Source organism: Triturus cristatus, chromosome 2_2 (assembly GCF_964204655.1).
Source record: "Triturus cristatus chromosome 2_2, aTriCri1.1, whole genome shotgun sequence".
Lineage (NCBI taxonomy): Eukaryota > Metazoa > Chordata > Amphibia > Caudata > Salamandridae > Triturus > Triturus cristatus.
The window spans coordinates 1,201,159,360-1,201,303,538 of record NC_140582.1 but is presented as its reverse complement, the minus strand read 5'-3'; positions in this window follow the sequence as shown (position 1 = coordinate 1,201,303,538).

The window sequence follows — 144,179 nt, the reverse complement described above, 5'->3', positions numbered from 1 at the left end:
CCGCGGCGTGTCCGCTGCGCGGCTGGGCACCCATATTGCTTATGTAATGCCCCCAGTAGTGGAAATGAGGGGTGGAGGGCGGAGCCACATCCCTTCACGCAAACAACTGACGCTGCAGTGGACCGGGGATGGAGGGAGAATCGTGCAAAATGCACAAGTAAGCTTCGTTGTTAAAATTCTAAAGTAAACAGAGATTACAGTTTGTTAAAACCCAATTTAAAACACACAAAGCACAAATTAGGCTAAAAACCATGGTGACCTTGCCTAGTGGCGCGCTGTCACCTCACTCATAGTTGTTGAAATGGCACTCATAATTACATTGAAATTATGAAAATGTCACACATTGCATTCTGAAACCCTGGCAGCTATGAATCTAGTAAGGACCTGTGATACTGCACTTTGTGCTGCTGACTCCACCGGGACATTTAGTAGCGACCTGCGGTACTGCACTTTGTGCTTCTGACTCCTCAGGGACATCTAGTTACGATCTGCAGTACTGCAACCCAGTGCTGCTGACTCCACAGGGACATCTAGTAGCGACCTGCGATACTGCTTCTTGTCCTGCTGACTCCACAGGGACATCTAGTAACGACCTGCGCTACTGCACGCCATTGCTGCTGACTCTACAGGGACATAAAGTGATGACCTGTGGTACTTCACTCTTGGCTATTCTAGTAATGAGTGGGGAAGGGCGAAGATGGCAGTATGAATAGGAAGTGAACGCGACATCTGTCTTTCCCGCAATCCTCTGAGCAATAGCTCCACATATTTCTCACAGTACTTGGGGGCATATTATCAAGCACGGAGTTAAAATTATCACCACTTTAGCGGCAGAAAACTGCAGCTGAAGCGGCGATAATGGGCTTGATAATATGCCCTTGAGAATTCTAATAGCAGCCCATGTTGACACCAAAACATGGGCTTCTATTGAAACTCTCAAGGGCATATTATCAAGCCCATTATCGCCGCTTCAGCGGCAGTTTTCTGCTGCTAAAGCAGCGATAATTTTAACTCCGTTTCTTGATAATATGCCCCTTGTTTTTCATACTTATAGGAATATAGAATTATTTTGATTTTCATTCACTGTAAAATAAGTGAAATATATTTGTCTGGTCTGGGGCAAATTTGCTAACATTTTGCTCCAGGTTTGTGTCACAAAAATGACGCTAACCAGCACAAAGTGTGTTTTTCCTAATTTATCTTCCAGTGCAAAACTTGTTTTGTGCTGGAAAGAAACCCTGGGGCAGATTTACAAGCCCCTTGCGCCACCTGATGCAACAGCAGCGCATTTTGCTGCCCCATATTTACAAGGGCAGGACTTTTTCTGTACTTGTTAATATGGCCCCTTTACATGCAGCACTTTGCGTGAAAGGGGCGTTTCTTGGGTGTTGTTGTGGGTGTTACCACGCAACAACCATGGAACCAGACACATTTCCAGGTTTACAAGAATCGTAAATGTGTAAATGTACCTGAATGCTACGCCTCTCCAGGGGAGCCGTAGGGAGGCGCAACGAGGATCTTCTCGTTTCTTTCCTCTTTCTATGCGCGCTTCATTCTGCAGCACACATAGAAAGAGGAAATCACCTCTGGTGATTGTTTATGTACAGGAAGGTGTCCCTTCCTGCACATAGACATTCATTTCAACAATGACATTTTGCAAGTTCTATGAGTGCTAATGCAGCACACATAGAAGTTGTAAAACACCATTTCTGATTGTTTATGTGCAGGAAGGAAACCCTTCCTGCACATAAACATCATCCCCGTGGCGCCGGTATACTTGCACCATGGCGTCGGCGCATGCAGCAGTTTGTGCGCCAGCTCAGGGGGAAGCACAGAGATGCAACAGATTGTTGTAAATATGTTGCTTCCCTGTGCTTCCAAACTAACGCAGCGCGGTGCAGCAAAATGACTTGCTGCACCGCGTTGTATTGTAAATCTGCCCCCCTGAAAGTAACACAAATCAGCGCAAAGCATTGCTTTCCGTTATTTAGCACCATGGGGCATTACATGGGAATTCACATGCAACCACCCATGCCTTTAGACTTAAAACACTATCTACAAACAGTAGCAGACAGGGTATAGCGCCAAAAGTTAAACCATTTAAAAGAAGGAGTGAAGAGGAGACATGTTTTTATTTCTCCTTTCTTTTCTGACTTTTCTTGCGTACTGCACTGTGCAGCACACATACAAATTAGGGAAATTGTTAAAGCATGTCTACATTTAGAATTTTGTACTGGAAGGAAATTCTTCCAGTACAAAACCTATGGCAGACTAAGGCACGCACCCTGGCACTGTGGTGCTGAGTTGTGTGCCTGGCGCACAATAGCTGAAATCAGCGATGGCGCTAGGGAAAGGGGAGAAGGGAGACATATCTTTGTAGATATGTATTGTATTGTATTGTATAGAGTATTTGTAAAGCGCAACAATCACCCTACGGGTATCTTGGCGCTACAGTACATGATACAGAGATATGTGGCTAGGGAGGGGCGAAAAGGAGCAGATGGTACCAGGAAGATTATTGAGCTCTAGGGAACAGCCATGTCTTAAGTTTCTTCCTGAACTGCAGAAGGTCATGTGACTGTCTGAGTTCCAGGGGGAGGCCATTCCAGAGCTTAGCTGCAGCAAAGCTAAAGGCTCTGCCTCCTGACTTAGCCTTCCGAACCTTAGGAACTTTTACCAGGTAGGCACTGGCAGAACGAAGACACCTAGTGGGTACATACCACATAAAAATGTCTTGAAGGGGTATAGGTCCTTGTCCATGCAGAGCCTTGAAGACCAGGCAAAGGGATTTAAATTGGATCCTCTGCGTTAGTGGTAGCCAGTGAAGCTCAGCAAGGGCCAGCGAACCTGATGACCGGCGTGGTTTTGTTAGTGCCAATTTGGCCGCCATAGTCTGAACTCTCTGGAGACGTTCAGTCAAAAATTTGGGGGCGTCCAGCATTAGAGCATTACAATAATCTAGTCTACTGAGGATAACCCCGCCAGTGACCAGTGCTCTCGCCGCCTCCGGTAGTAGTGGAAAGATTTTCCTCAAAGCTCTAATCAGAGAAAAACAAGTCCCTACCACCTTATTGACGTGCATCTCCAGAGTTAAAGTGGCGTCAAACAAAACTCCCAGGTTACGTACAGCTTTAGCCGGCGCCAGAATGGGCATAGATAGAGATGGCCAGAGGTTTCCAGGAAAAGGGGGAGGAATCCTCCCGGTAGTACAGTGAAGAACCTCGGTTTTCCCTGAATTAAACTGAAGAGAATTTGCTCTTAGCCATTCGGCAGTATCTCGCATACAATCATGAAAGGCTGCCAATGGGACAGAGTAATTCCCCTCAAGGGAAAAAAAAATGTGGGTATCGTCGGCATAATTTACAAGTCTCACACCATGTGTTTTTATGAGTCGAACCAGGGGTTGCATATAAATATTAAAAAGAATGGGGCTTATTGCTGACCCCTGAGGAACACCATGGTGGATTCCAGAAAATTTAGACCGATATGGTGGAAGGGAAATCGCTTGACACCTATCCGATAAATAAGATTGAAACCAGTTGAGGGCAATCCCAGACACCCCAATTTCTTTCAGTCTGGACAGCAAGATTTCATGGTTGACCGTATCGAAAGCGGCAGACAGATCGAGCAAAATTAAAATACCTGATTGCCCCCTGTCTGCCCGCATCCGAAGATCATTCAACACGGTCACCAGTGCAGTCTCGGTTCCGTGACCAGGTCGAAAACCAAATTGGACATCGTCCAACTTAGAATTGGATTCAAGGAACTCAGATAGACTTTTGCTGACCAGACGTTCAACTATCTTTATCGGAAAAGGAAGGAGAGAAATGGGCCTGTAATTCGCAGCACTAGTCGGGTCTAAAGTCGCTTTTTTCAGAAGTGGAGTGACCAATGCTTTTTTCCAACAGGCTGGCACTGACCCAGAGGACAGAGAGCTATTACAAATCTGGCGGAGAGGTGGAAAGAGCTCATGGCCCAACTCCTTCCAGATTTTGTATGGAAGGGGATCTAAAGGAGACCCTGACGATATACTCTCTGCAGTTCTGTAAAACGTGTCTACTGAAAAAAGCTCGAAGTGGTCTAAGGTAGGTGATAAGCTCACCTTTGGTCCTTTGGCCCTGCCCGATTCCAATACCTCAATGTGATTATCCACAGAATCTTTATAACTGGGTAGGTCAGTATGCCTCAACCCGTCAATTATTTTGCTTATTTTTTCCAAGAAGTAGATGGCTAAGCTATCACATAAGGCTTGGGTCGGCACAACTTTAGATTGTAGACATTCAGGGGTGGTCATATCCTTCACTATTTTAAAAATTGTCCGGGAGTTGTTTTTAGAGTTTAGGATGATATTGGCGAAGTATTCCGACTTAACCACATTAATTTCCTTCCTATATTTCCCCAATAGTACCTTCCAGTCAGTCCTATCCTTATCTGAATAGGTTCTCCTCCATTTCCTCTCAGCTTGCCGACAGGCCAATTTCATAGACTTAAGATGGTCGTTATACCAGCTGGCCGAAGGTCTACCTGCTTTCCTACATAATTTTTCCGGTGCGATTTGGTCGAGCTGACTTTGAATTTGATCACATAAAGTCATATAATTGTCTTCCACGGTACTGCACTCATTAAAAGTGTCAATACAGGAGAACACAGGAAGGGGGCCGATCTTTCTCTTGAGTAATTCCTTCCAGTTTCTACATTTGAGCAGCCTAACCTCACTAACCGCAAACTGTGCTCTTTGAAGGTCACATAACCGAAATTTGATCAGGAAATGATCGGACCAGTCAACTGGAAGAATTTCTATCACTTCCAAGGCCTGTTCCTTGGAGAATATTAAATCAAGAGTATTTCCTCCCACATGAGTCGCCTTGTTGATTCCCTGGTATAAATCCAGGTTCTCGCAAGCTTGCAGAAGATTGTAAAGGCCGGAGTCCAACACTCCATTACACCATAAATTAAAGTCACCCAATATAACCAGATTGGAATGGGTGACGGCCATGTTACAAATCACATCAATTAGACTCTGCAAATGCAAGGACCTTACCGCTCCTGGTGGTCTATAGCAAACAATACCAGCCAGTGCGCAACCCTTAGGGTCTTTGAGGGAGAAGCCAAAGAGTTCAAAGCCCTCCACTTCATCAATCTCTAGCTGAATAAAATCCAATGCTTCTCTAAAAATAATCCCCACTCCACCACCTCTTCCATTGTTGCGAGGCTTATGTAATATGTTGTAGCCCGGAGGGCATGCCAGTCCTAGTTCTACCTCTAGGTCTGGATGGGTCCAGGTTTCCGTCATAAACAGGGCGTCTAAATAGTGAAATTCCAGCAGCAGTTGGATCTCCACCTGATGTTTCGGCAGAGATCTAACATTAAGTAGTCCTCCCAGTAAAGCCTCTTTCCTAGCAATCTCAGCCATAATACCGGCTATGTCCTCCCCATGGTGTAGGTTAAACCTACCAATTGCTGACTTGCCTATCCGCTTTAGAGCCTCACTGGAATAGGTGAGCCTCTCCTTACTGACAGTATTTATATAATTTTTGGCAGCATAACTGGCGCTGTGCGCGACCGGAGCGCGGACGGGCGCAGACGGGCTTGTCTTAGGCGCGCCTTCGGTGCGCCAGCGGCGCGCCCGCTGCGCGCGTCCGCTGCGCGGCCACGCCAGCGTGCTGCCTAAATGGGGTCGGGCGGAAAACAACTAGACCGCCGACCTCGAGACTAATGGAGCCGCTCTTAGGGCGTGCTTCCGTGAGGTCCGCTAAGCGGGAAGTGTTGTGTCAGCAACCCAAGAGGTACCGAACACTGATCAGCTAAGATACCAGTTTATACATTTCACTTGACAGTTATTGAAATAAAATCCAGGTCGCGTTTTTACTTTTTTTAAAAATTCTAAGAAGTCAGTGCAGTCAGTGCAAATAGCAAGAAGTGCAAAATACGCAATTTCGTTAAAAAACACAGCGCAAAAGCAGCAGAAAGTACAATGTTCGTTCGTTCCCCCCACCACACACAGTAATCACATAGCGTTTACCTCGCGGCCACGCCAGCGTGCTGCCTAAATGGGGTCGGGCGGAAAACAACTAGACCGCCGACCTCGAGACTAATGGAGCCGCTCTTAGGGCGTGCTTCCGTGAGGTCCGCTAAGCGGGAAGTGTTGTGTCAGCAACCCAAGAGGTACCGAACACTGATCAGCTAAGATACCAGTTTATACATACAATATGATATGGTGCTCTCCTTCTACGTCCTTTGCACGCAACGCAGCACAGCATGTTTGGCCACTGAGTTCTATGAATTTTTGTAAGTCTGGACCATTGTGTTGTAAATTCTAATAATTTATGGCCCATCCTTATATTATATGGTCACTATAATGTTTGGTGGGCTCAACCTCCACCATTTTCTTTTTTTGTGTTAAGTTTCGACCTATGTATGTTTTCTTATTTGCACTTTGAGTGTCAATGATTGACCGTCATGGAGGAATATTTGAAAAAAGTTTTAAGAAAAAAGCATCTTTTGAACTTGTAAGTAAAACTGTTTTTACTTTGATTTGGTGATGGATTGTTATTCTGAGAACATGGGGGCATATCAACAAGGGCTTTATCTCTGCTTTTTTGGCTTTAAAAGCCAAAAAAGCAGAGATAAATCTAGCACCCTATCAACAACAGGGTGCTAACATGCAAATTTGCATGTTAGCACCCTTTTACTCTACGCTTCCCCTTGCATCTCTAATGAGATGCAAAGGGGGCGTTCCAGAGTAAAATAATAGGAGAAATGTCGCTAAGCGACGTTTCTCCTATTATCAAGAATATCGCTAACCCTGTTAGAGACAAAAAAAGCAGCGCTAACCGCTGTTAACGCTGCTTTTTTACGTCTGGTACTTTTCTGACTTAGCCATGATATCCTATGGAAGGAGGATATCATGGCTAAGGGGCATATCAACAACAACCGGCGATAATTATCGCTCAGCGCTCTTAGCGTGAGGATAATTATCGCCGGCTAGCGTGAATTTTTATCGCTGAGATAGCGTGCTATTAGCAACGCTTATCTCAATAGCGATAAAAATCTACACGCTAACAGGCTAACGTGAGATTATCGCTGGAAACCCAGCGATAATCACACGTTACCTTGTTGATAGGGACTCACAAACTTAGCCATGATATCCTCCTTCCATAGGATATCATGGCTAAGTCTGAAAATTAGCAGACGTAAAAAAGCAGCGTTAACCGCGGTTAGCGCTGCTTTTTTTGTCTCTAACAGGGTTAGCGATATTCTTGATAATAGGAGAAATGTCGCTTAGCGACATTTCTCCTATTATTTTACTCTGGAACGCCCCCTTTGCATCTCATTAGAGATGCAAGGGGAAGCGTAGAGTAAAAGGGTGCTAACATGCAAATTTGCGTGTTAGCACCCTGTTGTTGATAGGGTGCTAGTTTTATCTCTGCTTTTTTGGCTTTTAAAGCCAAAAAAGCAGAGATAAAGCCCTTGTTGATATGCCCCTATGTTTGTCTGTCCCTATCAACAAGCTAACGTGAGATTATCGCTGGGTTTCCAGCGATAATCTCACGTTAGCCACTTAGCGTGAGGATTTTTATCGCTATTGAGATAATCGTTGCTAATAGCACGCTAGCTCAGCGATAAAAATCAACGCTAGCCGGCGATAATTATCCTAGCGCTAAGTGCGCTTAGCGATAATTATCGCCGGTTGTTGTTGATATGCCCCATGATAGTTTGTGACGTACACCTGAAAGCACAACATTGTTGTATTTCAGTTAAGATGTCTGTATTATTTGGTGTTATTTTGCAGTTTATAAAAGTGCTTCTGGGTCAAGCTGCAGGCTCAAAGCTGGCACATCAACAACCTGCTTTAAAAAAGCGTGAGTAGATGAATGCCTTTTAGTTCTAGCCTGCGGGCAGCGCACATGCGCTGTCACTTGCAATCTATTGCGGTTTTTTTCAAACCTCTAAATGGTTTTTTTTAGCCCCTCCCATTACACAAGTTCACATTCATTTTTTGTTACTTTAAACAAGATCACATTCATGTTGTTAAGTGACTTGCCCAGAATCACTGGGGGGCTTATTTACAAGCCACTTGCGCCGCTGGTGAGTCACTTTTTCCATATTAAAAGTGACGCACTGGTGGCGCACGGGGCTTGTAAATGAGCCCCTGGATGTTTAGCCGATGCCGCCCCTGCTTGTTTTTCTTTTTTATGTCGGACACATGCTGGGGCATATTTACAAGTGCCTAACGCTGCTGGAGCGCTTCAATTTCCGAAGCTCTGGTGGAGTTGATATCTACCACATGTTTACAAGGTGGTGTTAAACCACCTAACGTGGCTTATTGTTATGTTATGTTATATAGCTTATAGAGCACACGGCTGCCCCAGCAAAGGGGCGTCCTGGCGCTAATAACAGTCGAATGGAGAAGACCACCAGGAAAAGCACAGGGACCTACAGTGAGGGGAAAAGAGGAGTCTTAGTTGCCTTATGGAATGCCAAGTAATTATTTAGGCTGTGGATGGACAGTGGGAGAGAGTTCCAAAACTTGGCTGCCAGTGTGTTTCACCCCAGTGCCGCCACTTCCGCATTTAGTCTGTCTCCAGGAGCGCCAACTTTTAGAAGCCGGGACCCAGGGAGCCGCAGTAGGTTTAAAGTGGGAACCGCCAACAGACCCAAGTAAGTTCCCGCTCACGCCCGCTTCAGACTTACACCCCGCGCTTGATTTTTAATCTTCAGTGCCATAACTGCCATTGTCTTGCCTGCGCATAGCGACTTCTCGCACCTAGCGCCCATACTACATGACGCGACGGTACCCTGCGCAATTACACCAGCCAGGCGTACCTAAATAAGTACAGCTCTGGGCTACAGGTTAACCTGACCTCTCATTCTTTCATCTTTTCACTCCTCCCCACAGAGTGGGACCAGAGGCAGTTCCTCTCCCGTGCCTCCGATCGGCTGCCTAACACTACAATTTAGTGTAACTATGTTCTTTGATTTTCATCCCGTATGATTGATGCCTTCATTTTTAACTAACTACTTGTTTATTTAGTGGCATACCTATAGGCACTTGGTAATGAGCACACCATGCAACACCACCTACTGGAAGTATGCCCTCGTGGCTCAAACTGTCGACTTGAGCCTTATTACGTATTTTATACCACGGCCCAGCATGCAACCCGTACCGCCTGCACTATAAACATGCACTATTACGCTACAAAACGGCTAATTGCCATATTCTTTTGTACCTTTATAGCACCTGATCACCCGGCATTATCCTCTTGGACTCACGTATGTGCCCACCATGAATTGACAGGCACATGTTGCCCAGACTAAAGATTGCTCTTTTAATGTTGCTTCTAAAATTGTTATATGTGTCTTGTCTTGTCTGTCATTTATTTTACAGGTACCTCAAATTTGGTTGTTTGGCGCCGTCCAAACACTCCTATTTTTCCCAACACACCTTAGCGAGTGTGGCCATTCTACACACATGGCATAATTTTGCCATCCACTTTTTCACACTTTTCACCTGGTCCTGACGAAAGCCCCTCATACCTTTAATCGTGGGCTGAAACATGTTGACCCAAGTCGACAACTAAGAGACTAATCACTCCACTAGTTGTCTTTCTTCATTTTTAATATACCATGGGCCACCACGAATAAAATTCCCATGGTCAGGATTCCCAGAGGTATTTTTAACTCACACTTCACTTCATCACACCACTGCACCACACCTGCTCCGCTGTAATCAGGCGTCGTAGCACAACTGGGCAGCATTCGGCCACCCGGTTAGGACCCCGAAGATGAAGCATAACACCAACTAAGTTGGTGTGTGAGGGCTCTTTTTAAAAGAATCGAAGGATTCCTTGGCACTGTAAATCAACTACAGTGAGTCCAATCCCTAAACAGGTCTGGGGACGTCCACATTGTTTTCTTGATTTATATAGGCGATAGGGACGGTTCCCCCTCTATTCCTCGCTCTCCTATTGCTTGATATTGTAAATAAGGCCCCCTTTCACGCTATGCTTTTTTCAAATTTATTTTTTATTAGTAACATTTTTCTTTTTATTGATTTTCATAACAGAGAGGACATTTGTTACAGTTCCACATTGCCATGTTACACATGTCCGATTACATAGCATATGGTGCCGCTGTGCACAGCAGTGACAAATATTCTGCATAAACATAAAAAATAACAGTTAGAACAATCTCCATCTTATGCGATTCCTTGATCTGTACATAGCCCATTCCTCTATCATGGGAGGCCATCGCCGCTTTGTACCTAACAATGAACAAAGGTAAAAGCACGTGGTATCGATCACAGCATATTATACTATCCCCACATTTGTATATATTAGTCTGTTAGGTCTGAGTTTGCATTCGTCATATAAACAACATATGGGGCCCAGATATCTCGCCATCGTGAGGCTTCATGTAGCTCTTCTGCATAGGTTTCCAGCTGTGTTTTACAGTAGGCCATATCACGTAGAGAGCCTTTTCTTTATGCGGCACATTTTTCCCGCCCCCAACAGATTGATATTCGGCGTATAACCAGTAATAGGGCCACCTCTGCTAACTTACGCCCCGGATATCGTTTTCAGCAGGCCTAATAGACATAGCTCCAGTGTACATGCAATCTTCACCACTATCATCTCGGTCACTATGGCCATTATCTGTGACCAGTACGTCGCTATAGGTTTGCAGAGCCAGGCAAGGTGGATAAAATCTGCGTCATCCGCTTTGCAGCATTTGCATTTTCCCCTTTCAAGCTATACTTAGCGTGAAAGGGGAGGACAATGGGTGTTGCGGTGGGCGTTCCACTCCAACACCCATTGATTCTGAGGCTGCCTCCCATTTACAAGGGAGGCGTAAATAGGAGGCAGCGCCAGAATTAAGAGCCTGGAAAACCTGGTCTTAACCTGGCGAAGCAAGGAGAAATGTTTTATTTCTCCTTGTTTTTGCTGTTTTCATGTGTGCTACTTTGTGCAGCACACATGAAAACAGAAAAAGGCCAATGATTGTTTATGTACAGGAAGCTGTTTTGCAACTTCTGTGTGTTATGCATTAAGCAGCACTCATAAAAGTTACAAAACAGCATTTCATGATTGTTTATGTGCAAGAAGGGGACCTTCCTGTGCATAAACAATCTTCCCCTGCGCGCAGACACCCTTGCGCTCAGGGTTTCACCATATTCTTGTAAATATGGTGCAGCCCTGTGTATCAGAAGTGGCAGAGCGTGTCATTAAGCCAGGAAGGGTAACAACACGCTCCTTATAACCAACAAGAGTCATCGTTCCTATCATTGGAAAAAAGTGTAAAGAGCTCTTGTCATTCTACTACTGTGTTTGGGGGGGACAGTGTGTCCTGTTCATGATGCCGTCACACACCCAGAAGGTTTTCATGCTTCATCATTGGGCTATTTTTCTTCGTCGGGCCGGCACTGCAATGCCCTACGGGTCCCCCGAAGAGTCACTTTTTCGGAGATATTTTCGATAAAGCCGTATGGGTGTGTGGGGTAAGTGGCAGTGGTGTCCTAGCGAGAAGTTAAAAAATGAATGGAGAGGTGCTTGAAGAATTTATTGAAAAAAAGGGGTCCCTCTGTCATTAGTAAAAAAAACCAAAAAGGTGGTGCTGCTAAGGGGGGCGCTAGGTGGCGCACAGCGGAATGGCTGCCTCTGGGTGACGCTCCCGCAGCCCAGCGACGAAATCCTGCAGAAATCCTCCCTGAACGTCGCAAATCCTGAGACAACAGGTCTCCGTGGGTAGTCTGCCACCTCCGCCGCCGCTTGGGATCTTTATCACCCTGGGCGACCCGGTGGCCTCGGAGTGGGAGGCTGCTGCTGCCGGCGCCGGCTGGCGCGCGGACCTTGCTGGAGCCGGGACCGGGCTGAGACCGCTACGCGAGGCCGGTGCTGTACACGTGGGTGGGAGGCCCCAGCTCCGACCTTTGAGACGCGGGGGGTCTGCTCCGCATCGGGGGCACAGTGGATTTAGGGTGCCCCGCCTGAAGCCTACACCCGGTGATCGGACAACAGTCGTGCTGCTGGACATCCCGAGAGAACACTACGGGTGTCGGAGGTGAGGGTGCGAACTTCCTGCTCTGGGACTGTGTGTGGCGTGACGCGGCCCCGTCTGCCCCGCTCCGCGGTGACCGGCTGGCCCCTGCTGGGCCTGAAGGCTTGCCTGCACGAATCGTGGTCGAGAGATAGTGCCTAGCAGGAGCAGCCGACGCTGGACTGCCCCTGCCTGAATGACGCTGGTGGTTGACCCGAGGGGCCCGCGCCGGTGATCGTGCTGGGGGTTTGGATGGTCTGCGGCAGACGCCACTTGCCTGAGGTCGCTAGACGGCGGACTGTGCCCCTCCCCTGACTGGATCCTGATAGAAGAACCGCTGTTGTTGGGGGTCTGCTGTGTGATCCGGGGGGGCCTGGCGCTTGCCGCCCCAACCCCCCCTCCCCCTAGTTGGCTACTGGCGACTGGAGGCCCGGGGACGGGTCGCTCCTGCTATCCTGGTAGCGGACTGACCGCTGAAGAGGTGTGTAGTCTCCCCGGGTGACTGCGGCTGATTCCCGGTGGAGGGGCCTGTTACGGGCGTCGCCCTTCGTTGCCTGCGGAGACGATCCGATTGCGTTGCTGTGGAGATCACTGTGGAACTGAAGGCTTGCCCCATATCTTTTTGCCCACGACGTAGTTGAAGCTCCGGGCTGTACTTTTCCGCCCTCACACCTGTGGTGGTCTTCCTGTAGGTACTGTCATGGGGAAGCCGGACAGCCGTCAGCCTCGCCTCACTTTTGAGGCCAAAAAGACCACCAGATCCCAGCCGGAGGACGGGGCGAGAGGGTCGACCCAACCAGACGCCCAGCCGGTAGATGATGTCAAATCTATACTGCTTGATATGCGGCAGAGTCTGGCGACCATCGTGGATAAAATGGACTCTATGCAGTCACGTATGGACTCCATAGTACACAAGGTAGATAGCCATGGCGAACGCCTCACAGAGACGGAGCGGCATATTTCAGATTCAGAAGACCAAACAACACAGTTGTCAGCCACCGTGACGCGCATGGATAAAGTCCTCCGGGTAATAGCGGCCAAGAATGAGGAGTTGGAGGCGCGTAGCCGGAGAAATAATATTCGCATAATTGGCATACCAGAATCGACCCACACAGGTAAGATGGAGGACTATGTGGAGGGTCTACTTAGAGCGGTGGTGGGCACGTACTCCCTATCTCCTCAGTTCATTATCGAGAGGGCGCACAGATCACTGGCTCCGAAACCGCCGCCAGGGGCTCCCCCCCGCCCCATCATCGCTCGCTTGCTGAACTTTCGGGACCGCGATGCAGCGCTTCGGACGGCGAGGGAAAAAAAGAACCTATCCTACGATGGCAACACCTTCACTATATTCCCAGACTTCACCCCCGTGGTCCAAGAAGAGCATAAGAAGTTCATTCTCGTCAAGCAAAAACTGCGGGCTGCACAAATCGACTATGCGCTCCTCTACCCCGCCCGTTTGCGCATCACGCATCAGGGGAAACAGATCTTCTGCACGAATCCCCAACAGGCAGAGGAATTCCTGAAGCGTGTCAAGAAGCGTGAAATAGAGCGCCCCTCCACGCCAGCCTCGGAGTGACGGCGCCGAGTCATCATCGTGCAGCGTCGGGACCAGATGCCCAGCGGTTGGTAAGATGGTGTGCGTGACTGCGGATGCGAGACTTGGTTTGATGGCTCACGGGCCTGACTGAACTGTGATAGGAGACTGTAACCTGAGTCCTGCTCCTCTTGACCGCGCGCCAGACTCTCAGGACATTTCACTTCGCTGGGCACCCTTTGTCCATGGAGAAGACTCGGTTATTGACTGGGTATGCTCTTAAGGCTCAAGGGGATATAGTGTCTCCACCTGGACTGCACCCCCGAGGGTATTACCCCACTGTTTTCAAGGTTGAATGTTGCTCCCTTATGGCACTGGTTATGGGGGGGTTTTGTTGAGGGGGGGAAGGGGGTTGATCCAGATGGCATGATTGGGATGCTGCTGTGGGTGGGGGGAGGAGGGGGGAGTTGGGGATTTATGGTGACTGATGGCTTTGACTGGCATGGGGTGGCATTTGCATCGTTATCCTTGCATCAACCAGGGGGTAGTGGGCACATTGTATTGCATTATTTGAATATTATTGTTAACTATGAGTGATCCGCAAACGGGTAGGGACTGCGCTAGCCAGCTTAACTTCCTAACTTGGAATGTGAGGGGTTTCGGAGACCCTAGAAAGCGTAGACAAATTCTGGCGTACCTAGATAGACATCACATTGGGGTGGCGTTCCTTCAGGAGACACACCTCGACCCATCCAGGCCTTCGCTGTTTGCATCGCGTTGGGCTATTCACCGTACCTTTTCCTCCTATTCCACCTATTCGCGAGGAGTTGCAATCCTTATTCGGAAACACACCCCCTTTGCGTACATGGGAGAACGAACCGACAGGGAGGGCAGGTACTGTGTCATTTGGGGGCGCCTGGGTATGGACACACTTACTCTTGCATGTTATTATGGTCCCAACTCGGATGATCCGAATTGCCTCCAGACGATCTGGAATGAGATTCTAAGTATTGGCTCCACTTATCTAGTGTGGGGGGGAGACCTTAATATAGTTGTTGATCCCCTAAGAGACAGAGCAAACCCTGGCCCTCAACATTACTCCCGCTCGCAGGCATATGTCCACGGTCTCCTCACCGATCGTCACCTGTTAGACGCATGGCGCTATAGACACCCTGCGACCCTCGAGGGCACGCATTGGTCAGCTGCACACTCCACGTGGGCACGATTGGATTACATATTGGTCTCTCCGGGACTCGCTCCTATGATATGTTGGGTAAAACACCTGGCTCGCACGTACTCTGATCACGCCCCTGTCTCGATGGGCATGGACTTAATAGACCTAGTTGGATCTCCAATGTCGTGGATATTGCAGCCTAACATCCTACTGGATGAGGTCTTCCGGTCCGAAATAGCACAGGAGATTGAGAGCTTCTTTCAACGAAATGGTGGGACGGTGGATAGTGTAGCAGTGGTTTGGGAGGCCTTTAAAGTTACAATCAGGGGGCTGTGCATTTCAAAGGGGGTGGGAGTACTCAAGGACCTGCGTAACACCCTTTGTAAATTAGAGTCTGACCTTAAGGATCTGGAATCCACCCCCACGTTTACCAGTGATGCTGGAGCGCAGGCCAAGTTTCGAGATCTGCTATCTGACTACAAGGCAACTGCAGATAGGGAGGTCCGCTTTAGGGGGAAATACTTTCAGGCCCGAAGGTACGGGGAGGGTGAAAGGCCGGGTAAATTCTTAGCCTGGGCGACACGGCCGCCTCGCTTTAATAATCATATCCTCGAAATACAGGGAGGCTCGGGGGAACTCCACAGAGATACCCGATCCATAATGCATGTGTTTGTTACTCACTACACTGAACTATACTCTTCCGCTCATACCCATCCGCCGGAACTTAGCCGCTATCTGGGAGAGATCACACTTGGGTGGCTCTCTGATGCGCACAGAAAGTTCCTGATGGCTCCTTTGGGAATTGACGAAATTCGGGAGGCCATAATGCAAATGGCCTCGGGTAAAGCCCCTGGCCTCGATGGCTTCCCGATAGAATTCTATAAAACTTATGTCGATATCCTTGCGCCGATCTTAAAAGTGGTATTCGAAGAGGCCCATACGCTGGGGGTGCTTCCTCCTTCTATGAGAGAGGCACTAATCACTTCCCTTTTAAAGCCAGGTAAACCGGCAACCTCCCCGGATTCATACCGCCCATTGTCCCTCCTTAATTGCGATGCGAAGATCCTTTCTAAAACTCTGGCTAATCGCTTGACGCTCCTCATGGAGGGACTGGTGCTCCCGGATCAATCCGGATTTATACCCGGTAGGGCGACGTCGCACAATTTGCGCACGTTATTCGCAATATTACAGAATGTGGACCCCGATTTACAAATGGTGGCAGTCTTTCTGGACGCCACGAAAGCGTTCGACTCCCTAGAATGGGACTATTTGGTGGCAGTGTTGACCCAAATGGGCTTTCCTCTGGTATTCCTGGGATGGATAGCTCTCCTTTATGGTAGTCCGCGCGCCAAGGTCTTAATCAATGGCAGAACATCGGAGTCCTTCGGCATTGCTCGAGGGACCAGGCAGGGATGCCCTCTCTCCCCACTATTATTTGCACTGGCGATTGAGCCACTTGCCTCGAAGTTGCGACAACACCATCAGAACAGGGCGCTGTTCTGCGAGCAGAGACAAATTTTGCTGTCACTGTATGCAGATGACATTACCTTGTATGTTCGGGACCCTCACAATAATCTGAATCCCCTACTCCGGGAATTTCTGATCTACGGGGAGATGTCGGGCGTACGGATCAACTGGTCTAAGTCCCAGATTTTCCATCTGACAGATGGTTCCCGGAAATTCTCATTTGACTATCCCATAGAATGGAGTGAGTCCGAAGTCAAGTATCTCGGCATTAACGTTTCTCGAGATAGGGAGGAGTTAATGCGCTTAAACTACGGTACGACATTGATGCATGTCTCCTCTTGCGTTGACCGCTGGCTTACGCTCCCACTATCGATGGCAGGGCGTACCGCCCTGATCAAGATGGTAGTGCTTCCCAAGCTCCTGTATTTGTTCACAAACATTCCCTTTCCTCCGGGAAGACACTTCTTCTCCCAGTTACGTTCAGAATTGATACGACTGGTGTGGGGAGGGAAGAGACCTAGATTGAAGTGGGCTGTGATGACCTCCCCTTACTCACGCGGGGGCTTTGATATTCCGGATCTGGAACTATACTATTACTGCGCCCAAGCGCATTATGCGTATTACTGGTTCCACCCAATCGCATTCATGCCCCAGCTCGCTGCTGAGGACTGGCTGGCGGCACCCTTGCCCCTGCCTGGCCTACTGCATAGTGTGCTCCCACATACCAACGCAAATTACAATGCCCTGCAGGGTACGGTGAGAGCGTGGATGGAGATATCAAAGCGAGTGGGGGGTTCGTTTCTGTACTCGCCTCTCCTCCCCATTGCCTACCACCCTCAGCTTCCCCTTTTACAGGAGAGGCTGTTTCAAGACTTGATTCGCAAATTGGGAATCCGGACATGGGGTGATCTGTTCACTGGTGGGCAGTTTCGTGACAGGGACCAATTCTTTGTTGGTTGTACGCCCACCCCTCTGGAGCTTTTCACTTACGTTAGACTGAGACATGGAATGAAGGCCATACTGCGGACGTTCCCGGCTGAACCTGAGATTCTCGCTCCCTTACATAGGCTCCTACGGGCACCCTCACACTCCCATTTAGTCTCGATACTGTACCACGCAGTTCGCTCTGACACTGCAATCGAGAGTTCGAGGGCTCGTGGGGAATGGGAGCGGGAGCTGGGGGTGGAGCTCGGAGATGACAGGTGGGCCTATTGTTGTACGCAGACGGAGCAGATCTCGGCGAGTAGCAGGCACCGGATCATTCACTTTAAATTTCTGAACCGCCTCTATTGCACTCCGGTGACCAAGCACAAATTTCAACTGCAGGATTCTGATGATTGCGAGAGATGTCACGCCCCTCAGGCGGACTTCCTTCACTTATCCTGGGCATGCCCCACTATTCAGGGCTACTGGGCTCTAGTGTATTCTGCCATTGCGCAAATGATAGAGCTTCCTCTTGCGCCTGAGCCGGTACAGGCGTTACTAGGCTATACTAAACAAATTCCACGTCCAAGTCGTAAATTTGTCACGATGGCGCTTTTATTAGCGAAACGGCGTATTGCTTGCCGGTGGGGACGGGGACGTGCCCCGAAATTCAAGGAGTGGCTCAAGGATCTTATCTATTGCCAAGAGCAAATACTGACATACTCCGAGCTACTTCCCACCCGGTCCCGCCCTGCCAATATATGGGGCCCATTACAAAGTTACCTGTTACGGTGCCCGGAGGTTCTGGCAGAAGACGCTCCCCCTTTGGTCACTGAAGACCCGAATCCCAGCATCCATGGTTTACATCCTGCACAAGATGGGAGGTGAACTGTTACAGCACTATAGGCGCGTCTGCGGTGCTTATCCTTTTCCCCTATGTGTTGCCTTGTGTGCGACGGAATTCTGATATTTTGTACCACGTGGTTTTTTTTTTATGTGATGTAAGTTCCCGATTTGTAGGAGGTGGCCGTGCCTTGGATGGGGTGTGAAGCATTGGGGAGTTCTGCCCGGGGGTTCCCATGTCACCGCCGGATGACTATAATGTACACTGTTCCTCTACCTGATGTCTTTATTACCTGTACCAGCCACTGGACATACCCACTACTGTGTAAAATTGCTCGCTTGCCCCCTGGAGAAATGGTGGACGAGATGCCCATATGACTGCTGACTTGCATTGTCACTTGAATTTGAATATGTTTTGTCTGTATGAATGTGAAATTGAACCATAAAATCTCAATAAACAAAGTTTAAAAAAAAAAAAAGGTGGTGCTGCTGTGAGGGATATAACAGCTCTTAGCTAAATAAATAACATACCCCTAGATCAACATGTTTTGCGTTATATCACGGTCTCAGGAGGAGATCCCATGCACTTCTTCAGGACCAGAAAGCTATTTTGTGATAAGCAAAGAAGGTGTGTGGCCTATAATTATTAATCTAGTGTCACTTAGGAGAGCGTGGAAGTAGTATTCCAAGAAAAGCAGGAAGAAATCCCTATGCGAATCGGCTGTGGGTCCCTCGAGACAGTTCCTCGTAGGTAAAGGCGCCTGTACACCTTTCCGACCTCACACCGTCTCTGCCACTTCTCTTGTACATATGGCCCTTGGGGGCATTTTACAAGCCCCATCGCCACAAGAATGTTACTTTTAATGATGTTCTAGTGGTGTTAGGGGCCTCACCTTTTAAATATGCCCCAAAAGATTTCTGAGGGTGGCTGATTTCGGCTCCTCACCAGGTGATCATGTGAAGGGGGCCAATATTGTGTCACACACAGTGGGAGTGAGTTGGCAGGTACAGCCCTGCCAAGTATCATGCATCAGGGTTAGACTAACGCATTTTAATGCAGATGACCGCATCATCACATTAAAATGCATTTGTCATGCTTAATTAGAACTCCTCCGACTTTATTATATCATGAGGCACTGCATTTATTTGAACAAAACAAAGTCAGAACGCTCGGCCGGCCATCGAAAGGGTTGCTCTTTTAATATTGGCACACACACAGGATTTATTTATTTATTTAATGCTATTTTATATAGCGCGAACATTACCCGAAGGTGTCAGAGCGCTTTACAAAAGAACCAGTTGCGTTACACAAGGACATGATTTACATAAGAAATACAAACAGAAAAAATTGCAAATGTACAAGTTGTAAAGTCACTCATGGGGGAGATACCAGGATGTACTTGCAACAAGTGTTTAATGTTCATGCGTTAGCATGGTGTCCTGATTTCAGTTTTGCCTTATGTTGGTTTGTTTTTATCTGTTGGAATCTTGATGATGTTCACTTTCATCTTTAGAGAAACACATTTAGGTTCAGGCATGCTCCCAGAGCCAGTGTATGCGAGCCCCAGGACCTGGAAAAGAGCAGGGACGTCAGTAGATATATTAGTAAGACACATTACTGATTAAAATATTGCACATTATTTTATTAGCACAGGGCTAAACCAGTGCATTTCTTTTAATTAGTTTACAAACAGTGCACAGTCCTTTTATTAAACGGTGGAATCCTTCCCAGGGCATTTCAGGGGCAAAACAAAATCAACCAGCAAAAGCCTTGCGTTCTATTGAGATGCAAACGCCTTGTGCCGTACCACCTCCGCAGCAGACGCCGGTACACTGAACAAGGAGCGCTTTGCTTGCGTGCGTCTGTCGGGTGTGCACGGGGACTCCCCGGGGCTACAGAAAAGCCCTTTCTAAAGCTTCTCAGGCTTCACTCTTAATTTATTTTGGTGGCAGTAGCAGCACACAGGGGGGCATTCCTGAAATAAATAGAAAGGATCTAGGCTGAGCAGCTTTATGGGTAATAACTAAGGTACCCTGTTTTCCATTTTTACGGATTTTTATAGAAAAATACAGACAGAAAACAATGTGTTCTCTGTCTGCATTTATTTTTAAGAATTGATAAACACAGAAAATGTGCTTCTTTTATGTGACTCTTTGTGCTGCCTTTCATGAATTATAGCCCAACAGCTGGGCAGATGGACAGCATGACAAATTAAAAAACATGATGAAATGTCTTTAAATAACTGCATTTGCCAACATACATTTGTGGTATAATGCTAATATTTGCCAGTGGATGTACTGTTCGGAACAATTTGGCAACCTGGGGGCATATTATCCAGGACGGCGAGCGAGACACTCTTGTTCTTTACCCGCCTACACCAGGCTCCATTGGTACACGGTCGTATCCGCCCGTGAGATCTGTTTACTCCAGTTTCTGTGATTCGAACACCCGTTTTCTACCTCGGATCCTTTTGAAGTTTCACCGACATCTCGATTTCCATCCCTAACTCACTTACATCAGCCCTGAAGGGTCACAGGTTTCTACCTGTTGACGAAACACGTGTCGGCTGGCGCTCTTTGTATTGATGAACTCATCTTGAATTAAAACAACATTCACAGAACGACAAGTGTTGAACTACTTTGACTATTCTGTGAATGTCTTATTTATCGTAAACGTGTGCACAGGGCTTGTTGATAATTGTTTTGGCATGGGTTTTTGCCCACACCTTACACAGGGGTTTTGGGTCTTCCCCTGACCTGTTTGCACCGTGAAGTCATTGTTCTTCTTTTCTCTCGCTGTACCTTACCGTTTACCTGCCTGAGCGCCATTTATCCTGTTTTCCAAAACCCCTCGCAGTGAATATGCGGCGTTAACATTATTGCCGGTTTAGCGGCAGAAAATTGCCGCTGATGCGGCGATAATGGCCTTGATAATATGACCTGGAGAATTCCCATAGAAGCACATGTGCACACCAGAACATGGGCTGCGATGGGAATTCCATAGAGCATATTATCAAGCCCATTTTCGCCGTTAAACCGGAGATAATTTTTAACGCCGTCCTTGATAATATGCCCCTTCAATAGCTAAAACACGACAGAGTCAAAGTATGAGTGCATGTCTATCATTTTAAATAAATATGGAAATGTTCAGTTTTACAACTACATTTATATGCAAAAAACAAAATAGATATGGATAAATACAGATAAAAAGGCCTGAAAATAAAAATGGATAAATACAGACTGAAATGTTAAAAAAAAAAAAAATACTATAAAACCCGGAGCCATAGTTATAACGTTATGTTTTCCCACCCAGTCTTTCATTATCCTAGTTTGGCTAAAAAAGTTAATTTGGGTAGAAATGCAATCTTAATAGTAAAGCCAAGCCCAACCACTGTGGTACGTTCCTTCTCCAGATCAAACACTCTTAAAATATACTGCCTACTAGTATGGATGATATGTGATACTCATTCCTACATCTTGTAATCTTCACTGCTTTATATAATATTTCCTAGAATGAATTACCCTCGAATGATTGTCTCTGTATAATGTGTGTGTGATGTAAAGTGCTCTGACTCTCTGCACTAGTTTGAGCAGCTACACCCACCCACTCCGCCGTCCACACGCTTGACCCCATCTTCTCCGCAAGCTCCCACGTCTCCTTCAACCACACCACCGAGCTCCACTGGACCGATCACCGCTGCATCCACTTCACCTTCCGGAAACCCACCACGCACCACCGCACCCAACAGATGCCACGCCGCTGCTGGAGCAAAGTCACCCAAGACCAGCTTTCCACCACCCTCGCCCGGAGCCCACCCGCGGATCCAAATGACCCCGACACCGCCGCTCGCAATCTCAGACAGTGGATCAGCGACTGCGCCAACTCCCTCTCCCCACTCAAGAAGCCCTCCAACACCCACACCAGCAAGAAAGCCAGCTGGTTCCCCGAAGACCTCCAGGCCTCCAAGCGATCCTTTCGAAAACTCGAAAAAAACTGGATCCCTGAATGAACACCGGAAAGCTAAACAGCACACAAGAACGCCACCCGCAGACACTATCACCTCATCAGTTCCGCCAAAAGGACCTCCTTCAAAGACCACCTAGACAACAACGCACACAACAGCAAAGAGTTTTTCAACATCGTGAAGGAACTTTCCAACCCCAGCTCCAACACCAACGACATCCCACCTTCACAAGACCTGTGCGACTCACTGGCCACCTTCTTCCATCGCAAGATCGCAGACATCCACAACAGCTTCAACGCCGTCACCACCCCGTCAACCACTGAGATCCCCGCTCCCACGACCACCACCCGCACCAACCGCCTGCTCGCCTGGACCAACATCAACGATGGCGACACCATCAAGATCATGAACACCGTCCACTCCGGATCCCCGGAAGACCCCTGCCCACATCATATCTTCAACAAAGCCAGCAGCACCATCTCACCCTATCTCCGGAAAACCATCAACATCTCCTTCGAGACAGCGACCTTCCCGGAGAACTGGAAGCACACAGAGATCAACGCCTTACTCAAGAAACCCAAGGCGGACCCCAAGGACCTCAAGTACTTCCGACTCATCTCCCTGCTCCCGTTCCCAGCGAAGACCATCGAAAAGGCCATCAACAAACAACTGACCAGCTTCCACGAGGAGAACAGCATCCTGGACCCGTCCCAGTCTGGGTTCTGCAGCAACCACAGCACCGAAACTGCCCTCATCGCTGGCCACCGATGACATCAGGACCCTGCTAGACAACGGAGAAACCGTGGCCCTCATCCTCCTGGACCTGTCAGCCGCCTTCGACACGGTCTGCCAACGCACACTACGAACACACCTCTACGACGCCGGAATCCAAGAGAAGGCCCTGGACTGGACCTCCTCCTTCCTCTCCGGCAGAACACAGAGCGTCCGCCTCCCCCCTTCCACTCTGAAGCCATCGGGATCATCTGCGGCGTACCCCAAGGCTCATCCCTCAGCCCAACGTTGTTCAACGTCTACACAGCACTGCTTGCCCACGTCGCATGACGGCAGGACCACAACATCATCTCCTACGCCGACGAAACCCAGCTGATGCTCTCCCGCAGCAAGGACCCCCACACCGTCAAAACCAACCTCCATGAAGGAATGAAGGCCGTCGCCATCTGGATGAGGAACAGCTGACTGAAGCTGAACTCGGACAAGACGGAGGTGCTCATCCTCGGATCCACCCCATCGGCCTGGGAAGACCTCTGGTGGCCGACTGCACTAGGAACACCCCAACACTCACCAACCACGCACGCAACCTAGGGGTCATCCTCGACTCTACCCTCTCCATGACAAAGCAGGTCAACGCTGTGTCCTCCTCCTGCTTCAACACCCTCCACATGCTTCGCGGGATCTTCAAGTGGATCCCCACTGAAACGAGAAGGACGGTCACCCAGGCCCTCATCAGCAGTAGACTGGACAACGGAAATGCACTCTACGCAGGAGCCCCGCCAAAACAACTGAAACGGCTTCAACGCATCCAGAACGCCTCCGCACGCCTGATCCTCGACATCCCTCGCCGCAGCCACATCACACCCCACCTGAGAGACCTGCACTGGCTCCCTGTCAACAAGAGGATAACCTTCAAACTCCTCACCCACACACACAAGGCACTCCACAACACCGGACCAACGTACCTCAACAGCCGACTCAGCCTCTACACCCCCACCCGCCAACTTCGCTCTGCAGAGCGCGCCCTCGACACCATCCCCCGCATCCGAAGAGTGACCGCTGGCGCCAGATCCTTCTCCCACATTGCCGCCAAGACATGAAACACCCTCCCCATCCGCCTACGGTAGACCAAAGACCTTCTGACCTTCAGAAGACTTCTCAAGACCTGGCTCTTCGAACTGTAGCAGCTTTCATCCCCCCACCCCCCAGCGCCTTGAGACACTGACGGGTATGTAGTGCGCTTTACAAATGCTATGATTGATTGATTGATTTTAAAACAAATCAAATGCATGTGCGAGAGGTGCTTTGTAGGGATGGCAGGCACTGATGGAGGGTGGTAGTAAGGGAATCAGTGAAAAAAGAGGTCCGGTGGGGAGCCAAAAAAGATTGTTGCACCGGGCACCACCTGTGCTAATGCCGGCTCTGAAACAATGAGTCTCTGATGTCTGTCCACTCTGCTGTTTGACGTTGATAGTTTTGTCCATTTGGGAATGTGTGATACTTGGGGGCTTATTTATGAGCCCTTGCGTCACTTTTGCCCCGCCGTTGCGTCACTTTTAGTGACGCAGCGGCGGCGTAAATAATACGCCATGTTGCGCTATATTTACGAAGTGATGCATCTAGGCAGAAATGTCACTTCGTAAACCCCTGCGCTAGAGGATACCTGTGCCAGGTATAATGTATGCAGGGCGGGCGTTCCCCGCAAGAAAGGGTCGTAAGAGTGGCGCAGTGAAATCTATGAGATTTCAGTGCGCCACTTCTAGGACACCAATGCATCAAAACCTTACGCTTGACTCATGGCAGGCGTAAGGGTGACGCAGGCCCTTTCACAACGGGCTTGCCCCATGTGACAGGAACATTGCTGGAGTTGCGTCACACTTCCGACACAACTCCAGCAATATGCCAAAAGATACGTCAGTAATACTGACGTATCTGTAACTCCTTGCGACACGATGCGTCATACAGTAAAAATGACGCATCCTAGGTGTCGCAAGGAGGGTGCACTGAGACATGTCGCTGCTTTCACTCATTTATGCGACACTTCTCATAAATAAGGCCCATTGGCTTTAATAGCACATTGCTTACTTATAATGTAAGGGCCTCATTTATGAGAAGTGACGCAGGGGCTCATATATAATCCCCCTAAGTGTCAGTCTGTTGCATCCGGTAAGTATTTTTTTTGTGCTTAACTGCATGTGTGTTTGCATATCTACACAGAACGTTAATGAAAGATATCTTTGTTTAATATCATGGTGGCATATTATCAAGCACGGCGTTAAAAGTATTGCCGCTTTAGTGGCAGAAAACTGCCGCTAAAGCGGCGATAATGGGCTTGATAATATGCCGCAGAGAATTCCAATAGAGGCCCAGGTTTACACCAGAACATGGGCTTCAATGGAAATTCTCGAGGGCATATTATCAAGCCGATTATTGCCGTGCTAAAGCGGCGATAATTTTAACGCCGTTTCTTGATAATATGCCCCATGGTTACAAAATTGTTTACAGTACAATGAGCTTACTAGTGCCCTTCCATTTCAGCTTCTTTGCAGCAGTTTCAACATTTTAGGGGCATATCAACAACAACCGGCGATAATTATCGCTAAGCGCACTTAGCGCTAGGATAATTATCGCCGGCTAGCGTGGATTTTTATCGCTGAGATAGCGTACTATTAGCACCGCTTATCTCAAAAGCGATACAAATCCTAGCGCTAACTGCCTAACGTGAGATTATCGCTGGAAACCCAGCGATAATCTCATGAAATGTGGTGTTAGCTTGTTGATAGGGACTCACAAACTTAGCCATGATATCCAGCTTCCATAGGATATCATGTCTAAGTCAGTCCTGAAGCAGGCGTAAGGAAAGTAGCGATAACAGGGGTTATCGCTTCTTTTCCTGATGCTATGCTTCATAGCGTGGGGCTTGATGATAGGAGAAATGTCGCTTAGCGACATTTCTCCTGTCATGTCAGGTCAGGAACGCCCACTTTGCATCTCATTAGAGATGCAAAGCTTCTCCTGTTATGTCAGGTTAGGAACGCCCACTTTGCATCTCATTAGAGATGCAAAGCTGGGCGTTAGGAATCCCCACGCTAAAGCAAGGTTTCACGCGTTAGCGTGGCCTTGCTAATTAGGCGATAAAATTATCGCCGCTTTTCGGCCGAAAAAGAGGCGATAATTTATTATCGCCAGCTTGTAAATATCACGGAGGTGTGGAAGCAGCTCTGGCTGACCCTAAAGTCCTGTTGAAACCTCGAGCCAATACTAGGCCAGGCAGAGGCGATCTGTGGCTTCTGCCGCCCTCCCACTTACCTACCTAAATCGTCATTTTCTACAGTCCCTTACGCTCACCCAGGGTGTGGCTTGGCCAGTAGGGTGTAAGTTTCAGACTGTCCACCAATTACATTGAGTAAAACGAATCACGTCCTCATCTGTCTTCCTGGATGCAGTCCTTAAGCATAAGATGCGTCTTTCTGGCAGAAAGAAAAACAAGCATTGGCATAGCCAATAGGTCGCCTTTGGGACCTTATAAGTGTTTAGCCATGCAACAGTTGATGTGGTTGCACCAAGGATATTGTGCTGCATAACTAAATACTTATAAGGTCCCAAAAGCGAGACCTATTGGCTATGCCAATGCTTGTTTTACTCTCGTCATAGGCTATTAATATGTGCACGCAGGCTCAGACAGTCCCAGCCCCTTTGACTCTACTCCCCTCATATCTTCTAGATCACAAACACGCTCCTGCTTCGGGGAGAAAGAAGAAGATTCAAGAAGAGAAGCCGCGCATTTCCCCAGAGATCGGAAGGGTGAAATGGGGAGAAGGATGAAATGAGGAGACGTTGGGTTCATTTCTTCAGGAGGGTCGAAGGAGGGGGGAGGGGGGAGGGGGAGGAGGGCTTTGCTCTGTAAAGGAGATGAGATAAGTGGAGGATGCTTTGTTCCTTCTAGAGTCCTCGCCCCTCTCGTGAAGAAAGTAATCCGTCTCCTCATTTCATCCTTCTGCTCTACAAAGCCCAGTGCACCTTCTCCTCATTTCATCCTTCTGCTCTACAAAGCCTGCTCTATCGATCAACGCGGCTCCTCCCTTTCTCCAGTCGTCTTCATTCTCCTCAAAACAGGAAAGTGCGTTCGATTCAAGAGGCGACAGATGTGCAGGACCAAAGAAGCTGATTGTGTGTCCTGGTCACAGCTGATTTTCAGGTAAATAAACAACAACATAATAAATCATCATTGACTTTGTAATCCGTATCCCCGAACTATTACAGGTAGGAAACATCTCTCGTTACGTTACTATGTCCGTCAAAAATTCAAGATATGAGTTTCACTGCCACACAAAGTGCAAGTGCAAGTGAAACGTCACACCTGGATACACGGTTTACATTGCAAGAAGCTGTGCTAAGATTAGTTGCGTGGAATCAAAACTACGATCGCCCAGTAATATTAGTGTGAGTCTGCAACTTGTGACTATTAACAATAGAGAGTATGATACAAAAACGTACAAGACAATCTGCGAACGCAGGATTTATTAAAATAGTTTATTCATAGTTTTAGGGGTGAAGCACAAATGCAAGGAGGGTTTCTATGCAGATATTTCGCAAAGGATTGTGGGAAGGCGGTGACGCTCAGTCTGGGGGCGCTGCAGTTGTTTGATCCCCAGCGGTGGAAGCGCTTTAAAGAAACCGACAGTGGACCCGTTACCTGCACACTCACGCCCACCGTGTGACACGAGATCGACTCCCTTCACACGGTCACCGGGCGAGGAGTCCAATCATACACTCACAGCAAGCTTTATCCCCCGCCTGCTGAGGGCGCTATGAAATGAGGACAGGTTGCGCGGCGCTTTCTAGCACAGCAGGATAACACGATGAGAGACCGCACGGCGCTTTCTAGCACAGAAGGATAAAATGAGGAGAGGCTTCAAGGCGCTTTCTAGCACAGAAGGATAAAATGAGGAGAGGCTGCGAGGTGCTTTCTAGCACAGAAGGATAAAATGAGGAGAGGCTGCAGGTGCTTTCTAGCACAGAAGGATAAAATGAGGAGAGGCTGCGCGGCGCTTTCTAGCACAGAAGGATAAAATGAGGAGAGGTTGCGCGGCGCTTTCTAGCACAGAAGGATAAAATGAGGAGAGGCTGCGCGGCGCTTTCTAGCACAGAAGGATAAAATGAGGAGAGGCTGCGAGGTGCTTTCTAGCACAGAAGGATAAAATGAGGAGAGGCTGCGAGGCGCTTTCTAGCACAGAAGGATAAAATGAGGAGAGGCTGCGAGGTGCTTTCTAGCACAGAAGGATAACATGAGGAGAGGCTGCGAGGTGCTTTCTAGCACAGAAGGATAAAATGAGGAGAGGCTGTGAGGCGCTTTCTAGCACAGAAGGATAAAATGAGGAGAGGCTGCGAGGTGCTTTCTAGCACAGAAGGATAAAATGAGGAGAGGCTGCGAGGTGCTTTCTAGCACAGAAGGATAAAATGAGGAGAGGCTGCGAGGTGCTTTCTAGCACAGAAGGATAAAATGAGGAGAGGCTGCACGGCGCTTTCTAGTACAGAAGGATAAAATGAGGAGAGGCTGCGAGGTGCTTTCTAGCACAGAAGGATAAAATGAGGAGAGGCTTCGAGGTGCTTTCTAGCACAGAAGGATAAAATGAGGAGAGGCTGCGAGGTGCTTTCTAGCACAGAAGGATAAAATGAGGAGAGGCTGCGAGGTGCTTTCTAGCACAGAAGGATAAAATGAGGAGAGGCTGCGAGGTGCTTTCTAGCACAGAAGGATAAAATGAGGAGAGGCTGCGAGGCGCTTTCTAGCACAGAAGGATAAAATGAGGAGAGGCTGCGCGGCGCTTTCTAGCACAGAAGGATAAAATGAGGAGAGGCTGCGAGGTGCTTTCTAGCACAGAAGGATAAAATGAGGAGAGGCTGCACGGCGCTTTCTAGCACAGAAGGATAAAATGAGGAGAGGCTGCGAGGTGCTTTCTAGCACAGAAGGATAAAATGAGGAGAGGCTGCACGGCGCTTTCTAGTACAGAAGGATAAAATGAGGAGAGGCTGCGAGGTGCTTTCTAGCACAGAAGGATAAAATGAGGAGAGGCTTCAAGGTGCTTTCTAGCACAGAAGGATAAAATGAGGAGAGGCTGCGTGGCGCTTTCTAGCACAGAAGGATAAAATGAGGAGAGGCTGCGAGGTGCTTTCTAGCACAGAAGGATAAAATGAGGAGAGGCTGCAAGGCGCTTTCTAGCACAGAAGGATAAAATGAGGAGAGGCTGCGAGGTGCTTTCTAGCACAGAAGGATAAAATGAGGAGAGGCTGCGAGGCGCTTTCTAGTACAGAAGGATAACATGAGGAGAGTCTGCACTGTGCTTTTTAGCACAGAAGGATAAAATGAGGAGAGGCTGCGAGGCGCTTTCTAGCACAGAAGGATAAAATGAGGAGAGGCTTCTGTAGAAGTAAGGAAATCCAAGAAACCTTGGGCCTCATTTATGAAAAGTGACACATCACTGCGTGACAGCAGCAATGCGTCACTTTTCATTGTACCCTCCTTGCGACATGATGGATGCGTCATATTTACAATATGAGGCATCATGTCGCAAGGAGTGACAGATGCTTCAGTATTTCTGACGTATCTGTTGGCGCAAAAGTGACACATTGCTGGGGTGTGTCATAAAAGTGACGCAACTCCAGCAATGTGCCCTTTCACAGAGGGCAAGCCCCATGTGAGAGGGCCTGCGTCAGTCTTATGCCTGCTGTGAGGCAGGCGTAAGATATTGACGCATTTGCGTCCTAGAAGTGGCGCAGTGAAATCTCGTAGATTTCACTGCGTCACCTCTATGAAGCTTACTTATGTTGGAACGCCCACCCTGCATACATTATACCTGGCGCAGGTATAATGTGGCGCATGGGTCTACAAAGTGACGCATCTGCCTAGATGCGTCACTTTGTAAATCTGACGCAACATGGTGCATCTTTTACGTTGCTTGTGCGTCACAAAAAGTGACACACCGGCAGCGCAAAAGTGACGCAAGGGCTCATAAATAAGCCCCCTTGCACTTATCAAGGGGCATATTATCAAGGAACGGCGATAACATTATCGCCTCTTTAGCGGCAGGAATCTACCGCTAAACCGGCGATAATGGGCTTAATGATATGCCCTTGTGAATTCCCATAGAAGCCCATGTTCTGGTGTGAACCTGGGCCTCTATGGGAATTCACAAGGGCATATTATCAAGTCCATTATCGCCGCTTTAGCGGCAGTTTCCTGCCGATAAAGCGGCGATAATTTTATCGCCGTTCCTTGATAATATGGCCCAAAGTGTTTCTGGCACAGAAGGATAAAATGAGGAGACGCCGGTTTCGTTTCTACACCAGAGGAGAGAATTAAGGGGCATATTAGCAAGACTGGCGATAAAATTATCGCCGTTTTAGCGGCAGGAAACTGCAGCTAAAACGGGGATAATGGGCTTGATAATATGCGTTATAGAATTCCAATAGAAGCCCAGGTTAGATGTGCAGGACATCTAACCTGGGCTTCTATTGGAATTCTATAACGCATATTAGCAAGCCCATTGGGAGACATTGCAGTGTATCTGGCCTTCACATAACATTGTTATTGGCATTCACTGAGTCACCGACTGCATTACTGAAGTTATACAATTTCAGTTCATTTTTCATGCTGCAGAGTGCCGTGCTCATTGGGCCATTGATCATGTCATACAGGGAGTTTTCAGGAATATTATGGCATAATATGAGGCATATGCAGGCATGTTATGAGGTATTGCCGCTAACAAACCGCTAACGCGCTGCTCCCATGCTATCGGAAGTTTGCCTATCGCGTGTTAGCGGCAGTTATCGCTTCCTTTCCCAGACACCATCGCATCTTATCGACGTGTTCATAATACCTCGATAAGAATGCGAAAAGTGTCCAGGAATTGAAGCGATAACAAAAATCACGCTCCCTTTCGCTGGCGATCATTATCGCCTTTTGTAGCTAATATGCCCCAAAGTGAGCTATCCTGGTCTTTCCTTTTGAGGTCTGAAAATTGTTTCCCTGATGGAAATTTGCAAAAACAATGCAAAATGATGCTTATTACAGCAGGAAAGAAACTTGGTCAAAAACTGCATTGACCTATATTGACGTTTGTCTTTTATTCTTTCGGTCTTTTCATTTTCTTTCTTTCCTTATGTCCTTCTCTCTATCCACGTTTGTTCTCTACTTTCTTCTTTACATCCGCCATTTATTTTTCTTTCCGTCTTTCTGTCTGTGTATCCATTTTGTTTCTCATTCTCTCTTTAAATTCATATTTCATTTTCTTTTCATATTTCCATATTCCACATTAACATTTATGTTGTGTTCCTTTTTTTTCATTTGATTATCCTCTTGTCCTTCCTTCCATTGTTAAATCTAAATCTTTCTCTATCTTTCCAGCTTTCTTTCAATATTTGCAGTCTATTCTTCCTTTGCTTACTCACCACATTTGCCTTGTGCTTCTTTTTGATTTACCATTATCATAATTTCTTTCTGTTGCCACTGTCCCTATGCACCCCCCAACCACCAACACCACCACCACCCACACCCACACCCACACACACACACACACACACCCACACACACACACACTATTCTGCTCTGTGCTGATCTGCGAGTCACAGGTCAAAGTTAGGCTGGGCCGGGGGGGCGTGGCTTGCGCGCCGCTGCGAGATGGCGGATCGCGCTTGCGCTCCGTAAAGAGCAGGGGCCGACGGAGACATTTCTGCCGCTGAGGAATGCCCTGTTCAGCGCAGAGGATGACATCCTGCCTGGGAAACTGCCGTGTACGCCACGAGGGTCTTTTCTGGTGATGAAGAGTGGCCAGACTCCATATTTCGGCATTTTGAGGTGGCGCTTCATGTCTGCACGAGCGGCCGCCATTTTGTTTCTTCTGTGAGGGAGTTTGTACTATCACCTCTTCACGACGACGCTACTGGTCTGTCCTGTCAGGAATGGAGGCATACAGGAGCTGGTGACGTTTTTTCACTTTTCTTGAGTTTATTTTGTTTTTTTCTGCCGCCTATTGTAGTGCTGCCCACTGCGTGTTTTTTTTGTGGGTTCTGCTACTTTATTTTTCATCAGACGCACTGCCACTTCCCTATGTGAGACTTCCTTGCTCTTGGCCTGATTTTGGTTGTTTTCAGGTGTCGGTGTGTGCCTACTGGCGCCTGCAGCACGTGAGTTTTTTTTGTGTGGTGTTTTTTTCTGACGGGGATCGCCTGCCATAATCTCTGCTCGGCTCTTTTGATGCAAGTACATTATTCCTTCCTGTTCATTTTTCCTCTCGCACATTGAGTGTTTTACAGCCCCTGACATTTCTTGCTCTCGCTCTATCTGAGGAGGTGTATTTTGTTCCTGTGGAGGTGGTTTGCCCTATGGCTGAGAATATGGCCCCTTCACCGAATGCTAAAGACGTTAAGGACTCTAAAGCACCTCTTAAGAGGTCCAAACAGGTATCCCCAACTCCTGAGTCTGCTCCTAAAGACACTAATTCGACTCTTGAGTCCATCCTGACGCGCCTTAATGAGGTCTATGAAATTGCGCAGTCTACTAAGACAAATACAGATTTACTGCAGGTGGAGGTATTAGCCATCAGGAATGATTTCAAGGCCCTTTCTCTTCGTGTCTCAGGTACAGAAGCACGGATTAGTGGCGCAGAGGATACCATGCAAAAGCACTCTAGATCTCTCACGCAGATAGAGCGTTCCATGGCAGCATTGAGGAAAGACCTCACTGATCAAGAGGATCGTAATCGTAGATCCAACCTGCGTATTTTTGGTCTTCCAGAGGAGGTTGAGAAAGATTCATCTTCCATGATTGAGTTTCTTTATCAATGGATTCCATCTACACTACAAATTTCTTTCCATAAAGGTTTTGAACTGGAACGGGCACACCGTGTCCCCTCCTTTCGCCCCAAGTCTGCTACGCAACCAAGGGCGATAATTTTTAAACCGCTGCTTCATCAACATACAGAGCAGATTTTGGCTCATATGCGGAAGGTTAGAGCTGTCTCTTGGAATGGCCATCGTATCTCAATTTCTCAAGACTTTGCCAGGGACACGGTGATAAGGAGAAAGGGTTTTCTTAATCTCCGGAAGCGTTTGTCTGAGATGAATATCCCCTTCTCTTTTGCTGGTCCCTCAAAATTCCGCATTACTTTCAAAGGTCGTGTCAGGATTTTTGACGAACCTGCGGATTTGGCCTCGTTTTTGGATAATCAGATGGAGTTGCAGATGGATCTTCAAACAGGGGCTTCACATGTTCCTGGTTCTTCTGGCACCTGATGTGGCTATATATATTGCGTTGTTTTTTGTCTTTGTCAGATCTATTAAGTCTAGCTGCTTTTAGATCTGCGCGGTGGTCTTTATGCTCATTGGGTTTGACGTATTTTTGTCGTCTCTTGGTGTTTCCCTATTATCGGTATGATGTGTTGGTCTTTAGTGTTGTTAGTTTTACTATATAAACCTTTTAATTTTTTGTGGTAGCTTTTCTTGTTGGCTTGACTTCACTCCTGTTCGCGTGTCGTCTTGTTAATCCTTGCCTCCCCGGTTTGTCTCTCGACGTATTAGGTCATGGTCCTTTTCCTCTCCCGTTGCATGTCTTCGTTAGGTGCGTCGATTTTTGTGGTAAAGTTGGTTTATTTTATCTCTTTGTGGTCTGTCTTTTTGCTTCATGTTTGTTTCCTGTTGTTCCGTATTTTACGGAGTAGGTCATTGTGTTTTCCGTTGCGTTATCAACGTGTTGTTGTATGGTGTGTCTAGGTGTTTTAAGCATATATGTTTACTAGGTGTTTATTTATGGCTATATTTAGAGTTAATATGTGATGTTCATATAGTTGCTAGTTATACCTACTCTATTGATTTTTTCATTGAGTGTTTTGATTACATTGTGTTATTAATTGTCTTTTTCGAGTAGACTAGTTTTTTATAGATGCCTTGTACTTGATAGATTTATGCCTCTCTTATCTACATGTTCTCTTACTTAGGCAAGCATATTTATTCTGCTAATTTGTGTGTATATGGCTTTATTTACTCATGATCAGTTACTTATAAGATTGCATATAGATTTTACACATTTATATATAGTATTAGGTCTCTTATTTAACTGCCATAGGGATTCATTGACTGTAATATTGATAGAAGGTTATATACCGTTTTTTACTATGTTTCACTTATTTTTCTCATATTGTATCATATAGTATGCTTTAGATTGTATTTCTTCTTTTTTCTTCATTATGTTCCTTTTTCTCTTGATAGAGTCTGCTTTGGTATGGTTCTACCTATAATAATGTTATTTTTTAGTTCACTTTCCATCAGCTCTTATTGCCTGAAAGTGCTTTCTTTCTCTATCTTTCCTGCTCTTACCGTTCTTTATGATTCATTTTAGTTGTTATTTATACATTATTTGGTCAAACGTGTTGCCTTTATAGTCTCTCATTTCGCTTTGTTTTCTAAATAGCTATCATTAATTCCAGTTCTTAGCTTTTAGATAGTCTTCCCTTTTAATGTATAATCAGTTATGCACTGTTCTGGGGCTTTTTATGCCATTGTGGTTACTCCTCCTGTTGGCCCTCGCTCTTTTTCCCATGTCCCCCCTTGTATGAATTTGGTCTCTTCCAGACCTGCCGGATGGGCCCTTCTCTCTCTCTTTCTGTGTATTCTCTTGCTGTCCTTTTCCTCTTCTTTCCTTTTTTCTCTTCGGATTTCCTCTTTGGTCTCACCCTGGTGTGTGTTGGCTGTTGATGTCTGCTGGTTAGCTCTCCTGGTTGTTGCGCTTCATATGTCACATATGGAATATCTTTTTTTCCTAATATTGGTTCTATGTCTGGACTAAATATACTTTCCCTTAATGTTAAAGGGTTAAATCATCCAGTAAAAAGGTCAAAGATTTTGGACTACTGTAAGTCTCTTTCTTCGGATCTCGTCCTTTTTCAGGAGACAAAGCTCTCTGCCAAGGAGGCGTTGTTTCTGAAGAAAGAGTGGGTCTCTGATGTTGCTTGTTCGGATGCTTGTGGTAAAAGGAATGGGGTAATTACCTTAGTTTCTAAACACTCTGGGTTATCTATCGTTTCCTCTGAACAGGATACAGAGGGATGTTGGTTACTATCTAAGGTGTCCAATGGTAATGCTGACTTATTTGTCATGAATATTTATGCCCCCAACAAGGATGACCCGTCCTTTTGGAATGCTATCACCAAAAAGCTCGAGGATACCCCTCACTCTGGCAATCTTATTGTAGGTGATGACTTTAACTTGCCAATGGACCCTATCTTGGATAGGAATTCTGCCTTTAACTTTCGTCCCCCTAAAGCACACAAACAAATGACTAATATGTGTTCTCTTACCCATCTTCAGGATGTTTGGCGTCTTCATAATCCCACTGGTAGTGACTTCTCCTTTTTTTCTTCCCCTCATTCGTCCTTTTCACGCATTGACTATCTTTTGGTTCACTCTTCTTTGGTTCAATCTTCTTCTTCTCCGCTTATCCACCCTATTTTAGTTTCTGATCACGCCGCAGTGACACTTACTCTTACGTCCTTTGTCCCTAGGGCACGTGCTCGTTCGTGGAGACTCAACACAGAAATCTTACATGATGAGTCCTTGGTGCGAGAGTTTTCTAATGACATTGAGACTTTTTTTATTGAGAATGTTGGGTCGGTCAGTTCCCCTGTTGTTCTTTGGGACTCTTTCAAATGTACTTTCCGTGGTCAGGTCATTAAATGTATGTCAAGGAGAAACGCAGCCATTAAAAAGGAACTCACGGACTTAGCAGATGAGATCAAACGTCAGGAATCCCTTTTTCGACATTCTCAGGACAAGACCTGCCTCCAATCTATTAAGAATTTAAAGTATTCGTACAATACTATAGTCACTAAGAGAGCTCATATTGGCCTGCAGGCTCAGAAAAAATCGTGCGGGCAAGATTCTTGCAGCCACTTTAAAGTTTCAGGAATCTTCTTGTAATACTTTCCAAATTCCTTCTATTACTGACCAGCTTGGTAAGAAAAAATTTCAAACTGCAGAAATCCTTGCTGTTTTCCGCGATTTTTATAATAACTTATATACCCCGTCGGCTCAAGCTTCTTTTGAACAATGTCAGGAGTTCTTGAAGTCGGTTCCTTTGAAAGTTGTTTCGGAGGAAGATAATCAATCATTAAATTGCCCGATTACTTCTGATGAAATCATTTCCGCGATCAAAGCTACTCGGTCTGGTAAAGCTCCTGGTCCTGATGGTTATCCTATTGCGTTTTATAAAACCTTTATTCCCGTGCTTGTCCCGAAACTCCAATCCGTTTTTGATGCTTTTATTAAGGATGGTTCTGTGTCTGGTTCCGCGGCTGATGCTACTATTGTAGTTATCCCCAAAGAAGGGAAGGATCACGCAGATCCCAAAAATTTTCATCCCATTTCCCTTCTTAACATGGAAGCCAAGATTTTTGCTAAAATTCTAGCTAAACGTTTAGAGTCCTTTATTCCCCAATTGGTTCATCCTTCACAAACAGGTTTCGTAAAGGGGCGTCTTGCACGGGATAATATTCGTACTTTTTGTCATATTCTTGGTGCCGCTAAGCGATCTAATCTTCCGGCGGCAGCCTTGGCCCTTGACGCTGAAAAGGCCTTTGATAAGGTCTCCTGGCCTTTTTTAAGAGCTGTTCTATGTGCACATAATCTTGGTGAGTCCTTTATTCGTATGGTTATGTCTCTTTACTCCCGACCTACGGCTAATATACGGGTGAATGGTGCTACGTCTTCCTTTTTTAACCTGTGTCAGGGCACTAGACAAGGGTGTCCTTTGTCCCCTCTCTTATTTTTGTTATCCATTGATCCTCTCCTCAGAATGATTGACTCGCATCCAGATATTAAGGGGTTCTCTTTTGGGTCTCATCAAATAAAAACAGCTGCATACGCAGATGATGTTCTCATTTTTTCTGATGATATTGCACTGGCCATTCCTGCTATTTCGGATACGATTGCTCTTTTTTCAAAAGTCTCAGGATACACTCTGAACAAAGATAAGACAGAGATGTTTCCTTTAAATGCTTATTGCTTCTCCTCTCATATGGGTTCGGCGGGCTATAAATGGCAATCTAAACAGCTAAAATATCTGGGTATCCATTTCTGTTCCACCCTATATGCTACGGCTATTTACAATGAATCCCAAACTATTCTTAAGGTGAGACGTCTCTTAGAAAATTGGTCTCCGAAGCATATTTCTTGGTGGGGCCGTATGCAGACCCTTAAAATGATGATCACTCCTATTATTAATTTTGTTTCCTCTATGCTTCCAGTAAGGCTTTCTGATTCCTTCTTTCATGAACTTGATTTGCTTACTTCTAAATTTTTATGGAATGATAGAAGGGCTAGGATTGCTTATAAATTTTTACGGAAATCTTATGATATGGGCGGCTGTAATTTTCCTGATTGGGGGAAGTATCAAACTGCTTTTCTGGCGTCCCAGGGTGCCCTTTGGTTTTCTTCTACATCTATTCATGCTCCAGCATGGTTGACAATAGAACAGGAATTGGCCTCCCCACTGCCGACTGCATCCTTTTTAACCACAAACACCCTTTCTATTCCATTCTCTCGCTCTATTATTTTAGACACTATTGCTGCGGTTCGTAAGGTTGATAAGAGAGTAGCAATTCCATTACATAAAACTAGATGGTCGTCTATTTGGCGCAATTCTAAAATCAAAATTAATATTGACCCTGAGTTGATGTCTTACTGGGCTGGGAAGGGTGTTTCACTTGTTAAACATCTCTATGATTCTAATAACGATCCTTCCCCTTTCTCATCCCTTGCTCAACAATTCTCTTTATCTAATTTAGATTTTTATACTTTTCTTAAGATTAAGGTTGCACTTGCTAAATTACACCTTCATCCTTCTTCCCCTACGATTACGCTTTTTCAGCTTTGGATTAGGACTGGTCACGTTGCGTCTCGGGTTTACAAATTTTTATCGTCCTCTACACTCCCCTCCCAAACTGTCACACAGCAAAAATGGGTACATCATTTTGATCAGAGTGTTACTGCTCATATCTCTCCTGATACCTGGCAAAATATTGGTAAATTTTCTCTTCGTAACAAAATTGCCCCTTCCCTAACGCAGTCTAAGTTTTTCTCTATTAATCTTCTTCACTGGACTCCCATTCGTCTGCATTCACTTAATCTTAAAGAAGACAATTTGTGCTGGAGCTGCGGGCTTTTACCAGGTGATTTTCAACATATGTTCCTTGATTGTTCCCTTCTCCATTCCTTTTGGGATTTAGTTCACAAACACCTCATGCTCATCTTTAACATCAAATTCCAGCTGTCTTTTCTATTAATTCTTTTGGGTCCGTTGGCGTCCCCAGTCCCTCTGCCTTTAGATCCCATGGAGTTACAGTTGTTGGACCTCTTGTTAACTATTGCAGTCAAAGTAATTCTCATGGAGTGGAAATCCTTTTCGTCCGTCTCTTATCATACTTGGTGGGCTTGGGTTTCCTTTCTACGTAGTGCTCATACGTCAGTGGACCATGCTCATCTTTCTCCTTCAATTTCCTCTGGTGTTTGGAAAGCCTTAGATTCATACATGGAGTTGGCCTCTGAAGGGTTGGTGGCGCAATTTCCCTTTGATTTGTCTGGTTAGTGTTGTCTTGTGTTGGGTGATTCCTTTGGAAATCCTCTCCTCTTCCGTTTCTCCTCTCTGTCTCTCTTTCTCTTTCTTCTTCTCTTTCCTACTCTTTCCGCCTTTTCTTTCTTCCTTTCTTCTCTTCCCTCTTTTCCCCAATTTGCCATCTGTGGGTGATACTTTTGATATATTTCTTTGCCAGATATCATTTTGGGTCTTCCCTCCTTAAGTATCTTATTTATCTGATATCTGCAGATTAATGAATGACATTGATTTGTTTCCCTATTAATTAGTTTTATCATAATGTATTTATTACCTTATTGTCCGATATCAATTGTATCACTTTGGCCTGTATCTTATGTTTCATATTGCGCTTTTAAAATAATAAAATTCTTTTGAAATGAAAAAAAAAGTTAGGCAGGGCCATGAAACACTTGTCTGACCCTGGTGCCTCCCTCCCCTCCGCCCCATTGCCATTCTTTAGGTGATAGTCAGCCATGTCAGAATGACAGTGGCCCCTAGAAGGACTGAGCGAGGGCGGGAGGGGCTGCTGCAGCCTCAGAGGTGCGAGCCGGCTCCGATGGGCACCTTTGGGACAGCACAGCTTGCTGCCGTCCCCAAATTACGGACAAAAGGCGTCCGTGAAAGAAATGCTCTCGGACAAGGGGCCCAAACACCGGGCAGTCCGTGAAATTTACGGGCGGCTGGTCACCCTACCGCCTTCCCATAATCCTATGCGTAATATCTGCATACAAACCCTCATTGCGTGTCTCACTCATTATAATGAATCCTGTATACTCAGATTATATGCCGCACTCACCATTGTTGATCGTGACAAATTGCAGCCTCGTACAAATATTATTAGGTGAATTATATTTTTGGGATTCGCTCTTCAGTACTATGGTGCTGTTGATGTATGAGTAATGTGATGAACCAGGGATGTATGATCATTCGCACCATGTGTGGCGGTGAGTCTAATTTCTTGAATTTGTAGAGCTTCTATTTAGGAGGATTTAACAGCCTTTTGGCTCCGATCAAGTGTAGTTCACTTGGTGGTCCCTAGAGGGAGCACGGTCAGCTGGGATGTAATCATTGCACTTTGCGTGGCAATGAAATTCTATGTCAGGACAGGAGGCTCCGATTATGCTTTCTCATTTCTTTATTAGAAATGCCCAGCAGCCAATTAGAAGAACCGTTGTAGAACGAAAAAACTACAGTACCCATGAGCACCAGGGTACCACGTGAACAACCATAGAGTCTCACATATAAAAGATAATGCCAGTGAAAGTACGTCCTCCTTCTTTGCTGCTCCGCAGCCAGTTAAGTGTTTCTTATTTGTCTATTGCTAATACGGCTTAATACGCATGCTTCTGTGCTCACTTTGCATTGCTACTTTGTTGCCGCTTCTAGCGCATTTCGTTTCTAGTTCGCGCGGTGTCTTCACACACGCGTGGTGCTGTGCTGGGAGCGTGTGTCACCTCCCGAGGTCCGGACGCTCGTCGGAGCGTCCGTGCTCGTTTTTTTCAAGTGGAGTGGGAGTCCTGGGGCAGTGAGACTCGCGCTTTCACGCGCGAGCTCATTTATTCATTTCTAACTCGAGGCGGCCGTTACCGCGCATGCGCGGCGGCCATTTTCAGTGTTTACATTGTGTTCCTCACGAAGCTTCTCAGAATCGGCTGTTTTACACACCGCTGCCCACAGCCTCAAAAGTTAGTCAGCCCCATCGACGCCCATTGCTTTTTCAAGGCTTTGGGCTGTATAATAGCGCATAGGCTCTGCCTAGAGTGATTGTGCAGCAAGCCCTCCCTCCACAATTTATTTAATTTATTTATTTATATAGTTTGGGTCTGGTTTCTCTACCTTTCCTACTGGCTTGCTGTGGGGTTATTCACTCCCCCTGATTTGTGCCTTTGGCATATATATAACACTCGGAGTATCATTTTGTGGGCTTTATTGTCACATTTCCATTCAGAAATGGAGGAATATTTTGATGACGATGATTACTCCTTTGAAGAGGATGACTCTAGTTTTCTAGAGCAGGATCTAGTGGAAGCTTTGGACCAAGGGGTTACTCACTCCGTTAATAAGGCCCTGGTCCACGCCATTAATCCCCTGAAACGTCATTTGACGAACTACGCCAAACAACAGGGTTGGTTGCCTCCTTCCAGTTCCTCCAAATCTCCGGCTAATCCGCATAGATCGGATTTTAAAAGACTGGCTAAATCTTTAGCCTCAGAAAAAGCTTCCTCCTTGCCTTCAGCGGGCGCCTCTGCCTCTTCTGGACTTCTAACTGATTCCGATGGTCCTCCTTCCTCTCCTTCGGACCAGGATGTTCCGCCTCCACGCAAGAAGTCTCGTAAGGAGCATTATGTCGATGCTCCCACTCACCCTCAGGTCCTTACATTTGAACCTTCTGAACTTTATCATCCGCATTCCTCTTCCTGGCTCCCTTCCCCTGCTGTTGCGGCCTATGTTCAGGCGCACATTCGGCAGCCCTTCGAAAAGGATGTTAGGGCTCGCCTTCGCTCTGAGTGCCCTCGCCCGGATCTCGCAGATCACCTGGCAGACACTCCAGAGATTGATCCAACTATGCTGTCATACCTCAAAAAATTTGCAAAGGATCCGAAGAAGGGTCTTGACAGGTCCTGGCGTTCCTGTCAGGATAAAATGCTGGATTTACTGGGACCACTCACTAAAATTCTGGATCTGGGATTTCAAGCCAAAGAATCTTCTTCCCTTGTGGATCCTGACGACCTGATCGAATGGGCTCAAAGGGCTATTTGCCAGTTAGGCAATGCTAATTGTGCAATTTCGAGCGAGCGTCGTCGCTCTATTTTGCTAAAAATCGATCCAAAATTAGCGGAACTGTCTACTTCCGAATCTGGTCCGGTGGCTCAGGGTCTTCTTTTTGGCCAACCTTTTCTAAAGGAATTGACGAAATTTGTTGCAACCTTCAGCGGTCTGGATAAAGCTCAGGCTTCCATCAAACGAGCTCTTCGTCCGGTTTTTGCCAGGGCCGGACGACATAGGGGACGCGCGTTCGGCCGTGGATCTCATCATCCCTCCCAGAGGGGATTTCAGTCCCAGAAAGGCGGAGGTCAAGACTCTGGATACAACTCCTGCTCCAATTTCTACCCTTCCCGCAAAGGGAGAGGTCAATTTCGAAAGGGCCGTGCAGGTGGAAACCAGGGAGCCTACCACGACTCTAACACCTCAGGTGAGTCTGATTCCTTTTTCCGACGTGATTCTGGGGGGCAGAATACGATATTTTCTCCACAACTGGCGTCTAATCTCAGACGATGCTTGGGTTCTGCAAACTGTTCAAGGTTTCAAAATAGAGTTTTATCAGTCCCAGCATCAATACCTTCCTCCACATCCCCTAACTTTTTCTCTTCAGGACCAAAGTTTTATCTCGGCGGAGATCGAATCCCTCCTCAAAAAAGGGGCAATCATTCCGTCCATTCCCCACCCTCAAGGGTTCCTCAGCACTATTTTCCTGGTTCAGAAAAAAGGGGGCGGCAATCGCCTGGTCCTCAATTTGAAGGAGTTCAACGGAAATGTCGTTTACAGACACTTCAAAATGGAGGGGATTCATCTATTGCGCGATCTTCTTCGCGAGGGGGATTGGATGGTTCGGCTCGACCTCAAGGATGCGTATCTTTCGATTCCTATTTTCAAGCCTCATCGCCGATTTCTTCAATTCAGTTGGCAGGGGACGCGGTACGAATACACGGTTCTTCCATTCGGCCTCTCGTCAGCACCTTGGTGCTTCACGAAACTTCTGAGGCCCGTCGCGGAATGTCTTCGTGCTCGGGGTGTCCGCTTAATAATTTATCTCGACGACATTCTTATCATGGCGGACAGTCCCCTCACAGTCTTATCGCACCTGGAGTGGTCTATCGACCTTTTACAATCTCTGGGGTTTCTTGTCAATCCTCAGAAGTCAATCTTGAATCCTACTCAGGTGATAGAGTTTCTGGGCTTCCAGGTGAATTCTCTTTCCTGTCAACTTCTTCTGCCAAACCAAAAGATTCGGTACATCAAGAGGGAATTGAGGTCGGTTCTTTCCAAACAGACTGTGTCGTTGAGATCGTTAGCACGTGTAGTAGGTCTTTTAGCTTCTTCCATTCAGGCGATCTTTCCGGGCCCTCTTCACTACCGGGCACTTCAAAGGTTGAAGATTCGTCATCTCCAAAAAGGTCTTCGATATTCCGATCTGATTCCCTTTTCACAGGATGCGAGGGACGAGATGCAGTGGTGGCTAGACCACATGGAGGCCTGGAATGGGCGAGCCCTGTTCGGCTCCTCTCCGGATCTGGTGATAGAATCCGATGCCAGTCTATGGGGTTGGGGAGCCCGCTGCGGTCCCGTCTCGACAGGGGGTCGGTGGTCCTCCCAGGAACTGTCTCTTCACATAAATTGCCTGGAACTCCTGGCGGGTTCCTTTGCGATCCGGTGTTTTTCTCCTCTCCAGTCCAATTGCTGCATTCTGCTCCGCATGGACAATGTTTCGGCAGTCCGGTATGTCAACAAGCTAGGAGGAACGAGATCCAAGATTTTGGCGGAGATCGCCAAGGATTTTTGGCACTTCTGTCTTCAACAAAAGATCACAGTTATTGCCGAATATCTTCCCGGCTGTCACAATCAGATTGCGGACTGGAACTCTCGTCATCTTCGCGACTTCAGCGATTGGCGCCTTCATCCGCGCATCTTTCGCAACCTCCTTCGGACTTGGGGTCAATGTCACCTAGATCTGTTCGCTTCTCGCCTGAACACTCAGCTCCCTCTGTTTTTCAGCTGGAGACCGGATCCGAAAGCCCAAGTCACGGATGCGTTCCTGCAAACTTGGCCGTCGACTCTCTGTTATGCCTTTCCCCCGTTCATGATGATCCCCAGGGTTCTGGCTTACTCTAAACGCTTTCAAACAGAGCTAATCCTAATTGCACCGCTGTGGCGAGCTCAAGCGTGGTTCCCGGTTCTTTTGGAAATGTGCTGTGCGGTCCCGTTCCTTCTTCCCCAGAAGTGGAATCTGTTGTTGGATCCCCTCGGCAATCCGCATCCCCTTGTTCTGTCAGGCACTCTCCTTCTGTTGGCGTGGCGAATTTCGGGGATCGCTGGTCGCTCCCAGGCCTTTCATGCGACGCTTCCAAATTCATCGGTGATGCCTGGTCTCCCAGTACTCACAAACGATATAAGGCTTCATGGAAACGATGGTGTGATTGGTGTGTTCAGCGGGAAGCTGATCCCACTTCAGTGGATGTGGCTATGATTATTAATTTTCTAGCCTCTCTCGCTTCCTCTGGTTTGGCTTATCGTACGGTCAACAACTTCCGTTCCGCCATTTCAGCGGCTCATGTTCCTATTGATGGTAAGCCTGCAGGTGAGCATCCCTTGATTTCCAAATTGCTTAAGGGCATTTGTTTGTCGAATCCTCCGTGCCTTAAATATGTCTCGCTTTGGGATGTCTCCATTGTTTTGAGGTTTCTGGAGGCTTGGCCTCCTAATTCCTTGCTTTCCCGCAAGCAACTCTCTGCCAAACTGACTATGCTGTTATGTCTTGTTTCTTGCAAACGAGTCTCTGATGTGCGTGCGTTAGACTTGGCAGGGCGTAGTTTTACACCCGAGGGTGTCATTTTTCTTATTTCTAAACGCACCAAAACGGCTACTTCTTTTGTTACCTATCCTTCATTTCCTCACCATCCCAACCTTTGCGTTGTTCAGTGTGTCAAGGATTATGAGGTATGTACTGCCCCTTTCCGTTCAGATCCACAGGGTCAATTACTTATTGCTTTGCAAAAACCTTTTCGTCCGGTTACGCCTGCTACTTTAGCGCGCTGGGTTAGATGGCTCTTGTCTGAGGCTGGAATTGATGTTTCCATTTTTGGTGCTCATTCGGCTCGTGGGGCTATGGCCTCTAAAGCGTTCTCGATGGGTGTTTCATTATTGGACATCATGAAAACCGCAGATTGGTCTTCTGACTCTGTGTTCAAAACTTTTTATTACAAACCTATTGAACATATTGCTTCTGTAGTGGTGGATAAGCTTTGAACAAGCATAATCGGAGCCTCCTGTCCTGACATAGAATTAAAAATTTGCAAACATTCGTGACAAGAATTTTCAATTCTATTAAGGACAAGGAGGCGAGGATTATCCCACCCAAGGTCATGACTTATTCTCATGTTTTCAATGTCATATTTGCATTTCATTTATGTTTAATGCATTGGTCTTTTCTCTTTTTTACCCCCCCCCCTTCTGTTGTTAACTTCACTCTCTTTATGGGATGAATATTACGGCTCTGCCTTTCTTTTCAGGTTCTGACCCCAAATAGCGGTCCTTCTGTTCCACCTGCTTCTTTGCTTGGATGGTCTGCTGCCTCCTGTATTCGGCGTTTGCTGTGTTTACTTTCGTCAGGGGATTCCCGGCTGTTGCTGATGGACTCTGTTACCTGGCATTCATCGTTTTCCATTGGACTTCCTGTTTCCTGTGAACTGTTCCTCACCAAAGAAAGAGGACGTACTTTCACTGGCATTATCTTTTATATGTGAGACTCTATGGTTGTTCACGTGGTACCCTGGTGCTCATGGGTACTGTAGTTTTTTCGTTCTACAACGGTTCTTCTAATTGGCTGCTGGGCATTTCTAATAAAGAAATGAGAAAGCATAATCCTCGCCTCCTTGTCCTTAATAGAATTGAAAATTCTTGTCACGAATGTTTGCAAATTTTTAATTCTATGTCAGGACAGGAGGCTCCGATTATGCTTTCTCATTTCTTTATTAGAAATGCCCAGCAGCCAATCAGAAGAACCGTTGTGAAACGAAAAACTACAGTACCCATGAGCACCAGGGTACCACGTGACTAACCATAGAGTCTCACATATAAAAGATAATGTAGGAGAAAGTACGTCCTCTTTCTTTGCTGCTCCGCAGCCAGTTAAGTGCCATTTATTTACTTCTCTAGCTACTTTGTTGCATTGACACTTTGTTGCGATACCGCTTTGACGCGCTTGCTTGTCCTTTGATTGCTTGGTTGCTAACTTGAATTGCTACTTTGTTGCGCGCTGTCAAACGCTGCTGTAGGTCTCCGCTCGGTGTTTTCATCGCGCGGTGCACATTCTGGGAGCGTGGTCACACCTCCCGAGGTCCAGACGCTCGTCAGAGCGTCTGTGTACATTTTTACGGTGGAGTGGGAGTTCTGAGGCTGAGGAACTCGCGCTAGCGCGCGAGCTCCTCTTTTGCATTGATCTCGAGGCGGCCGTTACCGCGCATGCGCGGCGGCCATTTTGTTTGTTTACTTTCGTGTTTCCACACGGAGATTTGACTGAATCGGATGTTTCAATACACCGCTGCCCACAGCCTCAGATTTTCTTCAGCCCCGTCGACGCCCTTTGCTTATTCAAGGCTTTGGGCTGTATAATAGAGCATAGGCACTGCCTAGAGTGATTTTCAGCAAGCCCTCCCTCCACAATTTATTTATTTATATCTTTGGTCAGGTTTTTCTACCTTTCCCTCTGGCTTGCTGTGGGGTTCTTCACTCCCCCTGAATTGTGCCTTTGGTCTATATATATATTGACATTGGAGTATCATTTTGTGGGCATTAATTTCACAATACTGTGACACAAAAATGGAAGATTATTTTGATGATGATGATTACTCCTTTGAGGATGATGGCTCTAGTTTCCTAGAGCAGGATTTGGTGGAGGCTCTGGACCAAGGGGTTCAACACTCCGTTAATAAAGCCCTGGTCCACGCTATCAATCCTCTGAAACGTCATTTGACGAACTACGCCAAACAACAGGGTTGGTTGCCTTCTTCACGTTCTTCTAAGTCTCTAGCTAATCCGCATAGGTCGGATTTTAAAAGAGACGCTAAATCTTTAGCCTCAGAAAAGGCTTCCTCCTTGCCATCGGTGGGCGCTTCTGCCTCTGCTAGCTGTCTGACTGACACTGAAGGTCCTCCTTCCTCTTCTTCGGACCAGGATGTTCCGCCACCACGCAAGAAGTCTCGTAAGGAGCATTACGTCGATGCTCCTACTCATCCTCAGGTCCTTACCTTTGAACCTCCTGAACTTTATCACCCCCATTCACCTTCCTGGCTACCTTCTCCTGCGGTGGCGGACTATGTTCAGGCGCACATTCGACAGCCCTTTGAGAAGGATGTTAGGGCTCGCCTCCGCTCCGAGTGCCCTCGCCCGGATCTCGCTGATCACCTGGCAGACACTCCTGAGATTGATCCCACAATGCTTTCGTACCTTAAAAAATTCGCGAAGGATCCGAAGAAGGGTCTGGACAGATCCTGGCGCTCCTGTCAGGATAAAATGCTGGATTTATTGGGCCCACTCACCAAGATTCTTGATCTTGGATTTCAAGCCAAGGAATCTTCTTCCCTTGTGGATCCGGATGACCTCATAGAATGGGCTCAGAGGGCTATTTGCCAGTTAGGCAATGCAAATTGTGCGATTTCGAGCGAGCGCCGTCGCTCTATTCTTCTGAAAATCGATCCAAAGTTGGCGGAACTCTCTACTTCCGAATCTGGTCCAGTGGCTCAGGGTCTTTTATTCGGCCAGCCTTTTCTTAAGGAACTAACAAAGTTTGTTGCGACCTTCAGTGGTCTGGATAAGGCTCAAGCTTCCATCAAGCGTGCACTTCATCCGGTTTTTGCCAGGGCCGGACGACATAGGGGACGCTTGTTCGGCCGTGGCTCTCATAATCCCTCCCAGAGGGGTTATCAGTCCCAGAGAGGCAGTGGTCAGGAGTCAGGATACAACTCCCGCTCAAACTTCTATCCTTCCCGCAAAGGGAGAGGTCAATTTCGGAAAGGCCGTTCCGGTGGAAACCAAGGTGCCTACCACGACTCTAACACCTCAGGTGAGTTTGATTCCTTTTTCCGAGGTGGTTCTGGGGGGCAGAATACGATTTTTTCTCCAGAACTGGCGTCAAATCTCCAACGATGCTTGGGTTCTGCAAACTGTTCAGGGTTTCAAAATAGAATTTTATCCGTCCCAACATCAATCCCTCCCTCCAAATCCCCTAAATTTTTCTCTTCAGGACCAAGGGTTTATCTCGGCGGAGATCGAATCCCTTCTCAAAAAAGGGGCAAATATTCCAACTATTCCCCACCCACAGGGGTTCATCAGCATTATTTTCCTGGTTCAGAAAAAAGGGGGTGGCAATCGTCTGGTCCTCAATTTGAAAGATTTCAATGGAAGTGTCGTTTACAGACACTTCAAAATGGAGGGGATCCATCTATTGCGCGATCTTCTTTGCGAAGGGGACTGGATGGTTCGGCTCGACCTCAAGGGTGCGTATCTTTCGATTCCCATTTTCGAGCCTCATTGCCGCTTTCTTCAATTCAGTTGGCAGGGGATTTGGTTCGAATACACGGTTCTTCCATTCGGCCTCTCGTCAGCACCTTGGTGCTTCACGAAACTTCTGAGGCCCGTAGTGGAATGTCTGCGTGCTCGGGGCGTCTGCTTAATAATATATCTCAACGACATTCTTCTCATGGCGGACAGTCCCCTCACAGTCTTAACGCACCTGGAGTGGTCTATCGACCTTTTACAATCTCTGGGTTTTGTAGTCATTCCTCAGAAATCTCTCTTGAACCCTACACAGGTGATAGAGTTTCTGGGTTTCCAGGTGAATTCCCTTTCCTGTCAACTTCTATTACCAATCCAAAAGATTCGTTACATCAAGAGGGAATTGAGGTCGGTTTTTTCCAGACAGACTGTGTCGTTGAGATCGTTAGCTCGTGTTGTCGGTCTATTGGCGTCCTCCATTCAGGCGATATTCCCGGGCCCTCTGCACTACAGGGCACTTCAAAGGTTGAAGATTCGTCATCTCCAAAAAGGTCTTCACTATTCCGATCTGATTCCTCTTTCCGAGGATGCGAAGAGCGAGATGCAATGGTGGTTAGACCACATGGAGGCCTGGAATGGACGAGCCCTGTTCGGCTCCTCTCCGGATCTGGTGATAGAATCCGATGCCAGTCTATGGGGTTGGGGAGCCCGGTGCGGTCCCATCTCGACAGGGGGTCGATGGTCCCCCCAGGAACTGTCTCTTCACATAAACTGCCTGGAACTCCTAGCGGGTTCCTTTGCGATCCGGTGTTTTTCTCCTCTTCAGTCCAATTGTTGTATTCTTCTCCGCATGGACAATGTTTCAGCGGTCCGGTATGTCAACAAGTTAGGGGGAACACGATCCAAGATTTTGGCGGAGATCGCCAAGGATTTTTGTCACTTCTGTCTTCAACAGAAGATCACAGTTATTGCCGAATATCTTCCCGGCTGTCACAATCAGATTGCGGACTGGAACTCTCGCCATCTTCGCGACTTCAGCGATTGGCACCTTCATCCGCGCATTTTTCACATTCTCCGTCGGACTTGGGGTCAATGTCACCTAGATCTGTTCGCTTCTCGACTAAACACTTAGCTCCCTCTGTTTTTCCGCTGGAGGCCGAATCCGAAAGCCCTAGCCACGGATGCGTTCCTTCAGACTTGGCCGTCCACTCTGTGTTACGCCTTTCCCCCGTTCATGATGACTCCCAGGGTTCTGGCCTACTCGAAACGCTTTCAAACAGAGTTAATTCTCATTGCTCCGCTGTGGAGAGCTCAAGCGTGGTTCCCGGTTCTTCTGGAGATGTGCTGTGCGGTCCCGTTCCTTCTTCCCCTGTGGAAATGTGGATTTTCCTGATCAGTTATGTCCCCTATCTTGGACCCCAACGGTTCTATATGCATGTTACAAGTACATGTATGTTCCCTCCAGTTCCAGTTTCTAAGACGCAAACATATGTGTGTCTACCGTCAACATGTTCTCTGTCAGATCCGCCATCAATGGGCTGGATATTCGATTCCTAAGTATGAAAGGCCACCGACTTTATATGGCTAAATTACTTCATTTTTACAGTTCAGGCGAGTAGGCCCGATTCTGTCCTCAAGCCTTTCCCTGCTTTCTGTCTCTGACAGCTTCAGCTTGAGCTCGCATCTGTATCCATGAACTTTGTCCTACTCCCTGTGCAGCTAACGGTGCCTGCCTCGGCCAGTTTTCGCCTGTCTGCCAAGAAGTTGTATTTCACCTTCGAATTATCTATTTTGCTCTCCAGCCGATGCATTCCTGTCCAGTGATTTAGGTAAACATTTCCTTTAGCTCACAAGCAAAGGACTCAGCCTTTCCGTCCTCCTGCAAGTGATTCATAGCCCTGTTGCCATGGAAAGTTTTCTGCCCCTCGCATCTCATATAGACACTTAGACGCTTGTACACGCACACAGTCAGTATAGAATAGATTCTGTCCGAGAGTCCTTCCTTGTGGATAACATAGTTCTTTAAACATAGGATGTTAGATATGATTTGGGATTAGGATGACTTGACCCCAGACTTCTCGTCTCCACATGTAGAGCTAAATGTCAAGTCCCCTTCACCCCCTAGTTGCACGTCAATTACACGTCATGCTGCCGCGCGCGCATCTATGCCAAGTATTATCTTATAGATCCACCTATGTCTGATAATTCTAACCAATCATGTTTCTTTTATTCCTTATTACGCCTAGTTTCGATTATGTCACTGTTTTGTCACTTTTCTTATCAAATGTTACGCCTTCTACATTCGTTTCATTGTAATGTACTTATTATAAAAATACATGTCTGTTAATGAATTATTGTACTTCACTTCCTGAACCTTCGTGGTGACGGAACCTGAGGGCCGCGACTCGAGTCGGCCATTTTGAATGGAATAAAGCCCATTAGAAACCTCTTATACCACGGATTCTGCCTCTTGTTATTTTGAGCTATTTACTTTAATTTAAGATTCCGCATGAAATTCAGTCCGGTAATATTTATTTTATTTACCACATAATGGCGCCCGAATAGGGACACTTTCTCATCTCACGCGCCGGCGGTGCGTTGCAGGCCCGGTCTCCTGCCACAGCTGGACGGACCATAAACGCGTACCAGCAGGATTTCCTGTAAGCTCCCTCCGGTCAAGCGGGGGCGACTGAGGCTGCGATCAACCCAGACGAGGCGGTGAGAAGTGCGAAGTATCCCGACCAGAGCCTAGCTGAGAGAGCAAGATCCGAGGTATACAGAGGCCCACCAGGTTTTCCGAAATTCCGACGTCCAGAGGGTCCGATGTCCGCAGTTATTGAGTCCTGTCCATTCTCTGAGGCCTTCCGTTTCAAGGAGCTACTCGGTGAGTACCATCGCCGGGGAGGCATGTTGACGCGCACATAGGTTGTGCCGGTCAAGACGGATTTGGGTACACAAATCCGGTCTGCACTGTTTAGCAGTGTATATGTACTGTTTAGCAGTATATCAAGTATTCCGAAGTATTCAGTTATTGTCAAGAATTCAGCGTGGTGATTAGTTAGGCAGACTGTCATCATTGTCGATCATTGTTATAATGTTTAATGTTTAATGTTTAAAGTATTCAGAAAATGTCTTGCATATTGTGGTATGAATGATTGTTTATTGTTCACTGTTCATTATTGTGTTTTTCGTATTAAGCAAGTTCAAGAGTAAGTATCAGATCAGTTGTCAATATGCCGCTCTTCTCGAAGTTAAGACAGATTACTACCAGAAAAGGGGTGCTTGAAGAAACAGTTCCCATTCCTCCTAGAGACACTCCAGGACATTTCATGTACCATAAACATGGCTTAGATGCCATATTGTTTCTTGATCTATGGGTAGATTATACCAAAGGATTACCGGAAAGTCAAAGGTGGCCCATAGCGGGAACCTGGGATGCAGAGTGCATCATGAAAGTGGAGGAAGAGTTATGGAAAAGAAAGGTCAGACAGTCACAGAAAGACGCTGTTGAGTTATGGCGTAAAGAATCTCATAGACGAACAGAAAAAGCACGTAGACAAGAAGAGAGGAGTAAAGAAAGTTCAAATAAAGTTCAAGAAAATCTATTAATTGAGGAAGGTATCCGAGTGAAATCAGAACAAGTAAATAGACAAAGAAATGCTCTTATGAATGGTATGTATCCCCTTCTAGCCGAAGGACTACCTAAGGCTGTTACGGAGGTGCCAAAAGACTTGCCACCCCCATTATTTCCAATTAAGGTACATCCAAAGGGGCATCCCAGAACCGCAGAAGATGTTTTTCTTTCCTCATATCTAGACGATGCAGCTCCCGAGTATGCTAACGCCACACCACATAGACCGTCTGGCGGAGGGGTTCAACGTCAGGATCAGGTATCTGTCCCCGTGCAACAGCAAGTTCCGACGCAAGCTTCGGCAAGCACATCTGTTTCCGCATCTGTCTCCGCAGTCGACTCTACAGGGGTATCGACACCCATAGTTGCTGTGTCACGTTCGACGAACCCTTTCACACCCGACGCCCCAGATGGGGCCACGGGAGGTGCTAGCAGTACTTTTACACCACCTAGAATAAATAAACTTGTCTTTCAAGAGTCAACACATTCACGTACACCTAAGTTCGTAAATGAACGTACGCTTAAGGAACTCCTTGTAAATTGTAGATATGACCCGGTGGTTGGTAAAGAGGACGAAATGGTCCTGGCATCATTACGTATCAGACGAGCCGCAGAGTATTTAGCAAGGTTACCAGGAATGACTACGCATCTGGATAACATATATCATTTTGTTCAAACAGGACGAGATCCAGGATGTATTAACAGAGCTATGGAATTCCAGAAAGTAGAGATACAGGGGGAACTGTTACGTTTCCTCATAAACTGTGTGATCAGAAATCAAGACCGTCCGGGGGTAGACCCGAATGCAATGCTTATTCTTACAAGATGGAGTCAGAATATATCAGAAGGGAGACCAAAAGATAGACTGGACAGCATTAGCAGAGGAAGAAAGGGGCCGAACTGCAGGTTCGGGGCTCGGGGATAAAGTTAAACTATTACCAGGTTTACTAGTACAGGTATTGCCACGTTTATTAACTACAAAAAAGGAAGATTGGGGTGCAATCACAGCCTGTAAACAAAAGCAAGATGAAGACACAAGCGATTATTATGCTCGATTTGAAAAATGTTTTGGTATAAATAGTGGTATAAAAGCAAGTAGTGACTCATATCCACATTTATTTGTGACAAAATTAGTGGAAAATGCATTGCCCCCAGTGAAGAATAGAATATTGAAATTCGAGAGTACCTGGCAAAGTAACACTCCGTCGCAAATGCTACAAATGTTACAGTATCATCACAATAGAATTAGGGATGAACAAGAACACGAGCATAGACGCATGAAGGATACAAAAATGAAAATGTTAGTTTCACAGACAGTACCAGCAGATGGTCACAAAAAGGGTGTGACACATTCTGGTGATTCTGCAGTTCCTGTAAAAGGAACCTGCAATTACTGTAAACAACTAGGCCATTATGTACATGATTGTCAAGTCCTGAAACGTAATATAGCTACAGGTATTGCAAAAGAGAGACCACGATTAGTTAGACAAGATCAGAATGAACAAGGAGCTATGCAGCATGGACAGTCCGTGCCAGTTCAACAACAGTCTATGCCAGCCTCACAGCAACCCATACAGTTTGTGCCAGCTGCACCACCGTTGCCTGCTACTGCCACACAAACCACAACACAACAAATGTATCAGACTGCACAGTATGAATACCCTGAGTATCAGCGTTACGCATGAACCAGCCTAGAGAGGGAAGTTGACTTACCGCTTATCGAGATTCCGGTAGATCAAGAAGGACCTTATGTACATAGTGAATTACTAGGTCAAGATAGAAAATTCTTACTCGATACAGGGGCAAGTCGAACAACCATAAAACGTAGTGAAGTTCCAGGGGCACCCCTCTCAGGCTCTCAAAATGTTTCCCTTGGTTTTTCAGGAAAACCTATTGTTAATGAAGTATCACAGCCTCTACCACTTACGATAGGACCTTTGACACGAACTACAGATTTATTGCTTACTAAATCATGTCCAGAAAATTTGTTAGGAATTAAAACTCTGAAAGCACTAGGAGCCATAATATGTTGTTCTCCGGAAGGAGTAAGGTTGTTTTTGCGTGATTTTAAAGGTCACTATGTGTCTAGAGACATGGATCCCCGACTACAGACTTTACCAGTACATCTATGGGCACAAGGCCCTACGGATGTTGGCTGCATGAACATTACACCCTATCGAGTTACATTGAAAGCAGGAGTGGTACTACCACGAATGCGACAATACAAGTTACCGCATGATGCTGTAGTGGCTTTGTTGAAAATAATTGATGAGCTAATTGCCCAGGGAGTAGTTGTAGAAACAGACTCCAATGTATGTAATTCACCGATAATTCCGATTCTTAAACGAACTGATCCTACTGCTCCACCAGTGTACCGATTGGTTATTGATTTGCGTGAACTAAACAAGTGTATTGTACCACAATTCCCTGTGGTCCCTGATATATCATCATTGTTGACAGCAATTGATTCCGAAGCAACATTTTTTACTGTAATTGATCTCAAGAATGCCTTTTTCAGCGTCCCAATAGATCCGGAAAGCCAATACTTGTTCGGATTCAGTTTAAATGGGCGCAGCTTTAAATTCTCACGCGCTCCTCAAGGATTTACAGAAAGCCCCAGCATCTACAGCCAAGCACTGAAACGAGAACTTGACAGTATCCACATGCCAGTAAATACTGCACTGCTTCAATATGTCGATGATCTGCTGATCACCGCGAGAAGCGAGCCAGAATGTGAAAAAGCTTCTCTGACAGTTTTACATTTCCTAGCCGACAAGGGGCACAAGGTGTCCCCTTCTAAGCTGCAATTCTGTGTTCAGCGAGTTATTTATCTTGGTCACTCGCTGTCCAAGGAGGGAAGGCAGCTTACACCAGATCGCATCCAGTTAATTGCTAACATGTCAATACCCCAGACACAAAAGGAGGTGCGGGCTTTCATAGGCCTCACTTCATATTGTAGGCAGTGGATCCCTCAGTACGCATTTCTAGCAAAACCACTCATTCAGTTAACTACACAGGAGGCAGCCACATCGACTGTTCTCCCTTGGACTCAGGAACATACAAAAGCTTTTGAAAGCCTAAAGGAAGCTTTATGTCAAGCACCTGTTTTAGCAACACCATGTTATAGCAAACCTTTTACACTCTTTGTTACAGAACGCGAAGGTACTGCCTTGTCAGTACTCACTCAGGATCAAGCAGGATCACGCAAGCCATGTGCTTATTTTTCCAGTACATTAGATCCCGTAGCTCAGGCTTTGCCTGCATGCCTGAAATCAGTGGCAGCGACAGCTTTAGCAATCAGACAAAGCGATGCCATAGTATTAGGACACCCATTGACAGTTCAAGTACCACATGCAGTAGAGGTTCTTGTGAACCGAACACAAACACAACACTTGACCATAGCAAGACTTACCGGTTATGAACTGACATTGTTTCAACCACACATAGAGATCCGATGGTGTAATACATTGAATCCTGCTACACTATTACCTGTAATTGGAACAGACCCACTAGCTCATGATTGTGTTGAAATCATTGAAATAAAGACGAAACCTAGACAAGACTTGACAGACGTTCCATTGTTAGATCCAGACCTGACGTTGTATGTAGACGGATCATGCATGAGAGCAAGTACAGGAGATTTAGTGGCCGCGTATGCAGTCACAACAGACACTGAAGTTATTGAGACACATTGTATAGATATTTTGTCAGCCCAAGCAGCAGAACTTATTGCTCTAACGCAAGCCTGTATTCAAGCCACAAATAAGAAAGTTAATGTATACACTGACTCACGTTATGCATTCGGAGTTGTACACGACTTCGGCGTGCTGTGGCGAGAGAGAGGTTATCTAACGTCCCATGGTGCCCACATTCAGCACGGACCCCTCATTCATGCCTTGTTAGACGCAATACATCTACCCACTGCTATATCGATTATGAAATGTAAAGCACACACGAAGGTTACTGATACCATTTCTCAAGGCAATGATTTAGCTGACAGAACAGCTAAACAGACTGCTCAGAATCGCACATTAGACATGACAAAGCCAATAGTTCAGACCCCAACACAGTGTATGACAATTAAGGATCCCACACTTGACGTAATTGACATACAGACACATGCCACAGCAGAAGAAATAAAGAAGTGGACTGAACTAGGAGGGATCCAGACAGATCAAGGATGGATGACGAAGGAGAAATCTGTATGGTTTCTCCCTGATTCCATGGTTCAAGCCATTATAGCTACAGTTCACAGTCCAGCACATTTAGGAGAGAAGGCTATGCTAGACAGCATTCAGCACATTTGGTTCAACAAACATTTACGAGCAGCAGCTAAACAAAAAGTTCGTACCTGTATGATATGTTGTCAGTTTAATCCAGGAAAGAGTGTTCCCGTAGAGCAGGGTGGATTTCAGCCTCCTGACCATCCTTTTGAAGTCCTCCAGATGGATTATATTCAGATGGAACGTTGTCGAGGATTCAAATATGTCCTCGTAGTTGTCTGCGCTCTCTCCCGTTGGACAGAGGCGTATCCCGTATCAGATTACACTGCCCCGACTACTGCCAAGCAGTTAGTTCGAGAATTCTTCCCACGGTACGGTTTACCACGTGTTGTATATTCAGATAACGGTCAGCCTTTCTCATCCGAATTAATGAAACATGTCTCACTCTTGTTGGGATATCAGTGGAAATTCCACTGTGTCCGACACCCCGAGGCAGCAGGTCTCGTAGAAAGACATAACCAGACACTGAAAATCAGACTGTCCAAAATATGTAGAGAGAAAGGTGTCGACTGGATAGTAGCATTACCAGTTGCACTCTTTTACATGAGAATGGTAGCACACTCTAGAACAGGGCTATCCCCGTATGAGGTGATCTTTGGTAGACCACCGAATATGTGGGGGACGCCTATACCACGTAAAATAACTGATGTTGACTGTAATATGCTGACAGATTACCTGGCTTCCTTGATGTCTGCACTACAATCTTCTCGTTCACAGGTAGCTGCAGCCTTTCCCGACAACACTGAGGCGAAACCCCATGACGTTGTTCCGGGTAATCTTGTCTTTGTGAGAAACTTCGACAGGAAAAGTCAATTGGAGCCCAGGTGGAAAGCACCCAAGTTGGTCCTGTTGACCACAAGAACAGCCGTGAAGATCGAGGGACGAAAAGGGTGGATTCATTCCAGTCACGTCAAAAAATTTCATGGACTACCTTCAGATATAGACACTGTGCCCTGCACTCCCTCACAGACTGATTCAAAACTTCCTTTTGTTGAACAGAATGACTCTCAGTGCTATAAACAGAAACTCAGGTCCAGATCTAAACTGTCGGACGATTTGATTGTTTAAGTCCTCTCCAAGGTGAAGCGGTTGAATCTGTCCCGACATGTACCCCTTAGGTCTGAATCATGTAGAGTCCAGAATCATAATGAAACGACATGCTTATTGTAAATTACTGCGTAACCACTGTATTGTGACTTTATTAATTTTGTCTTCCTTGAGTTTTTAATAGTTACTGCAAGTATATTGTTGCATATGTATTATCCTGTTTCTAAACGTGTTTTCAATATAACTGATGAACATTCTTTTAGTGACCTACCGCCACATGAATTATCTTATAGACTTGCGCTGCGCAATAACACATTCATTAGTATGTTACATCATTCCCATCAGACTAGTAATGCGACCAATTGTTGGGTGTGTGGCCGACTCCCTCCCTATCAGAATAACAAAGGAGTTCTGCCTTTCTTTCCACATCCATTCACACACAATGGCTCCTGTGGAGCATGGTTTAGTTTATTAAATTCCATAGACCCAGACACAGCAGTTTATCAACAACATTGGATATGGGGAAATCTGAATCTAGTTTTATTCAAAGTCTGTCACCCTAATAAGGAGGGTCACCCCAGTAGAACAGGAACTGATTTAGAAAATGAAGTGTATAAATTAGGTAATTTTACGCCTAATCTTATGATTCTGAATGTCAAATCCGAAGTTGAACTAATTTTGCCCACTATGTCAGTATTTCCAGTTAAGGGTGAATTATGTGTAAGAAAAGTTGGTTCCATACACATGGGCCATAGCCAATGCGTTACTACAGTAGAATATAGTGATCAAGGTAAATCTTCATTTAGAGCTTCTCGCCATTCCTACTTCATATGTGGTCAGACGGCATATATGCGTCTGCCTCTAGATTGGGATGGTACCTGTTACATCGCATTCCTTTTGCCACCTGTTTTCCTAGCTCCCCCTGATTATTATCGAGATGTTCATATAGTACACAATAGAGAGCAAAGAGATCTCCCAGTTGTCGATTATACTGAGACAGCATGGGACAAGTATGTAGATTTCAATAAAGGTATCTTTCCCTATATAGGTACAATATCAAATAGTAAGCTGATACGCAGACTCACCAAGACTCTTGAAGCTGTAGTAAACGAGACTATAGCCGCCCTAGGCAATCTGACAGAGGAACAATCAGTGATGAGAATTGTTGTTCTCCAGAATCGTCTTGTCCTTGACGTCATCCTGGCCGATAGGGGCGGAGCTTGCAGGGTCATCGGATCCAGCTGCTGCATATTCATACCAGAAAATTCGCCATCTGTATATAAAGCTATAACACGCCTTCATAAGATTGTAAGCCAGATACACGAGAATCCAGGCACTTGGACGTGGTCCGGGTGGTTTTGGAGTGTGATATCAGCCTGGGGATGGAGAGTTCTATCCTTCCTAGGTATTGGCCTTCTTATGCTCTTCAGTTGTTGTTTATGCCTACAATGTGGACCAGCGATTTGTGGTCTGTGTGCCACATCATGCATTCCACATCACAGTTCTCGCTCAAGATCCCGGAAGAAGAAAGAAGAAGAAATGATGCTCCATGAGCAAATCAATGGAATGATGAAGATTGATGTCTCGTGAAGGGCAAGAAGGGGACAAGGAGGGAATGTGGAAATGTGGATTTTCCTGATCAGTTATGTCCCCTATCTTGGACCCCAACGGTTCTATATGCATGTTACAAGTACATGTATGTTCCCTCCAGTTCCAGTTTCTAAGACGCAAACATATGTGTGTCTACCGTCAACATGTTCTCTGTCAGATCCGCCATCAATGGGCTGGATATTCGATTCCTAAGTATGAAAGGCCACCGACTTTATATGGCTAAATTACTTCATTTTTACAGTTCAGGCGAGTAGGCCCGATTCTGTCCTCAAGCCTTTCCCTGCTTTCTGTCTCTGACAGCTTCAGCTTGAGCTCGCATCTGTATCCATGAACTTTGTCCTACTCCCTGTGCAGCTAACGGTGCCTGCCTCGGCCAGTTTTCGCCTGTCTGCCAAGAAGTTGTATTTCACCTTCGAATTATCTATTTTGCTCTCCAGCCGATGCATTCCTGTCCAGTGATTTAGGTAAACATTTCCTTTAGCTCACAAGCAAAGGACTCAGCCTTTCCGTCCTCCTGCAAGTGATTCATAGCCCTGTTGCCATGGAAAGTTTTCTGCCCCTCGCATCTCATATAGACACTTAGACGCTTGTACACGCACACAGTCAGTATAGAATAGATTCTGTCCGAGAGTCCTTCCTTGTGGATAACATAGTTCTTTAAACATAGGATGTTAGATATGATTTGGGATTAGGATGACTTGACCCCAGACTTCTCGTCTCCACATGTAGAGCTAAATGTCAAGTCCCCTTCACCCCCTAGTTGCACGTCAATTACACGTCATGCTGCCGCGCGCGCATCTATGCCAAGTATTATCTTATAGATCCACCTATGTCTGATAATTCTAACCAATCATGTTTCTTTTATTCCTTATTACGCCTAGTTTCGATTATGTCACTGTTTTGTCACTTTTCTTATCAAATGTTACGCCTTCTACATTCGTTTCATTGTAATGTACTTATTATAAAAATACATGTCTGTTAATGAATTATTGTACTTCACTTCCTGAACCTTCGTGGTGACGGAACCTGAGGGCCGCGACTCGAGTCGGCCATTTTGAATGGAATAAAGCCCATTAGAAACCTCTTATACCACGGATTCTGCCTCTTGTTATTTTGAGCTATTTACTTTAATTTAAGATTCCGCATGAAATTCAGTCCGGTAATATTTATTTTATTTACCACACCCCAAAAGTGGAATCTGTTGTTGGATCCCCTCGGCAATCCGCATCCCCTTGTTCTATCCGGCAATCTCCTTCTGTTGGCGTGGCGAATTTCGGGGATCGCTGGTCGCTCCCAGGCCTTTCATGCGACGCTTCCAAATTCATCAGTGACGCCTGGTCTCCCAGTACTCACAAACGATATAGAGCCTCATGGAAACGATGGTGTGACTGGTGTGTTCAGCGGGAAGTTGATCCCGCTTCAGCGGATGTGGCTATGATTATTAATTTTCTAGCCTCTCTCGCTTCCTCTGGTTTGGCTTATCGCACGGTCAACAACTTCCGCTCCGCCATCTCCGCGGCTCATGTTCCTATCAATGGTAAACCTGCGGGTTAACATCCCTTAATTTCCAAATTGCTTAAGGGCATTTGTTTGTCGAATCCTCCGTGTCCTAAATATGTCTCACTTTGGGATGTCTCCATTGTTTTGAAATTTTTGGAGGCTTGGCCTTCTAATTCATTGCTTTCCCGCAAGCAACTCTCTGCCAAACTGACTATGCTGTTATGTCTTGTTTCTTGCAAACGATTTTCTGATGTGCGTGCGTTAGACTTGGCAGGTCGCAGTTTTACACCCGAGGGTGTCACTTTTCCTATTTCTAAACGCACCAAAACGGCTACCTCTTCGGTTACCTATCCTTCCTTTCCTCATCATCCCAACCTTTGCGTTGTTCAATGTGTCAAGGATTATGAGGTATGTACTGCCCCTTTACGTTCTGATACACAGGGTCAACTACGTATTGCCTTGCAGAAACCTTTTCGTCCTGTTACTCCTGCTACTTTAGCTCGCTGGGTTAGATGGCTCTTGTCTGAGGCTGGAATTGATGTTTCCATTTTTGGTGCTCATTCGGCTCGTGGGGCTATGGCCTCTAAAGCGTTCTCGATGGGTGTTTCATTATTGGACATCATGAAAACCGCAGATTGGTCTTCTGACTCTGTGTTCAAAACTTTTTATTACAAACCTATTGAACATATTGCTTCTGTAGTGGTGGATCAGCTTTAAACAAGCATAATCGGAGCCTCCTGTCCTGACATAGAATTAAAAATTTGCAAACATTCGTGACAAGAATTTTCAATTCTATTAAGGACAAGGAGGCGAGGATTATCCCACCCAAAGTCATGATTTGTTCTCATGTTTTCAATGTTCTATTTGCATTTGATTTATGCTGATGCATTGGTTTTCTCTCTTTTTTACCCCCCCCCCCCCTTTTTTTGTTGACTTCACTCTCTTTATGGGATGAATATTAAGGCTGTACTTTCTTTTCAGGTTCTGACCCGAAATAATGGCCTTTCTGTTCCTCCTGCTTACTCCGCTTGGATGGTCTGCTGCCTCATGTGTTCGGCAATTGCTGTGTTTCTATCGTCAGGGTGATCACCGGCTGTTGCTGATGGACTCTTTTACCTGGCATTCATCGTTTTTTCATTGGACTTCCTGTTTCCTGTGAACTGTTCCTCACCAAAGAAAGAGGACGTACTTTCTCCTACATTATCTTTTATATGTGAGACTCTATGGTTAGTCACGTGGTACCCTGGTGCTCATGGGTACTGTAGTTTTTCGTTTCACAACGGTTCTTCTGATTGGCTGCTGGGCATTTCTAATAAAGTAATGAGAAAGCATAATCCTCGCCTCCTTGTCCTTAATAGAATTGAAAATTCTTGTCACGAATGTTTGCAAATTTTTAACTCTCGAGCACGATGACGGTGACGTCGTACGTTTTTAGTAGAGGGACTGCAGGGCGGCTCACTGCGAAGTGGGCTGACTGGCTGGATGGTGATTTTTAGGTCTCGCTGAGACTCTCTTTGAGACATTTTGTAAGTGGGCTTTCAAAAGTGCTACCCACATGGTTTTGCTGGCCTAGGGCTTGAGTGCACGATGGCGTGCACGTGCACAGCTGCTCCTCTGCTCCTTGCATTCCCCCCTCCATTCTCACCCAGCCCTTTGATGCTCTGCTCGATTACTTTCACTTTCGCCGCTTTGATGTTTGATCCCGCTTGGCATAGCCTGTACTTGTTTTCTTTGTCCTCACATATGCTCTTCCCTCTATGTTTTTCTCTCTGGTCTCACATGTGCTATTCCCTCTGTATTTTCACTCTGCCCTCACATATGCTTTTCCCTCTCCACTTTTCTCTCTTTCCTCACACATGCTATTCCCTCTGTATTTGTCTCTCTTCCCTCACATGTACTCTTCCCTCTGCATTTTTTCTCTATGCTCTCACATGTGCTCTTCGCTCTGTATTTTTTTCTCTGCCCTCGCATGTGTTCTTCTCTCTATATTTTTCTCTCTGCTCTCACATGCTCTCTTCCCTCTATGTTTTTATCTCCGGTCTAACATGTGCCCTACCCTCTGTATTTTTCGCTTTGCTCTCACATGAGCTCTTCCCTCTCTATTTTTCTCTCCTCCCTCACATGGACTCTTCCCTCTGTATTTTTCCCTCTGCCGTCACGTGCTTTTCCCTCTGTATTTTTCTCTCTGCCCTCACATACTCTTCCCTGTATGTTTTCCTCTTTGCCCTCAAGTGCACTCTTCCCTCTGATCACATGCATACACAACTATGCACACATACAAACACACACATGCATTTACACACACATATGAACATATACAAACACACACAGACATGCATAAACATATGCATATACATGTACACCAACACACCAACCCCACATACACATATAAACAAGCACGCACACCAACATACTCAAACACATACACATACACACAAACATGCATACAGACATAGGTATACACACAAACATATGTGTACACATCCATGAAGACAAATGAACACAATGACACACCCATACTTGCACACCAACACACACATGCATACACAAACATATACACATACAAACACACACACATGCATACACACACAGATATATACATATAGACACACACACTATGCACACACACGCATCTCCCGTACTGTCTCAGGGGAAGAGTCGGTGTCAGCTGTCTCCTAGAGGGAGATCTCGCATGAGACAGTAAGACTCAGAGACATGTGGCAGTGGAGAGAGACAGACATGCCTCCCTTTAATTGTGTTGTTGCAAGATGGTGACTATCTTCTGCCACTGGTGCATTCAGATAAGCGGCAGGAAGTTCGTCGGACACATGCACTGGTTTCAATTTCGAGAAAGTGGGGTGAACGTTTCACAGATCGGGAGTGTGTGTCAACACGTGTTTCTCCTTCACGGCAAGGCCAATCAGTACGTTTTGTTTAACCGTGTGGTCATGAATCCTTTAATTGCATAAGTGAGCGGGTATGGATGTAAACAAAAATGTAACACTGATACCACATTTTCTGTCACTCTTGTGAACAGGTTTGCTGTGAATGTATGAATGAGAATGGCGTTTTAGAATACGTTGCATGGAAAAGGGTCAACATGGTGTATACGTGTTTTTGGGTGTTTTTTTATTTTTTTTAATTTATTTTTTATTGCATGGTTAACGTCATGATATACCGGATTCGGATGCTTCATTGCAGATCACTTGTTTGGCCCGTGGTTATTTACGAGTTTGGAAAATACTTTTGTATTGTTTAGATTCTTTTTGTCTCTGCCCTATCTCTTCGCTGCGTCCTTACTCTCTCCCATCTTCTCTCTCCACCTCTTTGCTACATGTTCTCTCATAATGTTTTCATTTTCCCCAACTCTCCTCTGTACTCTCTCTAATTCTTTTTTTGCTCCTTCTCTGTCTCTGTCCCTTCTCTCCTCTTTCACTCCCCACCTGTCCCTTCTCTAACCCCACTCCTCTTCCTCTGCCCGCACCCCCATCCCTCTCTCTCGCAGTACTGCAGCATAGGCAGCACCAGGTCTCTGATGCCTTCTCAGTGTTGGCCCTGGGGGTGGAGGAGGTAAGTCAGCCCCCCAAGTGAATCCCATTATTAACAGATAGTGAACCTCTATTTACCAACAAGTACGGAGTGGTCTCGGGTGACGGCTGATGCGAACAGTGATCTGCTCTCGGCCCGGCAGGGCCTGTGGGGTGGGGGCGTTACCTTACACTAGGAGAGGAAGTAAACGTGATATCCTCCCTGTGAGAAGTTGGCCTGATATGTAGTGCTCACTATTCTAGTGATCACTGTGTATCATTCCAAACGACCCTTATTGATGATTGGTTGTAAGTCAACCTTATAGACCAGCTATCCTAGTAGCGTGGATACGAGCAGTCTTAGACTAAACTCTAGAGGGCGTGTTAAGCCAGCTGTTTACCATCACATATACCCCTTGAACACCAAGTGAAAGGACACCACACAAGTTGTTATGAAAATAAAAGGATATTTATTTATAACAAGACTACCCTGGCTCTTTATGAGTCAGGGAGCTAAGCACACTACAAAACTCTTAGGAAAATACTTCAGTTGCACAATTTACACAAATGCCCGAGGGGCACGAGAAACCATCTACACTAACAGTGAAATGCGAATGGTTAGAGTCTGGAGGTACTGATTCCGGAGTGTTCCGATCAGTGGGACTAAACGAAAAAGGAACTGGACACTTGTAGAGCGAACCTGCGATGGAGCACCGAAATGCTCGAGTTACCTAGCCCAGAGGCTGCGGCTGCGTGAAGTTCGGCAAGATGTCGGGAGTCCTCGTTGTAGTCTCAGGAGCCTGAAAGAAGAAGTTGCTGGCAGGTGACCAGTGACGATGTTCAGCGAGATCCAAGCCTGGATCGGTGATGAAGAAAACCTGAAAGCAGAGGGGACTCAGTTCTCAACCGCTAGCCAGCGATCGTGTGGGTACCAGGAGGGTACCGGCTGAAGTCACCCCGACCAGGTGAGTGGATGACGTCGGACTCGGCTGTTCCTCGGACCAGGAGGCGCGGCGGCGACCAGGATGGAGGGCGAGCTGTCCCACGAAGGTGTCTGCTGTCGATGATGCTGGGCCCAGGAATGGGGCAGCGGATCTTGGCAGTGGCAACCCAAGCGGGGGAGTCAAGATGGCGTCGGGAGTGGACCGGGAGGGTCCGTGGTACTCCTCTGTTGAAGGGGAGCAAGAGCCAGTCTGGAGCAACCAGACCGGTGATGAAAACAATCTTGGAGAGTCGTGAAGAGGGCCACAAGCCGGTCGGCAAGTGGTCGGACAACGCGGTGAACAGCAAGGAGCGGAAGGGCCCCCACGCAGATCTCGTGGATGCTGGGGAGACAGACTTCGATGCTGGAGCTGCTCTGGGTTAGGGCTTCTCAAACCCTAGGTGCACTCACTCGAGGGTCCCTCGGTGGGCGTACTAGATAAGCGTCGTGCAGGTTCTGAAGATAGCCGGTCCCACAGGTCTCGTCACACCTATGACTCTCAGCTGGGCTGATGAGGTAGATAAAAGGTCAGAGATGGCAGGGAACTCGGGTCTCGTCGAGCTGGGCAGTCTTGATCCGTAGGAGAGACGTGCAGCAAACCGCAAGCGCTTAGGTGGTGCCTGCTGGTGCAGGGTGGCTACTCCTTAGCCACAAGGGAGAGTCTTCAGAAATAGTCAAGAGTTCCTTTCGTGGAAAGTAGTTCGTGATTCGGAGTTATCCGATTATCTGATTATCCAATTTGGGAAGGGGACTCGCTCCTACCTTTATTCTAAGAAAAGGGGCTGGCCCATGACTAGGTTCTACCTATGGGTGGAGCCAGGAGGGGGGTGGTTACACCCCTATCCTTTGTCCGGCTTCGCCCCAGCTCAGGGGCTGGTGGGCCCCCGAAACTGGTTTGAGCCGGGCTATGCACAGTGAGCACCGGGGTGCCACTTGCAATCACCTTCCTTTCAGCCCTGCCTACCTGGGATACACAAACCCTGTCTGGGATGGTGCTAACACCGCCCTCGACAGGAAACCCTTTGTCCAAGCTCCCCTCGCTGGAAGGTCTCCCAGCAGCAGGAGGTCAGACTTGTGTCTGGTGGCAGCATCCATTTTGTGATGCTGAGGCTTGAGTCAACTTTAACCGGGGTTCGAGGTTACTTCCATGTCGTGTCCCTCTAAAAGGGGGGAATGCTAACCCCGTCGCCAGGACTGGCGAGGGGTTCGTATTCCCATTCGTATGACACCTTACTCGACATGTGTAGGTGATGCGATGCCAAAGTTAGCAAATAACCGCAAGGATTATAATGCCTTAAAGGTAGTTGGCCCGCGTCACCATGGAACGGCTATTAGGGCTTGGTTCCGCAAGCCGTCGACGGGCTCAGCTCGCGCCAGAGCACCGTCCCACATGATTCCCTGCACTCTGCCTTCAGGATTGATAAGGCCTGCTATAGGAGTGACTGATAGGAATCCATGTGTCCATCTTAGGGTTAGGCGTAGGAATACTACACCTATAGCAACGGGTGATTACACCACGCTGCCCCAGCTGTCGTGCAGCCAGTTGTGTCAGATTTGGGCGGCCATCCAGGGGTGGCATAATACATGCTGCAGCCCCTGGTAGGCCCTGGGTACACCGATGCCCTAGATACCTGTGGTATGCTGAGACAGGGACTGACAAGGCGGCCCAGTTCCAATTAGTGGATGCACCTAAGGTACATGTGTGTTAATTTCGAGAGAGAACAGCTAGGCTGTGGGTCTGATTGGCAGGCCCACAGCCTGAGAAAGTCGTAAACCAATGAAGCAAAAGCAAAAAATCTGGGTGATCATAGGATTGCAGACCCTACTCTCCTACATGACCCCCCCCCAAACTTTGGGACAATAAGCTAACCTTGACCAGGTGAGTCTTCTTGCTCTAAGTGGAAATACCTGGAGAGCCCGTCTGCATTGCCATGATCAGTGCCAGGTCTATGCTCCACTGTGAAGTCCATCCCCTGTAGGGAAATGGACCACCTAAGTAGTTTGGGGTTTTCACCCTTCATTTGATTTAGCCACAAGAGGGGCTTATGGTCGGTCTGAATCTTGAAGTGAGTGCCAAACAAGTATGGCCTCAACTTCTTCAGGGCCCAAACCACAGCAAAGGCCTCCCTCTCAATGGCTGACCAATTCTTCTCTCTAGGGGTCAGCCTCCTGCTAATAAAAGCTATGGGCTGGTCATGACCATCAAAATTCAGTTGAGATAGAACAGCTCCCACACCCAGTTCCGAAGCGTCTGTTTGGACAATGAATGGTTTGGAGTAGTCTGGACTCTTTAGGATAGGTGCTGTGCACATGGCCTGCTTTAGGTCATCGAATGCCTTCTGACAGCTTGCTGTCCACTGAACTTTTTTTGGCATCTTTTTACTTGTCAGGTCGTTTAGCGGGGTCACAATGGATCCATAATTTCTGACAAATTTCCGGTAATAACCAGTCAGGCCCAAGAAAGCTCGAACCTGAGTCTGGGTGGTTGGAGGAGCCCAGTCCTGGATGGCCTGTATTTTGCTCTCCAATGGCTGAACCTGGCCTCCACCTACAAGGTGACCCAGGTATACAACCTGTGTCTGCCCTATCTGGCACTTGGTGGCCTTGATAGTGAGGCCTGCCTTTTGCAGGGCCTCTAACACTTTCCTCAGGTGGACCAGGTGATCCTCCCAGGTGGAGCTAAAGACAGCGATATCGTCCAGATACGCCGCACAGAAGTCGTCCAACCCAGTGAGAACTCGATTCACCAGCCTTTGGAAGGTGGCAGGTGCATTTTTCAAACCAAAGGGCATTTCCACGAACTGATAATGCCCACCCGGGGTAGAAAATGCTGTTTTGGGCTTGGCCTCCTCAGCTAACCTGATTTGCCAATACCCAGCTGTCAGGTCAAACGTACTTAAGTAGTTGGCCGAAGCCAACCGGTCGATAAGTTCGTCTGCTCTTGGTATCGGGTGGGCGTCAGTCTTAGTGACTGCATTGAGACCTCTGTAGTCCACGCAAAACCTCATCTCTTTCTTACCGCCCTGGGTGTGAGGTTTCGGCACGAGAACTACGGGACTAGCCCAGGGGCTGTCCGAGGGTTCAATGACTCCCAGCTCCAACATTTTCTGCACCTCTGTCTTGATGCAGTCTCTGACATGATCAGGTTGCCGATAGATTTTACTCTTTACGGGCAGACTGTCCCCAGTGTCGACCTCATGGGTACACCAATTGGTCTGACTGGGCGTCTGAGAGAACATATGTCGAAAGGATTGAGGAACCTGTTTACAATCCTTTTGTTGATGTCCAGAGAGGCTGCCACAAAAGACAACACCTGATCCATCGTCAGGGTTCTGAGAGAGCAGGTTTGGGAGAGGGTCACTCTCCTCCTCCTGTCCCTCATCTGTGGCCATGAGCAAGCCCATGCCCTCCCTGTCGACATATGCCTTGAGCCTGTTTACATGGAGCACCCTGTGGGGGCTCCGGGGAGTTCCCAGGTCTACCAGGTAGGTGACCTCTCCCTTTTGCTCAATGATCGTGTGGGGCCCAGACCATTTGTCTTTGAGTGCTGCTGGGGCCACTGGCTCCAGCACCCACACCTTCTGTCCAGGCTGGTACACAGTCAGGACAGCCTTTTGGTCGTGCCAAGCTTTCTGTAATTCTTGGCTCGCCTCCAGGCTTTTAGATGCCTTTTCCATGTACTCCGCCATCCGCGAGCGGAGACCGAGCACATAGTCCACAATGTTTGATGCCGGCTTTCTGAGAGGTCTCTCCCATCCTTCTTTTACCAAACAAAGGGGTCCCCTTACAGGATGTCCGAACAGAAGCTCAAAAGGGCTGTAGCCAACCCCCTTCTGCGGGACCTCTCTGTAGGCGAACAAGAGGCAGGGTATCAGGACATCCCATCTCCGCCGAAGCTTTTCAGGTAGTCCATGAATCATCCCTTTTAGGGTCCTGTTGAATCTCTCCACAAGCCCATTGCATTGTGGGTGATAGGGTGTGGTGAACTTGTAGTTGACACCACATTCCTTCCACCTAGCAGTCAGATATCCCGACATGAAGTTTGCACCTCTGTCTGAGACGACCTCCTTAGGGAAGCCCACTCTGGAGAACACTCCAAGTAGGGCCCGTGCCACCACAGGTGCTGTAGTGGTCCTAAGGGGAATAGCTTCAGGATACCTGGTGGCGTGGTCCACCACCACCAGTATAAACTTGTGCCCTGATGCTGTCTGGGGTTCCATTGGTCCGACAATGTCGATCCCCACTCGTTCAAAGGGTACCCCCACCACCGGTAGTGGTATGAGGGGGGCCTTTGTCGTGCCACCTGACTTACCACTGGCTTGGCAAGTGACACAGGAGCGGCAAAACTCCTTCGTATCTTCGGACATGTGGGGCCAGTGAAAGTGTGGAACAATTCTGTCCCTAGTCTTATTCTGGCCTAAGTGACCTGCAAGGGGAATCTCGTGGGCCAAGGTAAAGAGGAAACCTCTCAGAGACAAGGGGATGACCAGCCGCCTGGTCGCGCCAGGTTTGGGGTCTCTTGCCTCGGAGTACAGGAGTCCATCGTCCCAGTACACTTTGTGGGTACCTGTGGCGTTCCCTGCAGCCTCAGCAGCAGCCTGCTGTCTGAGGGGTTCAAGTGAGGGGCAGTCTAACTGTGCCTTCCCCAGGTCTTCCCTGGAGGGTCCCCCTGAGCCCAGAAACTCAACCTGACCAGGTTCAAGCTCTTGCGGCTCAGTTTCCCTCAGTTCTTTAAGGTCAGCCTCCTCGGAGACTTGATCCACGACCTGGGGCAAGGGGGAAGGCGAAGCCTTACCCTTACTGCTCCTTTTCTTGGAAGGTGTCTGGTCCGTTCTTCCAGGATCCAGCACCTGTTCAGTGGGGCATCTTTTGGCCTGTGACCTGGTCACAGCAAGGACATGTGCTGGCAAGCCTAACATCTCCATGTGAGTCCTCTGCTCCACTTCTGACCATTGTGACGTTTCCAAATCATTGCCCAACAGACATTCTACGGGGAGGTCTGAACTAACCACAACCTTTTTCGGGCCACTTACCCCTCCCCAGGAGAAATCAACAACTGCCATACTGTGATTGGTAGTGACGTTGCTGGCATTGGTCACTAGGTAACTGGTACCTAGCATGATCTGTCCAGGGTCCACAAAGTTAGGCGTCACCATGGTGACACTGGCACACGTGTCCCTGTAGGCCTGAGCCACTTTTCCATTTATCAAAGGTGTCTGTCTGTATTTGCCCAAAGTATTGGGACTGGCATCAGGGGACATTTCCATATCCCCTGTACAGACAAGGACGGCCTGAGTGAGCGTGCCGACTAAGTCGTCACTCCCCTCGGTTCCCAAGGTTAACCCAACTAATGCCTTGGGAGGCGCACTACCACTGCTGACTGTACTAGGGGGTGCAGGTGCTTTAGGGGCTGCAGTGGCAGGAGTTTGCTCTCCTTTCTTGGTGCACTCACTAAACCAGTGAGTCTTACTTTTACAGTATTGGCACCACCTTCTTGACTGGCCTTCTTGAGTCTTCTTCTTCTGTGAAGCCTGACCCCCACCCTCTTTGGTTTGTTGGGGACCTGTCGAAGACTTCTGGTCATTTTGTTTGTTCTTGTTACTACCCTTTTGGTCTGCTTTCTTCTGACCACCCTGGTTCTGATTCTGGTTCTGCTTGACCCTTGTTCTGACCCATCTGTCTGCCTTCTTTCCCAATTCTTGGGGAGAGGTCAGATCCGAGTCGACAAGGTGCTGATGCAACAATTGGTTCTGACAGTTGTTTAAAATCTGTTCTCGCATGATAAGATTGTACAATCCTGTGTAATCAGTAACCTTGCTACCCAGCAACCAGCCTTCCAAAGCCTTAGTGGCACAATCGACAAAGTCAGCCCAATCCTGAGACTGAATTTTCTGGGTGTCCCGGAACAGCACCCGGTACTGTTCCGTGGTTAAGCCGAACCCATCAATCAGTGTGTTCTTCAGGACTTGGTAGTTGTTTGCATCCTCAGCTCTTGTAGTGAGGAGCTTGTCCCTTCCTTTACCTTCAAAGGAAAGCCACAGTATAGCTGCCCACTGACTTGGGGGGACGCACTGGACAGTGCAGGCCCTCTCCAAAGCAGTTATCCACTTGTGGATGTCGTCCCCTTGTTTAAAGGGGGGCACTATTTTACTCAGGTGTCTAGTGTCTATACCCCTGTCTTTCTCTCTATTGAGAATGCTGCCACCAGTGGGATCTAACCCACTTAATTTCTGCTCTCGGGCCAGGGCAAGTCTTTCTTTGGCGAGGGCAAGTTCTTCCCGCTCGATCCTCAGATTGACTTCCCGCATCTTCGCTTCATGCTCCCTTCTCTGAGGGGACGTCATTCCTCTCTGAGAAGATGCCTGAGAGACATGTGTATGAACCGATCTGCCAGAGCCTCTGGAGAGAGACCTAGCTCGTCCGTTCCCAAGGTTAGGCCTGCTTGAGCGTGGGCCCGGGGCTCCCCCAGTTCCATTCTCATGCCTGCTTAAGTTGGTCCTTGTAAGCCTGCTGACTACCACTGGACCTTTGTCTGCCTCGTCTTCTGATAACTCGTCCTCGTCCTCCTCCTCTGTGAGGAGGTCGAGGTCTGGGTCACCGAGGGTTCCCTCTAAGGGAGGCATGTTCCCATCAGCACTGGGGGGACCTGTGTTAGAGGACCTCCTAGCATCGTACGCCTCTAAGAGACCTATCAGTATTGCGATGGTAGGGTTAGAACCCTGGTTTAGCTTAGTGGAGGCACACAGTTGTCTCATCTCCTTGAAGCTAAGAGCTGCATATCGTGACACGACCTGTGGAGGGTCACTGACCACTAAGGGAGTCTCTGCAGACTCTCCGTGGACCGACATGCTTTTCTAGTGAGGTGTAAGTGATGCACCTACCTACACTATGGGTTTACCTACTGATCCCTTGCTAGGAGTTGTAGCCAGGGTGTGCTAAGCCCTGTTACACTACAACAGCCGGTTCAGTAGAACTCGGAGTATTCTAAGTTAAGTTATATGTACCTGGGTACTTATGTAATCTTTCAACTCGATATTCTTAGGATACGTGTGTGGTAAAACAACAGCAAGCTCAAATCCCAACCGCTGCTCACCAATGTGAGAAGTTGGCCTGATATGTAGTGCTCACTATTCTAGTGATCACTGTGTATCATTCCAAACGACCCTTATTGATGATTGGTTGTAAGTCAACCTTATAGACCAGCTATCCTAGTAGCGTGGATACGAGCAGTCTTAGGCTAAACTCTAGAGGGCGTGTTAAGCCAGCTGTTTACCATCACATATACCCCTTGAACACCAAGTGAAAGGACACCACACAAGTTGTTATGAAAATAAAAGGATATTTATTTATAACAAGACTACCCTGGCTCTTTATGAGTCAGGGAGCTAAGCACACTACAAAACTCTTAGGAAAATACTTCAGTTGCACAATTTACACAAATGCCCGAGGGGCACGAGAAACCATCTACACTAACAGTGAAATGCGAATGGTTAGAGTCTGGAGGTACTGATTCCGGAGTGTTCCGATCAGTGGGACTAAACGAAAAAGGAACTGGACACTTGTAGAGCGAACCTGCGATGGAGCACCGAAATGCTCGAGTTACCTAGCCCAGAGGCTGCGGCTGCGTGAAGTTCGGCAAGATGTCGGGAGTCCTCGTTGTAGTCTCAGGAGCCTGAAAGAAGAAGTTGCTGGCAGGCGACCAGTGACGATGTTCAGCGAGATCCAAGCCTGGATCGGTGATGAAGAAAACCTGAAAGCAGAGGGGACTCAGTTCTCAACCGCTAGCCAGCGATCGTGTGGGTACCAGGAGGGTACCGGCTGAAGTCACCCCAACCAGGTGAGTGGATGACGTCGGACTCGGCTGTTCCTCGGACCAGGAGGCGCGGCAGCGACCAGGATGGAGGGCGAGCTGTCCCACGAAGGTGTCTGCTGTCGATGATGCTGGGCCCAGGAATGGGGCAGCGGATCTTGGCAGTGGCAACCCAAGCGGGGGAGTCAAGATGGCGTCGGGAGTGGACCGGGAGGGTCCGTGGTACTCCTCTGTTGAAGGGGAGCAAGAGCCAGTCTGGAGCAACCAGACCGGTGATGAAAACAATCTTGGAGCGTCGTGAAGAGGGCCACAAGCCGGTCGGCAAGTGGTCGGACAACGCGGTGAAGAGCAAGGAGCGGAAGGGCCCCCACGCAGATCTCGTGGATGCTGGGGAGACAGACTTCGATGCTGGAGCTGCTCTGGGTTAGGGCTTCTCAAACCCTAGGTGCACTCACTCGAGGGTCCCTCGGTGGGCGTGCTAGATAAGCGTCGTGCAGGTTCTGAAGATAGCCGGTCCCGCAGGTCTCGTCACACCCACGACTCTCAGCTGGGCTGATGAGGTAGATAAAAGGTCAGAGATGGCAGGGAACTCGGGTCTCGTCGAGCTGGGCAGTCTTGATCCGTAGGAGAGACGTGCAGCAAACCGCAAGCGCTTAGGTGGTGCCTGCTGGTGCAGGGTGGCTACTCCTTAGCCACAAGGGAGAGTCTTCAGAAATAGTCAAGAGTTCCTTTCGTGGAAAGTAGTTCGTGATTCGGAGTTATCCGATTATCTGATTATCCAATTTGGGAAGGGGACTCGCTCCTACCTTTATTCTAAGAAAAGGGGCTGGCCCGTGACTAGGTTCTACCTATGGGTGGAGCCAGGAGGGGGGTGGTTACACCCCTATCCTTTGTCCGGCTTCGCCCCAGCTCAGGGGCTGGTGGGCCCCCGAAACTGGTTTGAGCCGGGCTATGCACAGTGAGCACCGGGGTGCCACTTGCAATCACCTTCCTTTCAGCCCTGCCTACCTGGGATACACAAACCCTGTCTGGGATGGTGCTAACACCGCCCTCGACAGGAAACCCTTTGTCCAAGCTCCCCTCGCTGGAAGGTCTCCCAGCAGCAGGAGGTCAGACTTGTGTCTGGTGGCAGCATCCATTTTGTGATGCTGAGGCTTGAGTCAACTTTAACCGGGGTTCAAGGTTACTTCCATGTCGTGTCCCTCTAAAAGGGGGGAATGCTAACCCCGTCGCCAGGACTGGCGAGGGGTTCGTATTCCCATTCGTATGACACCTTACTCGACATGTGTAGGTGATGCGATGCCAAAGTTAGCAAATAACCGCAAGGATTATAATGCCTTAAAGGTAGTTGGCCCGCGTCGCCATGGAACGGCTATTAGGACTTGGTTCCGCAAGCCGTCGACGGGCTCAGCTCGCGCCAGAGCACCGTCCCACATGATTCCCTGCACTCTGCCTTCAGGATTGATAAGGCCTGCTATAGGAGTGACTGATAGGAATCCATGTGTCCATCTTAGGGTTAGGCGTAGGAATACTACACCTATAGCAACGGGTGATTACACCACGCTGCCCCAGCTGTCGTGCAGCCAGTTGTGTCAGATTTGGGCGGCCATCCAGGGGTGGCATAATACATGCTGCAGCCCCTGGTAGGCCCTGGGTACACCGATGCCCTAGATACCTGTGGTATGCTGAGACAGGGACTGACAAGGCGGCCCAGTTCCAATTAGTGGATGCACCTAAGGTACATGTGTGTTAATTTCGAGAGAGAACAGCTAGGCTGTGGGTCTGATTGGCAGGCCCACAGCCGAAGAAAGTCGTAAACCAATGAAGCAAAAGCAAAAAATCTGGGTGATCATAGGATTGCAGACCCTACTCTCCTACACTCCCCTCCCCCCCACTCCACCACTGTCTCTCCTCACCCTCCACCTCTCTCTCTTCTCCACTTCTGATTCCTTTCCAACTCGGTCTCTCCTTACCCTCCCCCTCGGTCTCTCCTTACCCTCCACCTCGGTCTCTCCTTACCGTCCACCTCAGTCTCTCCTCACCCTCCACCTCGGTCTCTCCTCACTCTCCACCTCAGTCTCTCCTCACCCTCCACCTCCGTCTCTCCTCACCCTCCACCTCAGTCTCTCCTCACCCTCCACCTCGGTCTCTCCTCACCCTCCACCTCCGTCTCTCCTCACCCTCCGTCTCTCCTCACCCTCCACCTCACCCTCCACGTGTCTCTCCTCACCCTCCACCTCACCCTCCTCACCCTCCACGTGTCTCTCCTCACCCTCCACGTGTCTCTCCACACGTCTCTCCTCACCCTCCACACGTGTCTCTCCTCACCCTCCACACGTGTCTCTCCTCACCCTCCACACGTGTCTCTCCTCACCCTTCACTCGTGTCTCGCCTCACCCTCCACACGTGTCTCCTCACCCTCCGCCTCACCCTCCACATGTGTCTCCTCCTCACCCTCCACATGTGTCTCCTCCTCACCCTCCACACGTGTCTCTCCTCACCCTCCACACGTGTCTCTCCTCACCCTGCACGTGTCTCTCCTCACCCTCCACATGTCTCTCCTCACCCTCCACGTGTCTCTGCTGCACGCCTCACACTGCTGCACGCCACACACTGCTGCATGCCTCACACTGCTGCACACCTCACACTGCTGCACACCTCACACTGCTGCACGCCTCACACTGCTGCACGCCACACACTGCTGCATGCCGCTGCACGCCACACACTGCTGCATGCCTCACACTGCTGCACGCCACACACTGCCACACACTGCTGCACGCCGCACACTGCTGCACGCCGCACACTGCTGCACGCCACACACTGCTGCACGGCACACACTGATGCAACCGGCACACTGCTGCACGCCACAAACTGCTGCACACTGCTGCATTACTCACTGCTGCATGCTGCACGACACTGCTGCACACAGCACACTGCTGCACGCAGCACACTGCTGCACGCCGCACACTGCTGCATGCCACGGCATGTCACAGTGCTGCATGCCTCACACTGCTACACGAAACACTGCTGCACGCCGCACACTGCTGCACGCCGCACACTGCTGCATGTCGCACACTGCTGCATGCCTCACACTGCTGCACGCCGCACACTGCTTTTATGCGAGTTTATGCTACTGACATTGTAAATGACAATGCCTTTTATTTGTTTTAAAACCAAAACATAAATAAAAGGCATTGTAATTTTACAATGCCAATAGCTCAAACTCTTATAAATGCGAGACCTATTGCATTGCAAATGCTTGTTTACGTAGGTCGGTGGGTTTGGCTGGACTGCTGTGCAGGTCAGCCAGGACTCACGGCCAGGCTGACGACCTCGGTGCGGGCCACTTTACGGTCGGAATGCCCGAGACCCTCCTTAACTGGGAAGGTGGCGGATACGCCAGAATTAGACCCGAATATGGCGACATTCATGAGAAAGTTTGCGAAGGATCCCAAGAACGGTTTAGATAGGGCTTGGCGGGGGTGCCAAGACAAGTTATTAGATGTCTCTGGACCCCTCACTAAAATCCTGGAAGCTGTGGTCAACGCAAAGGATCAAAACGTTCCGATGGACACATCGGACGTCATGGAATGAGCCCAAAGAGCTCTGTGTTTTCTTGGCAATGCCAATGTGGCTCTCTCCACATGAGGAGACGTTCCTTTTTGATGCGTATTGACTCCCAGTTGGCGGAGATGGCCGCCACAGAACCGGGTTCTCTCGCCAATGGCATGCTTTTCGGGGACAAATTCGTGAAGGAGATGGGAAAATACGTGGCCACGTTTTCAGCGTTAGACAAAGCTCAGGCGAACATTAAAAAAGTGTTTCACATGGGTGTTTTTGACAGAGCCGGCCGCTCACGAGGTTGAGGGTTCGGCCGAGGCTTTAATCAGACCTCACGAGGTGTGGAACAGCGGGTCAGAGGTACCCAAAAACCACATTTCTATCCCTCCGCAACAGGGGAGGAAGAGGCAGAGGCCAGAGAGGAGTCTACCGAGGACAACAGAACACGGCAGGAGATGTCTCCTATTCAGGTACGGGTCTTAAGTCCCAAAGAGTGCATGGTGGGAGGTCGGATAGCATTGTTTCTCCACAGGTGGCAGGGTCACACGTCCGATCCCTGGATTCTACAGACGGTACAGGGATTTCACATAGAGTTTTATGCCTCTCCAGACCAGAGTCACGTGCCTGGTCCTCTACATTTTTCCCTACTAGAGCAGAGTTTCATCGACAGGGAAGTGGAGTCTTTGCTCCAGAGGGGGGCAATCGTGGAGACTGTCCCACACGCACAGGGCTTTGTAAGCACCATTTTCTTAGTCCCCAAGAAGGATCAGGGGTTCCGTCTGGTGTTAAATCTCAGAGAGTTCAACGCATGGGTTGTGTAGCGCCATTTCAAAATGGAGGGCATTCACCTCCTGCGGGACATCCTACTAGAACACGATAGGCTGGTTCGATTAGACCTAAAAGACGCTTATCTTGCGGTCCTATATTCCCACCGCACGCTTTCTTCAATTTCTTTGGCGCGATCAATGGTTCGAATTTTCCGCCATGGCCTTTGGCCTTTCGTCCGCCCCTTGGTGTTTCACCAAACTGACGAAGCCTGTCGTACAGTGGTTGAGAGAAAGGGGGGTGCCTCTGATCATTTATCCAGACGACATATTGATTATGGCGCAGTCGAAAGATCTTCTGTTGGTCCATCTTTCGTGGACAATACAACTCCTGCAGGAGTTAGGGTTCATTCTGAATCTGGAGAAATCGATATTGATACCCTCGCAGGTACTGGAGTTTCTGGGCTTTCAGGTCAATTCACTCACAACACAACTTCTTCTGCCTCTCAAAAAGAGAGTGGCGATCAGGAAAGAGTTGAAGAGAGCGCTTGCCTCTCCAACAATATCATTGAGGACATTAGCTCGCCTGGTAGGTCTTTTAGCATCCTACAGAGACTGAAGATATTACATCTGCGCAAGGGTCTCTCGTACGCGCAGCAGATTGTACTTTCATCAGAGGCACGTACGGAGATGAATTGGTGGTTAGAGCATTTGGATGCCTGGAATGGCAGAGCCATTTTTTCAACCACCCCGAATGTAGTGATAGAGTCGGATGCCAGCCGCTGGGGCTGGGGAGCACGCTGTGGGACTCTGGAGACAGGGGGTCGGTGGTCCCGGGAGGAGTTGAACATGCATATCAATTGTTTGGAGCTTCTAGCAGGCTCATTTGCGATTCGCACTCTTGCCCCTCAGCGGGTTTCTTGCTGCATTCTTCTCCGCATGGACAATGTGTCCGCGGTCCGTTACATAAATCGCCTCGGAGGTACCAGGTCTCGGCTCCTGGCGGAAATGGCCAAGGACTTCTGGCATTACTGCCTGGACCATCGCATTGTGGTGACAGCGGAGTACATCCCGAGGTCGGCCAATGTGATAGCGGATTGGAATTCGCGGTATTTGAGGGATGCCAGCGATTGGATGCTGCATCCCAGGATTTTCAGAGCTTTGGACCTCAAATGGGGACCTTGTGTGATGGACCTGTTTGCGTCCAGACTAAACAGACAGGTACCCCTGTTCTACAGCTGGCGACCAGATCCTTCAGCGGTCAGTTCGGATGCCTTCCTTCAGTCATGGATGATGAGCATTCTATATGCATTTCCACCGTTTGTCATGATCCCAAGAGTTCTGGCGCAAGTCCGCAGACAGAAGGCGGAGGTCATTCTGATTTCACCGTGTTGGAAGGCACAGGCGTGGTTTCCAATCGCGCTGGCTCTAACCTGTGCGCCTCCGGTTCAAATTCGGTCGTTCCCAGAGATCCTCACAGATCCTCAGGGGCTTCGACATCCTTTGATACTACAAGACCAGTTAGTCCTCATGGCTTGGAGACTTCCAGGTGTCGTTGGCAAGTGCCGGGAGTTTCACAGGACACTCTCTTTTTCTTGTCCCAAGCTTGGGCACCTTCCACACACAAACGGTACGAGTCCGCTTGGAGACGATGGGTTAGTTGGTGTAGTGAACGACAGGGTGATCCTGTGGGATCCGACATACATATGATAGTAAATTTCTTGTCGGAGCCAGCCAGATCGGGGTTAGCGTATAGGACCGTGAATAACTTCAGGTCAGCGATCTCGGCGGGACATCCGCACGTGGAGGGCAAACCGGTGGGGGAGCATCCACTGGTTTGCAAGGTGGTGCGAGGTATTCGGTTGGTGAATCCTCCTCAACCTAAGTAAAATGCACTTTGGGACGTTACTGTGGTCCTACGTTGTTTGGTAAACTGGCCGAGTAATGAAGGTTTGTCGAGGAAACAGTTATCGGCGAAATTAACGCTTTTGTTGTGTCTGATTTCATGCAGTCGAGTGTCTGATGTGCGGGCCTTTGATTTGGCAGGTAGAGTATTTACTCCTTCGGGAGTTTCCTTTACAATTTCAAGACGTACAAAAACACATTCGCATTGTATTTCTTATCCTGCATTTCCTCATCACAGCAAATTATGTGTGGTCAAATGTTTAAAAGTTTATGAGGACTGTACTAGGGAATTTAGGAATGATGCGTTAGGTCAATTGTTGATTTCTCTTCAGAGACCTTTTCGCCCGGTCACTACTGCAACTCTGGCCAGGTGGGTTACTTGGTTACTGGGTCTAGCAGGGGTTGACACTTCCAAATTTGGAGCTCATTCGGTTAGAGGTGCTATGGCCTCCAAATCATTTGGCGCCGGTTCCCGGTTGCAAGACATCATGACCGTGGCGGATTGGTCTGCTGATTCCACTTTTAAGACGTTTTATCATAAACCTTCGGTGGTGGTGGAGCAACTTTAAACTAGTATAATCAGAGCCTCCGTGGACTGACATAGAATGAAAAATTGTCTAGCAGTCGCGACAAAGAATTTTCAATTCTATTAAGGACACGGAGGCGAGGATTATCCCACCCAGGCTACATTGTCAGTGACAGTAATATGTAGGTTATAATGCATTTTACCCGCCCTAGAGTTGGTTCAGTGTTATTGTATTTCCATTAGTTTGGAATGGAATTTACGGTGTCGGTTTCCATTTCTGGTGACCAGAGCAAGCAAACCTGAGACAATGGGATTACTGCGGGTGGCGGTGTGAAGTTCAGTGGAAGTTCAAGAGAGCTTCGGTTGTGACAAGGATCTACGTCACGTTGGGTTTCCAGTTATGGTTGGACTGTGGATAATGATCGCAAAGAAAGAGGAAGTTATGGAGTTTACAAGGACACTTATGTCGTGGACTGGAATGTGATTGGTGCAGACACAGGAGGGGGTTTGCCTTCCGGGGTCATGCCAGTTTAAAGTTGATAGTTTTTTATTGGCTGCTGTTATTGTCAGTAAAGATTGAGAAGCATAATCCTCGCCTCCGTGTCCTTAATAAAATTGAAAATTCTTTGTCGCGACTGCTAGACAATTTTTCATTCTTTTGAACGAGTGGTCTTTAAAACTGCGTAGTGTTCAGCCTGTCTTCTATCTTTACACAGCTGCCAAGGTTTCAGATTGCTTGTGTGACATTTTCATAATTTCAGTGTAATTATGAGTGACATTCAATGACTATGAGTGACATTTTCTGGTGAGCAAAATCAAGCAATGAAGACAAGGGAAACACATAAATATCGGAAACTACACCCATTTGAGCAACAAGAAAGTTTAAGGAGATCTGAAAACTTCTGCAAAGGGCCAGAAATGGAAGGGCACTCATAGCTCATAGCTGCCAAGTTTTAAGATTGCTTCTTTGTGACATTTCCATGATTTTAGGGCGCTTATGAGTGGCATTAAGTGACCACATGTGGGACACTTAAGAGTGACATTTTTTCATTTCATGAGTAGAAGGACACACTCTTTCCAAACATTAAAGATGACCTCTAAGGTACAAGCAGGATGTTCATTTAAGGGGGAGAGAAGTGGTCCTTTGATCATCTTTCTATTTTCATTATGCATTTCTAACATTATTTGTTGTACATATAAGAAAACAGAAGCTTTTTATTGCAAGCCTGGTAACTTCGCTGTGTGTACCACACATTTACTCTCTGTGTGGAATTGTGCATCTGAAATATAAAGAAAAAAACATTCCTCTTGGTTATCAGTGCAACTAATTGGAAGGGCAGCCTAGTAGGTTAATGCACATGCTTCAGAGATCAGACACACCAACTTCAGTGCAGAGAGAGAGAGAGAGAGTATGTGTGACTCACCTGACTACATTAGCAGTCTAGAAGTGCCCGGGGAGTGTGTGCCAGGCAGAGCACGTGTCTTGAGAGTGCCTTCCAGCTACTTTGGGCGGGCTGATAGGGGGGCACCGGGCTGCTGCAGCAGCAGACAGGCTGATGTTTTAAAGTGCTTTTCTCTTACATTGCACTTTGAAGCATATACTGATAAGTGAAAGAAAAACCGCCTTTCATGAATTTTTGTATTTGTTACACTGGCTGGGCCTTTAAAATGCCAGTCATGCTGACCAGGTGGCAGCCCGGCAGATTCTTTCATATGTTTCCATGTGTTTTCGGGTTCCCGGTGAATGTCTAAAAGCCCTCTATGTTCCGGGAGCGGGGTGTTAGGGAGTAGCATTGTTGTTACTAGGGCCCCTTCAGGAGTGCTGATTTAAGGCGGTAGGATGCCATGACCTGCCCTCACCTGCTTCGCCTTTTCTTTAATCGTGCCTTTGTTATCAGTGTTACTTTCTACTGGTAACTGGAGGTCGTTTAGGTTAAACTGACCTTCCGCGCCCTTCACACCACTTAGAGAGCTACTTACCTTTGGCGCATCACATTGCTCCGTTAAGGTAGGTTGTAGGGGTGGCTTATTTTGGAGGGAGATGGCTTCCATCTTTCCTTTTAGAGAGTGGTTACTCTGTCCCAACTCCGTCGTTGCTCTTTGTTGCCCCTTTATCTGTCTTCCAATCTCTTCAGATGTAAAATTCACTTCAGTGAACAAATTCTTTTCTCCCAATTCTGGGCCGTTGAAGGCGATTGCAGATATATCCTTTGCTTCTGTAAATTCATCTTGGGGAGAGCTCTGAAGAGTATAATCAGGTTACCCATGTTTCCTGTGTCACCTTCTGCAAGATTTATAATCTGGAAGGAAAAATGAGTTTAATTGTGGCTTCAGATGGTGTGAGATGGGACGCAGTGAGCGTTGCCTTCCTGGGGGCAGGCCGTACAGTGAAACAGGGGGTGCTGGCCCAGGGGGCAACGCCAACCGATGGGGAGCCCCCAAGACAGGTGCGGGCCGGTTTGGACTGGTGCCCAGCAGCGCCAACGGTGGTGCCGCAATTTTGAATCTTTACGCCAGGGTCACCCGTGATTGGTAGGTGGGCCGGTGCGGGCTAGGGGGGGCCAGGGCGGTCCCGGGGGCAGCCAGGCAAGGATAAAAGTGGGGAGTGCATCTCCACATAGTTACCTGGTTTGCCTCGACTGGCTGCCTCCGACGACCTTGTTGCTGTGCCCACGCCCCGGACCTTCCCACGCTGCTGCTCTGAACTCGGCGGCGAAGCTGCCTTTTTTCCCACCCTCCCATCTTGTTCCTTCTTGGGGCGGGGAAGGAGTCATGTTTGGTCACAAAACAGATGGACAACCTTGGCATCAGTAACTGAAGTGAAGCCTTTGGCTCAAAACCGGGGCTGGGGTTGCCGTGGGGGTGTAGAGTAGGGTTGGGACTCCTGCTACAGTGATTGTCCCTGGTCTCTCACGGTACTCCATTACATGGCCCCAGAGGATGTCGGGGTGGCCTCTGCGCCAGGGGTGCAAGGTATGGCTTGGTAGCCCAGGCTCATCCCCATTGGGTGCCAGGGGGATCATCCCTTTCTTGGGTTGGCTCTGGCATGGTTACGGTGGGGGTCCAGTTTTCATGCTGGCCCACGCTCCCTCTATCTTGAGGGGGCAGGTGAGTTCGCCTTGTGATATGCAACTTGTGGTATGGGGACCACAGTCCCAAATCATTTGGAATAGTCAATGTCATGGTACTTGGCAGGGCCGGCTCTAGGGCGGTGCGATCGGTGCCACCGCACCGGGTGCTGACGTGGGGTGGGGGCGCCATGTTTATTGTTTTATTTACGTTTTAAATGCATCCGATGCCACGTTCCTTGTCCCGGCAATTTTCAAGCATCAATGAAAATGTCAGGATAACTCCAGTGATGAATGTTCTTCCTGGAGACAGACCGGAGCTTTGTTTGTTAGCGCTTAGGGTTAATGTGCCTGCTGCAAAGAACGAGTCCCATTCACATCACAAAGTGCATATAATATAAATAGGTCAATGGGTTATCGCTTATGTCAGAGAGATCCTTTTGTTACTTGCAGTTTAAAAGTTAAAATCCTAATACAGAGAAGGGAGCGATTAACTGTCGTCAACGAGCAGCATGCAGACTGCAAGGAATATGTTACATATGTTTATTTGCCCAGTCTTTCCTTGCCCTTATATTGCCAACAGGGTTCATTTGGGTAGACATCAATTCTTATTATTAAAGAAAATCCCTAACAATGTTGTTACATTTTAAATTCAGAATTTGTGCTTTTCAGGACCAAGGACTCTTAAACTATCCTGCCTACCAGTTTGGATGACATGTGACTCCTTCACCTTATAGGCCTCTGTTTTATGTAACATTTCTGATGCATCTTAAACTGGTATGAGTGTTGCTATAAAACTAAATGAATCTAATAGACCGTGGTTATGGAGACTTGGGGGGGGCATTATCAAATGGTGGTATTGAGGGAATCCGTTGCGAGGTGGTCATGGGGGGGCACCAACAAACATTGTCGCACAGGGCACCACCAGAACTAAAGCTGGCCCTGGTGCCTGGGGGGGGCAGCCATGACTCCTGTGGGTTCTGTTGCTATGAAGGACTTGTATTAGTTCCCCTTAATCAAAGTCTCTTGATGTACATATTGTAAATGTCATGTGAAAGCTTGGATAATCAAATCATTTTGTTGATATAAAATGTCGTGTTTATGTTGATTGTTATAAATGAAACAGACGCTCTGGCTTTTTATAGTCTTGATGGTGTGAGAACAGGGAGGCATTCAGTTGTGACGTCAATCCTCCATCAGTCCTGGCAAACTGCAGTGTGCATACTGTGGGGTATATTTGCAAACCCCTATCACCACCGGAGCGTTACTTTTTTTGATGCTTTGGTGGCAGTGTGGCATTTCAATATTTACAATGTAGCGCTAAGCCACTTAATGTGGCTTAACGCCACCTTGTAAATATGCCCTTTTCCACCGAAGTTCTCGCTGGCAAAGGGGCGTGCAGTGGGTGTTGTAGTGGGCGTTCCACTGCAATGACCATACTTTTTGCAAGGTGCCCCAGATTTACAAGGCTGGGACAGTGCCAAAACGAAGGCCAGGGAATACCTGGTCTTAGAATGGTGATACCAGGAGAAATGATTAATTTCTCCTCACTTTTTGCTCTTTTTATGTTTGCTGCTTCAACCATTATTGATTCTTTATGTGCAGGAATTTGTCCCTTCCTGCACATAAACAATCGCCCCTGCAGCGCAGGCACCCTTGCAACATTGTGGCAGGGTGCATGCGCTTGTACTAGGGAGCTTTTTTTGCGCCACTGATGTTTTGTGTAAAACTAACGTGCACCACACAAACACACGGGTTAGTGAAGCTTGCCTATGTGTTTACTAACGTTAACAAAATGAATGAAGGACTAAAATGCTCTAATCTGGGAATCTTTACTGCGCATGCGTCAACTGCATCTACGTAGTATGACGAGCTTTCGCTTAGAGGGAAATTCTTGCGCATGAGCAGAAGGCACTAATATGGCAGCTTGAAGGCTCGCGTACAGGGCATCTGCTTTGCTGAAAAGAAAAGGAGCTATTATACTAACGCTAATGCAGGAAAAATTATAATAAATAAAGAGGAATTGTGTAGAGATGGGTGGGATACAGTGAAACCATTTATTCTTGAAAGTAACATCTGTGTTTCTGACTTTATTATTAGTGTGCATTTGGGCCTCTAGTGTGTAGCTGAAGTAAAATGAACCACCTGACACAGTTGCGCATGACTATTGAGAGTGGACCCGGAAGGATGGTGCAAAGGTTGGAAGAGGGACAAGGTCGCCGAATGTCGGAGCCTGAGTTAATGCAGTGAAGAGTTCAAATGCATGAAACTACACGTCTGAATTATTACAAATGTTGCAAATGTAATGTGAATGCGGGTGTGAAATAAAGTTTGAATAAAGAATTAAGGGGATGGGTTTGCAAACAATAAGTTAATAGAAATTGATGTCATGTAATCATGGTGTGATGGAGCTTCCCCCCCTGTCTGACCAATCAATGTTCGTTTTTTTATGATATTGAAACATTTATGGGTGGGACATCCTGAACGAAAGGTGTACCTAAGGTAGCTTTAGTTAGTTAGTTAGCTCCTTGAGACAGAGATGCTGTGCGTGGTGCAGACGATGCTGTGAGCCGAGTGCTGGGGGAAGATGCTGTGAGATGCTGATGAAGAATCGAATGCAAAATCTGAAGCAGAACTTTCCTTCCTAAATTAATTGGGTTAGAAGAAGATTTGTGGAAGAATCTTGAGGAGGAAGAGAGTGTCAGAGAGGGGTGCGGCGCAATCGTCGGTATTAGAGAGGTAACTATCCTGTCCTGATTCCTGTCCTTAAGACTTTGTTTCCTGAATCTATCTCAGGGTACCTCACCAGCCCTCACCAGCCCTCACCAGCCATTTGGGGAAGGGGTTGGTCTTTCACACCATTCTTGGTGAAGTATTTTTCTCATTATTTAAATGATCTTTTCTCTCTGTCCTCTCCCTTTCTGTGCATTGATCATTGCTTGAATCCGTGATAAATATATGATTTCTAATTGATTGAATTCTCTCTCCAACAAATGAAAGCGAATGTATTGTATTTTTGAAGTGGTTCACATGCTCTAAACATTTAGATAAAGCGTTGAAAATTTAAAGGAGTCTGTGGTTATTTCAATTTTAAAGTATAAGTAAGCTTGTTTATGTCAATATCACTATCAATTAGCTCAACTAATGGTCCATCGACCAGAGGAAAGAACTTTTTGATCTGTGAAGGGTTAGTTAAAAGAGAATTGAGGCATTTTAGACTAATCCTAAACATTGTGAAACTCATAAACTTGACACCCAGCGGTTTTACTCCATTGTGTGTTTGAGGGGCCCAGGTGAGTCTATGGTAGTAGAGTAGCTGTTGTTGTTGAACCGCTGGCTCACCAGCGCTAGGAAACATGGGTGTGCGCCGTATTATTGTGAATACGGCGCATTCCTGTGTTTTAAAAATGTCGGCGCACCGCGTTGCCAAATCTGGCGTGGCTCCCTGGTCCGACATATTTTTATATATATGCCCACGTATTTGAAGAGAAAAGAGTCGGACCCAGACTCCGAAAGCTTTAGCGTCGGGCTAACGTTACTTTTCTTACACTAACCCATAGATGAACCTTTTTGGGGATTCGCAAACCAACGCAAATTGGTATTGCTTTGGTTTGTAAAGAAAAATAGCACAAAGCAGTGCGAAACCCTGCTTTACATTACTTTGCGTCAAGGGGTTGTTACATGGATGGTACATGGGTCTAACCGCGTGACCACCCATGCTTTTTTACTCTAAGCCCTTCTCTCAAACATCAGTAGAAAGGGTTTAATGCTAAAAAGTAACACTGCTGAAAAGCACGCGATAAACTGAGACATTTTGTCATTTCTCAGTGCTTTTCCGACTTTGCATGCGTGCTTTACTGTGCAGCTCACATACAAAGTAGGAAAAGCTTTTTCATTTGTCTAGGCATTGCATTTTGTACAGGAAGGATACCCTTCCTCTACAAAACCTATGCTAGACTCACACACACACTCGAGCGCTATGGCACTAAGGTGTGTGCGCAGTGCTCGGCAGCTGAAATCAGTGCCAGCACCAGGGGAAGGGGATGAGAAATCTACTTCCATGTGAATATTGTGCTCTCCTCCTCCCTCCCTGTCATGCGATGCAGCGCAGCATCTTTGGGTGCTGCACGGCGTTGCCTTTCAGGTTTCAGAATCTGGGCCACCGAGTCTTCCCTGGAGTCAAGGACAGTCAACAAATCCACCCCACAAACTGAGCCCATCTTCATGCATTACCAAAATCCCACTTCCGCAGGCAAAGGTTCACCAAAGTCTCCCAAACTCAGCACTGCTTCTGAACCCCCAAACCTCACTTCTGCGAGGTCCAGGACAGCCCAGCCACATCCATAACCTGTTGCAGTCATCGTCCGCATGTTCTGCTCAGCCCCATTGAAGCTTCCACCAGCTCCTTTAACGGCCCGTGTCTACTAGCACAGCCACTATCATCAACACATAATAAAAAATGTTATTCAAAAAAGCCAACTCTAACACAGTCACATCCTCGAGAAAAATCGTTTTGATAAAACTGAATTGTCCAACTCAGCAAAGTAAATATTGCACCTGTTTGTTCAATGAAAAATAGCGGTATAAATGTCATTAGAATATGTAGATGGATACTAATCCTTGTTGCACACTGCAATGTGCATGCGTTAGCTTCGCCAGCCATTTAGCTGCACCGTGCTGCGTCATTTTCAAAGCACAGGGATGCATTGTATTGACAGTAAGGCTTCCGGTTTGCCTTGTAAATTAGGCCCCCTTTCATGCTTTGGTTAGCGTGAAAGGTATGGGCTGTGGGTGTTGCAGTGGGCGTTACACCGCAACATCTATTATTGTTGACGCTGCCCCCTATGTACAAGGGTGGCGTACATAGGAGGAAGCACCAAAATGAAGACCAGGGAAAACCTGCTCTTAACTTGGCGAAACGAGGAGACATGCATTATGTCTCCTTGTTTTTGCTTTTTTCACGTGTGCTGCCTGGGGAACAACCTTTACAACGCAACTATTACAACGCAATACACTTACAATGCATTTTTTACAACGCAACATCCACTACAACGCATTCCATTACATTGCATGACACTACAACGCATTTTTAAAAACTACCTTTACAACGCATTCCATTACATCGCATACTACCTTTACAACGCATACCATTACAACGCATAATATTACATTAAAACCCCTACACTATCCAACACTTACCCTACTGTTGCACCCCCTGGAGTTAGAATAGTAATTTTTACCCCCATACTATCCAACACTTACCCTACTGTTGCACCCCCTGGAGTAAGAATAGTAATTTTTACCCCTATACTATCCAACACTTACCCTACTGTTGCACCCCCTGGAGTAAGAATAGTAATTTTTACCCCTATACTATCCAATACTTACCCTACTGTTGCACCCCCTGGAGTAAGAATAGTAATTTTTACCCCTGTACTATCCAACACTTACCCTACTGTTGCACCCCCTGGAGTAAGAATAGTAATTTTTACCCCTATACTATCCAACACTTACCCTACTGTTGCACCCCCTGGAGTAAGAATAGTAATTTTTACCCCTATACTATCCAATACTTACCTTAAATGCAATGTAATATTATGCGTTGTAATGGTATGCGTTGTAAAGGTAGTATGCGATATACTGGAATGCGTTGTAAAGGTAGTTTTTAAATATGCGTTTTAGTGTCATGCGATGTAGTGGAATGCGTTGTAGTGGATGTTGCGTTGTAAAAAATGCGTTGTAAGTGCATGCGTTGTAAAAGTGTGCGTTGTAACGACATACATCCGTGCTGCCTTGTGCAGCACACATGGAAAAAGCAAGCTGCCATGGATTGTTTATGTACAGGAAAATGCCATTTTGTGACTTTCATGGCGCTGCATTGGCGCTATACGGCTAAGAGTAACGCCAGCACAGGGGGAAACGCAAGGCTGGACCGTATCCTTGTAAATATGGTGCAGTCTTGTGTTTCTGAAGTGGCTGAGTGAGGCGGTAAGCCATGACGGCTAATGCCTCACTCCACCACTTCCTCGTACATATGCCCCAATGTGTTTCCTGTCTGTGTTTATTTTTAAAAGGAGAAAAAATGAAAATTGTACTTCTTCGGAGAGACTCCTCCTGCTGTCTTTCAGGAATTCATGGCAACAGCTGATCAGATAGACATCACGATAGTTAGAAAAAATGTACAATGTAGCATGAGATTTCCTTAAAAACACACACATGTTAACACATATTTGTAGTATAGCCTCAAAATGTACCTTAGAGTGTAGTGTTTTGTTATATGTGGCTGCTTAATTTGCTAAAACGTGACAGGCATCCATGTATGAATGCACATCCAAGTGTAAAATAAATGTGTAAATATCACATTTTATAGCTCCATTTATTATCAAAACACAAAGTAAATATGGATAAAGGCCATTAAGATAACCAAAAAAGAAATATGGATAAACACAGATGGAAATGTTAAAAAAATAAATACCATAAAACCGGGAACCCTTATTAACAACAATAGGACGCATCCCTGTGCTTTGCTCTGTGCTGGCGCACAATTGGTTGCAATGCGCCAGTGCAGGCATCCTTGCGTCATGTTGCAAGGGTGCCTGCACTGTGGGATGACTGCACAAAAACAATCATTATTGGTATTTTCCTCTATGCGCGCTGCATAATGCAGCACTCATTGAAAAAGGAAAAAACGAGGAGAGATAAAAGCATTTCTCCTCGTTGCGCCATTCCTACGACTCTCTTGGGGAGGCATAGAATTCTGGCACAGTCCTAGTTTTACAAAATGTTGTAAATCTGGAACTGCATGAAGTTCCATGGATGATGCGTGGCAACACTCACAGCAACACCCATGGAACGCCCCTTTCACACAGAGTAATGCGTGAAAGGGGACCATATTTACAAGGCTATGAAAAGTCACGCTGGGTGACTATATGTGGGCTTGTAAATATGGGTAGGCAGACTGCGCCACCGGTGCGTCTAAAAAAGTGACGCACCAGCGGAACAATGAGCTTGTAAATATGCTCCTTTGTGTTTCACACTAGACATTCATTTGGTACTTTACAAACTATACAATCTTTCAAAGGTATAAAATACTTTTCTGGATTTTCTGCTAGCTAATTGCCCAATCTAATACATTTTGTAAGGTTTATGTGGAATGACAAATCTCTCCGAGAGTGCACTGACATGGAGTCAATATAAAGCGATTTCTAAGAGTACCAGATTAAGAGTCAGCAGATGCGGTCTGTTTTAAGAAAACGAAGAGACAAGACGTACCAATAACCACAAACTCACAGTACTCTCATCAATCAAGAGACTTCCCGTAAGAAGGCCCAATATGTTATATACAATCATCAAACTAATAAGGGCATCCGATGCCACTGATCAGATTTCGTTAAAAAGGAAATTGCCACTCATTTTTTTTGTAAACAAATTTTACTGCATTTTATACTGCAACGCAGTACAAAAAACACCGGGCCACATTTTCACAAAAATAACAAACCGAAGCGCCGCAAGCCATTTTGCTGTGCCGAGCTGTGTCATTTTAAAAGCATACAGTGTCGTGTAGTTCCTATATATCTATTTAGGTTCTGGGCGTTTAGACAACATAGACTATAGTATTGGATTCAGACTGATTCTGGACACCCCTAGCAGGTATGTTAGCCTGTATACCAGCTATCTCTCAGTGCCACTAAAAACCGCTCTTACCAAGGAGAGAATAGTTCTTGGCAACTATTGAACATGACAACCTTGATCCCTCAGTACCGGGGAAACAGTGTTCTACTTTTCGCTCAGTCACACAGAATAAACGGTAGGGACGTTTTCAATAAGGATTAATGAACAGTCATTATTCTGGTGTAAAAAAAAAGCGCTGAAACAATCATTAGACAGAAACAGATATAAATGACTAGAAGCACTAGTAAAGTAAAAGGATGGTAGATTTCTACCATTCTGCTAAAATCATGAATGCAGGCAAGTATATAAAATACATGACAATAAAATGCGTACTCCTACAATGCAATCCTAACTAGACGTACCTGAGTGTACCTAGCATGTGTGTAGGTATTAAGCCAAGAATCCCTCTAGGATAAAGTTGAACCCCATTACCTGAAGTGAGAGACTGTGGAAACCTGTTCTGGTCTCTAGGTGGACACCCCGCAAGGGATGTTAGACCACTGCGAGCTGGAGTATTTGCATGCAGGAACCTCAGCGTATCGCGTCAGTGTGTCGGGCTGGAAGTCCTGATCTCCTCTCTCTGTCTCAGCAAGATGTGATGTGTATATACCCAAAGGTCTCCCCATGGGTGCTACCTTGCTTTGCCGCTGTCGGACGTAGGATGACGTTTGTGCAAACGTTTTTGAACTACTTTTTGGCAGTGTTGGGCAATGTTCCCATTGGTGATATGTGAAAACATTTCTAGGAATACTAGATTTGTGTAGGAAGTTATGACCAAAATGTTGCTAACAATACATGGTGTTAAAATCTGATGTGTCTTCCAACATTTCATTGCTAGAAAATGCGGCAGATTGTTCTAAATCAGACAACATATTATTTACAGTTTCAAAATCCCAATCATCGGAAAATGTACTGGAGGTAATAACATAATTTAAGGAAATTTTAAATAAATGAGGTATTTCTAAAAGTTCTGTCGGGCTACAAATGTCATAATCAACCTTGTCCCATACTATACCATCAGGTATAGGAACTGCTGCAATGTTCACTGAAGACAAGTCACTGTGTTCGCGATGTGATGAAGCATGAGGTTTCAGGAGTAAGTTCACTTTTGATGTTGCAGAGCTTTGGGGAAGGTAAGTTCCATTAATAAGTAAGCAGAAAACAGTTACTGAGCCTGACCAGAACAGAAAGAAAAGGATCCCGGTAATTATCCATAGTTATAACCACGGTGACAGCAGGTAAGTCTTTTAAAGAAAAAAAAATGTCTTTGAGTTGTTGTTGACAAGTTTTTTGGGCTGGCATCGTTTCAGATTCGCTCAGATCCATTGAAAATGTATCAAAGTCTATGAAACAGCCAGATGCAATTCGGTCTATTTTCATTAGCTCAGCCGTTTTTTTTTTAACTTCTAGCTGGATCTTGTCGAGGTACGTTTACGTAGACATCAGTGTTTGGTCAAATTGAAATTTGTCTTTTATTTTTATTTTTATTTTCTGTTTGAATATCAGTTCCAAGAGGAACGGGTTCCTTGGTGTTATGTCATAGTCCATCATTCTGTGTAGTTGACTCCTCAAACGTGATGAGTCTTTCTGTTTCAACTTGCTGTATATTAGAAAGAGGAGGACTTCGGCAACACAGGAGTCCACGAGACCTACTATTCAGTATCGGCCACTTAGTGTGGTTTGATCAGATCAATGGAGACAAAGCTCTTTTCTTTCCCGGCAAGAGGCTGCAGGAGTCCAGTTCTTGTTCCTTCGGCTGCTAGGACAGGTACGGGCTTTCTGTATGATGGCCCAAATTCTTTCTTGTCCAATATCTTTTCTCTGACCAGATCCCTGACTTTAGGAATCCTGACAGGTCTTGTTGTTACTGATTTTACTTCCCCAGTGGCGGCCTGCTTTATATGGACATTAATTTGTTGTGTCCTGGATACATTCAGATCCTGTAAAACAGCCAAACGTTTATTGATGTCAAAATGTTTTTCATAATCCACTGTGCTTTCACAATCAAGATCAGGTACCCACATTCTCGTCCCAAATAGAACCTCGTAAGGAGTGACCCACCTAGAGAGCTTCTTGGCAGATAATTGAGGGCACGCTGTACCCCATATAGGTGAGTGACCGGAACCTAATACCCTAGCTTTCAAAGACTGCTTTAAGTCCCGGTTTTTCCTCTCCACTAGCGAATTTCCCTCAGGATGGTACGGTGAGGAGTACCGCAATGCCACACCCAAACCTTCCATGGCTTCCTTGTAAGCCAGAGAGCTAAACGTGGGGCCAGGGTCAGAATGTAATGTGCCAACTGCGTATGATCCCAGAAAGACTCACAAATCTTTTATAACAGTTTGAGCATCAGCCAAGCGCTGAGGCCATACCCCTAGGAATCTTGAGCATGAATCCACTTTGACCATGATACATTTGTAAGCCCCATCTGAGTGTAGTGGGCCTCAGTGGTCCAGATAGGTGCAAGCTAATGGTCTGTCTGATTTTAGTAGAGGTGTCTGCGCAGGACGTTTCACGGTGGAGCCCTTCATCTGTTGACAAACGTCACACTTCAAGACAAAGTTCTTTGTGTGTGTTAGTAATCCTGACCACCAATAGCGTTGTTTCAGTAAATAAACTGTCGCAGGAACTCCAGTGTGTGCAGAACCTAGACCCTTGTGTGCAGCTAGTATTAAATCTAATCTGCGATCCATGTTTGGTATTACTCTATCCCTCACTCCAGGAATCTGAGCATATGGAATGTTGTTTATATCTAACTTGTAGGAGTACTTGAGTGGAAAATCTTTCGGTATTGCTGGGCTGTTTGTGCGTGAAGCAGTGACAACTACAATTATCTGTCCGTCTATTCTCGTTCTCGAACGAGTAATTGCAGCTACCGAAGCAGTTATACTGCCCCCTTTGCAGCTTCATCAGCCAATGAATTCCCTTCAACGTGAACGCCATCACGTTGATGACTCAGTGTGTGTATCACGTGAGTTCTTGGTAGTTCATTTTTCAACTTAGCTACCTGTTCCGATAGCATTTCATGCTTAATTGTGCCACCTTTTGAATCTTTAAACCCATTCTGTCCCCAGTAGTGAAGATATTCATTGTATGACTGGCCACAGTAAAAAGAATCACACACAATTAGTGTGGGGAATTCTCGATCCGTATTTACCAATGCCAGTATCAAAGCTTTTAATTCTGCCAGCTGAGCCGTGCATTCCCCTAGGGACTGTGTTTTTGTACAGCTTGGATGGAACTTGCCATCCTGCATACGACCTTTTGCCATCACACACGCCGCGCTGAATTGCTGTTTACTTTCTATGGCTCCCTGCGCAGATCGGTCAGTGTAAATTAAGTATTCATACTGATCTAGAGGCATTATTTCATTTGGTAGAGGATATTCTTGTTCATATTGCAGGAATGCATGTGTTTTTAGACTTGGGTAGTATCTATATTCTACATCTGATGCAGTGAGAGAATTAACCCATTGTATCCATCCCGGATTAAGGCTTTAGCGTTTGGGATGCTTGCCTATGTAGCAGCCTCTAAGGCCGGTACTAGAGTCACGACAATTATTTGTTTCCCCTGAGGCTGCGCTCTTTCTCTCACTACCGCAGTCTCTACGGCCGTCAGAATATCTGTATCTCTGTACACGTGTGATTTGTATGCTATGGGTACTGTTTCGCCTTCATTATATGTTAAGTATGTGTACCCAGGTTTACCCGCAACTACACGGATCACTAGATTGTAGATATTCACACGTGTCTGTAAATGTTTTGAAGCGATCATGTCAGCTTGTAGGGAACAAAGTGTATCTGTGTGTTTCTGCATCCATTGCCTAGCGGAAAAATCGGGCCTTATGAGGCCGTGGAATAGTTTAACGCCTCACTCCACCACTTCTATTATGCATATCCCCCAAAGTGTTTAGTGAAAAGGGGCAATATTTATAAGCACAGGTAAAGCCATGCAGGATGGCATTACTTGTGCTTGTTAATATCATGCAGCAGGTTGCCCGCCGGTGTGTCACACAACATGACGCACCAGCGGCGCAAGGGGCTTGTAAATCGGCAAATTAATTTCGGCCCAGTCTTTCATTATCCTAATGTTGCAAAAAGGGTTCAGTTGAGTGGAAATCAATTCTTATTAGAAAAGACAACCCCCAACCATGGAGGTATATTTTATTCATGGGAAGTGACGCATGGCTACGTGAAAACAGCGAAGCGCCTTTTCTCAGTGCTCCCTCCTTGTGAAATCATGGATGCGTCATATTTACTGTATGACACATCATGTTGCAAGGAGTTACAGATATGTCAGTATTTCTGACGTGTCTGTAGGTGCTAAAGTGATGCATTGCTGGGGTGTGTCTGAAAACAGATGCAACTTCAGCAATGTGTCCTTTCGCATGGGGCAAGTCCCATGCATTAATGGGCCAGCGTCAGTCTTACGCCTACTGTGAGGGAAGCGTAAGATATTGACGCAATTGTGTCTTAGAAGTGGGGTAGTTAATTCTTATAGATTTAACTGCCCCACTTCCACCAGGCTTTTTTTGGGGTAAGCCCACCCTTCATACATTATACCTGATGCAGGTATTATGTGACGCAGGTGTTTACAAAGGGACGCATCTGCCTAGATGCATCACTTTGTAAATAGGGCCCAACATGGCACATTTTTTACGCTGCCTCAGCGTCACAAAAAGTGACACATCAGCGGCGTAAAAGTGACGCAAGGCCTCATAAATAAGGAGATGAGTTTGTGCTTCTCCAGATCAAGCACTCTTAAACTATACCCAGCATGAATGACCTATGATTCCTTTCCTACACTTCTTAGGTAACATTTCCTATACACTGCTTTACACATGTATGATTCATTGTCCCTGTGTGATGTTCAGTGCTCTCACACACTACACTGGTATGAGTAACTCTAAAAAACAAAACAAAAGCATGTGAGAGAGTGGTTATGGATACTTGAGGGTCACTGTTAAAGAGTGGCAAATCGCAATCATCTTCATTGTCTGATTTTGCCCGCGAGAAAGTAAGTTATGTTATGTTAGTGGTTTTTATAAAGCGCAACAGCTGCCCAGCAAAGAGTCATCCCGGCGCTGTACAGCAATGAGGTGACCAAGATCGGAGAGAGCCCAGGGAGACCTACGGAGTGGGGAAGAGAAAGGTTTTTATGGCTTTCCTGAATTCAAGGTAATTATTAAGACCCCGAATGTGGGCCGACAACGAATTCCAGAGGATGGCTGCTCTGTTCTGAAAAGAACGACCTCCGGCACAGACCCTCCTGACTCAGGGGACCACCCCCAGGTGTTGTCCCATGAAGCGGAGCTGGCGGGAGGGATCATAGGGTAGAAGCAAGTTGGTCAAGATATTCCAGGATGCAAGTTTCAGGACTTTAAAGGCTATACAGAGAGCCTTAAACTCAATTCGCCTAGCCACAGGCAGCCAGTGGAGAATGGCCCTTGTAACTGAGAAGGCTCTACGCAGACCGAGGAGAGATCTTGCGGCCGCATTCTGAACTCTCTGTAGCCTCTGTATTTCTGTCTTGTTCGTTCCCAGATACAGTGAGCTGGCGTAGTCAAGTCTTGACATAATCAGGGCCTAGATGATGATCTGCCTGGTAGGGGCATCAAAGAAGCCCAGGATGGGTTTGGGTCCTCGCAGCAATCCAAAGCAGGTTCCCACCACCTTTTTAGTTTGAGTCTGGAAATTAAGCGAAGCATCCATCCAGACCCTTAAGTTCTTCACTGCCTGCTTGGGGGCGGGGTCAGTGCCTAGGCTCTTGGGCCACCAGAGCTCATTCCATAGACCATGGTCCTTTCCCACCAACAACACCTCCGACTTGTTGGCATTCCGTTGGAGACAGTTGGCGGTCCTCCACTCGGCGACTGCCGCAAGATCACCTTGAAATCTAAAATGGTCTTGCTTGGAGCCGCTCGAGAGAGCCACCACCAACTGTGTGTCATCGTCGTAGGAGACCATGGTAAGCCCTCTGCTCTTGGCTACTACAGCAAGAGGTTGTACGTAAAGATTGAAAAGCAGAGGGCTCAGGGAAGAGTCCTGTGTACCCCTTGCCTGATGGGAAGGATGCCCGAGGTAAAGGGGGGAGCTATCACCTGAAATATCCTATCCGTGAGGAATGAGGCCAATGATTCCAGCCTCCTCCAGGTGCCTCAACAGGGTGGCGTGGGACACAGTGCCAAACGCGGCACTGAGATCCAGAAGGATCAGTGCTGACGTCTGCCCAGCGTCTAAAGCTGTCCAGAGATGTTCTGTCACAGCCAAGAGCGCCGACTCTGGGGCATATTTACAAGGCGGCGATAATAAATTATCGCCGCTTTTGCAGCCGTTTTCACAAGGTGTTAACGCGTGAAACCTTGCTTTAGCGCCAGGAATCTTAACGCCCAGCTTTGCATCTCTAATCAGAGGCAAAGTGGGCGTTCCTGACCTGACATGACAGGAGAAATGTCGCTAAGCGACATTTCTCCTATCATCAATCCCCACGCTATGAAGCATAGCGGCAGGAAAAGTAGCGATAACCCCTGTTATCGCTACTTTCCTTACGCCTGCTTCAGGACTGACGTAGCCATGATATCCTATGGAAGGTGGATATCATGGCTAAGTTTGTGAGTCCCTATCAACAAGCTAACACCACATTTCGTGAGATTATCACTGGGTTTCCAGCGATAATCTCACGTTAGGCAGTTAGCATTAGGATTTTTATCGCTTTTGAGATAAGCGTTGCTAATAGCACGCTATCTCAGCGATAAAAATCCATGTTAGCCGGCGATAATTATCCTAGCGCTAAGTGCGCCTAGCGATAATTATTGCCGGTTGTTGCTGATATGCCCCTCTGTGCTGTGACCAGGGCAAAAATCATTTTGGAAAGGGTTGAGCCTGTTGTTGCAGTTTAGGTGTTCCGTGAGGAGGGAGTTAACATAGGCCTCTGTGATCTTTGCGGCCCAAGGTAGCAGGGAGATTGGCTGAAAGTTTTCTGGCTTTTTTGGGTCTAAGGAAGTTTTTTTGAGCAGCGGTATCACCCTGGCCTGTTTCCACGCCGTAGGCACGACCACTGTACTGAGGGACCCATTGATTACCTGTTCTAAAGGACGTAAGATAGTGGGTAGAATTTTCCAAAATTGCCCGGGCTTCAGTGGATCGACTGGAGAGCCTGACTTGATTTTAGAACAAAGGGTGAGTAATAGATCCGGGGGAAACGGGGAAAAAGCCTCTAGTGTGACATTGGTGTGATTGCAAGATGCCTCAGGAGGGCCGAGTTGGACCATAGGGAAGTATTTATAAATGTCTTCTACCTTCCTGACAAAGAAGGAAGCAAGCTCTTCACACTGTTGATCAGAGGTGATCAATGGACCTACGGCGTCTTTCTGAGTTTAAAGGCCTGAGACTGTGGAGAAGATACTCTTTGCTGGGTTAGTACTCTTGCTGATTTGCTCAGCATAATATGCTGCACACTCAACTTGGATGGCCCTGTGGTATCTCCTTACGGCTACCCGGTAGTGATCCTTAGATGTCGGGTCATAGTCCCTTCTCCAGATTCTCTCCAGCTTTTTAGTGTTGTACCATGGATGGGATTTAGATTGACGATTCATGGACAACTTAGCTGGAATCAGGCTATCAAGAGGCTGGCTAATCCAGTTAGAGAAGACCGAGTTAGCCTTGTTAGGGTCAGCCGGTAAAGCTGGGGAGGTGGCGGAGAGGTAGGTATGGAATTCAGTTTATGCCAGGGGCGTTTGAGGGAAAATGTTTTATCTAAATTACGCGTAGGCCTGATGCCCTGAATGGATAATGATCCGATCAACCCATCGGTATAGGGGGTTGGACTGTAAGGGAAGGTATATTTGTAAAAACTGGGTCCAACATGTGGCCAGCTGAATGCGTTGGTCCTGAGACCTGTTGATCGAGCTGAGATGCTGCACGATCGGCCCAAAAAACACGTCCCTTTGGAGTCAGAGTGGTTATCCAGATGCAGATTAAGATCAACTGTTACTGTAAAATTAGAGTCATTGACCACCTGGGCACTGACAGTCTCGCTAAGAGCTTCCCTGAAGACTTTGAGGGACCCGGAGGTCGGTAGATCAGTAAACCTGTCATAGTGTAGTTGGGATTAAGGGTGATTTTAAAGTGGGCACATTCACAACTGGCAACGGTTTGCTTTCTAAAGGTGCAAAGGTAGCCTGTTTTAAGAATGACCGCAATACCCCGCCTCTCGTTTCCCTGTTGAAGGTATGTATCTTACAGCCTTACGGGAGTGCGAGCACTTGCTCCGCGACTATGTCCTCCGAAAGCCAGGTCTCTGTGAGGAAGAGGACGTCTGGGGACTCAGCTTCCAGGAGATCATGAACATCGGCAAAGTCTTTGGCTAGGGAGCGGCAATTTAAGTGGAAAATGGCCGTGTAATTTCTCCGAAGGGGGGGCTGGTGGCTGCTAAGCGTTGCGGGTGTGCCAGACAAGAAGCCACAGCATTTGCAGCCGAAGGGACCCTCTACCCCCGCCAGACCAGATTGTTTGCACCTGCCCACCTGCATCCTGATTGCAAGCAACTCATTCCGGGTGTAAGTGTACCCCATATTATCATTATTGGCAGCATGTCTGGTGTATGGCGACAAACTGGCACAGACGGGCTTGCCTTTGGCGCGCCGCTGCGCGGCTGGGCACCCATATTGCTTATGTAATGCCCCCGGTAGTGGAAATGAGGGGTGGAGGGCGGAGCCACATCCCTCCACGCAAACAACTGACGCTGCAGTGGACCGGGGATGGAGGGAGAATCGAGCAAAATGCACAAGTAAGCTTCGTTGTTAAAATTCTAAAGTGAACAGAGATTACAGTTTGTTAAAACCCAATTTAAAACACACAAAGCACAAATTAGGCTAAAAACCATGGTGACCTTGCCTAATGGCGCGCTGTCACCTCACTCATAATTGTTGAAATGGCACTCATAATTACATTGAAATTATGAAAATGTCACACATTGTATTCTGAAACCCTGGCAGCTATGAATCTAGTAAGGACCTGTGATACTGCACTTTGTGCTGCTGACTCCACCGGGACATTTAGTAGCGACCTGCGGTACTGCACTTTGTGCTTCTGACTCCTCAGGGACATCTAGTTACGATCTGCAGTACTGCAACCCAGTCCTGCTGACTCCACAGGGACATCTAGTAGCGACCTGCGGTACTGCACCCCATTGCTGCTGACTCTACAGGGACATAAAGTGATGACCTGTGGTACTTCACTCTTGGCTATTCTAGTAATGAGTGGGGAAGGGCGGAGATGGCAGTATAAATAGGAAGTGAACGCAACATCTGTCTTTCCCGCAATCATCTGAGCAATAGCTACACATATTTCTCACAGTAGTTGGGGCATATTATCAAGCACGGAGTTAAAATTATCACCACTTTAGCGGCAGAAAACTGCCGCTGAAGCGGCGATAATGGGCTTGATAATATGCCCTTGAGAATTCTAATAGAAGCCCATGTTGACACCAAAACATGGGCTTCTATTGAAACTCTCAAGGGCATATTATCAAGCCCATTATCGCCGCTTCAGCTGCAGTTTTCTGCCGCTAAAGCAGCGATAATTTTAACTCCGTTTCTTGATAATATGCCCCTGGTTTTTCATACTTATAGGAATATAGAATTATTTTGATTTTCATGCACAGTAAAATATGTGGAATATATTTGTCTGGTCTGGGGCAAATTTGCTAAAATTTTGCTCCAGGTTTGTGTCACAAAAATGACGCTAACCAGCACAAAGTGTGTTTTTCCTAATTTATCTTCCAGTGCAAAACTTGTTTTGTGCTGGAAAGAAACCCTGGGGCAGATTTACAAGCCCCTTGCGCCACCTGATGCAACAGCAGCGCATTTTGCTGCCCCATATTTACAAGGGCAGGAAAAGCCACCCTGGCTGACTTTTTCTGTACTTGTTAATATGGCCCCTTTACATGCAGCACTTTGCGTGAAAGGGGCGTTCTTTGGGTGTTGTTGTGGGTGTTACCACGCAACACCCATGGAACCAGACACATTTCCAGGTTTACAAGAATCGTAAATGTGTAAATGCACCTGAATGCTACGCCTCTCCAGGGGAGCCGTAGGGAGGCGCAACGAGGATCTTCTCGTTTCTATCCTCTTTCTATGCGCGCTTCATTCTGCAGCACACATAGAAAGAGGAAATCACCACTGGTGATTGTTTATGTACAGGAAGGTGTCCCTTCCTGCACATAGACATTCATTTCAACAATGACATTTTGAAAGTTCTATGAGTGCTAATGCAGCACACATAGAAGTTGTAAAACACCATTTCTGATTGTTTATGTGCAGGAAGGAAACCCTTCCTGCACATAAACATCATCCCCGTGGCGCCGGCATACTTGCACCATGGCGTCGGCGCATGGCAGCAGTTTGTGCGCCAGCGCAGGGGGAAGCACAGAGATGCAACAGATTGTTGTAAATATGTTGCTTGCCTGTGCTTCCAAACTAACGCAGCGCGGTGCAGCAAAATGACTTGCTGCACCGCATTGCGTTAGTTTATTGTAAATCTGCCCCTCTGAAAGTAACAGAAATCAGCGCAAAGCATTGCTTTCCGTTATTTAGCACCATGGGGCATTACATGGGAATTCACATGCAACCACCCATGCCTTTAGACTTAAAACACTATCTACAAACAATAGCAGACAGGGTTTAGCACCAAAAGTTAAACTATTTAAAAGAAGGAGTGAAGAGGAGACATGTTTTTATTTCTCCTTTCTTTTCTGCCTTTTCTTGCGTACTGCACTGTGCAGCACACATACAAATTAGGGAAATTGTTAAAGCATGTCTACATTTAGAATTTTGTACTGGAAGGAAATTCTTCCAGTACAAAACCTATGGCAGACTAAGGCACGCACCCTGGCACTATGGTGCTGAGTTGTGTGCCTGGCGCACAATAGCTTAAATCAGCGATGGCGCTAGGGAAAGGGGAGAAGGGAGACATATCTTTGTAGATATGGTGCTCTCCTTCTACCTCCCTTCCACGCAACGCAGCGCAGCATGTTTGGCTACTGCGTACTATGAATTTTTGTAAGTCTGGACCATTGTGTTCTAAATTCTAATAATTTATGGCCCATCCTTATATTGTATGGTGACTATAATGTTTGGTGGGCTCAACCTCCATAAATTTTTTTTTGTGTTAAGTTTCGACCTATGTGTGTTTTTTTTATTTGCACTTTGAGTGTCAATGATTGACCGTCATGGTGGAATATTTGAAAAAAGTTTTAAGAAAAAAGCATCTTTTGAACTTGTAAGTAAAACTGTTTTTACTTTGATTTGGTGATGGATTGTTATTCTGAGAACATGGGGGCATATCAACAAGGGCTTTATCTCTGCTTTTTTGGCTTTAAAAGCCAAAAAAGCAGAGATAAAACTAGTGCCCTATCAACAACAGGGTGCTAACATGCAAATTCGCATGTTAGCACCCTTTTACTCTACGCTTCCCCTTGCATCTCTAATGAGATGCAAAGGGGGCGTTCCAGAGTAGAATAACAGAAGAAATGTCGCTAAGCGACATTTCTCCTATTATCAAGAATATCGCTAACTCTGTTAGAGACAAAAAAAGCAGCGCTAACCGCTGTTAACGCTGCTTTTTTACGTCTGGTATTTTTCTGACTTATTTTTATTTTTTATTTTTATTGAACTTATATTGCGCGCAGCTACCCGCAGTGGGTTTCCCGGCGCCAGGGATAGACTGGAGGAGAAATCGGAAAACAAGTAATTGCAAAAGGGAGACACTAGACCGGAGGAATCTGGAACTAGAACAGGAGGGTCTTCAGTTTTTTGCGGAAAACCAGAAGACTGGTTTCTGTTTTAAGCGCCAATGGGAGAGCATTCCACATCTTGGGACCCAGATATGCGAATGAACGGCCTCCCATTTTTGTCAGTCGGATTCTGGGAATCACAAGATTGCCACTGTTGGATGACCTCAAAAGGCGGCCAGGCTGATATGGCTGCACAAGATTGTGCAAGTAGGCCGGAGCGGAGCCTTGGCGAATTTTGAAGAGGATGCACAAAGTTTTGAAGGCCACTCGATCCGAGATTTTTAACCAATGGAGGTCACATAGAGCCTGCATTGCGAACATTCTCCTTGGGACATTACGCAGCAGGCGGGCGGCTGAGTTCTGTACAACCTGGAGTTTATTGATTGTAGCTTTATCTGCTCCTAGATAAAGCACATTGCCATAGTCGATATGGGACATCACAAGGGCCTGTACGACAGTTCTACGAGTGGACTCAGGCAGCATCCATATGATCTTTTGCAACCAGCGAAGAGTGTTAAAGCAGATCGCAGCAACCTTAGTTGCCTGCTGCCTCATCGAGAGTTTGTCGTCGATTAGGACACCGAGGTTGCGAGCAACAGGCACGGGGGTAGGCAGAGGACCCATGTCACTGGGCCAATGTCGTGGACCCCAAAGATCTTTTTGTTTGCCTAGTATGATCACCTCGGTCTTGTCTCCGTTGAGCTTTAACAGATGCATTTGCATCCAAGCTGCAACGCGAGAGAGGCCGATTTTGAGGGCAGAGGTGTCCTGAGCTCTGCTGCTAGACAAAGAGAACACAATCTGCGTGTCGTCTGCGTATGAGTATATAGACAGACCGGCGTCCTCTACGATAGAAGCAAGTGGTCTGATGTAAATATTAAACAACAAAGGGCTCAATATAGACCCTTGGGGGACGCCGAAGGCAGAGGAATGAATCGCAGATTCAGCTTTGTTTGAGAAAACTTGAAAGGTGCGCTCATTAAGAAATGAGGACACCCAGGCGAGCGCAGATCCAGCAACACCGAGGGAACCGAGAGACTCCAATAAGATGGAGTGGGACACGGTATCGAAAGCAGCGCTTAAGTCAAGAAGAATCAGCGCAAAGGTCTCACCGCCATCGATACCGTGTCGGAGTCGCTCAGTTACCCCTAGGAGTGCGGATTCGGTGGAGTAATTGGCGCGAAAGCCTGATTGGGACGGATGGAGATATCCCATGTTTTCAACAAACTCATTAAGCTGGGTGTTAACATGGCGTTCTAGAATTTTAGAACAGACTGGCAGCAGGGATATAGGCCTGAAGTTGGCAAGATTTGTGATGTCAGCACCAGATTTTTTAAGCAGGGGGACGACCATGGCATGTTTCCAGTCCTGTTCCACTCGAGATTCGGTGAGCGAGACGTTTAATAGCCTCATTAGGAATCTTCGTGGTTCAAGGTCAAGTTGTTTGAGTATCTTCATGGGGACTGGGTCCCGCGGAGATCCAGACCTGATGCTTTTTAAGCAGGATAGGAAGGAAGAGTCGTCAAATGGTGTCCAGTTGTAAATAAACTCAGTGGGGAAGGTGGAGGTATTACAATACAGACCGTGTAGAGAGAAATCAGTTGGAGAGGGAAGGGAAGCAAGAGATTGATGGATGCCCTCAACCTTAGATACAAAAAAGTCAGCAATGGCATTACATTGTGTGGCATCTAAAGCCGGCAGTGCGGGGACAGTATCAGCTCCTGTGAGTTTTTTAACTGTGGCAAAAAGAGTTCGGGGACAGTTTTGCACTGAAGTGATTGTGGAAACAGTGTAGGAGGCCTTAGCACGTTTGCAGTTTGCATGATAAAGTTTTAATTCTTCTTTGTAAATCACTTTAGAGGAAGCTGAATAGGACACCCTCCATTTCCTCTCCAGGGCTTTGCATTTGGAGCGTTGGATTTTCAGCTCCTCTGAATACCAGGGTGCTGGTGGGCGCAAGGATCTATGTTTGCTCCTGGATTGAGGGACAAGAGTCGATACTGCATCTGTCAGCCAATCAGAGATGGAAACATTCAGATTCTGGTCAGTATTGATGGAGGATGGAATAGACTCAGTTAGACGCAGGTTAAAATCGGCTATATTGAGCTTGTCCCAGCGATACGATGATTTAATTTCATCCGCATGGACCCTGGCAGAGTATAAAGCAGGTGGTAGTACAAAGTGAACCGCATAGTGATCAGACCAGACAAGCGGGCGGGCAGAGTGGGTACAGTCAAATGAGAGAGTAGAGATGATTGGATCCAAAAGATGGCCAGCATTATGAGTGGCTCCAGAGTTACAGAGTTTGAGGTTGAAAACCTCAAGGTCAGAAAGAAAGACTTTATTGAGGGGGTTGTTGACATCATCGAAGTGAATGTTTAAATCACCAAGAATGGTGAAATTATTAGATTTTAGTAGTGTTGCTGATAAGCAATCAATAAGTGAGGGAATCCAAGGTGCGGCATTTCCGGGCGGCCGATAAATTAGCAAACCGGAGAGCGTCATTCGAGGATTAATCGTAAATTTGAACAGTGCAGCCTCACTCCCTGGGAGATGTAGAGATTCCAGTTTACATTGATAGATAGATTTATAAATGATTGCAATTCCACCACCTTTACCTAAGGATCTGTCCTGATGCAGCACAACATAGTTAGGAGGGACGGCTGCGGCAATGTCCGGACCCGAGCTGGCCTGAATCCAAGTCTCGGTCAGGAACAGAGCGTCAGGTGATTCCTCAGTGATAAAATCGAAGATGTTTAGTTTGTTCCTAGGGAGCGATCTACAATTTAGGCTCCAGAAATGGAGAGGGGGCGGGGAGGTGATAGGGCCCTTGGTGGGCTTTCTTTTTCCCCTATAGTGCTTAACGCTCTGCTGTGTCTTGGAGAGCTGCATTTTACCAGTAGTGAAGCCACAACCAGCACAAGTGAAATAATGGCAAGGCAGAATGCACAAGGAACAAGATATGGGGGTGCAAGGTCGAAAAGACAGTAATGTCGTGGAAGAGTAGATGTACTTACGACCACCCTGAGTCTGATTGTCGAAGGGCATAATAATAAGGGACAGCACGTCCTGCAGCCCGTCCTCAACGCGGACGAGCGCAGACGGGCAAGACTCTGGCCCGACTCCGGCACGAGTCTGGCACCACCGCTGCGCGTCACCGCTGCGCGACCACAGCGAGCTTTAAATAGGGCCTCCCCTCACCTCCGCCGGAGCACTAGAGCGCTCAGCGTGCTGGTGCCAGGACTGAATAGTCAAACCTTCCCAAAATGGCGGCCAAATACGAGTGTATCTGCCGATTTCAAACCCGCTAAAGGCAGCGGTGGGGGCACAATTTATAATGCAGGTATGTGGCCAATAAAGAGTATTAAAAACAGGGGAAGAATTAAAATAAAACTAACAAACTAGAAGACCGGGGAACAGCTTAAAAACGGATTAAATTTACAACAGAGCAATGATAGAGCGCTAGTTCAAGATAAAAACGCCGCGGTCAGTGGTATTACCTTACTCTCCATGCGTGAAAACCCAATGCTCGTCTTAAATAGGGCCTCCCCTCACCTCCGCCGGAGCACTAGAGCGCTCAGCGTGCTGGTGCCAGGACTGAATAGTCAAACCTTCCCAAAATGGCGGCCAAATACGAGTGTATCTGCCGATTTCAAACCCGCTAAAGGCAGCGGTGGGGGCACAATTTATAATGCAGGTATGTGGCCAATAAAGAGTATTAAAAACAGGGGAAGAATTAAAATAAAACTAACAAAATAGAAGACCGGGGAACAGCTTAAAAACGGATTAAATTTACAACAGAGCAATGATAGAGCGCTAGTTCAAGATAAAAACGCCGCGGTCAGTGGTATTACCTTACTACGCTCTCTCTTCTTCTCCACTCCCACTCACGCTTCTCCTCCTGTCTCCGCTCCGACTCGTCTTCTGCCTCCTGGGAAACGCCGTCCGTCCTCTTCCGGGATTCCTCTGGATTCGTAGTCCTTCCCTTCGTGACGTCGTCAGCAGGGGGCGGGGTCTCATCGTCCAAATAGGCTGTGTTAAAGGTACCGTGTTCCTTTTCTTGTGTCCCAGTTACGGAAGGGTATTGATACCAGTCCTCTGCTGCACCGGGTACGCCGGGTGTCCGAGATCACCGAAGGCAGCAAGGAAAGTGCGCGTCCACTGAATTGCTCTGGACTGCCTCTTCCAGGATCTATCAGTTTATGTTCAGGTTCCTCAGTCTCTGACTATGCACATCTTTTCCTGAATACTGGAGCTCATTTTTTCTAACCACTTTTTTTAGATGTGCACGATTACTGTCATTATTCACGATTATTTGTGCATTCAAGGCTGGTTCCCTTGAGCATGCCCAAAAGGTTCAGGGTGAAATTCGCATAGCAACGCCTGACGCCATAGCACAGGTCGTCCTGGCGTAGAAGCAAAAACAGTGTCTGCCCACGGCCTGTTACTTCCAGGTCGTCACGCTTCTCGTGTGAAGTTCGGCGTTGGCGCAGCACTTCTCCTGTGTGGATCGTTCGTCCTGTCGTCTCTCGGGCTCCAATCCCGTTTCTTGGCGTCTCCCGGGCTCCAGTCCTACTTAGCCATGATATCCTATGGAAGGAGGATATCATGGCTAAGTTTGTCTGTCCCTATCAACAAGCTAACGTGAGATTATCGCTGGGTTTCCAGCGATAATCTCACGTTAGCCACTTAGCGTGAGGATTTTTATCGCTATTGAGATAAGCGTTGCTAATAGCACGCTATCTCAGCGATAAAAATCAACGCTAGCCGGCGATAATTATCCTAGCGCTAAGTGCGCTTAGCGATAATTATCGCCGGTTGTTGTTGATATGCCCCATGATAGTTTGTGACGTACACCTGAAAGCACAACATTGTTGTATTTCAGTTAAGATGTCTGTATTATTTGGTGTTATTTTGCAGTTTATAAAAGTGCTTCTGGGTCAAGCTGCAGGCTTCAAAGCTGGCACATCAACAACCTGCTTTAAAAAAGCGTGAGTAGAGGAATGCCTTTTAGTTCTAGCCTGCGGGCAGCGCACATGCGCTGTCACTTGCCAATCTATTGCGGTTTTTTTCAAACCTCTAAATGGGTTTTTTTAGCCCCTCCAATTACACAAGTTCACTTTCATTTGTTACTTTAAACAAGATCACATTCATGTTGTTAAGTGACTTGTCCAGAATCACTGGGGGGCTTATTTACAAGCCACTTGCGCCGCTGGTGAGTCACTTTTTCCATATTAAAAGTGACGCACTGGCGGCGCACGGGGCTTGTAAATGAGCCCCTGGATGTTTAGCCGATGCCGCCCCTGCTTGTTTTTCTTTTTTATGTCGGACACATGCTGGGGCATATTTACAAGTGCCTAACGCTGCTGGAGCGCTTCATTTTCCGAAGCTCTGGTGGAGTTGATATCTACCCCATGTTTACAAGGTGGCGTTAAACGACCTAACGTGGCTTAATGTTATGTTATGTTACATAGCTTATAGAGCACACGGCAGCCCCAGCAAAGGGGCGTCCTGGCGCTAATACCAGTCGAATGGAGAAGACCACCAGGAAAAGCACAGGGACCTACAGTGAGGGGAAAAGAGGAGTCTTAGTTGCCTTATGGAATGCCAAGTAATTATTTAGGCTGTGGATGGACAGTAGGAGAGAGTTCCAAAACTTGGCTGCCAGTGTTTTTCACCCCAGTGCCGCCACTTCCGCATTTAGTCTGTCTCCCGGAGCGCCAACTTTTAGAAGCCGGGACCCAGGGAGCCGCAGTAGGTTTAAAGTGGGAACCGCCAACAGACTCAAGTAAGTTACCGCTCACGCCCGCTTCAGACTTTCACCCCGCGCTTGATTTTTAATCTTCAGTGCCATAACTGCCACTGTCTTGCCTGCGCATAGCGACTTCTCGCACCTAGCGCCCATACTACATGACGCGACGGCACCCTGCGCAATTACACCAGCCAGGCGTACCTAAATTAGTACAGCTCTGGGCTAGAGGTTAACCTGACCTCTCATTCTTTCATCTTTTCACTCCTCCCCGCAGAGTGGGACCAGAGGCAGTTCCTCTCCCGTGCCTCCGATCGGCTGCCTAACACTACAATTTAGTGTAACTATGTTCTTTGATTTTCATCCCGTATGATTGATGCCTTCATTTTTAACTAACTACTTGTTAATTTATTGGCATACCTATAGGCACTTGGTAATGAGCACACCATGCAACACCAACTACTGGAAGTATGCCCTCGTGGCTCAAACTGTCGACCTGAGCCTTATTACGTATTTTATACCACGGCCCAGCATGCAACCCGTACCGCCTGCACTATAAACATGCACTATTACGCTACAAAACGGCTAATTGCCATATGCTTCTTGTACCTTTATAGCACCTGATCACCCGGCATTATCCTCTTGGACTCACGTATGTGCCCACCATGAATTGACAGGCACATGTTGCCCAGACTAAAGATTGCTCTTTTAATGTTGCTTCTTAAATTGTTATATATGTCTTGTCTTGTCTGTCATTTATTTCACAGGTACCTCAATTTCGGTTGTTTGGCGCCGTCCAAACACTCCTATTTTTCCCAACACACCTTAGCGAGTGTGGCCATTCTACACACATGGCGTAATTTTGCCATCCACTTTTTCACACTTTTCACCTGGTCCTGACGAAAGCCCCTCATACCTTTAATCGTGGGCTGAAACATGTTGACCCAAGTCGACGACTAAGAGACTAATCACTCCACTAGTTGTATTTCTTTATTTTTAATATACCCTGGGCCACCACGAATAAAATCCCATGGTCAGGATTCCCAGAGGTATTTTTAACTCACACTTCACTTCATCACACCACTGCACCACACCTGCTCCGCTGTAATCAGGTGTCGTAGCACAACTGGGCAGCATTCGGCCACCCGGTTAGGACCCCGATGATGAAGCATAACACCAACTAAGTTGGTGTGTGAGGGCTCTTTTTAAAAGAATCGAAGGATTCCTTGGCACTGTAAATCAACTACAGTGAGTCCAGTCCCCACACAGGTCTGGGGACGTCCACATTGTTTACTTGATTCATACAGGCGATAGGGACGGTTCCCCCTCTATTCCTCGCTCTCCTATTGCTTGATATTGTAAATAAGGCCGCCTTTCACGCTATGCTTTTTTAAAATTTATTTTTATCAGTAATATTTTTTTTTTGTTGATTTTCGTAACAGAGAGGACATTTGTTACAGTTCCACATTGCCATGTTACACATTTCCGATTACATAGCATATGGTGCCGCTGTGCAATGCAGTGACAAATATTCTGCATAAACATAAAAAATAACAGTTAGAACAATCTCCATCTTATGCGATTCCTTGATCTGTACATAGCCCATTCCTCTATCGTGGGAGGCCATCGCCGCTTTGTACCTAACAATGAACAAAGGTAAAAGCACGTGGTATCGATCACAGCATATTATACTATCCCCACATTTGTATATATTAGTCTGTTAGGTCTGAGTTTGCATTCGTCATATAAACAACATATGGGGCCCAGATATCTCGCCATCGTGAGGCTTCAGGTAGCTCTTCTGCATAGGTTTCCAGCTGTGTTTTACAGTAGGCCATATCACGTAGAGAGCCTTTTCTTTATGTGGTACATTTTTCCCACCCCAACAGATTGATATTCGGCGTATAACCAGTAATAGGGCCACCTCTGCTAACTTACGCCCCGGATATCGTTTTCAGCAGGCATAATAGACATAGCTCCAGTGTACATGCAATCTTCACCCCTATCATCTCGGTCACTATGCCCATTATCTGTGACCAGTACGTCGCTATAGGTTTGCAGAGCCAGGCAAGGTGGATAAAATCTGCGTCATCCGCTTTGCAGCATTTGCATTTTCCCCTTTCAAGCTATACTTAGCGTGAAAGGGGAGGACAATGGGTGTTGCGGTGGGCGTTCCACTCCAACACCCATTGATTCTGAGGCTGCCTCCCATTTACAAGGGAGGCGTAAATAGGAGGCAGCGCCAGAATTAAGACCCTGGGAAACCTGGTCTTAACCTGGCGAAGCAAGGAGAAATGTTTTATTTCTCCTTGTTTTTGCTGTTTTCATGTGTGCTACTTTGTGCAGCACACATGAAAACAGAAAAAGGCCAATGATTGTTTATGTACAGGAAGCTGTTTTGCAACTTCTGTGTGTGCTGCATTAAGCAGCACTCATAAAAGTTACAAAACAGCATTTCATGATTGTTTATGTGCAAGAAGGGGACCTTCCTGTGCATAAACAATCTTCCCCTGCACGCAGACACCCTTGCGCTCAGGGTTTCACCATATTCTTGTAAATATGGTGCAGCCGTGCGTATCAGAAGTGGCAGAGCGTGTCATTAAGCCAGGAAGGGTAACAACACGCTCCTTATAACCAACAAGAGTCATCGTTCCTATCGTTGGAAAAAAGTGTAAAGAGCTCTTGTCATTCTACTACTGTGTTTGGGGGGGACGGTGTGTCCTGTTCATGATGCCGTCACACACCCAGAAGGTTGTCATGCTTCATCATTGGGCTATTTTTCTTCGTCGGGCCGGCACTGCAATGCCCTACGGGTCCCCCGAAGAGTCACTTTTTCTGAGATATTTTCGATAAAGCCGTATGGTTGTGTGGGGTAAGTGGCAGTGGTGTCCTAGCGAGAAGTTAAAAAATGAATGGAGAGGTGCTTGAAGAATTTATTGAAAAAAGGGGGTCCCTCTGTCATTAGTAAAAAAAAACAAAAAGGTGGTGCTGCTGTGAGGGATATAACGGCCCTATGTAGCTAAATAAATAACATACCCCTAGATCAACATGTTTCGCGCTATATCACGGTCTCAGGAGGAGATCTGTGGTAAATATTTAAATTACCTGTACTATTTTTTATGCGGAAAAGGCTAGTAAGAATAACTCAGTCAAAATAAGAGGCAGAATCCGTGGTATTAGAGGTTCTGAAAAGGGCTTTATTCCTTACAAAGGAATTATGGTTCGAACCAGGCAATCTTATTCCATCACCACGAAGGTTCAGGAAGGGATAGGCAATACATTATTGACAAGTAACAATATATATATGAAAAGCATTGCATTAAGACAGATGCAGGAGGCGTAACAGCTGATAATACAGATAAGAATACACATACGTAATGAAAATGGGCGTAATAACAGGCGTATACTAGAAACGTCATTTAAAATGATGTCACAAGTGGGTGGATCCATAAGAGAATCCTGCAGTGTCAGCAGAAATATTTGGCAGAGATGCGCGCGCAGCCGCATGACGTGTGATTGACGTGCAACTAGAGGGTGAAGGAGAATTGACATTTAGCTCTACATGTGGAGACAGAAGTCTGGGGGGTCAGGTCAACCTAATCCCAAATCGTATCTAATATCTTTTGTTTAAGGAACTGTTTTATCCAAAAGGAAAGGTCTCTCGGACGGAATCTATTCTATACTGACTGTTAGTGCATGTACAAGCGTCTATGTGTCTACATGAGATGCGAGGGGGCAGGAATCTTCCATAGTAACAGGGGCTATGAATTACTTGCATAAAGACAGCGAGGCCGAGCCCTTTGCTCGGTAGCTGGAAGGATGTTTACCTAAACTACTAGACAGGAATGCATTGGATGAGGAGCGGAGCAGATAACTTGAAGGCTGAATACAGTTTTTGGCAGGCAACAGGCCGCGTCAGGCACCGTTAGCCGCGCAGGGAGTAGGACAAAGTTCATGGATACGGATGCAGGTCCAGGCTGGAGCATTTCAGAGGTAGAAGCAGGAAAAGGCTTGATGGCAGAATTCAGGGCCTACTCGCCTGAACTGTAAAACTAAAAAAGTGAACCATATAAAGTCGGTGGCCAATCATACTTAGGAATGGAATATTCGACCCATTCATGGCGGATCTGAAAGAGGACATGTTGGCGTTGGACGCACATGTATTTGCGTCTTCATAGCTGGAACTGGAGGGAACATACATGTACTTGTAGCATGTACATGGAGTCGTTGGGGTCTAAGATAGGGGACACAATTGACCATAAAAATTCATATTTCCTCATTCCCTCCTTGTCCCCTACGGACCCTTATGAAATATCCATCTTCATCAATCCATCAATCTGTTCATATAGCATCATTTGTTCTTCTTTCTTCTTCCGGGATCTTGAATGAAAATTCGAAGGCGGGATACACGATGTGGCACACAGACCACAAATCGCTGGCCCACATTGTAGACACAAGCAGCAACTGAATAGAATGAGAAAGCCAATACCTAGGAAGGATAGGATCCTCCATCCCCAGGCTGACAACACGCTCCAGAACCAACCGGACCAAGTCCAGGTGCCTGGATTCTGGTGTATCTGGTTTACGATCTTATGAAGTCGAGTTATGGCTTTATATACTGACGGCGCGTTTTCTGGTATGAAAACACAGCAACTTGATCCGATGACCCTACAAACTCCGCCCCTATCGGCCAGGATGACGTCAAGGACAAGACGATTTTGAAGAACAACAATCCGCATCGCAGACTGCTCCTCTGTTAAGTTGCCTAATGCGGAAGTAGTTTCATTCACTACTGCTTCAAGGGTTCTAGTTAATCTACGTATCAGCTTACTATTAGTGACTGTACCTATGTAGGGAAAGAAACCTTTATTGAAATCTGTGTATTGCTCCCATGCTGTTTCGGTGTAGTCGACAATCGGGAGATCTCTCTGCTGTCTATTGTGTACTAAATGGGTATTCCTATGGTAATCAGGCGGGGCTAGGAAAACAGGTGGCAGAAGGAATGCAATGTAACAGGTACCATCCCAATCTAGGGGTAGGCGTATGTATGCGGTGTGACCACAGATGAAGTAGGAGTGACGAGAAGCTCTAAATGTAGATTTGCCTTTATCACTGAATTCTATTACAGTGGTACATTTACTATGGCCCATGTGTATTGAACCATTCTTTCTTACACATAATTCGCCTCTAACTGGAAATACTGACATAGCGGGCAAGATTGGTGTAGCTTCGGATTTAACATTCAGGATCATGAGATTAAGTGTAAAGTTACCTAATCCATATACTTCATTTTCTAGATCAGTTCCTGTTCTTTTGGGAAGTCCCTCCTTGTTAGGGTAGCAGACTTTAAGTAAAACTAGGTTCAGGTTTCCCCAAACCCAGTTGTCTTGATAAACTACTGAATTTGAATCTAGGGAATTAATCAAACTAAACCATGCTCCACAGGAGCCATTGTGTGTGAATGGATACGGAAAGAGAGGCAGAACTCCCTTGTATTTCTGATAGGGAGGGAGTCGGCCACATATCCAACAATTTGTAGCATTGCTGGTCTGATGAGAATGATGTAACATACTAATGAATGTGTTGTTGCGCAGCGCAAATCTATAGGACAACTCATGTGGGGGTAATTCGCTAAAAGAATGTTCGGCAGTAGCATTGAAAGCACGCTTGGAAATAGGGTAATACATGTGTAATAATATACTGGTAATAATAATCAGAAGACTTAGAAAAAACATAATTAACAATGTCACTATGCAGTGACTACGAAGTGATTTACAGTACGCATGTTTCTTGAGCTGTTTCTGTCTATTTCTCTCTCTATTTCGGTCTAGAGGATACATGTCAGAGACAAATTCAACCGATTCACCTTGGAGAGGACTTAAACAATCAAATTGTCTGACTTGCTAGACCTTAGTTTCAGTTTATAGTTTTCTTTTTCTGTCTTGTCAACCAGGGGGAGTTTTGAGTCAGTCTGTGAGGGAATGCAGGGCTGATAATTCAAGTCGGATGATAGTCCATGAAATTTTTTGATATGGCTCGAGTGCAACCACCCTTTACGTCCCTCAATCTTCACAGCTGTCCTTGTGGTCAATAAGACGAGTTTAGGCGACTGCCAGCGAGGCTCCAGCGGGTTCCTTCTGTCGAAGTTCCTTACAAGTACAAGATCTCCCGGAACCACGTCATGGGGCTTCACCTCAGTGTTATCGGGAAAAGCTGCAGCTACCTGTGAACGACAAGATTGTAGTGCAGACATCAAGGAAGCCAGGTAATCTGTCAGCATATTACAATCAACATCAGTTATTTTACGGGGTATAGGCGTCCCCCACATATTTGGTGGTCTACCGAAGATCACCTCATACGGGGATAGCCCTGTTCGAGAGTGTGCTACCATTCTCATGTAAAAGAGCGCAACTGGTAAAGCTACTATCCAGTCGACACCTTTTTCTCTACATACTTTGGACAGTCTAATTTTCAAAGTTTGATTATGCCGCTCCACGAGACCTGCTGCCTCGGGATGTCGGACACAGTGGAATTTCCATTGATAGCCTAACAGAAGTGAAACATGTTTCATTAGCTCGGATGAGAATGGCTGGCCATTATCTGAGTACACAACACGGGGCAAACCATACCGTGGGAAGAATTCTCGAACTAACTGTTTGGCAGTAGTCGGGGCAGTGTAATCTGAGACGGGATACGCCTCTGTCCACCGGGAAAGAGCGCATACAACTACGAGGACATATTTGAATCCTCAACAACGTTCCATCTGGATATAATCCATCTGGAGGACTTCAAAAGGGTGATCGGGGGGTTGAAATCCACCCTGTTCTACAGGTACGCCTTTTCCTGGATTGAACTGACAACAAATCATACAAGTACGTACTTTCTGTTTAGCTGCTGCCCGCAAGTGTTTATTGAACCAAATGTGTTGAATACTGTCTAGCATAGCTTTCTCTCCTAGGTGCGCTGGACTATGTATTGTGTTAATGATGACTTGAACCATGGAGTCAGGAAGAAACCATATAGATTTTCCCTTCGTCATCCATCCTTGATCCGTTTGGATCCCTCCTAATTCAGTCCATCTCTTTATTTCTTCTGGTGTAGCATGTGTCTGTATGTCAATTACATCAAGGGCGGGATCCTTAACTGTCATGCAGTGTGTTGGTGTCGGAACTATTGTCTTTGTCGTGTCAGTTGTATGAGTCTGATTCTGAGCAGTCTGTTTAGCTGTTCTGTCAGCTAGGTCGTTACCCTGAGAAATAATGTCAGTCACTTTTGTATGGGCTTTACACTTCATAATCGATATTGCAGTCGGCAGATGTATTGCATCTAACAGAGCTTGAATAAGGGGACCGTGCTGGATGTGGGCACCGTGAGAGGTTAAATAACCTCTCTCTCGCCAAAGTACGCCGAAGTCATGGACGACTCCGAATGCATAACGTGAATCTGTGTATATGTTGACTTTCTTATTTTTGGCTTGAATACAGGCTTGTGTCAGAGCGATGAGCTCTGCTGCTTGAGCTGACAAGGTATCGATACAATTCGTTTCAATAATTTCAGTATCTGTTGTGACTGCATAAGCGGCCACTAACTCTCCTGTATTTGTTCTCATGCATGAACCATCTACATACAATGTCAGGTCTGGATCTGATAATGGAATATCTGTCAAGTCTTGTCTGGGTTTCGTCGTAATAGTAATAACTTCAATACAATCATGTGCCAATGGGTCTGTTCCACTTAATGGCAAAAGTGTGGCAGGATTTAATGTACTACAACGTCTGATTTCTATGTGTGGCTGGAACAATGTCAATTCATAACCCGTCAGTCTTGCTATAGTCAAGTGTTGTGTTTGGGTCCGGTTCAAGAGAACCTCTACTGCGTGTGGTACTTGTACTGTCAATTGATGTCCTAACACTATGGCATCGCTTTGTCTGATTGCTAAAGCTGTTGCTGCGACTGATTTCAGGCACGCAGGAAGAGCCTGAGCTACGGGATCTAATGTACTAGAAAAATAAGCACATGGCTTGTGTGATCCTGCTTGTTCCTGCGTGAGTACTGACAAAGCAGTACCTTCACATTCTGTAACAAAAAGTGTAAAACGTTTGCTGTAACATGGTGTTGCTAAAACAGGTGCTTGGCATAAAGCTTTCTTTAAGCTTTCAAAAGCTTGTGTATGTTCCTGAGTCCAAGGGAGGACAGTCGATGTCGCTGCCTCCTGTGTTGTCAACTGAATGAGTGGTTTCGCTAGAAATGCATATTGAGGGATCCACTGCCTACAGTACGAAGTGAGGCCTATGAATGCCCGTACCTCCTTTTGTGTCTTGGGTGGCGGCATGTTAACAATTAACTGGATACGGTCGGGTGTAAGCTGTCTTCCCCCCTTGGACAGCAAGTGCCCAAGGTACACAACTTGCTGGACACAGAATTGCAGCTTTGAAGGGGACACTTTGTGCCCCTTGTCGGCTAGGAAATGTAAAACCGTCAGTGATGCTTTTTCACATTCAGGTTCGCTTCGGGCGGTGATCAGCAGATCATCGACATATTGAAGCAGGGCAGTGTTAGCTGGCATGTGGATACTATCAAGTTCTCGTTTCAGTGCTTGGCTATAGATGCTGGGGCTTTCTGTGAATCCTTGAGGTGCGCGTGCGAATTTAAAACTTCGTCCATTTAAACTGAATCCGAACAAATATTGGCTTTCCGGATCGATTGGGACGCTAAAGAAAGCGTTCTTAAGATCAATTACAGTAAAGAACGTTGCTTCTGAATCTATGGCTGTTAGCAATGAAGAGATATCTGGGACCACGGGGTATTGTGGTACAATGCATTTATTTAATTCTCGCAGATCAATAACTAATCGATATACTGGTGGTGCTTTTGGATCAGTTCGTTTAAGAATCGGAATTATCGGGGAATTACACACATTGGAGTCCGTTTCTACAACCACTCCTTGTGCAATGAGCTCGTCAATGATTTGCAGTAAAGCCACAACAGCATCTGGGGGTAACTTGTATTGTCGTATTCGTGGTAGTACCACTCCTGTTTTGAGTGTGACTCGATATGGTGTAATATGCATACAACCTACATCAGTGGGGCCTTGCGCCCATAAATGTGCAGGTAGATTCTGTAACCGGTGATCCATGTCTCTAGACACATAGTGACCTTTAAAGTCACGCAAAAACAGTCGTACTCCTTCCGGAGAACAACATATTACAGCTCCTAGAGCCTTCAATGTTTTTATACCTAACAAGTTTTCTGGACATGATTTAGTAAGCAATAGATCTGTAGTCCGTGTTAATGGACCGACTGTGAAGGCAAGTGGTTGCGATACTTCGTTAATAGTGGGCTTTCCTGAAAAACCAAGGGAAATATTTTGTGAGCCTGAGAGGGGTGCCCCTGGGACTTCGCTGTGACTGATAGTGGTTCTGCTTGCCCCTGTATCGAGTAGAAACTTTCTGTCTTTCCCTAATACTTGACTCTGTACATAAGGACCCTCTTGATCTACGGGAACCTCAATAAGGGGTAGGCCAACTTCCCTCTCTAGGCTATTTCATGTGTAGCGCTGATACTCTGGATAGTCATTTTGTGCATACTGGTACATTTGTTGTGTCGTGTTTTGTGTTGCAGCAATAGGCTGTGGCTGTTGTTGTGGTTGTGGTGCGATCTGTTGTACAGCTGGCATAGGCTGTATATTCTGAGGTACTTGTTGTTGGATCTGATCCTGTCTAGGCGGGCGTGGTCTCTCTTTCGTTATACCCGTAGAGATATTATGTTTCAGAACTGCGCAATCGTGTATATAATGACCTGGCTGTTTACAATAGTTGCATGTCCCTCTAACAGGACCTACTGAATCATTGGACTGTGTCGTACCCTTTTTATGACCGTCAGCTGGAACTGACTGAGCAACAAGCATTTTCATTTTCGTGTCTTTCATACGTCTTTGTTCATGTTCTTGTTCTTCTCTAATTCTATTGTGATGATATTGTAACATTTGTAACATCTGTGACGGTGTGTTACCTTGCCAAGTACTCTCGAATTTTAATACTCTACTCTTAACTTGGGGCAGGGAATTTTCAACTAATTTTGTCACAAACAGATGTGGATACGACTCACTGCTTGCTTTTATGCCACTATTAATACCAAAACATTTTTCAAATCGGGAATAGAAATCACTAGTGTCTTCATCTTGTTTTTGTTTACAGGCTGAAATTGCACCCCAGTCTTCCTTTTTCGTAGTTAATAAACGTGGTAGTACCTGCACTAATAATCCTGGTAATGCTGTAGTCTTTTCCCCAAGCCCTGAACCTGCAGCTCGGGCCTTTTCTTCATTTTCTAATGCTGTCCAATCTATCTTTTGGTCTCCCACCTCCCATTCCTTTTCTTTGAGTTTCTCGTAAATACCGGCAGGCAATAAAACTTTCAATATTTTCATGATGTCAGGATAAGTATACTCTCCCATGAGTAACATGTCTTTTATCTCACGGTGGAAACCTGCTGGGTCTTTGTCATGGCTAGGTACTACTTTCTTCATCTCTAATAATTCAATTTTAGTTATGGGCATGTACACAAACACGCGTTTAAAATTATTGTCTTCACCTCTGATTGGGTGTACTTCGCGTAAGGGATTCTGTCTGTCTATGTGATACGTTTTTCTTTCCAACTTGGGGGGAACTGAAACATGTTCTGGGCATACGAAGACAATGTACTGGTGTCGATATTCTAGAATTTCTTTAATTAAATCAGTACCTGAACCTCTCCATTTGTTCGTGAGTAATTCTATCAGGATATCAGGTAGGGGACCAGGATCGGAGTGTTGGCTTCTATATAATATAACGAGGTGTTGTATCATGTATATACCAGCTAAACGTTGTTCGTCTGGGGTAAGATTCAAAAACGTGTGTGCTAACGCATCATCACTGTATTTTTCAGAACTGTCAGCCCATTGTACTGCTGACCTGGCTAATTCTTGTTCATCCATAGAATCGAGCATATGATACCCCCTTCGGTCTCGGAGTAATTTATCAGCAGCCTGGAATAAGTGTTCAGGGGACTTCGTATTTAGCATAGGGGCTTGAAAATGTCTGTTACATTCTGGACGTATCGGACGTATCGGGTCATTAAAGTATCTGGTATTGGTATTGTTACAAGGTCTTCCCCTACCTACATAGGCTATCGTTTCTAATTGTCCTGTGGGCATTTCTGATTCTTCCTCCTCCTCTCCCTCTGATTCAGTTTTGTCTGCCTCCAATCTGGCTTTATGTATTCGTTCTACTTCTTTGCGGATCTTTCGGCACATAGCTACTATACATGTCTGTTTATCATGTTTTCCCTCAGATATATTCTGACCCCATCTGGTAAGTACTTGCATTTCATCCTGATCTACCTCGGACCTATCTCTGTCTCTGATCAAGCAGTTTATGAAGAAACGTAACAGTTGTCTCTGTATATCCGCTTTCTGGTATTCCATGGCTTCGTCAATACTTTCAGGGCCTTGCCCTGTTTGGACAAAGCGATATATATTGTCTAAATGTTTAATCATTCCTGGTAGCGTCGTTAAATATATTGAAGCTCGTCGTATACGTAGTGATGATAGCAGCATTCTGTCATTTTTACCGGGCACTGGATCATATCTACAATCTACAAGATGTTCTTTAAACATGTCGGACGTTGCTATTTGGGGTGTACGTTGGTTTGCTAAATCTCTAAGAGACGATTTACTTCGTGATGGTGGCGTGGCAAAAATTGCTGCCGCACCCCCTGTCGCACCTTCTGAGGTGCTAGGCACGAAATGATTTGTGGGATGTAAGGTAGAAACTGTGGATGCAGGAAAAGTGGTGGAAACAAATGGACCTGTTGGATTGTGCGGAGGAGTTTGTGGTTGCGGAGTTGGGGGCGGATGATCTCGGAGCTGAGCACCATCGACAGGCGGCGTGTGTGGTGGAACATTAACATATTCGGGAGCTCCATCGTCTAAATAGGAGGAAAGGAAAATATCTTTTGCGGTCTTGGGATGTGCTTTAATCGGGAGTAATGGGGGTGGCAAATCTTTCGGTATTTCCGGGGTGGCCTTAGGTAAACCTTCGGCCAAAAGAGGGTACATACCATTCATAAGAGTGTTTCGTTGTCTGTCTACTTGTTCTGTTTTTACTCGGATACCTTCCTCAATTAATATATTTTCTCGGGCTTTATTTGAGTTCTCCCTACTTTTCTCTTCCTGTCTGAGCGCTTTCTCTGTGCGCCTATGCGATTCTTTACGCCATAATTCAATAGCATCTTTCTGTGACTGTCTGGCTTTCTTTTTCCATAATTCTTCTTCTACTCTCATGATGCAATCTGCATCCCATGTCCCAGCTGCGGGCCACCTCTGACTTTCTGCTAGATCCTTGGTGTAGTCCACCCATAAGTCAAGATATAATACGGCATCTAGGCCATGTTTATGATACATAAAGTACCCTGGAGTGTCCCTAGGTGGAATGGGAACAGCTTCTTCGAGTACTCCTTTTCTAGTTTTGATCTGTCTTAATTTTGAAAAGAACGGCATCTTTAAACCTTGCTACTTGATTCTTACTTGAACTGGACTTGAACACAATTAATACAATAAACACAATAATGAACACTCATTCATACCACAATTTTTAAACACATTAAAAACATTTAACGTTTAATATGTAACATTTAACGAACAATGATAATTAGAAGAAAACTAGTTACTGACATAATACTAATACTAGATAATACTGAATTATATACATGAACATACTGGATATACTGCTAAACAGTACAGATACACTGCTAAAACAGTGCAGACCGGATCTGTGTACCCAAACCCGTCAGGACCGGCACAAACCAATGTGCACGTCTAAATGCCTCCCCAGCAATGGTACTCACCGGGTAGCACGGAGCGGAAGGCCTCGGAACTGAACTGAACTGGACCGGACTGGACTCGACTCGACTCAACTCGGAACTTCGGAACCTGGTGGGCCTCTGCATACCTCGGATCTTGCTCTCTCAGCTAGGCTCTGGTCGGGATACTTCGCACTTCTCACCGCCTCGTCTGGGTGTTGATCGCAGCCTCAGTCACCCCCGCTTGGCCGGAGGGAGATACAGGAAATCCTGCGGGTACGCGTTTTTGTCCGTTCAGCTGTGGCAGGGGACCGGGCCTGCAACGCACCTCCGGCGCGTGAGATGAGAAAGTGTCCCTATTCGGGCGCCAATTTATGTGGTAAATATTTAAATTACCTGTACTATTTTTTATGCGGAAAAGGCTAGTAAGAATAACTCAGTCAAAATAAGAGGCAGAATCCGTGGTATTAGAGGTTCTGAAAAGGGCTTTATTCCTTACAAAGGAATTATGGTTCGAACCAGGCAATCTTATTCCATCACCACGAAGGTTCAGGAAGGGATAGGCAATACATTATTGACAAGTAACAATATATATATGAAAAGCATTGCATTAAGACAGATGCAGGAGGCGTAACAGCTGATAATACAGATAAGAATACACATACGTAATGAAAATGGGCGTAATAACAGGCGTATACTAGAAACGTCATTTAAAATGATGTCACAAGTGGGTGGATCCATAAGAGAATCCTGCAGTGTCAGCAGAAATATTTGGCAGAGATGCGCGCGCAGCCGCATGACGTGTGATTGACGTGCAACTAGAGGGTGAAGGAGAATTGACATTTAGCTCTACATGTGGAGACAGAAGTCTGGGGGGTCAGGTCAACCTAATCCCAAATCGTATCTAATATCTTTTGTTTAAGGAACTGTTTTATCCAAAAGGAAAGGTCTCTCGGACGGAATCTATTCTATACTGACTGTTAGTGCATGTACAAGTGTCTATGTGTCTACATGAGATGCGAGGGGGCAGGAATCTTCCATAGTAACAGGGGCTATGAATTACTTGCATAAAGACAGCGAGGCCGAGCCCTTTGCTCGGTAGCTGGAAGGATGTTTACCTAAACTACTAGACAGGAATGCATTGGATGAGGAGCGGAGCAGATAACTTGAAGGCTGAATACAGTTTTTGGCAGGCAACAGGCCGCGTCAGGCACCGTTAGCCGCGCAGGGAGTAGGACAAAGTTCATGGATACGTATGCAGGTCCAGGCTGGAGCATTTCAGAGGTAGAAGCAGGAAAAGGCTTGATGGCAGAATTCAGGGCCTACTCGCCTGAACTGTAAAACTAGAAAAGTGAACCATATAAAGTCGGTGGCCAATCATACTTAGGAATGGAATATTCGACCCATTCATGGCGGATCTGAAAGAGGACATGTTGGCGTTGGACGCACATGTATTTGCGTCTTCATAGCTGGAACTGGAGGGAACATACATGTACTTGTAGCATGTACATGGAGTCGTTGGGGTCTAAGATAGGGGACACAATTGACCATAAAAATTCATATTTCCTCAGATCCCATGCACTTCTTCAGGACCAGAAAGCAATTTTGTGATAAGCAAAGAAGGTGTGTGGCCTATAATTATTAATCTAGTGTCACTTAGGAGAGCGTGGAAGTAGTATTCCAAGAAAAGCAGGAAGAATTCCCTATGCGAATCGACTGTGGGTCCCTCGAGACAGTTCCTTGTAGGTAAAGGCGCCCGTACACCTTCCCGACCTCACGCCGTCTCTGCCACTTCTCTTGTACATATGGCCCTTGGGGGCTTATATTCACAAGCCCCATCGCCACAAGAATGTCACTTTTAATGATGTTCCAGTGGTGTTAGGGGCCTCACCTTTTAAATATGCCCCAAAAGATTTCTGAGGGTGGCTGATTTCGGCTCCTCACCAGGTGATCATGTGAAGGGGGCCAATATTGTGTCACACACAGTGGGAGTGAGTTGGCAGGTACAGCCCTGCCAAGTATCATGCATCAGAAGTTAGACTAACGCATTTTAATGCAGATGACCGCATCACCACATTAAAATGCATTAGTCACGCTTAATTAGAACTACTCCGACTTTATTATATCATGAGGCACTGCATTTATTTGAACAAAACAAAGTCAGAATGCTCGGCTGGACATCGAAAGGGTTGCTCTTTTAATATTGGCACACACACAGGATTTCTTTATTTATTTAATGCTATTTTAGATAGCGCGAACATTACCCGATGGTGTCAGATCGCTTTACAAAAGAACCAGTTGCGTTACACAAGGACATGAGTTACATAAGAAATACAAACTGAAAAAATTGCAAATGTATAAGTTGTAAAGTCACTCAAGGGAGAGATACCAGGATGTACTTGCAACAAGTATTTAATGTTCATGCGTTAGCATGGTGTCCTGATTTCAGTTTTGCCTTATGTTGGTTTGTTTTTATCTGTTGGAATCTTGATGATGTTCACTTTCTTCTTTAGAGAAACACATTTAGGTTTAGGCATGCTCCCAGAGCCAGTGTATGTGAGCCCCAGGACCTGGAAAAGAGCAGGGACGTCAGTAGATATATTAGTAAGACACATTACTGATTAAAATATTGCACATTATTTTATTAGCACAGGGCTAAACCAGTGCAATTCTTTTAATTATTTTACAAACAGTGCACAGTCCTTTTATTAAACGGTGGAATCCTTCCCAGAGCATTTCAGGGGCAAAACAAAATCAACCAGCAAAAGCCTTGCGTTCTATCGAGATGCAAACGCCTTGTGCCGTACCACCTCCGCAGCAGACGCCGGTACACTGAACAAGGAGCGCTTTGCTTGTGTGCGTCTGTCGGGTGTGCACGGGGACTCCCCGGGGCTACAGAAAAGCCCTTTCTAAAGCTTCTCAGACTTCACTCTTAATTTATTTTGGTGGCAGTAGCAGCACACAGCGGGGCATTCCTGAAATAAATTAAAAGGATCTAGGCTGAGCAGCTTTATGGGTAATAACTAAGGTACCCTGTTTTCCGTTTTTACGGATTATTATAGAAAAATACAGACAGAAAACAATGTGTTCTCTGTCTGCATTTATTTAAAGAATTGATAAACACAGAAAATGTGCTTCTTTTATGTGACTCTTTGTGCTGCCTTTCATGAATTATAGCCCAACAGCTGGGCAGATGGACAGCATGACAAATTAAAAAACATGATGAAATGTCTTTAAATAACTGCATTTGCCAACATACATTTGTGGTATAATGCTAATATTTGCCAGTGGATGTACTGTTCGGAACAATTTGGCAACTTGGGGGCATATTATCAAGGACGGCGAGTGAGACACTCTTGTTCTTTACCCGCCTACAGCAGGCTCCATTGGTACACGGTCGTATCCGCCCGTGAGATCTGTTTACTCCAGTTTCTGTGATTCGAACACCCGTTTTCTACCTCGGATCCTTTTGAAGTTTCACCGAAGTCTCGATTTCCATCCCTAACTCACTTACATCAGCCCTGAAGGGTCACAGGTTTCTACCTGTTGACGAAACACGTGTCGGCTGGCGCTCTTTGTATTGATGAACACATCTTGAATTAAAACAACATTCACAGAACGACAAGTGTTGAACTACTTTGACTATTCTGTGAATGTCTTATTTATCGTAAACGAGTGCACAGGACTTGTTGATAATTGTTTTGGCATGGGTTTTTGCCCTCACCTTACACAGGGGTTTTGGGTCTTCCCCTGACCTGTTTGCACCGTGAAGTCATTGTTCTTCTTTTCTCTTGCTGTACCTTACCGTTTACCTGCCTGAGCGCCATTTATCCTGTTTTCCAAAACCCCTCGCAGTGAATATGCGGCGTTAACATTATTGCCGGTTTAGCGGCAGAAAATTGCCGCTGATGCGGCGATAATGGCCCTAATAATATGACCTGGAGAATTCCCATAGAAGCCCATGTTCACACTAGAACATGGGCTGCTATGGGAATTCCATAGAGCATATTGTAGGAGAGTAGGGTCTGCTATCCTATGGTCACCCCAAATTTTTGCTTTTTGCTTCACTGGTTTTTGACATATTGAGGCTGTGGGCCTGCTAATCAGACCCCCAGCCTGCTGTTCTCTCTACTAAATTGACACTATGTACCCTAGGTGCATAACCAATTGGAATTGGATCACCCTGTGAGCCCCTGTACCAGTGTACACTAGGTACCCAGGGCATTGGTGTATCTAAGGCCTACCAGGGGCTGAAGCATGTATTGTGATACCCCTGGCCTGGCCCAACAATTTGACCCAACTGGCTGACCACTCAGCTGGGGTAAGTTGGTGTAACCACCTCTTACTTAGGTGTAGTATACCTATACCTAACCTTAAATGGGACACATGTTAACCTATAAGTCACTCCTATGGCAGGCTTTAACAATCCTGAAGGCAGAGTGCTGGGTTCCATGTGAGATGGTGCTCTGGCATGAGCTGAGCCTGTCTGCAGTGGTCGGAACAACTTCCTTCTACCGTTTCCAGATATCGTCATACCATATACTCTTAAGTGCATTATGAACCTCGCGGTTAAATGCTATCTTTGGTTTGGCTTTATCAAAACATGTCGAGTAAGGTGTCATACGAATTGGAATACTAACCCCTCGCCAATTCTGGCGACGGGGTTAGCATTCCACCCTTCTAGAGGGACACGACATGTACAGTACCTGAAACCCGGGTAAAATCAGACATGGCCTCAGCTCCACAAAATGGATGCTGCCACCACAGACACAAGTCTGCCCTCCTGCTGCTGGGAGTCCTTCCAGCTTGGGAGACGTGGACAAAGGGTTTCCTGCCAGGGGAGGTGCGAGCACCACCCCAGACAGGATTTTGTGTATTGGTCAGGTAGGGCTTGAATGGAATCAGACATGCCTGAGGCTCACAAGGAGCCTCTGTGCATATGCCAGTTCAAACCGGTCCTGGGGCACACCAGCCCCAGACCTGGGGCGAGCTGGACAAAGGATTGGGGGTGTAACCACCCCCCTTCCTGGTCCCACCCTTAGGGAGGGACCTAGCAGGTAGTCCGGCCCCTAGAATCCGCTTAAAGGTAGGAGCTGTGTCCTAAGACTTCAGACATCCTGGAATCAACTTGAACTAAAGAAGAAGACGGGAACTTCGATGCTCTGCTGCACAGAGGACAGAAGGAAATCTCCCCTAAGGTCAGGGAGTGACCATCTTGCTAACGCAAGCACCAACCAGCTACTCGACGTCTGCTTTGCCACCGCCTCCTACCAGAGCCCGAGCCCAGAGCCCGACAAGACCTGGACCTCCAGACCTCTCACCGCCCGATCCACAGTCCCTGAAAAGAAGGAACCCGTGGAGGCACCGAGACACGTGGAGCCAGCCATCTTGAAAGACCCATGACAAGCTGCAAGCGCGACAACAGAGGCTCCCTCCAAGTTGTGCTTTGGGTCCTGAGAAGCACAACATCCGAGCAGCATCTGCACCAAAGTTGAGCCCTCCAGCATCTCCACGATCTGCGTTGTGCCCCTCTGCACTTTGCATCTCGACACGCCTGCCCGGTCCCTGGCCTGTTGGCTAGTGGCCATTTTGGCAACGAACTTTGAAAACTACAATGCTGGTCTGGTTGCTCCAGACTGGCCCCTGCTTCCCTCCAAAGGAGCAGCCCCTCTGACCTTGCTGGTCAGAGTTACAAGCTTTCTTTACTTTCCACGACTCCTGCCTTTGCCAAGGCTTGTTTGCTTCTTTCGAGTCGCCGACACCGCCGACAGCGAGAGCCTGCGTGGGACAGCTCGTGAACCGACTCCTGGACGTCGTCATCCTTCAGGGACCACGTGGCTGCGGAGACAAGTTACACCTCATCACCTGTTTGCACCTGACATCGCCTGGTACCTACCTGGTGCCACGCTGGTCACTGGCTAGTGACTGTGAACACTGTCCCTACAACTCCGATCCACCCTTGGATCCACCGCATCTCTTCTGGACCAGCCGCCTGCAGCACCTTTGTCACCAGGCTCCATTGAACAGATAGACGAAACCCGACGCACTTCGAGACCTATGCACCCGCTTCCTGTGGGTGAGGTAAAGCTGGCACTCCGGTCCCCAAGTGTAGAGAAACATATCTAGTGTCTGTGCTTAAGTCTTAAGTTTGTAGCTCACCCAGAAGACCCTTTTTGCAGTAACTTTTGAACTTTTACGCACCCCTTGGGAGCCCACGTGTAACTTTCCTCACTGCACACGTGACCCGTGAACCTCCTGGTCACTAACTGAAGTTAGCTCCTTGTAGGCCCAGCGATTCTAGAGGCCCTAGGCCTTTTCCCTTTCCTGTTCGTGGTACTTATACCACTATTTTAGTATATGGTTTGAGTGGCCACCAGGGCCCATCCATATAAAGTGCAACTTCTGTATATTGTGATACTTTCATGTTTAACGATTTGTGCTCCTGTGCTCATAAAGAGTCTAGGGGATACTTTGAGTAATAAATACATATATATTTTGAATATATATCTGTGTGGTGTCCTTTCAATGGTATAAAGGGGGGTTACATATGGTAAAACAGCCTGCTTAACACGCTTTAACGAGTTTAGCCTCAAAGACTGCTTAGCCTACGCTACCACTAAGGCAGCTAGTCCGAAAAGGTTGACTTACAACCACACCATAAGGGTTGCTTGGCATGGTACAAGGTGGTCACTTTAACTAGTGAACATCATATACCAGGCCAACTTCTCACACATATTATCAAGCCCATTTTCGCCGTTTTAGCGGCAGTTTTCTGCCACTAAACCGGAGATAATTTTTAACGCCGTCCTTGATAATATGCCCCTTCAATAGCTAAAACACGACAGACATCAAAGTATGAGTGCATGTCTATCATTTTAAATGAATATATGGAAATGTTCAGTTTTACAACTACATTTATATGCAAAAAACAAAATAGATATGGATAAATACAGATAAAAAGGCCTGAAAATAAAAATGGATAAATACAGACTGAAATGTTAAAAAAATAAATACCATAAAACCGGGAGCCCTAGTTATAACGTTATGTTTTCCCACCCAGTCTTTCATTATCCTAGTTTGGCTAAAAAAGTTAATTTGGGTAGAAATGCAATCTTAATAGTAAAGCCAAGCCCAACCACTGTGGTACGTTCCTTCTCCAGACCAAACACTCTTAAAATATACTGCCTACTAGTATCTAGGAGATTTCAGTGCGCCACTTCTAGGACACCAATGCATCAAAACCTTACGCCTGATTCATGGGTAAGGGTGACGCAGGCCCTTTCACAACGGGCTTGCCCCATGTGACAGGAACATTGCTGGAGTTGCGTCACACTTCCGACACAACTCCAGCAATACGCCAACAGATACGTCAGTAATACTGACGTATCTGTAACTCCTTGCGACACGATGCGTCATACAGTAAAAATGACGCATCCTAGGTGTCGCAAGGAGGGTGCACTGAGACGTGTCGCTGCTTTCACTCATTTATGCGACACTTCTCATAAATAAGGCCCATTGGCTTTAATAGCACATTGCTTACTTATAATGTAAGGGCCTCATTTATGAGAAGTGACGCAGGGGCTCATATATAAGCCCCCTAAGTGTCAGTCTGTTGCATCCGGTGAGTATTTTTTTTGTGCTTAACTGCATGTGTGTTTGCATATCTACACAGAACGTTAATGAAAGATATCTTTGTTTAATATCATGGTGGCATATTATCAAGCATGGCGTTAAAAGTATCGCTGCTTTAGCGGCAGAAAACTGCCGCTAAAGCGGCGATAATGGGCTTGATAATATGCCGCCGAGAATTCCAATAGAGGCCCAGGTTTACACCAGAACATGGGCTTCAATGGAAATTCTCGAGGGCATATTATCAAGCCGATTATTGCCGTGCTAAAGCGGCGATAATTTTAACGCCGTTTCTTGATAATATGCCCCATGGTTACAAAATTGTTTACAGTACAATGAGCTTACTAGTGCCCTTCCATTTCAGCTTCTTTGCAGCAGTTTCAACATTTTAGGGGCATATCAACAACAACCGGCGATAATTATCGCTAAGCGCACTTAGCGCAAGGATAATTATCGCCGGCTAGCGTGGATTTTTATCGCTGAGATAGGGTGCTATTAGCACCGCTTATCTCAAAAGCGATACAAATCCTAGCGCTAACTGCCTAACGTGAGATTATCGCTGGAAACCCAGCGATAATCTCACGAATCTCACGAATCTCACGAAATGTGGTGTTAGCTTGTTGATAGGGACTCACAAACTTAGCCATGATATCCACCTTCCATAGGATATCATGTCTAAGTCAGTCCTGAAGCAGGCGTAAGGAAAGTAGCGATAACAGGGGTTATCTCTACTTTTCCTGCCGCTATGCTTCATTGTGTGGGGCTTGATGATAGGAGAAATGTAGCTTAGCGACATTTCTGTGGCTTCTGCCGCCCTCCCACTTACCTACCTAAATCGTCATTTTCTACAGTCTCTTACGCTCACCAAGGGTGTGGCTTGGTCAGTAAGTAAGTATTTATTTGTACATGATTAATTAAAATCTTTACAAATCGAGTAAAAACATTATAAAGGAAAATTAAAAATTGCAAGGACAATTAACCAGAGGATGTTTAGAAGTTCTCTCTGTCCTGTGAGTTTGCCAAGTTGATTCGGATTATAGTATACCATTGTTAAAATTGACAGTCCTCAGGTTCTCATGTATCTGACCCCAGCGAGTTCAAAAAATTTTACGACCTGACAGTTTAATTTTGTTTTGCTGGGATTGAAGCAAAGTTTGACTGCCTGTCTAGATGTCCGTATACCGTAAGTTTTGAAGGAGTCTCGCAGGAATTTGCATCTCAGATCTTTCAATTTGGGGCAAATGCACACTGCGTGGACAAGGTCTTCCTTTCCGGCTTTGCACAGACGGCATTGTGGTTGAAGATTTTTCCTTGTCCAGGGCGGTAAGTGAGGATATACAGGGATTACGCCCAGACGCATTTTTAAAATTTTTTCTTTCATTCTTAAGTTCATGCCCACGTTAAGGTATGCCTGTGGTTGCATTGATCCATAGTCATTAAGGATTATCCAGCCGTGTGCTTTTTTTGTCAGGGCCTCCTTATCTTCAGCTGTGGAAATAAGTCTAACTACTTTTTTGGCTGTTTTTTTAAACGTCACGTGGTCTGTTGGGATGCCCCACAAGTTGGATATGCCCAGCACTTCAAGAGAGTCAATTAAGTACTTCCTCGCTGATGATTTTTGATGCTGAAGAGTCTCTTCCCAGATGTTAGAATTTAGGGAATCTTTATCGGCGTTGCGTATCTTGTGCCAGGCAATGACGTATGCACACCGTCTTTCTAGAGTTTGTTTCGCGATGCCAAATTCCAGTCGTATTTGTGCGGAGGAGACTTGTTTTGGCAGGTTAAAGATGAGCCTATAAGAGTTTGATATGACTATGTCCAGGAGGGTGGTGTCTTTCCCTTGAAGGGGTTGGCTCCCGTAGGTGAGTGTTGGTTGTAATTTTGCACGAAGTACTTGAAGAAGCGGATAGAAGGTCAGATCTGGGAGTTTAGTCTTTAAGGATTTTAAGGCAAGGGAGGTTGCCGTTCCCTTGCCTCGCAGGGAGTCCAGCTGAGGTTTAAAGGTGATCTTCGAGTCCAGTATTATGCCCAAGTATTTGTAGGTTGTTACATTTTCCATTCGTTCTCCATTTATGTGCCAGTTATATTCCCTTTTCTTTTTGTAGTTTACTGCCATTACCTTAGATTTATTAAAGTTTATTTGCAGAGCATTTTTATTTGAGAAGGCGTAGGTGGTATTTAGTAGGTGCTGGAGACCAATGGGTGTCTGGCTGATAAGCACCAGGTCGTCTGCGTACAGCAGGTTGGATAGTGTGGTCTTCCCTAGCTTTGGTGCGTGGCAGAATCTTTTATCTAGTTCGCCGGGCAGGTCGGCTAGGAAGAGATTGAATAGCGTTGGAGCTAGGACACAGCCTTGTTTGAGGCCCTTTGTTGTTTTTATTGGTTTTGAAAGATGTGTGCCTGCACCAAGTTTGATTTTAATCCAGGTGTTAGAATGTAGTGCTATCAATACATTTAAAAGGTGAGCAGGTATACCCCATTTGACCAATTTTTGCCATAACATGTTGCGATCTACATGATCGAACGCAGCAGTATAGTCGATGAAAGAGAGACGTAAAGATTTGTTGTTATCTCTTGCTGATTCCATCAGTAGAGTCAGGGCCATGATGTTTGTGATTTTTCCTTGGCCCTGACGGAATCCGGTTTGGGTGTTCGGGATTACTGAGTTTTCTGTGGCCCATGAGGTTAATTCCTCTAGTATGTTCCCTGCAAAGTATTTAGCTTCTACATCAATTAACGCAATCAGACGGTAGTTTTTTGGGTCTTTTTTGCTCGAGTGTTTATAGATTGGGCTAATTATTGAACCGTGCCATGACTCTGGTAGTGTCTGAGTAATTTTTGCGTAATTGAATAAAGGTGTTAAAGCGACGCTCCAGAACTCTACGTCGTTTTTGTAAAGCATTGATGGTAAGCCGTTGGGTCCAGGGGCGCCTGTTGGTCTTCCTTTCGCTATTTGTCTTCTGATGTCGTCTGTCCCAATAGTCGATACCTGTAGATCCGAATCTGTAGAGATGTCAACGTCATTCTTTGAATCATTCGTTTTCAAGATGAGGATACTACATTTGTTGTTTGTTTCTCTTTGGTGATGGCCTAATCCTTCCGCCACGTCATCCGTTCTCAAGCTCTTTGGCGCTTCCTCTTTGGTTGTATCCTCACTATTGAAGTGACTGGCTAGATAGTTTGTCCGCGCTTCTTCTGTGATGTTTGAGTCTATGCCACCATGGTCTGGATTTTTTATTTCCTTAATCATTCTCCAGAATTTAGAGCTGTTTTTTTGGTTCGCTTTGTGGAATAATTTTGCCCATAGTTGATCGTTTTTATTTTTCTGTTTCTCCCATTTCTTCTGTTTTAGTGATTTTTTAGCTTCCCTCAAGGTTATCTGCAAGTCTTTGTTATCTGGATCTTTCCGTATCTTTCTCAGTGTATGATTTATTATTCGTTTTTGGATCTTCATTCCTGGAGAGAGTGATGTTTTATTTAGGTTCCCCTTTCCGTTTGGAAGCTTCTTTGCCGATCCCTTTGATAATTTAACGGCAACTATTTGGATGAAGTTTTGCCATTCTTCTGATGGTGTGTTTAGGCACTTTACTGTTTGAGTGTATAAGGATTTTACGTCGAAACTTATTGTAGTGATGTTGTTGGAGTTACATCGGAGTCGCCTTAAGTTTGATGTTGTGTCTATCTCAGGGCCGGTATATGGCTCTACGTTTAGTAATGCTCTTGCTTTTATAGAGACTTCTTGGGGGAGGTGATCACTAAGGTCGTTAACCCCTATCCTAAATGTTGTTATCATTGGAAACATGTTTAAGGATGTAAAGGTATAGTCCAGATGGGAAGTATGTTTATTAGAATGGAACGTTGGGGCCGGTGGATTGTCGCCAGCAAATCGCCCGTTCAGTGCCCTTAGGTTAAGGTCTTCTAGTTGTCTCAATAGTTTTTTTGAGTTGGTTGTTGATTTGTCGATTTTAGCCATGCTTTGTCTTGGTACGCCCCACGCGGAGCTAAGTTCTTGCTGAATGTTATTGTCGTATTCTGTGTTGATGAGGAACATGTTGAAGTCACCACCGACTATGATCTGGTCGGACAGGTCTCCTTCGGATATTTTTTGCAGTACCATTATCAGTTCATTTGCTGCCTTTCGTTTTTGTGTTGGATGAATATAAGTATTTATTATTATGACCTCTTGAGTGTGTTGTTGTAATGTTAGCTGAATTTTTACCGTCAAGATTCCGCTTGGGGGGTTATATAAAACTCTGTGGTTCTAATTGTTCCTATTGTGGCTATGGATGCCAGAATGGCAAGACCTCCTGATCTGCGTCCGAAGATAGAGTTTTTGCTGGCAGGGAGAAAGCATGATGTAAACCCTTGAATTTCGATTTCGAATGGTTCTTCCTCCCAGGTTTTTTGGAGCAGCAGGAGGTCAAATAAGTTTAGATACTGTAGGAATTCAGGGTCGTGTCTTTTACTTGCCAGACCGTTGATATTCCAAATACAAATTTTTATTTGTTTGGCTTTATCCGTAATGCTCTCAGTGTTCAGTCCCCTTTGTCAATTTGGAATGTTGGCTGTGTTGATGGTTCGCTGGATCGATGTCCACTTCTGAGTGATAATTGGCAGGTTTTGGTCATTTTGCATGAGTTCCTGTCCATTAACCATTGTTGTCCTGGGTTAGGGATGTGCTGCCGGCGAGAAACTCCTTGCTCCTTTTAGCACAGAATTGGTCTTTTTTCGCGCCGGGGATCTGGGCGGAAATAAGAAAGGTGCCGGGTATCGAGGTTGTTCTACAAGTCGTAAGTCGATCCCCCAATTTTTAAAGATTTTTTTTTCTTCCATTATCTTTTTTACTGTCTCTGGAGTGTTCCAAGTTGTTTTTGTCGTTTCTTTTTGGATGGTGTCATTGATGGGGATGAATTCAATTTGAAGCAGGTCTGAAGAGTAAATATTCTCTAGGGTTGTTATTGAATGAAGGAGTTTAAGAATGGTACCCCTGTTCAATATGTCGTCCTTGCCAAGGGACGTATATTCTGGTACAAAGAGGATGACAGTAGAGTTTGCTTGATTGGTGGTATTTTTGGGATTTGGTTGGAGACTCGCGTGACTGTTTTGATTAGACTGGGGTTGTCGGCTTGGACTGCTCGCAGTTGGGTTATTTGATTGGGTTCTTAGTGTGTAATCGACTCTTGTTTCGGTTGTGTTACTATTAGTTGTGCTGTTTGATGGTTGAATAAATTCTGTATTGTTAATGAACTTTGTGATAGGCATAGTTTTTTGTGTTGAGTTAAACTTGGCTGTAGGGTCGTCAGTCTTTCTTGGTTCACAATTTTTTTGGTCAAGTAGTTGTTTGTTTATTTCCGGATGAAGTTTCTTGGTTGGGCTTCTAGTTGTCTTTTGAGCTGTGGCATGAAAAGAGTTAGTTAACTGCTCTTGTATTCTTTCTTGTACCTCTTGTTGTGGTGTGTATGGGCATGGCTCCATTTCCGTTGCGTCTGTAAGACTTTTGCTATCTTCTTGCTGTGGGTTGGGCTGTTTTTTGGTGTAAAAATTGGCGTTTGATATGAGCTTTTTCCTCCCTTTCCTTTTTTTCCTTCGAATTTTGTTCTGTGCTTTGCTATTCTTTGCTGTCAGGTTGGTTAGGGTTACTATTTGATTTACTGGTTCGACACCTGGGTCCTTTAGCTGGATAGAAGTAGATTCCCAGCTCTCTGCAGTTGAATTGGTGGCTGCTCCCAGGACCACTGTTGGCTTGGGGTTCTGCGGTTTTTGTTTTGGAATTGACGCTGCACTACAGTCTTGCGTTTGAGGAATTGTTGATTTTATTTCTCGCATCAGGTCCCCTAGCATTGATGGCATTGTGGCTAATTTGTCTAATATCAATTCGCAGGAGCATGGTTGGGACGGTGACTTGATCGTGTAAGTCGCTTCTAGGCCCCTTTTTATGAGACCATTTAGTTCAGATATCTTCCCCTCAATGCCTAGTATTGAGGTGGCTATTGATTGTAAGACAGTTAGCTGGGTGTCCATTTTTAGCGATTGGAACGCTAGTGCTTTAGCTGTTGTTTGCAAAGTATTTATGATTATAGGCCATGGGATTTCAGATAGTGGATTTAACGTACTATTGCTGTTCCCCTGGCTTAATAAGGTGTTTGGTTCTTCGAATAAAGTATTGTGCTCTGGCCTAAGGTTGTAAGAGGCGATAAGGTCTTCCCATTCCTGTGTGGCCATAAATGTCATGTCATTTTCCGCGGAGCTGGTCGTGGAGTTGAAGTCGCTATAGTGAGATAGAGTACGACGCATTTTTGATTTAGAGTCGATTGTCCTGCTCTGGGCACTTATATGCCCCCCGTGATCTGTTTTTGTTCTTATCGGGGACTCTGTTTGCGTAGTGATGATGTTAATCAGTTGAAGTTGTTGGTGTTGTTCTTCTGGCATTATTTCCTGCTTGGTGCCCAGGCTGTCCCGGTTTGTGAAATTGAATTGTTGCCCCTTTGGGGAATTTCTGTTTGTTTGGTGGGGTAACATGTCTTGACTGTTCCGGCTGTTTCCGCCCTTACTGCGCTCTATCATGGGTGGGCTTCGCAGATTCTGGTTCTGGTTCTCCTGGCTGTCCCAACTTTCCTGGTGCAATTTGTTGGTTTCGATTATGTGGAGCTCCTCCTTTAAGATGGAATTTGGGGAGTTAGCTGTCTCAGCGGGTCCGCCCATTTTTGGTATGTTCTCTTTTGTGCGGTCATCCGTGTCCATGTCACGTGTGTTAGCCAAGCATTGATAGTTTCTTCTGATGGCTCCTTGGTCTACCTTTGGCGGTGAAATTGTCAGACTCCTTTGTGACTGGTGGATCGTCTGGTGTGGTGCAACTGCTCCCCCCTATAGGCAGTAAGGTGTCATTTGTGTGACTATCGGAGCGAGCATGAATGGCTGCCCCGGGTAGGAGTGGAGTTTGCAGACCCTCTATACATCCAGTCTTAGAATAGATTGCTAATCCTGGATCTTTCAAGAAGGAACATTTTGTGTATATCTTGGGTTGTTTAGTACATTTCCTTTTTGTTTCTAATGTTTCTAGTGGTCTCTCTATAGAAATGAGCTCCTTTGATTCGGTAAGGACTTTTGAATGTGACTTGGTCTTGGCGATAGGGGGTTGCGATGTTGAGAGTGATGGGCCTGGTGCGGCGACTGTTGATAGTTCCGATTCCGATTGTTGTTGTTGGTGGACCATGATAGAACTCAGGTTAGTGAAGCTGGCCTTTAATGATATGTTTTCCTGCCCCTTCCTGATACTGTCTCCGTTTGCGGATGAGGCTGGAGTTGATGAGGCCGTTAGGACGCTTCTTTCCATCTTGATTGAGGTGTTATGAGGGTCCTCTTCAAGGCCTTGAGGGCCTTCTTGATGCAGTTTAATGTGCAAATCAAGTGCTCTCTTTTTCTTCTTGGATTTTGGGGGGGGGGGGTTTGGGTGGGGATTGAGTAGCAATTCCCTGACTCTGCCAGATCTCATCCCTGTTATCTTGGAGGCCTAGTTTAGAGTTTAGAGTTGTTGGGTTATTGAGTTATTGAGTTAGATTGGATTAGGCTGGATAGATGTATAGATCCGTTGAGATTTAGAACTGAAATAAAGTATTGTTTTTTTTAAGTTTTTTTTTTATCCGGTCTAGTTGAGCAATTGGAGCCTTTTTTCCGCCCCCTACTGCTCCACGCAATGGAGGGGTGAAGCGAGGTGGGCGTACAGAAGAAGGCAGAAGGCAGAAGAAGTGCGCACAATCAACCTTAGCTAGTCAGACCCCCAAACCCCCCCAGGTCCGTATCCGGTTCGTTTGCTGCTTCCAGATGTACAAGTAGACACCTGGCGTCGTCTATGGCAAGGAGGGCGGGGGCAGGGGAGCGGAGGAGCAAGGGAGAGAGCAAGGGAGAAGTAACTTGGGGACAGTCGCTGACAAACCCCTCTGGGGGGGTCGAAGCAGGACACAACAAAGCAACAAAACAACAAAACAGGCGTCAGGAGATTACTCCTTACCGCACTCCCGTTGTGTCCCGCTGTGTCCCGCTGTGTCAGCTGTGTCAGCTGTGTCAGTTTCAAGTTCGCCAGTCCTCCGGCCCCGTATTCTCCCGTGTTCTCCCGTGCGTGCGCCTCGACTCGCCTCAGCTCACTCACTCGCACCGGCACCGCTGTTGGACAGGTTGGACATGCGATGGATTTCCGGCGATAGATCAGTGGTTCTGTCCGTTTTTTTTTGCGGCGGCGGCTCGGGGGTTCGCGGGCTCGCAGCTTCAAGGTTCAGAGGTCGCAGCCCGCCGGCTCGCAGCTCACCGGGTGCAGACTCCGCCTCCTAGCGTGTAGCGTAACGTCAAAGGCAGCTGCAGTAGAACGGGAATTGCCCAGTAGGGTGTAAGTTTCAGACTGTCCACCAATTACATTGAGTAAAACGAATCACGTCCTCATCCGTCTTCCTGGATGCAGTCCTCAAGCATAAGATGCTTCTCCTTTCTGGCAGAAAGAAAAACAAGCATTGGCATAGCCAATAGGTCTCGCCTTTGGGACCTTATAAGTGTTTAGCCATGCAACAGTTGATGTGGTTGCACCACGGATATTGTGCTGCATAACTAAATACTTATAAGGTCCCAAAAGCGAGACCTATTGGCTATGCCAATGCTTGTTTTACTCTCGTCATAGGCTATTAATATGTGCACGCAGGCTCAGACAGTCCCAGCCCCTTTGACTCTACTCCCCTCATATCTTCTAGATCACAAACACGCTCCTGCTTCGGGGAGAAAGAAGAAGATTCAAGAAGAGAAGCCGCGCATTTCCCCAGAGATCGGAAGGGTGAAATGGGGAGAAGGATGAAATGAGGAGACATTGGGTTCATTTCTTCAGGAGGGTCGAAGGAGGGGGGAGGGGGGAGGGGGAGGAGGGCTTTGCTCTGTAAAGCAGATGAGATAAGTGGAGGATGCTTTGTTCCTTCTAGAGTCCTCGCCCCTCTCGTGAAGAAAGTAATCCGTCTCCTCATTTCATCCTTCTGCTCTACAAAGCCCAGTGCACCTTCTCCTCATTTCATCCTTCTGCTCTACAAAGCCTGCTCCATCGATCAACGCGGCTCCTCTCTTTCTCCAGTCGTCTTCATTCTCCTCAAAACAGGAAAGTGCGTCCGATTTAAGAGGCGACAGATGTGCAGATACGAAGAAGCCGATTGTGTGTCCTGGTCACAGCTGATTTTCAGTGAACTAAACAATAATATTACATTATAAATCATCATTGACTTTGTAATCCGTATCCCCGAATTACTACAGGTAGTAAACATCCCGCGTTATGTTACTATGTAGACGTTTCCTCCAGGAAACGTCCGTAAAAAATTCAAGCTATGAGTTTCACTGCCACACAAAGTGCAAGTGAAACATCACACCTGGATAAGTTGTGTACAAGACTGTAGAGTTCCGAAATTAGTTGCGTGAAACCAAAACTACGATCACCCAGTAATAGTAGTGTGAGTCTGCAACTTGTGACGATTAACAATAGAGAGTATGATACAAAAACGTACAAGACAATCTGCGAACGCAGGATTTATTAAAATAGTTATTCATAGTTTTAGGGGTGAAGCACAAATGCAAGGAGGGTTTGTATGCAGATATTTCGCAAAGGATTGTGGGAAGGCAGTGACGCTCAGTCTTGGGGCGCTGCAGTTGTTTGATCCCCAGCGGTGGAAGCGCTTTAAAGAAACCGACAGTGGACCCGTTACCTGCACACTCACGCCCACCGTGTGACACGAGATCGACTCCCTTCACACGGTCACCGGGTGAGGAGTCCAATCATACACTCACAGCAAGCTTTATCCCCCGCCTGAGTGTAGTGTTTTGTTATATGTGGCTGCTTAATTTGCTAAAACGTGACAGGCATCCATGTATGAGTGCACATCCAAGTGAAAAAAAATAAATGTGTAAATATCAAATTTTATAGCTCCATTTATTATCAAAACACAAAGTAAATATGGATAAAGGCTGTTAGACCTGGCACCTTGGCGTGAGTTTCCCTTCCACTTTTTGATGGTGTGCCTCGACTGTTTTGCTGGTGTTGTCCGCTCAGGGCACTGCGCCACGGCTAATCCGTGCCGCAGTGCAAGTGCTCCCTAAGTAAAGTGTACCTGTAATTGATGTCCATGATTGGTTTATTGGATTCACTGTCAGTCCCCAGTAAAGTGCACCAGGGGTGCCAGGGCTTGTGAATGCCAATGCTGCTGGTGGGCTTGCAGCGCTGGTTGCGCCACCCACGGAAGCGGCCTTGTAAAGTGTGTCTAGGGTCTGCCACCGCAGACCCTGTGCGCGGTCCGGGACCGTCGCGCTGACTGCGCAAGTGCCCCCACTTGCCAGTCCCTAAACCTTCCCTTACCTACATATTAGCCACCCCTCTGGTAGGCCCGAGGGCAGGGTGCATTGTAGGCATAAGGTAGGACATACCCTGATGTGTGTGGCATGTCTTAGTAGTGAATTACAGCCCTTGTCGTTTTTCACTATTGAAGGCTACCTGCTCTCCATAGGCCAGAATGGGCTGCTGGGATCCCGCCAACGCTGTGACCCCAGTGGACTCAGAGAGCATGGTAGAGTGTCAAGTTTGGTATGCCTGAACTCAGAATAATAAAATACTTCTTGTAGTCAAGTTTATTTTAATATCCTGGGTTTGTAAATACTACTTTTAGAAAGTTAGTATTTACTGACCTGACCATCTCAGTCCGCCTCTGCTGTGTGTATGTGTTCTGCCTGGCAACAGTAAGGAGCAGGGTGGGGGAGTCCCCAGAGACAGGTTGGCTGCCAGGTGGTGGGTAGAGAGATTACACCTGGATGGGTGGGAGGAGTACACCTTGACTCTTGAATAGACCTGTGCTCTGCCACCACAAAGCCGGCGCCGCCCCCTGTGGAGCGGCTGATGTCTCTGCCCTGCTGCTGAAAGGAAAGAGCAGAGTCACCATAACAAAGTGCTCCAGAACTGGACTGAGCCAGGCCTGGGCCCCCTGGCGCTAAAGAACAAAAGAATCATGGTATAAAAGTAGGAGCCTGGCTCCTAAGAAATCAGAATCCTGTTTACCACAAAGAACCTCTGCCCGACTAGAAGGAGAAGGAGATGCTGGAGGAGCTGGCCTGCTGCCTGCCTTGCTGAGAAAGGAGAGGAAGAGACTTACTGAAAAGACTTTGCTACTTTGTGCTTGAACATTCTCCAAGGGCTTGATCTGAGCTTGCCCCCTGAACTGAACCCCAGGAACAGTGGGTTCTCTGTGCTTCTTGCTCATCCTCCAATTCGAGCCGTGTGGGCATCCCGCTGGAAAAGAGACTGCGCCCCTCATCGCCCCTCCTAGGGCCGTGACACTCAGAAGCTCGCCTGCCTCCAACCCGTGAGAGCCCCGCTCCGTCCCGAGCCGCTCTCTGTCCCCGGGCCAGGCCGCCTGCATCCCTGTCACCGCCTGCTACTGGAGCGCGCTGAACGCGCTATCACCCCTCCTGCCGGAAGCCGTCCGACGACTGTGATCCCCGCCGGGTCATCCAGCTGCACTGACTGTGCCCTGTGACCCCGCTTCGCTATCCTCGGACATCTCAGGCCGCGCCGCCCCCGCTGTGGAGACCCTCCTGCACCGCCGTGCTAAAGGGTCGCTGGCCGCGCCTGCCTACGTGCCCACACCTGCTGATTGAGGACCCAAGAACACTTCCCAAGCTGAGAGTCGCACCGACCTGTGCCGACTCTCCACATCACGAAAGAAGTTCCAGTATCGGGCTCGGGGCCCGCAACGCCTTATTTCCCCGTTCGCAGGAACCGATCTCTGTGAGTACTGGAACTACAAGTAAAGAGACTACGAACTATCCATTTGGAAACCTACAAACCCAGAACATTTGCCTACTGCATAACCTGGTGGCCTAGCGAAAACGTTATTGGTCTTGTGATAAGTCTGTTGAGATATATATACCTTATTTTTACATAAAGAATCGTATTTTTATATATATCCAAGTCTGGTGTCCGTTTCTGGGGGGATTAATGTATTTACTGTGTGTACAATTGTGAGTGCTTAACCAACAACGCCTGAGGAATCGCCTTGGCTGCTCACGCCACGCACCTAGAGGGTGAGCAAGGGTCATTCGCGAGGGGTTATCCTGCGCCCTGACGTGGAGGAGAGGGTTCCTGCTTGACACAAGGGCAACCTTGCGCCAACCAGAGATCCCCGACTCTAACATTGTTGGCAGCGGTTGGGATTTCGGATTTGCACTTGTAATTTGCATACAGTGAATTATTAATCACCAGATAGTGAGAGCAGACCAAATAACGCAGCCACAGGTTTTCATTTTCTGAACTTTGTTGAGACATCTGCCATTACTACGACCATGCCTGGCTCACACTCCGCTGGGAGAGCACTCTCTGTGATTTCTGGAATCGATGAGGTGGATTGGGAGAGACTGGAAGGCTACACGATGGAGCAATTGAAAGGCTACAGTGTACAATTCAGAGTCCCCCATGCTGGATGCAAGAGGAAGACCCAGTACACCAAGGCGTTGAGAGCCTGGAAGGAGTCACGAGACCTACGGAATGCGGGGGACATCGTTCCACCCGACAACCTTGAGGAACCCAGCAGAGTCCGGTCGCCAGAGGAGCTGGCAGACAGGGCAGCCGACAGGGCGCATGCAATGGAGATGGCAAAGTTGGCAGGACAAATGGAAATGGAAAAGCAGAAGTTGGCCCTGGAGGCACAACAACGCCAAATGGATCATGATATCCGATTGAAGGAGTTGGAGCTGAAGGCGAAAAGTTTGGACACCGCTCCTTCTGGTGGCAGCACTCCACCAGCGCAGGTAGAGTCCAAGGTGTACATCCCCAAAGATGTAGTAAAGGAGTATTTCAGAAAGGATGACATAGGGCAGTGGTTTAGGGCCTACGAGGTGGCCATGTCCTCACACCGGGTCCCTGAGAAAGACTGGGGAGCGGGGTTGTGGGGAAGGTTCCTTGCTGAAGGGCGGGACACACTGTTAGATTTACCCTTAGAAGTCCAGACCTCATACCCCCATATGAAGGAAGCTTTAATGAGCAGGTATGGGTTAACTCCTGAGCTATATCGACAGAGGTTCAGGGAGACCAAGAAGATCCCTGAGAGTACGTATGTGGAATATGTGACCTTTTTCTGCAGAGCGCTGGATGGTTGGGTGAAGGGTAGCAAAGTGAATGATTATCAAGGGCTGCTTGATTTAATTGCATGGGAGCACTTGTCCAGTCAATGTTTTCCTGAGCTACGCCAGCACCTGATAGATAGCAAGCTGTCCAACCCGAGGAAGCTTGCTGAGGAGGCGGACCGCTGGCTCAGCACCAGGGTCCACAAGGGTCAAGTGGGAGACTCCGCCAAAGGTGGGCAGGGTCCCCAGCAGAAGAGTGGGGGGGACAAGGGTAAACAGAAGGGGTTCCAAAAAGGCCCCCAAAGTAATTCCCAAGGGAACCAGCAGAAGGGTTCTCAGCCTCCCCCAACCCCGCAGCAGAACGGGGCCCCGACAGGTAGACCTGTTCCAAAGGGGCCCTTCAATTGTTATAAGTGTGGCGATCCGGGCCACATTGCCTCTGATCCTAAGTGTCGCCTGTTTGGTAAGACCGCACCCACTGGTGCTCCACCCCGGCAAGTAGCTAGTGTTAACTTTGGGGAGGAAGTAGCAGTCCAGGAGGGTGGGGGTCCCGGGCAGATGACCCTAGTCTCGCTAGGAGACAGTGAGATGGTCCCTGTAACCTACCTGCCCTCTAACACTAAGAAATATGGGCAGGTGGTGACCATCAATGGAAAGAAGGTGGAGGCTCTTAGAGATACAGGAGCCAGCGTGACCTCGGTGAGGCAACACCTGGTGTCTCAAGAGCAGATTGTACCCAATGCCTACTGTAGGGTTGTCAATGCTGACAACGTAGAGAGTCGTTGTCCAATGGCTCAAGTTCCCTTTGAGTGGGGGGAGGTCTCTGGTACTCTACAAGTCGCTGTGAGAACTGACATGCCTGTAGATTGTCTGCTAGGGAACGACCTGGAGAGTTCCCCTTGGGAAAAGGTGGAGAAGACCACGCATCTGAGGATGGTGGGTCTACCCGACTGGGCGTGCGTGACCACCCGGTCCATGGCAGCCAGTAGGGGTGTTGAGAGGGTCCTGGAGCCTGAGGGAGAGGTCCAGGAACCAGCCTTAGGGAGAAGGCGCAGGAGGCGCGGGAAACCGGCCCCCGAAGTTCCCACGGCCCAGGAGGAAGTAGACCCTGAGGGGGATGCTCTGGAGCCTACCGGGGAACAGATTGCCGAACTGGGAGATCTGCCTGAGCTGACCCATTGGCAGCAAGAAGGAGGTCCCTCCAGGGAGGAATTCTGCAAGGAGCAGAAAGAATGCCCTTCTCTCGTAGGTATGCGGCAACAGGCTGCAGACCAGGCCAATGGTGTTCAGGCCAAAACACACTACGTGTACTGGGAGAGTGACCTCCTGTATTCCGAGCCTAAGGCTGCTGAACCTGGGTCAGCCCGTGTGCTGGTGGTACCCCAGAAGTTCAGAACCTTCCTACTGGGGCTGGCTCACGATGTGCCGTTAGCAGGACATTTGGGGATGGACAAGACCTATGACAGGCTTGTCACCCATTTCTACTGGCCCCAAATGCATAGGAATTCCGATTCCTACTGCAGAACCTGTCAGACTTGCCAGGCAAGTGGTAAGAGCGGAGGGAAGCACAAGGCTCCTCTGCAACCTTTCCCTGTGGTCGGTACGCCATTCCAACGAGTGGGTATTGACATTGTGGGGCCTCTGGACCCCAAGACAGCCCTGGGCAACAGGTTCATCCTGGTCTTGGTGGACCATGCCACCCGGTACCCTGAAGCCATCCCTCTGAGGACAGTGACGGCCCCCGTGGTGGGACGGGCACTGATGGGAATTTTCTCCCGAGTGGGATTCCCTCTAGAGGTGGTGAGCGACAGGGGGACCAATTTCATATCCACATATATGAAATCCCTGTGGAAGGAGTGTGGGGTAACGTACAAGTTCACCACTCCTTACCATCCCCAAGGAAATGGGTTGGTTGAGAGATTCAACCGAACCCTCAAAGGCATGATCATGGGCCTGGACGGTCCGATGAGGCGTAAGTGGGACGTCCTCTTGCCATGCCTGCTCTTCGCTTACCGAGAGGTGCCACAGAAGTCTCTAGGATTCAGCCCCTTTGAGCTTCTGTATGGTCACCCGGTAAGAGGACCTCTGAGTTTGGTAAAGGAAGGCTGGGAGCAATCTCCCAGGAAACCTCCCCAGAATGTATATAGTTACATGCTGGCCTTCCGAAACCAGACTCGGCGTTTCAGGCAACTTGCTGAGGCAAATCTGGAAGCCAGCCAGGAGGAGATGAAGCGGTGGTACGACCGGAATGCCACTCTGGTAGAGCTTCAACCTGGACAAAAGGTGTGGGTCTTGGCCCCAGTGGAGCCGTGTGCACTTCAGGATAAGTGGACAGGTCCATTTGAGGTTGTGGAGCGCAAAAGTCCTATCACCTACTTGGTGGACATGCAGACTCCCAGGAACCCTTTAAGGGTCCTACATGTTAACCGCCTTAAGCCCCACTTAGAGAGGACCGAAGTGGGCATGCTGCTGGCCACTGATGATGGAATGGAAGAGGAGACCGAGCCTCTTCCTGACCTCTTAGTGGCCTCGGAGAAAGATGGGTCAGTGGATGGAGTTAACCTCTCACCCACCCTGACGCCCGAACAACAGGAAGATTGCCGCCACTTGCTGGGACAATTTTCCGACCGATTCTCCCTGGTTCCTGGTGTCACAGATTGGTGCGTCCATGATGTGGACACAGGAGACAGCTTACCTGTGAAGCACAAGGCTTACAGGGTAACTGACAGGGTCAGAGCTTGCATTAAGGAGGAGGTCTCCAAAATGCTTGCGCTAGGGGTGGTTGAGTCCTCCAGCAGTCCTTGGTCCAGCCCCGTGGTCTTGGTCCCCAAAGCTGCTGCGCCGGGAGCCACACCTGAACTCCGGTTCTGTGTGGACTACAGAGGACTCAATTCAGTCACGAAGACTGACGCGCACCCCATCCCCAGAGCTGATGAGCTCATTGATCGGCTGGGGGCTGCCCGGTTCCTCAGTACGTTTGATTTAACGTCTGGGTACTGGCAGATCGCCTTGACCGATGGGGCCAAAGAGAGGTCAGCATTCTCTACACCAGATGGGCACTTCCAGTTCCGAGTCATGCCATTTGGGATGAAGAATGCCCCTGCCACCTTTCAGAGGTTGGTCAACCAGGTACTGGTTGGGCTGAATGCGTTCAGTGCCGCCTACCTGGATGACATCGCAGTGTTCAGTGCCACCTGGCCGGAACACCTGCGCCACCTCTGGGAAGTGTTGATGGCGCTGCGCCGAGCAGGCCTCACGATCAAGGCAAGCAAGTGCCAGATCGGGCAGGGTTCCGTGGTGTACTTGGGACACCAAGTGGGGAGTGGCAAGGTGGCACCCTTGCAACCCAAAATTGAGACCATCCTGGCTTGGGAACCCCCCAAGACGCAGACCGCAGTGAGGGCCTTCCTGGGGCTCACTGGGTACTACAGGAGGTTTGTCAAGGGCTATGGAACGATCGTTGCCCCCTTGACAGAGCTGACTTCGAAGAAGCAGCCCAGGAACGTGGTTTGGACTGACACCTGTCAAAAAGCTTTCGACACCCTGAAGACTGCCATGTGCACGGCGCCCGT